At 38.5% G+C, this 141,854-nt stretch overlaps 4 protein-coding genes and 4 non-coding genes across 22 annotated transcripts; 4 read left to right on the top strand and 4 right to left on the bottom strand.

The window, feature by feature from the left end:
* Positions 1-28,410: 28,410 nt before the first annotated feature.
* TRNAD-AUC lies at positions 28,411-28,482 on the top strand. The gene has a single exon. It is a non-coding gene; the product is annotated as a tRNA-Asp (tRNA).
* Positions 28,483-62,711: 34,229 nt separating this feature from the next.
* RPS12 (ribosomal protein S12) lies at positions 62,712-65,423 on the bottom strand. The gene is made up of 6 exons (XM_032484949.1): positions 65,314-65,423; positions 65,131-65,181; positions 64,819-64,935; positions 63,773-63,875; positions 63,300-63,401; positions 62,712-62,883 (listed from the first exon to the last, which is right to left on the bottom strand). Exons 2-6 carry the CDS (start codon positions 65,142-65,144, stop codon positions 62,821-62,823), a joined length of 399 nt encoding a protein of 132 aa, XP_032340840.1. The 5' UTR covers positions 65,145-65,181; positions 65,314-65,423; the 3' UTR covers positions 62,712-62,820.
* LOC116665584 lies at positions 63,013-63,142 on the bottom strand. The gene has a single exon (XR_004322241.1). It is a non-coding gene; the product is annotated as a small nucleolar RNA SNORA33 (small nucleolar RNA).
* On the bottom strand, positions 63,482-63,558 carry LOC116665586. The gene has a single exon (XR_004322242.1). It is a non-coding gene; the product is annotated as a small nucleolar RNA SNORD100 (small nucleolar RNA).
* Positions 64,532-64,604, bottom strand: LOC116665577. The gene has a single exon (XR_004322234.1). It is a non-coding gene; the product is annotated as a small nucleolar RNA SNORD101 (small nucleolar RNA).
* A 227-nt stretch (positions 65,424-65,650) lies between the features above and the next one.
* Positions 65,651-97,264, top strand: SLC18B1 (solute carrier family 18 member B1). 10 transcript variants are annotated; one of them, XM_032484944.1, is made up of 14 exons: positions 65,651-65,835; positions 72,825-72,964; positions 80,135-80,230; positions 80,574-80,647; positions 81,392-81,539; positions 83,290-83,446; positions 87,096-87,232; positions 89,153-89,254; positions 90,532-90,623; positions 92,103-92,198; positions 93,931-94,005; positions 94,700-94,793; positions 94,890-94,942; positions 95,182-97,264. In XM_032484944.1, exons 2-14 carry the CDS (start codon positions 72,923-72,925, stop codon positions 95,246-95,248), a joined length of 1,233 nt encoding a protein of 410 aa, XP_032340835.1. In that variant the 5' UTR covers positions 65,651-65,835; positions 72,825-72,922; the 3' UTR covers positions 95,249-97,264. The 10 variants fall into 10 exon arrangements, with proteins under 10 accessions (XP_032340835.1, XP_032340837.1, XP_014417945.1 ...); XM_032484946.1 differs by having other exon boundaries at positions 65,651-65,852; XM_014562459.2 differs by lacking the exon at positions 65,651-65,835 and adding an exon at positions 70,568-71,656.
* A 2,467-nt stretch (positions 97,265-99,731) lies between these two features.
* VNN2 (vanin 2) lies at positions 99,732-115,888 on the top strand. 4 transcript variants are annotated; one of them, XM_006188451.3, is made up of 8 exons: positions 99,732-99,839; positions 105,283-105,514; positions 105,636-105,766; positions 109,313-109,505; positions 110,700-110,988; positions 112,225-112,598; positions 113,304-113,474; positions 115,253-115,888. In XM_006188451.3, exons 2-8 carry the CDS (start codon positions 105,302-105,304, stop codon positions 115,442-115,444), a joined length of 1,563 nt encoding a protein of 520 aa, XP_006188513.2. In that variant the 5' UTR covers positions 99,732-99,839; positions 105,283-105,301; the 3' UTR covers positions 115,445-115,888. The 4 variants fall into 4 exon arrangements, with proteins under 4 accessions (XP_006188513.2, XP_014417934.2, XP_014417933.2 ...); XM_014562448.2 differs by having other exon boundaries at positions 99,781-99,839; positions 105,443-105,514; XM_014562447.2 differs by lacking the exon at positions 99,732-99,839 and adding an exon at positions 104,608-104,800.
* A 10,669-nt stretch (positions 115,889-126,557) lies between these two features.
* VNN3 (vanin 3) lies at positions 126,558-137,526 on the top strand. Of its 3 annotated transcripts, XM_006188450.3 has the most exons (7): positions 126,569-126,895; positions 127,008-127,138; positions 131,513-131,705; positions 133,149-133,440; positions 134,844-135,217; positions 135,934-136,107; positions 136,839-137,526. In XM_006188450.3, the coding sequence occupies exons 1-7, from the start codon at positions 126,683-126,685 to the stop codon at positions 136,956-136,958; spliced, it is 1,497 nt and encodes a 498-aa protein (XP_006188512.2). In that variant the 5' UTR covers positions 126,569-126,682; the 3' UTR covers positions 136,959-137,526. The 3 variants fall into 3 exon arrangements, with proteins under 3 accessions (XP_032340830.1, XP_006188512.2, XP_032340831.1); XM_032484939.1 differs by lacking the exon at positions 136,839-137,526 and having other exon boundaries at positions 126,558-126,895; positions 134,844-135,200; positions 135,934-136,098; XM_032484940.1 differs by lacking the exons at positions 126,569-126,895; positions 127,008-127,138; positions 133,149-133,440 and having other exon boundaries at positions 131,572-131,705.
* The last annotated feature ends 4,328 nt before the right edge of the window (positions 137,527-141,854 follow it).

Below are 141,854 nucleotides of genomic sequence, written 5' to 3'. Positions count from 1 at the left end.
AAATCTGAGTTTTTCATTGTCTGGTACAAATCAAGGAGAACACCAACTACCTCTCATTTTACCCAACTTTCCCCAGTCACTCTCTTAGCCTTCGATCTTGTCTACAAAACATGTCCATTGTCAACTTTTCCACCCTACTTCCAAATCCCATTTCTACCAAAATCATGGGCAAAATTGGGTGGCAGTGACTACTTGGCATATCACACAATTAAAGTAGAAAAAAAGAGTGAGGGCAGCCTCTGATGGCCCAGCCAGCTGAGGACATTTCTATGACCCAGCTAGGATACTGGGAGGGCAGTTACACTCAGTGCATTGGCTATCGTTTACTTTCCTTGCTACCACATTTAACTCTCAGCCACACCAAACAATTGCAGTGATTTGTTTCACCCTTCCTTACCTCAGCCCGAGTATGGTCTATGTGAAGATTGTGCTCATTTCTACTCATTGGCTGGACCCACCATCCGGAGAGCTGCTGCTGTTTCAAGCCCCAAATATCAGTAACATTTATTCTAGTTATCCTCATAAGATGGTTCTGTGGTTTGACACCTGTCCTGAGGCTCTGTGACTGACTGTAAAGGCTGATAGGTCAGTTTTAAAACATGGCCTCAAAATTCTTGACAGTTTCCTGTTGAGAGGTGGATCTGTGTTCCTCCCTCTTGAATCTAGGTGGTGTGATTGCAAGACCCACAGCCAAAGGAAATGCTGCCCTGCCCACTTTGCACTCAGACCTTAAGAAGCTGGCAATTTCTTCTTTCTGTCTCTTGGGACTCTTGCTCCTGGAACATGCCCCTAGGAAGTCCAAGTAGCTCAGGTAGAGAGGAACCAAGGCCCACAGCTCACATCCCTGGCAGAACTCTTAACCTGACTGCCAGCACCATCTTGCCACCAAGATTCTTGCCTTGAACAAACTCTCCTGAACCTTTTCCTGGGTCTGTCTGTGAACTTCCTTATAAAATCTAGTTTTAGCAAGAACTCTGCTAAGTCAGTTTAACCAGACTCCCCTCCGCCCCTTGATCTCTAATCACCCTTATTATCTGATCAGGTTTCTCATCTGCTACCATCACCCAGATGATGTCTGATTTTCAGCAAGAGTCCTGTTAGGTTAACTTAGCCAGAATCTCCCTTACCACTGATTTTTCCTCTTAGTAAATTTCCATCCACTGGCCCCAACCCTGCTCTCTGGCTATAAGTTTCCACTTGCCTCTGCTGTGTTCAGAGTTGAGCCTAATCTTTCCCCCTCATTGTCAAGTTAACTACAGTGGTCCCTACCCTTACGGTGATGGTCCTGAATAAAGTCTGCCTTTTCCATCATTAACAAATATCACTGATTTTTTCTGTTCTTTAACACAGCCAATATGAATGTCATCTTGAATGTAAATCCTCCACACCCTCGGTACGCTTCCCCATCAGATGCTGCATGGAATAAAGATGGGCTGTCCCACTAGCCTCACCCAAATTGCAAGTTGGGGACCAAAATAAATGCTGGTTGTTATTTTACCCTAAGTTTTGGGGTGGTTTGGGACACAGCAATATGTAACTGATAAAGCAGGTAATTTGCTAATGAATGACAAGAAAGTGCTCAGTTCCAGACCAAATTTTCATGTAAGAAAACCATGATGGACTTATAAGCCATTTTGCTAAAGAAAAGGGTTTTTTTTTTAACTTTTTATTCTGGAAAAGTTTAAGTCATACAAAAATAGTGAAATGAGTCTATCCATCATGCATGCACCCAAGACCCACTCTAAATAATTATCAACTCATGGTAAATCCACCATGGATTTTAAAGCAAATCCAAGGCATCCTATCATTTCACTGTTAAATACTTTGGAGTGTGTCTCTAAAAGACCACAATTCTTTTTTAAAATGTAACATTGACATTTTCACATCTAAAAAGAAATTGACAATAAGTGACTAACATTTCCTTAATATTACTGAGTAGCCTATCACTGTTCAGATTTCCCCAACTGTCTCTAAAGGGTTTTGCTTTGTTTCAGTCTGTTAGTCAGGATTCACACAGTACATTTACTTTGATTTATTGCTTCTATCATTTAAAAAATCTATGGGCTCTCCCTCTTGTTTTAATTTTCCCTCGTATTTTATTTATTGAAGAGCCCTAGTCATTTGCCTGTCCAATTTCTCATAGTCTGGATATTGCCAGCTGTATTTCTATGGTTTGGTTTAACAAGTTCCTTTTCCTCGTGTGTTCAGGTGGTGATAACCAGAAAGTTGGTATACTCTAGGTAGATTTTAAAATTTTTTGTTTTGCTAACGATTGATGCTTGGAGGGTTTTATCAAGACTTATGTCTGGGTCATGAAAGGTCCATTATGTGTTTGTTTTACTGTGAGAGGAATGCCCAGCTCAGACTTGGTTATGGAGCCAGTTACAGCACAGCTCCAGGGGTCCTGTGACAGTAATGTAGGCTCCTCGGACACAGACCAGATCTTCTCCTGTGTAACTCTGACATCTCCTGCAACTGCCTTCCACAAAAAAAATCACACAAACTGATCCATTTTACAAACAGGAAACAAAGATGAATAATAAAGTAAAAATATCTGTCTTCAAGAAGACCCCACTCTAGTGGGCACAAAGGTACAATTTATAGCAAAATGTGGCAACTGTAATTGTAGGGATAAACAGTGTCATGGGGATACCTGCCTGGGGTTACTTCTTCTTTGATAGCAAACTAAGCTTTCTCTAAGTCGGGCAGAGGGGTGTTTAGAGTGCGGCTGAGAGAACATGGATTCTGGTAATGTTACTATCTGGTTTCAAATCCCAGCAACTCCATTTCAAATTATCAAAATTCTATCTGCCTTGGCTTCTTTATATAGGGATATATAGAAAGGGAAAATATAGGGATAATAAAATAATAACAATAAATTGTTGTAAGGATTAGCAACATTAATGCATGTGAAACACTTAAATCAATACCTAGGATACCCTAGATGTTTGCTTTTATGTAAGCTACTGTGATAGCACGTGGGTCTAATAAAATGTTTTGAGTCTCTGTTGAGATGATAGACTACTAGATTCATACCAAAGAGTCTTGCTTGTTGGGGAATGGCTTAGTCTTGGCTGCAAAAGGCATGAATCTGGTATAGATTTTTCCATACTATTACAGAATATCTAGACACAGGGCCAGCTCCATCATAGTAGAGTAAGAAGTTGTTGATTCAGAATTGTTTAAGGACTCTGCCCCCACTCCAACCAAACTATCTTCCTACTTTGGCCATCGGAATGACTTTGGACTGAGAATTTCAGGATACATAGTCTCATATGGCTGGGAAGGGATAATGCCCCTAAATCATTACCTTGACAGAGACTCATTTTTCAGATTAGTCATTTCCCATTCCTCAAGGCCTTCTTTGAGTAATCAGATGCAGAAGTCAATCTGATGTTAGGAAGAGGTCATGAATGTTCTAGGGCTTGAAATGTGCCAGCAAAACAGATTCATGTGATGTAATGAAATAAAAGGCTTTAGGCACCCAGTGAGCAGCTTGATATCAGGTATCTAAGAGAGGGGTAAACAGGTGAACTGAAGATGACCTGCACTGCAGAGTTTATGAAAGGTAAGTCTTCAGTCTTCAACTTTTGCCTTCCTTCATGCCATCCCTCTTCATTTGTGTCCCATCATGTAGTCAATGTCCTTTTGTACAGCTACTACCTTTTTCCTTAGCAAATACCCTACTTGGGAAAAGCATCTGAAAGGATCTGATGCAAACTACTTGCACTTTGGTTTTTAAGCCTTCTTTTAATTCTGGAGTGAAAAGTTTTGCTTCTCACTTAAAGAAGTTCCAAGCATTTTGGAAGGAGTTGGGCTCGTTTTTACCTGGAAGTCTTCCCCATGCCCTTGGTGGCACAGGCTGCATTACCTGGGATATTCAAACACTTAAGAAAAACCTGCAAGTCCTAATGAGATAGGACATGTTACCTGCTATTTAATCACTTAAGAAAGATCTCCAAGCTTAAAAATATGTATAACTGAATCACCATGCTGTACAATAGAAACTAACACAACATTGTAAATCAACTATAGTTCAATCAAAAAAAAAAAAAAACCAGAAAAACAGAAACAACAGCACAAACAACCTGAAGACAGGTCTGTCTGCCTTAGGAAGATATAGCCATTGGCTGTGGGCTCTCACCTGCTGTACAAAGGCTTACAGTTGGCTCTCATCTCTCTGTTGCTTTGGGTTCCTCATATGTCTAATAGCTTCACCAAGATAAATCATGTGTAAGACCATTCTGGTTTAGAGAGATCCAAAAAAAGAGAGAGAGAGAAGATTGAATCTAGTTTAGTCTAGCCCTCCTGATTGGGGGAAGTGAAAAGAAGGGAAATTAGGGATTGGGGAACTGAAAATAAGGAAGTAAACCACATTTGGACAAAAAAGTTTCCTGATCTGTTTTGTGTTTTACAACATAAAATCTACTAAAGGAAATGAAGTGCAATCAGTGTCTGCTTTGGATTTTTTAACCTGGGTTAAACATAAATTTTGGAACACAATTTTAAAATATTTTTTAAAAATGTCCATAGGCGGTCATTTCACTGGCATCTCTGAAATATGGGGAAAAATTTTCATGGCACCAATTATGCTACCTAACAATTCTTGGAATTATCTTAATAATGACTAGCCGTTCAAATGATGGTGGTTATCTCCACATAGAGCTCTTGGCTTAGTACTTCCTTGTCTTGTCTTTCAACAAGAAAATAATTTAAAAAATAACAATGTCTGTCCTTGACTGTCTATGTATTTTGTTTAAACTCTTTTTTAAAAAATTGGGTTGTTTTCTTTTTTAAAATTTTATTGAAGCATAGTCAGTTTACAATGTTGTATCAATTTCTGGTGTCCAACATAATGTTTCAGTCATATATATACATACATATATCCCTTTTCATATTCTTTTTCATTATAGTTGATTGTAATATTGTTTTTAAATTCTCCAAGGGCAGCGCATCCCTTGCTATTTTCCCTCAGGGTAGTCTGCTCCCACCACCCTGACTTTGATATGCCACTGAAGAAGGAATAATAGAGATTAATTTGAATTTTTTTCTTACAATTGCTATATATGACAATAATGATATATTTGTTTAAAACTATCAAATGTTCAATAATACTACTATTTTCTCTAAAATTTTCTTCATATTTTTGCTCAGGGACTTTAAGTTAACCTATTAGTATTAAATCAGACAGTAACAGGTCAGAATTTTGATATTTCTTAGAAACAACTGAATGTTATCCTATGACCATTAGAAAAAGTCTTAACAGCATAGGGAGTGTTAACAAATAGTAAGCACTCAATAAACATGTTTCAATAAATGAATGAAGTGTGCAAACACACTGCAGCCAACAGTGATGGAAAAAGTTGGAAAGATGGATAAAGAACCACTCATGCAGGGTCTGTAAACTCATCCAAATTCCTGTCTTTTGCTTTTCCTTTTTTCAGTGAGCACCGATGACCCTTTTCTTGGTTCTGCATCACATGCAGAAGATCAGATCAAAAATGTATTACAGGTTGAATCAGTGTGTATTGTAATTTAATTTTCAGTAACTTTTACATCACAACATATCCAGACTCAGTCATAAAATATATTTTTTCAACGTCGGAAGGCACACCATAGCCAGAAACTTTAGAGTTCAGCATCCCCAATAGCTTTATGAAAGCAGGCATTATTATCACTCACAGGTTTTACAGATAAACACTCTGAGCCTACGAGATATTATCTGGCTTAAGGTCAGTGGTTTGTAGGTGGCAGAAGTAAGCTTGAATCTCTGGTCTTCAGATTCTAGAGGAAAAAGGGAAGGTTAACATATCTACCAAAGACTAAATCTGGATAATCTTGGATTCATGAGTTCTATACTTTCAAATCAGTTTGATTATTAAAGGTGAAAAACCGAGGCGCTTGTAAAGGAAAAGGGAAAGAAAAACACTGGATAAACTCTTTCTGCTGTAAAATGAAGGATGACTATGATTTGGAAGTCAGAGTAGAGATAAGAAACAAGGCATTTCTAACTTTCAAAGAATATCGAATGTGGCGTCGACTGAGCATGTATGAAGTGATAAACGTATTTTAAATTGCCATGTGAGATGAAACATTTTTGTGGGGAACACTGAAATTAATGCTTGATCTTAATAAATCAAACTAGAGATAAGAGTTAAGAGAAATCTAGTTCAGTTTCTCTGTTCTTCCTACTCTCTCAGAGAATTGATGAAGCCACTAAAACACGTTTCTTAAGTCTAGTTTTAATTTATGACTTTCACCTTCTCAAGCAAATAGTTGTGATGTCAGATAGTTGTATACCGACATAATTTCTTAAATTGATTCTTTGTAAGAACTTTTCTTATGTCAAGTACTAGGGTTGCTAAAATCAGTACAAAGTCATTTCTTGAGATAAACTCTAATTACTCTTTCTGATAAAATAAATTATCCTTATAGAAAAAGCCCTATTCACTGAATAACTTTCTTCTGTATTAAATTTAAATTCTAACTTTTTGTTGTATGTTGTGTAATCACAAGGGAATATGTGAATTCCTGCAATTTAGGTTTCCATTATGAGTCCTTTCTCTTGTTTACCAATATAAAGTCTGTAAAACCTGACAACAGTGCCTATCTGGTATGATTGACAGAACACTTTAAGCCATTTTGATTCTTTAGATCTCACAACTTCATTTCAATTCCATCTATTATTCACTGACTTAATGATTTCCATTGCTCAGCAGAGGCTGATGCATTAACTTTTCTTTCTGGAATTTAAAATCTGGGGAGAAAGACTTCATTTAAAAAAAGCAATTCAAGAAACTTCCATGGTTAAGCCTACACGGTAAAGACAATTATATGTAGAGTTTCAGCGTAAGCTGGGGTTGTCAAGAAAATACTCTAAGGAGGAGGTGGAAATTGAAATGCATATTCAAAAGTGGGTTGATGTGGAATAATAGAGTGGTAATAACAAGACTGAGGACATTCTGGTTGAAGAGAGGCAGACAGTGTGTGAACAAAGCGAGGATGGGATACATGCATGGGAATTCTGAGAGCGGTGAGCTGATTAAAGAAGATTGATTAAGTGGGGAAGATAATATTAGATGGTAAAATGAGCCAGACTTTGGACATTTTGAATACCAGAACCAGAAGCTTGAGTCTGATACAAATGGAGTTTTTATACACACTTAAAGGAAATCTAAGCTGTAAGTAATCAATATATAAATGATTGGGAAGAGTGAGAAAAGGCTAGAGGCAGGCAAATCAGAGTAATCCAGGCATGAAGCATTCTGTGTATAGGCTGATTGTGGCTATGAGGAAAGGGAGGGAAATACGTATTAATGATACATAAAGAGATTGATGACAGAAAGGATATTAATAACAAGAGAGAGAAAATAAAGATGACTACATTTTCAAGCCTGGATAACCATGAAAATGGTGACAATACAACTGAAATAAACCCTAGTCCTAAATATTCTAAAAATATTATATATTGAGTAGATTTATTATTAAGAATTTAGTTATTAAACATGAAACTTGCCCTGGTCTGCTGAAATTAAATTTTATGGTTCCATTTTTTTTTCTTTATTAAATACTCAAATAAATACAGAAAATCTCTTTGAATTTATTATGGTCTAGCAATATAGAGAATGTTAATTAGGCATAATTATTCTTCTTTTTAAAAATTAACAGTGGCAGAATGCCATGAGTATGAAATGATTGTTATGTTTAACCAAATCAAAACTGGATGAGAGTGACCACATCAGAAAGCAGTAGATATTTACTGTGCCAGAGCTTTCAGTGAACTCACAGAATGTAACTATTTTGGGTGAAACACTGAAGTACATAGTTGATCTTATCTTTGTAACTGGCTTTACATGAAAAGTTAATTGTCAATAAGTGAACAATAATTCAAAAAATTTAATATAGAATATTATAATTTGTGGTCATTTTGGATCTACCATATTATATCTGAGTACAGTCTGAATCCATGTTTATGAAAATAAATGTTCTCATCCGGATTTTACCTTTAAAGATCAATTTTTATATATTCACTGATTTCTTATAAAATGTATTGTTAGTCTAATCTCTTGGTAATTTGTGAAGTAGCACAGTTACCCACTTCCATTTTTTGTTACTTTTTACAGATTTAATGAATTTATTTTCAAAATAATTTTATAATATAAATCATCAATGAAGATTTAGCTAATGTATAGTTTTTTTTTTTTTTTTTACCTAATTACCAATTTTTACCTAAGTCATTGTGTGGTTTTTGTTTTTTTATTACGTGCTTGGCTGTTATTGGTCCAAGAAAAATGTCCCTTGACCTCATTTTGCATATCTAAATTTGGGTTAGGAAGAGTTGTATGCAGATTTGATCTTCATCCACTTGATTTTTTTGTTAATTACTTAATGAGACCATTTTTTTTCCTGAGTCAAAATGGCAGAGGAGAACCTTAGAATGTTGAGATCAAAACTTTCTGCTTCCCATAATGAGACATCAGAGCAGGGCCAGCACCAGCGGGAAACGTGAGTTTTCTTGAACGTGTCAGATGTAACAGCCTCCTTCCACTGAACTAAAATAAGTAATTTCTCCAGCAGCAAAATTCACCTCATTTGCCTGATTTTTTTTTTTTATTCTAAGGACACTAATTGCCATGGCCAAACTGTATTTGTTTGGGGAAAAAATTATACATACATCCCAAAACACTAATGCAACTCTTTCTATATTTGTGTCTTTGTCCATAAGCTTAACTTTTCATAGTCAATGAAAAATTGAGCATTTTTCAATGTTGCTATAGTCTCCATTACTTTTTAAAATTTTTAAATCCTTTTTACTGAAGCATATCACAGTCATTTGTCTGATTTTTCATTTTCAAATATTTTCTCATTGTTTAAGAACATCCAAACTCTCTCAATCTGCCGACAATACGAGAACAGCGAGCTCTCTTACAAAACCTGCATCATGCTATAATTTCTATCAGAAACTATGTCCTAATTGTGATTGTGTTACATGTTCTCCATAAAGACATATTTCCCCCCCTTGAAAGCATGGTGATTTCTGGGACTATTTCCCACTGCTCACTGGTGAATGAGCTCTGAATTCTGTGTGACCAGAAAAAAATGCAAACATAAGTCCTTAGATTTCACCACTTAAGGCTCAACTAGGCATGGTTCATACTATAGTAAAATGCTTTGGAAATCTCTTTGCCCCTTCTGAATACCTTCTAGCAAGCACAATGCTGTCTATGACTTTCATTCCCTGAATTATTCATTTGTCACTGGAAAAACTTCTTGAATGTATTTCTTGTCTTTGAGACATAACAAGAGAATATAATGTTTCCTTAGTATGAAGAAATTGGTAGCATGATGGATGAAACTTCAGGAACATTACACTAGCTGGTTGTTTAAGCTTTAATAAAAAACACACTTGGGTCTTCCTTGCTAGATTTGAAACTTAACATGAATTGGCCTGCCAGGAAATCTAAGTACCATTTTTTGGTACACTTGGATTTGTATCTGTATCAATTGTCCAGAAAAAATTGGTATTTTCGAATTGCATACTATTGAAGAGTTTTTAAAAATATTAGAATTAAAAAAAAAAAAACTTGCTTCTGAGGCTTTAGTATAATACGTTTTCAAACCTAATCTATATTTAAGTCATTTCTCATATTTTCAGAAAAGTTGTTTATTGCATCAAAAACTGTTTTTGCATAAGCTATTTAACATTATCACAAGTACCATATTTTAATCCACTTGAAACAGCCCCTCTGTAACTCTGTTTGGAATAATTTCTTGAGCTAGTCAAAGGTCTGGACTTAAACAAAATGAAATGTACTAAATAAAAACAAGTTTAAGTTCAAATGTAAGCAACCAAAATAAAGACTTTTTTAAGAATGAAAAAAAAAAAAGGCTTTTTACTTCTATTCTCCAGGTCGAGCCTTTAGCCTGTGATGTAACTCTTGCTGTCTCAGTGACTAGACCTGTGATTTTGTCAGTAATTGTGGTATTACTAGGGGAGTCCTGAAACATCACATAAAATATGATTCTAGAAGGCAAGATGATCATTTCAGTACAAAATCAGGGATGAGAATCAAACTTGGGCATTAAAAATTCATTTTTTTTCCATTTTCATCCCAAGAGATATTTGAACAAAGATACTTCTTTGTTCAGTAAACTTACTTATATTAATTAAGCCTTATTTGAGTTTCACATGACTATTATTTTATCTAATGACATTTCATACAGAGATCACCAGCAATTTAAATCAATAAAAGATCAAACAAAATGTATTCATTTTAAATTATTTATATGGGGTTCAAAATTATTAAAGATAATTAGGTGATAATTTATTTTATCCAGATAAACATACTCCTTTCTTAAAAAATACTTTATTTTTATGTGTAAAGATAATAGATTATATTCATCTCATCAGATGACAATGAATGTATTGTTCACCAGCTAAGTCAGCTCATTTCTGAGACACTTGTGATTTCTTTCCTGACCAGCATGTCATATCAGAGAGGGATTATCATGGCAGCAATTTGTTTCAGATTTACTTGAGACCACCCTTATCTGAGGTAGAAAATGGAGCTTTTTGTTGAGAGAAAAAAAATTGTTTATTATTTTTAAACCATCTCATATTTCTATATGACACAAATAAGACCAGTGGATATGACTCTAATGAATTAGAGTGCATTTTAAAGTACTGTTCATGTACATTTGTTTTATGTCTTTTTGGTCCCAAGGAGTTTTGATTCCACTGACTTTACTGAAAAAAGACATCAAAGTTAAATTTCAAATACTCCTCCCCCAGCAAAGAGAGAAACCTGTACTGAGAACTAGGAAGAAGTGAAAAAGAAGTAGTTTGTGATTTTTCAAATTATATCCAGTAGCAGACTCGATCTGCTACTGGAACATTTTAGAAACTTCCCTCCTTTTAATTTAAATGCCATTTTATTTCCAAAAGTTTTGTACAAACTCAGTACTAAAGTGTTACCATGTAATAACGTTCTTCAGGTATATTTTTACTTTCTTTCATCTGATCAGTTATGACTCTCAAATGTTTAATCTGACACAGTCCAAGTTATTGCATAGCAACAGTTTGTTAACCAGGTAAAATGGTTCAACTTTGACTGTATCTTCCCCCATCTACAGGTCATTGTTTAAATGATTGATTGAGGTCTTCAAATTAGCCAATTCTATACTTGGTATTTATATTTAGCCCCAAAGTCAAGGGGCTGCATGAGAATTATAAGTGATGATGTTTTTAAAGAGCTTAGTGCCAGGAATGTGATAAACTCTTAATAAATGCAAACTTCTATTAATACTGTTCTTTCACGTTGGTTTCTTTCTCCACGATTCTGAATTTTCTCTAAAGTTCCTTTGACACATAGTAGGAAGGGATAACTCGTTCTGTTATTTCCAAAAAGGATGCTTGTCTTAAACAGACTTATTTTGTTTGCAAACAACAGAGACTAATTTAACTTGGTAATAAAAAATAGACAGAGAGAGAAGGGAGGGGCACGGGAAAAGAGGGAAAAGTGTATTACAAGAACGTGCAGGAGCGCTGAACTGCTTCTTATCCTAAAAAGTGAAATCTCTTCCAAGACTCATGCTGTCTTACCACATTCAGTTACTTTTCTTCCTTTCTTTAACAGCTGTTTTTTGAAGATGGCTCTGTTTCTTCGTTTCCATCCCATTCCTCGACCAACTTCAACCTATCTTCTGTCCCCACAACATTACTCAGTCTCTACTGACTTTTCAATTGCCTCTATAATCTTGGCTTTGCATTTGCCACATACAATAGAGTTTTCTTTTCTAAATCATTATCTTACTAGTTCTCTCTACTCCATATAGACACTGATGATGACGGTCTCCTTTTTTAAACCCTCCACCCCATTTATTACCCTTTTGCTGCACATTCCTGGTCCCCTTACTAATTTGATGCCTCTGCCATCTTTCCTTCCTTGGTGAGATCCCCATCCTACACCTGCCCCATCAATACTGTGTCCCCAGTATTCTATCTTTAGCCTGGTTCTCCACATGTGCGATCTCATCTTCTTATCTCTGACTGATTGCCAAATGTTATGTCACCAGTCCAGACCTTTCCGTATCTTTTCTCTTTGAAAATTTCCTCAATGTGAATCTCCAGGACCCTCAGATTCAACACATTCCAAACTACTCACCATCTTCATCAGCCAGTGTCCCCAAGGAAACTGCTGATAACATTTGAAATAGGATAATTTAAGGATAGCTGATCATAAAGATAGTGTTTACAAACATGTTGCCAAAGGGGAACCGACAAAGACAGTCCAGCAGCACAGAGCTTACCAACCTGGGCCAAAGGAAAGAGGGGAAGAAAGGTTAATAAAGTAATGAAATCTGAAAGGAAAATAATCTGTACAGTGATGAGGACATCGATATCTATTTAGGTCTACACAGGTAAGCTCTATGGGAGCAAAAGAATGGTAGAAAATAGATTTGGAGGAGCAAACAGAAGATGTCCAGCACAATACATCCCTTTTACTTCTTAGGATCCATTCTTATTCTTTGCTGGGTGAAAGGTGTAAAACACCAACACAAGGAATTCAAGAAGTCCCACCAGTTACTGTATAATTGCAAAGTGTAATCAATTTGGTCATAACTCCACGTGAATCCTAGCATGTTAGTTGTAACTGATACTCTTTGTATATGGTAATGAGTAAGGAAAGGATCAAATAATATATAGATAACAATAAATAAGGAGTGGACAGACTGTCTCACAGAATCCAGTGGCAGAAATATAGTTAAGCCTCCAGAAAGAATCAAAGTGGAGACTGGGAGGCTCTTGGGAGTCAGGGGACAGCTGTTTCCACTCTTTTCACTGTTTCTCTCAGTCCTACTTTCCTCTACTTCATTATTCTCTTTTTGTCGCAATTCTGCCCACCTGACAAAAAATGATGGCACCATCCCAGACTTAATACACCTCCTATAGATTCAAGAGACTAACCCAGATGGAGGCCTAACTCTTTTAGTCTCAATTGATATTCCCTCAAAGAGACAATAAGATAATCCCAGGAGGTCCATATATATCTACCGCTGGAGAGTTGAGCTATGTCCAGAGACACAGACCACACTACAAAATAAGACCTGCTTTGAGACCACCTCCATGAGCACATGCCAGAGAAGAGGAACTGGGAAGATAACCCAAGAATGTCTATTACAGCATTGATTCCAAACACAGAAATTATGTCTCATATATTTTTGTCTCCCTTAGCCCTGTTCAGGGTTTGTAAAAATACTCCAGAATGGTTGATTGATTTTCATTTTCATCAGCTTTCTGTTCTTAGAGGAGAAGGAAACATTTTAGACTTGAGGATTGTGACTCAATTGTTTCCCTAACATTTACGTCTCCACTTTGAGTAATTCTAGCTTTCCACCCCCGAGTTGCCTTCCTACTTGTGTTTTCCTAGTCTCTAAGAATATTTTTAAAATTTTTGGTAATGGCTTCACTTGCTTCATCAGAAAAGAACTAGGGAGTACACATGGTATTCTAGTTATGATCTCATCTCAACCGACCAATGCAAACTATAAAGGAATTGCTTTTCATTGCCTACTCAGTTCCTCACATTGTGCTCAACTTTGTGGCCATATACACTTATGAATCTCCCTGGAGAATTTTCTCCTATGCTTGAACAGACCCTAGTTTTATTTTTATGGTAGCTTATTGTCATTTCCAAGTAACTGAACAGGAATTAATTAAATAGCTTATACCCCAAGGACAAAAAGAATCACACACTGACACGTACACACACAAACACACAAACACAAATTAAGCAATCCTCAGCAATAATATTATCAGTGGTATTGTTGGTATTGTTATTCAGAGCCTCTTACGTGGGGAATGTATAAAAGCAAATTAGTGATTAGCAAATTAGATCATACTCTAATTCTGACAAACTCTTGAGAAGCAGGAATCTCAGCCTGAGAGAAAAGAGACACACATTTCCTAGAGAGACTAAAATCCTATAGCTCTGTAAAAACATCAGTGTAAACTTAAATTTTATCTTTCTGTATGTGTGTGTGTTGTGTGTAATGTCTAGGGCTTACTTCAAAATAACATGGGAGAAGGAAAGTAAACTGGGATGTAGATGGAAAAAAGACTGACCATGAGTTGATAATTATTTAATCTGGATGTTGAAGGTTTCTATACATTCTGTGATTTTGGATATATTTGGAATTAGTTCATTTTTAAGTGAAAATTAATTGATTAATTAAAATGCAATGTGATGCAATAAAGGAAACTCTAAACAGGATGTCGGGGAACCTGCCTGCACCCTAGTTCCCCTTTTACAACGTACAAACAAAATACAAGGCCAAGAGCAAGTCACTTAACTTCTCAAAGCTATTGTTGACCCACTTGCAGAGATGGGATAAAATTTATCAGACTCAGAGTAGGGAAACTAAACCAGATTTTCCATGGGGTTGTCTTGAAGCTCTCAGGGCAATTATTTGATAAATACCTCCAAATTCATCTCCAAAGTTCATCACAACCTTCGTGATTGAAATTAGATCATAGCAGCCCAAACTGAAGTTCAATAAGCCATTATCCATTGAATTTAAGTATCAGTTCAAATTTCTTAAATATCAGTTGGTAAAGCTCATACCTTAACTAAAAAATATGGTTAAATAAATAGCCAACTATTGTAATTTAATCAAAAAATTAGGTTTCCTTGATATGTGCAATTACAACCAACTTCATCTCAAAAATCCATGCTTAAATCAACAAGATCTGATGGAAAAGAAAAAAATTCAACAAAATCTGAGCTATCTTCATTCTAACCTTTGGGTAGTTTAATAATCACAATCAAATCCAAGTATAATAGAAAATACAAGAAAAATTGCAAAGTATTCTTTCCAAACGACATTTTTTCTTCTTAAAAAAAAATCTCCATTCTGTAAAATGAATATTAAAAATATTCTTTCAAATCAGACCTAAATCCACCCATAAAATGTAGTAAAGAGTTCATCCTTCAAATCTCTTAATTATGTATTTTTGCATCTGCTTGGACAGATCTATATATAGAGCATGCTTTAAGTTGTAGAATTTTCTCTTGCTTAGGACATTACACTTACAAAATAACCAGAAAAATCTGTACTTTTCCAGCCAACTAAATAATTTTTTTTAAAAGCCCATTTTAGGATTTACCCTTACTTATATACACACTCATTCAGCAAGCACACACACGTGCGAACACACACATCTTAGTTGTACTAAACTTAATGTGAAATTTTAGATTAGAGTCTCACTTATTGGCAGTTCTGGGAAAGGGTTTTAGCTTAATCCCCAGTTAATGAAACCCTTGCTAGTGAATTTCCTTTGTCAACACTGCATTTAATGTATAGTGGTTCATACCTGCTTCATCATCAAAACCTGCAAAGTGATTAGCTCCACTGGAATGCAAAAGTTGGAAGGAAGGATTTTGTAATATTTTATAAAAAGATTATGCTCAGAAGTTACATGGGCTGGCTCTATTTAAAAAACTCCTTTCCAGCTCCTGTGTTTTGCTATTAAAAAGAAGTGAATAGTTATGCTTCGAACATAACAAAGCATTTCTCAGACATCAAGCCTGACTGATCTATAGTTCCTTGAGAGAAAGCAATCAGGTAAGATACTGGCTCAGAATAATCTGGCATGGCCGCTATTCCTTCTGCTTTGTCAAGGCTGGACACACATCTGGAAATGACTTCCCCCCAGATTACCACAAATTCCTACCCAGGAGTTTTGGAGAAATGTACATATGACAATTAAACACTTAGGTTAAAGAAAGCTATCAATGATTCATACGCTATTTTTACATTAACCATTTTCAAAAAATATGGGCTTTAAGAACATTCAGTAAGTACAAAATGCACGTCACATTTTCTTTTTGGAGCTATAGGAGACACTTCCAGCTTTGGCATTGTCATTCGATGAGGTACTCCAGGTGGCTGAAGGAGAATTCCCACTAACAACGGTAACCCTCACAAGGCAGAACCAGGCTTTACAGAAATCATGAAAAGCAACAACGCTCGACTGTCAGTGTGAAAAATCTATGATGAAGCTCAAGTGTAATTTTACTGAGTAGTATAAAATGAAATGCAGCTCTTTGATCATAAAGTATAATGAAAATTCCACCCTGACCCCTTCACCTTTGGTGTTTCTTCAAGGAAATGAATCCATAATTTCTACACAGTGTCACTTTAAAACAATAAATATAGATTCTAACTCAGAATCAAGCAAGAACCTTGCCATGGAACCCAAGGTTTACGGCAAAACAGTAAAATATTATTTATATTTAAAGTCGGTCTGCTAAAGACCTCTCTTTTGTTCTCTCTTCTTTTGTTTCCATGAACGGTTCCCTTACTTAAAACTTGCAGATAGTATGTAGTTCAGCCAAGTGCTTTTCAGAAATTCTTGAGTCTTTTCAATTTGGTTGTCACCATTTTTACTGAAAGAAAAGCTGGGCAACTGAATAGTTACAACCTTAACCCAAAACATTCTATAAGCTCAGAGATATAATTACTTTGAGTGAACTTCAAAGCTCCGCTATGTACACACAAACTCTAAAGAACAGAAACAACAAAAAATCTAGATGTTGGCCTAACCCCCGGGGGAAAAGAGAAATGTTGGCCAGCTCTTCACAGGGATTGGCTTGATTCTCTTATGCAATGGTGTGTGGTTTGATAACCCTATTCTGCCCTTTTAGGATTAGGAATAAAATCAAACATTTGTTTCCATGACCTCTGGTCCTGAATTTATCAGCCTGTTACTTCAGCTTGTGAAAAGGTCATCTCTTTTATTTCCTCTAGCAATACTACTTATTAATAGAAAAATTTTTCTAGATCCTTTGTTCTACATGAAGGGATGTCACGATAAATATGACTTTTGACTTATTACATAAGACCAAGAGAAAGAAGAGGTACATGTAAATATGTTCACATACATATATTTGTAGCACCTTCTATTACAATGAGGATATTAGCTTTTAAAGAAAACCATTCATCAAAAGAGAAAGTTGTAGGAGAGGGAAAAGAGTATACACAGCCCTTTCTCCTGATGCATGTGTGTAAATAGTCTGTCATCACCTTATTCTGTCTGAAGGCAGAATGGTCTGTGACATGTCAAGAGACTTTGCCCAATGTGATTAGAATATCCTTTCCTTTCATACAGCTGTTTAAATACGGAATCAGAACTCTTTCCCCTCCTTGAATTGGGGAAGAGGGAATGTGGTTGGCATGCTCCTTTATAAGAACATTTTGAAATCTACTATAATAATGCACTGATTTAAATCTTTGCAATAGGTGCTGTAATATTAAGAGTCCCTGAAGACCCTTGAGCTTTTGTGGAAGTAAAATCTCTATAAATAGTAATGAGGTCAATTCTCGCATATTTTGAAGGGCATGAGTGAAGGTTTATAGAATGAATGGAGCAAAGGCAGCCTAGGCCTGGATATAGTGATTTTCAAGTGTTTACAGCACTTCTGCTCCAGTGACAGAGCAAGGCTAAAACTTACAGTCTCTTTAAAACATGAGACTCAAGCTCATTATTGCCATAGTGGGTATTCTCTCCATTCTTTTACTGCTCCCTGAAACCATTCCTTCAGTTTATAGGTAAGTTTGCAATACTTTAAAAAGAAAGGAAAAAAATAAAAAAATAAACCAATTAAAGCAGCAATTTGAACAGGTAGCACAAACACCCTTTGGATCCAAGTATGTTCTCATAGAAGAAAAGTAGAGAAATTAGAAATTTTAAAAAGTCATTTATTAATGGTTGGAGACCTGAAGGAATAAATGGATGGAGTCCACAAATTTTGCTCTATGATTTCAAACAACGAAAGTACAAATTCAAACATAGTAAGTTATAAGAGTCAGTACCCAAAAGACTGAAACATAAGATTTATTTGGGAAAAGCACTCCTTATAGTAAGGTTAGAGAGAAAAGTTTCCTGCAGGCTCTCCCAAGCAAGACCCTACATAATGTAATAAACAGCACTCTTAATGTTGACATGGCAACACGTTTGATAGGAGCATCTTATTAATAATCAAATGGCCTCATGCTAAAGTACAATTTCATGAAAGTGATGAGGATGGATTTGGACAGGAGAGAGAGGTGCTAATAAACATTGTGCAAAATTGTGGCCCTCTGTGGCTTAATCTTGGGACAGAATTTAGAACATTTTTGACTGGATAAACAACATACATTTCAAGCAATAGTCCATGCATATTTACCTATACTTTTGAAAGCTATTGAGTGATGTGTACATGTTGATTAAAATTCCTATCAAGTACCAAGAATTATCAAGTAAGAGAAATACATAACTTTAATAAAAGATAATTCTAGAGGATGACTAGAATCTCAATGAAAATATCAAGGCAACATTCTTTATACAATGGAGGAAGAAAGAAAAAGATCCTAACATTTATTTAAGAAACAAAACTTATGTAATAATTTTTAAAAAGCCAATGGAAAATGAGAATAATGATGATTAGACTCATATATTAAAATATATATATTAAAATCCATTACAAATATACAATCTTTAAACACATGTGGATCTGGTACAAGATCAGTGGAATACAGACATAATCTGAAACAGATTCGAATTACTATGTATACAAATTTAATAAATGCTGAACAAGGTCTTAGAAATAAGGTTTTAGAAATAAATGAGAAATTCAAGAAATACTTATAAATTTGCTGGAAGAAAATAAGCTATTTAGAAAGAAAAATAATCTGAGATATACAGCAGTCACTATAACTCAGATAAATTTCAATTGGATATAAAAATTTGCTATTGAAAAAAATTTTTGAAAACTAATAGAAAATATAGATGAAACTTGTTTAATCTCTTTTTAGGAAAAGACTTTCTTAAACAAAATTTTAAAAGTATTTAATAAACCAAAGAAACATATAATAGATGTAATGCATAAAATTTGATCGGATTTTGGATAAAAATAAAAGAATACAAAAGACATTTATTTGGGGGGAAGGAGGAATTTCAAATATAAACTGGATATTGGATATTATAGAATTGTTGTTAATTGTCTTAACTGCAATAACATTGTAGTTATATTGGAGACAATCCTTATTCTTAAGAGATACACAATGAAGAATTTAGCAGCCAAGTGTCTGAAGCTTACTTTCAAATATTTCAACAATAATAAATAAATCTCTCTCATTGTGTGTGTATACACACAGAGACATACACACACAAATATATATTCACACACATAGGTGTGTGCCATATACATGTATGTGTCAGAAAGACAAGGGGGAAACATTGACCAAATATTATCAGGTAGTGAATTTAACTGAAGAGTATACAGGGCTTATTGGATTATTCTTTCTTTTTTTTTTTGTAGGTTTGACATTTTTAAAATAAAAAGTCAGAAGGAAAAATTTCTAGATTTAATGAGCTAAAAATGTAAAGCATCTCTACGTAAAATGACATGACACTTCTAAAATATATGACAAATGGTTATACACTTAATAAAAAGAAGGTTCATAAAAGTTGTTAAGGAAAGCACTAGGACCTCAAAAGAAAAAAATGAGGAAAGGATGCAAACAGATGCTCCTCAGAAGAAGTCCAAGTGACTAATATATGAGAAAAAAATGTCAACTTCATTAGGTATTGAACAAAATAGAATACTATTTTTCCCTGTAGAAGTAGCAGAGAGTGTCTTTGTTTTCTTATTTGTTTGTTTTTAATGATTATACTTAATACTACAAGGGTGCAAGGAGAGACATCTTTTCATTGTTGATGGACTTGTAAAATGGTACAGGTATTCTGGGAAGAAATTTGGAAATGATTTCAAGAGCATGAAGAGAGTGTACAAACTTTGACCAAGTAATTATTTTTCTGGCAATTTATCTTATGTGACTAGTGAAAATTGGAACACTGTATGCTAAAAATTTGCATTTTCACATATGACAATTAGAATAAAGTGAAATAGAAAACCATCTCAATGTCCACTGTTAGGGTAAAGGTGAAGAGGACTTTTTACTGCAAGGCACATCCACTTGGAAGAACATTATGACACTATTAAATATATTTATGAAGACTTTCATGACACAGAAACATCATATAATAAAATACTAAGTGGAAAAAACAGAGTACCAAGCCATATAGACAGTGTAAAAAATTCATTAAAAATAGTGAAAAAAATAATGAAATATCCCAAAATAAGAACAATTGGTGCCTGTAGGTAGTGTGGTTATCTATGGCTTTTTTTCTATTTTTTTATACATATGCCACAAACTTTTCTCTATAGCCATATATACTGTGAGTGAGATACAAGTAAAGTTCATTTAGAAATGCTTGAAAAGACATTAATAAAGAAAAAGAAGAGCCTCTCCAGAGTACTCAGGTAACCAGAAACACACTGGAGACCATTCAATGCTAATTTGGTAATACACATATAAATATATGTGTTTACATAAAATGAAATAAAAACAACTCACTTGAGATAGATCATATACCTGAGAGACCAAGCATAACTTTTTGAAAACTTTCCAAGCAAGCTCTTTCCTTCTGTGTTTTTATAAGGATCTCAATATTTCCTGGAGTTTTTTGTTTGTTCGTTCATTCTGTTTCATTTTCTGTTTAATTTCAGATAAAAGGAGTTGAGAGTTAAGTGAGTGGGTGTCACAAAGGGGTTGGGAAGGAAGCTGTGGTGTTAAAACCTCAAATGAAGCACCCACTCTGCACATACACTTCCCCACTGTTAACTCCATACTTGTAAATAGACACTTCCTCGAGTAAATTAAACTTTTCAAATCATAGAAAATCAAGTCAGTTTTTTTAACTATAGAAATGGTTTACATCGAAAATTAATACACTGGGAAAAACATACAGATGGTCAATTTAAATTTTTCATATATTTAATGTTAATATCCAACTAAGTTTAAAGACATGAGCTGGAAAAGCCGATCATTTTGTTGGCACATTAACACTCTTTTAAAGAGTCTGCCTATATCCCTCCTCAAAGAGAATATAGCCTCAGAACCTACTGAATGGGCATCGAGAAGTGTGACCCAAACCTGGGCCATGGCCAACTGGACAGAGAGACTCAGAGCCCATGCGAGGTTTCTGAGATTCTCTTTTCTGAGAATTTGCAGTTAAAACACAGAGAGGCTGAACTGGTTTTCTGAGGGTGCTCTACCTGTCAAGTTACTAGATTGGTGGCTGAGACTACCAACTGAAGAGGTAGTGTGTTAATGAGCCAAACAGCAGAGACAATCTACAGAGAAAAAATTAAAAAATGCAATTGAAACACAGAACAGAACACAAGTGGTGCACAGAAAAAGCAGATGATGAAGGAGCTGTGGTTTCTGAGGGCTTCCTAGTTCTCTGTTCCCAAACCTCACTCATACCTAGTGACACACCTCGTCTTTGGTTTCATGAGATATGCCTGATGATGTCTTATTAAAACTGTATCTTTATTTAAACCAACTTTAAATGTTATTTTGTTGCTCGCAACCAAAGCATCTCTGGGTAAATAAGTACTTTTCCTCTCTAAATTACATTAAAAGACGGATAAGGCATGTATTTTTATCTACCTTTAGTAGATCAGGAACTGAGTCAAATACTCAACATTATATGATTACTTACTGGAGCCCTGTGACTAGAACTTAGATCTTTCAACTCCAGTTTTACTGCTGTTAACTCTTCTGTTTTCAGGTGTAAATATGGCCAATGCTGTCGTGGTAGCCATTAAACATATCAGCAGACATCTGTCTACAAGGAGTGTAACTGGATAATTGTTACATCTGAGTTCTGCTGTGGTAGCACCATGTGAGAAGACCATGGGTGATCAACTCAGTTAAGTGTCAGAACTATTAACTTGTTGTTCTACCATCAAATCTGTAGGAAAACCCAAGGAAATTTTATTTCGACATTCCTGCTAACCAAACTGTATTGCAGCTTCTATTTTAACTACAGCTATAGTTTCAATGTTGAATGGTTCTTGTCATCAAGTGAAAAGCAAATAAAAACTTTCTAATTCTAGCATTTAAAATATTGATCTGTAAATTCAATCACACATCTTCATTTTTTTCCAATAAGGAACAGTTGAAGTCAGCTAGAATCTATTTTATGCTTTTAAGTCTCTAAGTGTTTTGCATAGGTAAAATGTATAGTTAATTTCTAATAATTACTATAATAGATGGCATTTATTGAGTGCCTGCATTGTGCCATGCACTGGTCTAGGTGTTTTGCACAAGTTATTCATTCATTCAATCAACAAACATTTATTTTGTTGAATACACTGTGTGACACACACTGTTCACATGTGATACTTACCGAGAATATAACAATAAACAAAACAAAGTTCCTGCTCTCAAAGAATTTTTTAGATTTCATTTAATCACCACAATTAGCTCACTGTTGTTACCATATTTTTTAGCCCAGAGAGGTTAATCTAGCCAAGGTCACAAAACAGGTGAGGGGTAGCCTAGGCTTCTTGAAATTGCAGGCTCTTTCTATTTGACTACAGTGCCTCTCCTTAAATCATTGACTATGAAAAGTGAACCATATTTATAGCCAGGAGAACACTGTTGAGAAGCTAATAATCGCTGATAATCCACACCAGGACCTTCTCACATATATTAATTCCTTGATGCATTTAGTACAAATGTAGATTACTTCCCTTAAAGTAATGCTCCCATTGAAACCAATATTTCCTAAAATACCTAAACAACTTTGAAATTTATCATTGGATTATCACTGGATTGGAATTTAAAATACTCAATGGTCATTATGAACAGTGTTCCAGATGTTCAATATAAAGTGAATGCAAGTAATTTTATTAAACCAAATTAGACTGAATTTATTTTTATTTGATCCGTTCATTCATGTGTATACACACACACACACACACACACACACACACACATATATTCAATGCTTATTATGTGCAAGAACAAGTTCTAGGTACTGGGATACAGCAATGGAAAAAAGAATCCCTACTTTGATGGCATTCACAAAAAATATATATTTTGTCATATGGTAGCAAGCGCAGTAAAGAAAAATAAGGCATGAAAGAGGACTAGGGGTATAAATGGCTAGGATTTACAATTTTAAATAGGCAGGTCAAGGAAGGCTTCATTGAAAAATTCCTAAGGAAGCTGAGAGACATTGAGTCACACGGAGACCAAACAAAGGACACATCAAGTTCAGTATCTCTGACCAGAGGGTATCAAAGCTATCAGGCATATCAGAATCAGAGAAGTAGCAGGCACCAGATTATACAAGATCCATAGGCTATCATGAGGAGATTGGCTTTAACTCTGAGTGACATGGGAAGTCATTAGAGAATTTTGAACAAAGAAATGTCTGAACTTCTTACAAATATCCCTGGCTGTTGTATGGAGAATGGACCACAGGAAAGGACAGGGTGGAAACAGGGAGACAAATAGGGAGACTTGTAATAACCAAGGTGGGAGATGATGGTGTTTTCCATCAAGGGTAGAAGTGGTGAGATTTCTGGATGTATTTTTATTGTAGAGCCAATAGGATTTGCCAACTGATTGGATATGAGGTTTGAGAGAAAGAAAGAAGGATGACACCAAGGTTTTTAGTCCAAGAAATGAGAAAGATGGAGTTGCCATTTACTATGGGAGGAGTGTGTTTGAAAGATCAAGACTTCAGTTTGGGGAAAGTTAAATTTGGTTGGGACATGGAGGAAGCATTTCACAGGCGTGATCACGTGCATCAAATGCTACTGAAAGGCTAGATGACATAAAGACTGAGAATTGACTATTGTATTCAACAATGCAGAGGTCACTGGTGACCTTGCCAGAGCTGTTTTGGTGAAGTGAAAGGATGAGACTGAAAGGCTGATCAGCGTGGATTCAAAAGGCAGTGGGGAAAGAGGAATCGAAGGCAACAAGTCAACTCTTTTGAGAAGTTATTCTAAAAGCACAGAAAATGGGCAAAACTAAAACGAGAAAGTGGGACTGAGGAAGTTTTTCTTTATAACAGGTTAAGACTGACGAAATAATATGTCTGTGTATTGACAGTAAATGACCCATTAGAAAACAAAGATTTGATGGAGTTTGTTCTTGCAAAAGGAGAGAGCATGGGACATAGTGAAGAAGGTGGTCTTAGAAGAGTAACAACTCATCCACATCCATACAAGTGCTTCTGTGACAATCACTCAATATATTGCATGATTTTTATAATTACTCCTACACTGCTATTACTGAAATCTAAAAGTTTTTTATTTGCTAAAAAGACTGTGACTATTTCCTCACACACTACAAATTTAATTGATCAAGAATGAGTAATCTTGCTCAATTTTGCATCACTATTTTTCAAAATTTATCCAGTAATAAAAATTTTTGTGTTTACACTGTTTCCATGAAGTAGTAATGTATGCATGAATGTTAAGAGGCATGTTATGAATTAAAAAGGACAGTTTCTCCCTAGAATCTGTGTCCCCACTTCTCTGCTACATGGTACACATTCAAACTCTCTCTAGATTTTTGGGCCCCCCCTTAAAGTTTTAGAATTACTTTCAAAGGCTTTGTATATATTAATTATGTCAACACGAGTTACCTTGTTTAATATTTCACACAATATTGAAAAAAAACTTGATAATTACAAAGGTCACAGATTATTTTTGTTTTGAATTTTTTAACAAGGACCTTCCATTTATTTTGAAAACACAAGAATTCTATTTGGGGCTTTGTAAATATACATAATAATCTTAATTTTTTTTAATTAGGAAGTAAATCTTACAGCTTTAGAAAGCAAGGACTCCAGGATCATATACTGCAGCTCTCAAAGGTATATAGTTGTCAGTTAATCATTAATCTATTCACTCATACCTTATCCTCATGTATGGTTTTATGAAATTGATACTATGGTGAGATTCACCATGTTATATTTTGACAATAACACATATACATCAATTATTCTCTGTAAAAAAAGACAATGTTGCTCTAACATTTATTGAATATCTAATCTAGAGAAATAAGTATGATCATTTACTCCAACTGTATAAAGAGGTTAGATAAACTGCCCAGGTCACACTGATAGAAGTTCTGGGATTCAAATCAAGCTTATGTGATTCCAGAAGCCAGACAGAGACCATTATCCAACATTACCTGTACCATGGCACATTTACTAAATCAAGATGCAATTTTGATACACTTCCTCCTACCTAGGAAAATTTATCCACAAGAAAACTATAGTTAAAAATCTATTCCTTTCTTATAGTAAATATTACTCTATACACATGTGTGGATTACACAGAATATATTGTAGGCTGCAAAAAAAGTTAATAGATATAATATTTGTATGTTAATTGAGTCCCTGAAAGGTGGATTGGATGGTTTAATTCAATTGGGGGAAATTCTTGGTAAGAATATATTTTGAGTTTTGAAGAATTAGATGGATCCAAATTGGTAGAAGGATGAGATAAGCTAAACATGGAAGACAGGTGGACAGATGTGAATTAAAAACATGAAGTAGAGAAGAGGGGCTTCAATGTGAAGCATAGAGCAGGAGTCTTTGCTGAAAGCAATGACAGACTTGGCTGAAAGAGTATGAGCAGCATAGCCAGGTGGCCATGGAGTCACATCAAGCGCCGTCATGAGTCATGGCTACTCAAGGGACTCCTTGGTAAGATGGCTTTTGAGAATTTAATTGCCTATACATTTCCAATTAGTTTTTATTTATGTAAGGCAATTAGTCTAGAACCTTGCTATTCAAAGTGTGGTCTGAAGGAATCAGCAAATACAGAATCACTTAAAAGATTGTTGGCAAGGCAGAACCTCTGGCCACATCAACAACCCACTAAATCAGAACCTCAAGGTGATTCTTGGGAAGCACTGTGTCTGTGTCCTAATGCTGATTTCCTTATTTCCTTAGCAAGTAACTCTAGGCACATCCTTTAATTTCTAAATGTAAATTGTTTATCTCTAAAGTGGAAAGGATCCCTGCCATGCTTATTCAGGGGACTGATAAAAGGATCAAATGCAGTGAACTATGGGCAAGCACTCTGAAAGCTATAGCATACCATTAGAAGTCTCCCCTAAATTGGGCATCTATATCCAAGGAAAATCCAAGGGACCAAGCCTGGTACCTGGAATGTCTTGGCCACTCCTTTCACAGCTGCCTCCACCATCTCTGTGTACAAACAAACCCTCAGGGAAATATCTCACTTGGTAAAACTAAATGCTCAGGTTTATGGAAGTGGCATGGAGCTAAGTTATCCCAGGAGATTCATGGGGGGATGTCTGACCCAGCTGCTCTCCAATTCAAGCCAAGGAATTTGCCATCATGTCGGCGCACCTGCCACTGCCCTGTGACGTTCCTGGTCACTCCCTTTCCATCATTCCTGTCTCTCATCAGCGGAGGACTGTGGGACGACTGAGCAAACAAGCCAAGGCAGGAGCCGGGGTTTTCTGAGCGGTAGCATGTCAGATAAAATGTTGACAGGCTCTAGGTGCTCTCCAACAATGAAAGCAAAGTGTCACCTAGCAGATCTTTTGGTCCCCTGAGAACTATCACTTGGAACTTTCTAGCCCAGTAAGCCTCCTTTAATGAAAGTTTTAAAGTTATTAAAAATGAATACTTCATTGTTAAACATTGTGTTCCATAAGAACTTGTCCCTGGAGATGTTAAAGAAAAAGGGTTCTGAGCTCGGGTAAATTGGGGACGATGCAGATCACTCCACCTCCTGGAGGAGGGTCACAGAAAGAATCCTGTTTAACTTTGCCTCATCGGCATTTTCCAAACTTATTTGACTGCAGAGCACTTTCATGCAGCATTGCTTATTAACACACTACAGTTCAAACAGTAGTTCCACCAAGAATATATCTTGAAAATGACTGTCTTTTTTGATTATAATATTTAACAGTAGACCGTAGCATAGCACTACTTTTGTAGAAATTAAGTATTCTAGCCCAGAAGCTTCCTGACTACAGGAACTGTTGTTTTTACTCTCCAACACTTAGCACAGTTCAAGGCATTTAGCCAATTCTTAGTGAACATTTGTTAAATTTTTTAAAAATCAAAAGCACCCATTTTTTTGCATGAGAAAAGATATTCTCACTCTACACCAAAAGGACACAATGAGTTTTTAAATGGGCTTTATGAGATGGATATGTACATTCAAATAACTTATTCGGGCTGGGTATTTGCTACTGAAAGTAATTAAGAAAAGGCCTTCCTAAAAAGAAATTCATATGTAAGAATACTGTCAAATTAGACTTCTCCTCCATCACAGTTTCTCAGCATTTACAAAATATCATGTTTCCATATTTCTAAAAAAACAAGAAATTACATTTTTTTTTAAAGGCAGGAGCTAGTGTCATTCTCTATAAAATAGTGTGGAAAGTGACTTGTAAGCCAGTCTACGGGGTTTTGGAATCACCATTCCAAGTTTATAGTCCTTAGTTATCAGACTGCTGGTGAAGTGGAAAAACATGTTCAGGGGGCCTCGGTTGTTCTAAATCACGGCTGGTTGTTCAGCGTCACATCCCAGACCTCTACACTATGTCCTGAGAGAGGCATTTTGAGTCTGCAAAGCTACCAGAAAAAACAGGAAGGGAGGGCTGAGTGGGGAGGAGAAATGTGCGTTCTAAACTGAAAACAGAAACATGGACGCGGATGCTGACAGTTTCCTCAAGGAGAGAGCCCGAGGTAAGCATGCGTAACTTTGAAGTGACCCACAAACATCTTCCCTTAAAGAACAGTCTCCATCTCACCCAGATTGTATTTCCCATAACGGGAAATAAAAGCCCTTTGGGTTCTGCTCAAGTGAATGCTCTGCCATAGTCACAAGCGCAAGCGGCTAAATATTCCTAGCAAGCTCGTGTATTTATTGAATCTTGCTTTCAGAGATTTTTTTTTTTTTTTCAAGCCTTGGCCTTGGAAGGATGAGAGAAATAAAACCTGGAAGCAGAAGTCTGGTCGTCTTGGGCTCAGAAAAGGATTTGACATAAATTGCTCTATTAACAAAATGCCCTTTGTTACAGCCCGAAGAAAAAAAAGCATTTTCTAGAGATTGTCCCAAGGACCCTATTGGTTTCTTACTTAATCTCTGGGACCACCTGAGATGGTAACCCCTCTCCCATTTGTTTAACCTTCTATTTTATTATTTTCAAACGCTTCTTCAATGCTGCTAGTCATTGAACAATATTTTTAGTCTCAGATTTGAAATTTAGCATTTCTTTAGTATTTTTATATGTTACATCAGATTTTATATGTTACTTAGGTGAGCAATACAGACACATATTTACATAAAATCTTTCAAACAATGGTGATGAGAACTGGCTTCGGGTTTACAGATACATCTATTATCACTGTATTATTCTTTTGAGACAAATACCAAATGATGATTAAAAAAAAATTTAAAGGAGGCTCAATAAAATATATGTTAAGAACATGGCAGGGTTGGGGGAGAGGGTATAGCTCAGTGTAAGAGCACATGCTTATCGTGCATGAGGTCCTGGGTTCAATCCCCAGTATCTCCATTTAAATAAACAAACAAATAAATAAATAAATAAACCTAATTACCTCCCTAAATAAAAATTAATAAAAATTTTTTAAAAGAACACGGCAGATATTTAACCTCTTGAAACCTCAGTTTCTTCAGCAGTAAAATGAGATAATATTAGAACCTACAACCATAGAGTGTTGTAAGGATTAAAAGAGGGTATATTTAAAATGCTTAGGGCAGTCTACCCAAGCAATAGAAATAAAAGCAAGAATAAACAAATGGGACCTAATTAAACTTACAAGCTTCTGCACAGCAAAGGAAACCATAAGTAAAACAAAACGACAACCTATGGAATGGAAGAAAATTTTTGCAGATGAAATTGACAAAGGCTTGATCTCCAGAATATATAAGCAGCTCATACGACTTAATAAGAAAAAAACAAACAACCCAATCCAAAAATGGGCAAAAGACCCAAACAAGCAATTCTCCAAGGAAGAAATACAAGTGATCAATAGGCACATGAAAAAATGTTCAATATCACTAATTATCAGAGAAATGCTAATCAAAACTACAATGAGGTATCACCGCACACCAGTCAGAATGGCCATCATTTAAAAGTCCACAAATGACAAATGCTGGAGAGGCTGTGGAGGAAAGGGAACTGCTGGTGGGAATGCAGTTTGGTGCAGCCACTGTGGGAAACAGTATGGAGATTCCTCAAAAGACTAGGAATAGACTTACCATATGACCCAGGAATCCTGCTCCGGGGCATATATCCAGAAGGAACCCTACTTCAAAATGACACCTGCACCCCAATGTTCATAGCAGCACTACACAATAGCCAAGACACGGAAACAGCCTAAATGTCCATCAACAGATGACTGGATAAAGAAGATGTGGTGTATTTATACAATGGAATACTATTCAGCCATAAAAACCAACAACGTAACGCCATTTGCAGCAACACAGATGTTACTGGAGAATGTCATTCTAAGTGAAGTAAGCCAGAAAGAGAGAAAAATGTCATACGAGATCGCTTATATGTGGAATCTAAAACAAACAAACAAACAAACAAAAAACATAAAAACAAAACAGAAGCAGACTCATAGACATGGAATACAAACTTGTGGTTGCCAAGGGAGTGGGGGGTGGAAAGGGACAGACTGGGATTTCAAAATGTAGAATAGATAAACAAGATTATACTATATAGCACAGGGAAATATATACAAGATCTTATGGTAGCTCACAGCAAAAAAAAAGTGTGACAATGATATATGTATGTTCATGTATAACTGAAAAATTGTGCTCTACAGTGGAATTTGACACAACATTGTAAAATGACTATAACTCAATAAAAAAAAAGTTAAAAAAAAGATACCCCCATTTACTAAGTCTCTCTCTATGTTATCATAATTTTTTTTAAATTGGGGTATAGTTGATTTACAATATTATATAAGTTTCAGATGATTCACAATTTTTAAAGATTATAATTCATTTATAGTTATTACAAAATACTGGCTATATGCCCTGTGCTGTACAGTATATCCATGTAGCTTAATAGAATATATGCAGTGACATCATCTACAGTATTAGCAGCAAAATAAATATGAATAATCAGTGCATTAATGTAATTTGCTTTAATCTATTTATTTATGAATAAATATGACATTTAATTGGGAAGGGGGGATTTCCACCCCTTGAAACCACCTTTTAATTATTACATAATACTTTTCAATTCCTATAACAAAATATTATATATCAAGAGCATATGTATGCACATAACAGCCAGGTATGTTGGCTAATATCCTTTGGCTATTAATATTGTGTTTTGTATGTGGTCCACTTGCTTATACTTTATTCATAATTATCATCTTTAGTGTTACCCAATAACCTGTCTATTAACTTTCTGTAATTTGAAGGCAGTAAAGTGAGTGCTTAAGTGCACATCCTCGAGCAAGACTGAGTTGAATCCTAACTATGATTTTGTAGCTGTTTGACCTTGGACAAGTCACTTAATTTCTGTGTCCCAGTTTCCTCATCTGCAACATAGGGATGGTGATAATAGTACCCATTTTATAAGGTGTTTGTTAGACTAAATGAGTCATGTGTAAAGTAAAAGAGTTCTTGATGTATGACAGTCTGTACATTTTAGCTTTATAATAAATATTAGCATTGTAAAAATAAATAAATAAATAAATAAATAAAATGCTTAGCCTTATAAATGTTAGCTACTATTATTGACATTATTGTTTTATTATCATTATTATTTTAAAGTTCTTAAAATTAAAATTATTTTTAGTGAATCTCTGAAGTTTGTTATTCAGTATAAATTTACCAAAGCTAAATATGGTGAAAGAAAACAGCTCATGTCACACACAGCCTAATTCTGAGAGGCTTTAACTTCATATTTTATATTCAATGGAATTTTTTCCAAAATTTTAGAACAAAGTTCTCAAGATACATACTTGTTAAAATAGAGTATGAGAATTTACTGTGAAAGTGCCTATCAGATTCCTTACACACAATAGGCCCTTAATAATAAATGACTGTCGAATCTGAATGTTATCACTTCTTTACCAAATGACAGCATAGGATTGTAAATAAAGGGTTATAAAACGGTTGACCATCCCAGAAGTGGAAATCTTCTGGACTGCATTAACTTCTGTACTGCGATAGGAAAGTTTGTAAGCACTCCAGGTGGGCCAATTTGAAGGGCAAATTGGATGAAGTGGGCTTAAAGGTATTACTTCAGTGCAGGATGGTGCATAGAGACCTTCTTGAAATACACTGTCCCACCATCCTAATAACCTTGCATTTATCAGGCCTTGAGTTTGTGGTGTGATGTTTCTTGCCCCCATATTACACATGACTCAACTTATTTGGCTAGAGACAAAAGTAATTTCAGGTATATTTAAAGCAAATGTAACGAGAGAGACAATGTATAACAGTTGATAATTATCATGCCCAATACACTTATTAGACATCCATATATATCTCTTGAAAGTGCTAATGTTGGAATGGGCAGTAAATTTGACTAAAGGTTGAACACTGGTGTGAAAATTGAGCAGTGCTGGGTGCTACTGGAGGGCAGGGAGTTTTGAAAGACTGGAGAAGAAAGGATGGGTGGGAAACATTGACAAAAAACAATGGATTTTTCCAGAAACAAAGTAACTACAAAAATATAAAATCTAGAAAAAAGGATAGTAAATTCAGGGCAATGTCTGACTAAGGAGCCAGAGCATCAGAAAGCTTCAGGGATCTTCCTAAACAGGGGAGTTAGGCTTGTTGCCTATGTCTGTCTGAATTTGGTAAAGTCATATGGTAAAAACTATTCTAAATAAACTGGCATAATGGGTCTTGATTATAGCAAAACTCTCGATACAGTTTTTCAGGATAAATTTGTGGATGAAATCACAATCACAGACCATGTTTTATTTTTTTTCCCATGACCTATCATACTGCCTGACATATAGTAGGTACTTAATAAACTGAATGAATCAGGAATGTGACCTCGGAAATACCATATTAAATGGGTTCATAGCTTCTAGAATATACTTATTGATCAGTGCATTACTATCATCTCCATCGAACTTTCAACAGAGCAGAGACCATGAAATATTCTTTATCTTTGTATCCCAAGGCTGAGCAAAGGATGCACAATAAATATTTTCATATCAGCTGAACTTGGAAGGAGATACCCAGAGGCTCACCACAGAACTCAGATGTTCAACAGTTTTATCTGTGATGTGAATGAATACCTTAGAGGTTGAAGCAGCTCATCAAATGTGTGGATCATACAATGCTTAGATGGTTATTATAACATAAAATGCTATGAATACTTTGTTGATCAATAAAGCATCTTAAAACATATTAAATACAGCCATTAATGGGGTATAGCAGCAGCAGTATTAATTGAGTGAAGTTAGAACCATTAGAAACAACTTGGTCCAAAGGTAAATTTTGGGAAAACTGTGCTGCAGGCTCTCGAACAAGATGAGTTTATTTTTCCTGTCTGGATGCCATTTAAATAGGTGGTGAACCTTTGAAAGAGTCTAAGTAAATATGTAATGTGCTTAATTATGTCTGATTTTAAACTTCAGGAGAATTTGAAAAAAAGTTTGAAAACTTGATCTAAAAGCACATAAAGGAGACGTTTCATAACAGTTCACCAAAAATAATCTGGCAAAAATAACACTTGTTGAGTTGTCACCAAACAAAATGTGCTAAATGACCATCTAATTTAAAAAAATAGATTGTTCTCCAATGTTGCTAACATTATAGCATAAAATAGGTTTCGAACAGGCCCTTAGCTGGTAATGTACCAAATTAGAACAGAGTCCATCTGGCAATCTCTGAACCTGAAACAGGGCCACAAAAACCCAAAGACTCCATCTTACATTGGACAGCAGTTTCACTGTCTAAGCAAAAGAATCTCAGGAGACCTCTAAACCTGTAGGACGGTGGAGACCAAGGTGGGGAACTGAGTTCCTAGGTGATGTCTCAGCAGTGGGCACCTATTTTCCATCACATAAAGATCACAACAGAAAGGACAAAGGCCTCAGCTTCTACTTTTGGGGTTTTTTTTTTTTTTTTTTTTTTTTTTTTTTTGGTCTAAACGGTTTATTTCCTGCCATTTCCCACAGAATAAAAAGACCTATTCAGAGACAAATCTCTATATTAGAAATTTCTAACGTATGCAGAAATGTGCAGAGTTAGATTTCTGACTATGTAACTTTATCCTCTGTCTTCAGTAAGAAACAGAATTTTCTCCAAACTCATTTTTTTTTTTTAAACATTGTCATCTCACCATGACAGCAACTTGAAGGAATAAGAAAATTGGGGGGGAAGGAAAACTAAAACATCACTTTAAAAGACTAAGGATTGCTGTGGAGTAGTTCTGAGGAGTTTAGAAAAATAGTCCACTGACTAGCATTTTGCCAGATCATTTGCCAAAATGTTGACATGAGAGTTCCCCAAAAACTCTGTCTTAGGTTTCCAACAATTTCTCTGAGGAAATTGCTAAAAGAATAAACAATCAGTTCAATTGCATACAGTGAAGAATAAGGTCCACATCCAACGTGCATATTCTCTGTTTATAGCTGGGAAGAATTTAAATTATTTGCCTAGCATTCCATTTTTTTCTTTTTAAGTATAAACTAACTCAAAAAATTAAGTAAAAATTGATGATCTAGCAATGTTTCTCTGTCTGCCATACAGTATGGGCAATGAGTTCTAGACTCCAATTTATTGGTTTGTCAGAAAGTTTGGTTATTTTCATCAATTTAGCTTTACATTTAACATTCCTCTGCTTAATTGAAACCACGCGGACACATTTGGTTAGCATCCACATTCCTATAAAAGTAAAAAGGATACTTTGTTTCAAATTCTGCACAGTTTACCAGTAAGTTATATTTTTCTTGCAGTAACAATTAAACACACAGTTGGTACTTAATAGCAAAGCCGTCCCAATCCCTATTGTCAATGGGTACAGCTCAGCTTTAGCGAACATGCAGTCAGCCAGTAGAGGAAAAAGCATTATCCATAACTTTGTTTTAATAATTGAATAAATGATTTTCCAGGGACTAATCCCAGGGTTTTAAAACAAGACCCTTGGAAAATTATGACCATTTGAGAAGTTTATTTAACCCTCATTCTCTACTTCTTGCCCTCCTGGGATCCTGCACCAAAGTGCTGGCTGAGGGGCGAGATCTGAGGGGTAAGCTAGTAAGTGCTACACTTTGTTTCTGCCTGTTCTTCTTTCTTTTTCCATCCCATTGTGGAAAATGACTCTGGATAGGTTTATGAAGTGAGTTTAGAGAGTAACAGGTTTCTAGGATTTGTACTTTCTCTGCTTCAGCAAAGTAATTCCAAGAAGCCAAAGACACAACAGAAGGATAACACGCATAGCTAAAATACAGTATTTTGAGGCTGACTAGCTAATGAAAAAATGATGTCAATCCCTTTTCCCTGTTAGGAAATATGCAAAGGATAAGAAGGAAAAAAGAGAAGAAAGTATGATAAAGGGATGAATAAAAATGACTCCTAACTGACAATGACAAGGCTGTAGCAATTAGAATTCATGGATGGGTCCACTGTTGGAGACAGAGCTCTCATTCTTTTGGCAAATATTTACTGAGCACTTACCACACACTACTCCCCTAGATACTAACACTACACGTCACCACTTCTGTAGCCATAGAGAGATGCACATGACTTGCCTTACTACAGTTTACATTCCAGTCACCTCCACCCTCTTCCTCCTCTTCCTCCTCTTCCTCAGGTGCCCGTGTAGCCAAGCACTGAGGCCAGAGCTTGGTTACTATTCCTGTCTTGCGAGAGACTGGAGCAGGGAGGCCACACCTGATGTGAAGGAAGCCAATGAGGCCTGAATAGCTAAGTCAAGAGAGGTCCAGAGGTCAAGGAGAGAGAGAAGAGTCAGGGAGAGAGCCAAGTGCATGAGTGGGGATGGACAAGGTAACAGCTCTCACTAGAGAGCCCACTGCCTGGCCTCCTGCCTCCGACTTGGCTTGTCTCCTTCCCTTTGCACAAAACCAGAGCTCTTCCAGGTTGTAAATGCGATCCCATCACCCTTCCTTAAAATATCTGAAGTGACTTCCCATGTATTGTCCTGAAGATAGAATAAAAATCCATGACTTTCACCTTTATGAGCTGAGCCTTCCCCACTGCTTCTACTCTTGTTCTCAATGCTCCAGCCATTCTCAGCTTCTCTCCCTTAATGTCTGTGCCTTTGCCCACAATCTTCCCTTTGAGAAGAATGACATCCTACTCCATCCTAATCTCCCCACCTGTTCACTACAGGTGTTAGAATTTCAGGTCTTTGTTTAAATGTTACTTCTTCTAGACGGCCCTCCCTAGCCCTTCAAATCAGCTTCTCAGAAGGCAGAACTTCAGGGCTTGTTTAAAATGTTTCTGGGTCCACTTGATGTTGGCTGAATCAAACTCTCTGGGCTGGGGCCCAAGAAACTAAATTTTTATCAAGCATTCTGCTTATTCTAGCATTTATTAACGCTTCAGGACCAATGACTCAAACTCTGGAATGATATAAATAACAACAAACAACCCATACAGCCAATCAAAATGGACATAGTGACAAATCAGGACAAATGCCATGACCAATCAAAGTGGACTCCAGCTACGAAGGTCTCATATATATGAGTCTGTACCATCAGACTCATATACGTGGTTTGGAGAGCATATATATGCTGCCTCTATGCTATGTTGCATTGCACACCACCCTTCCGCTGGGCTGGAATATATCAGCTGATATTTACTGAGCACTTCCTTTGTGCCAGGTACTGTTCTAAATACTTTTCTTCAATCACGTCAATTAACTTTCAAGATAATCCTATGTTAGGTACTATTATTATTTTCACTTACAGATAGCAAAATTGAGACACAGAGATGTTAAGTTAGTTGGCCAAAGTCACACAGCCAGTAAGTAGCAGAGTTAGAGTTCAGATGCAGTCTGGCTCCAGAGCCTTACCCTAGACTGCACTGTCATGGTATGTCTGAGGGTTTATTTAATTGCCAGTCTGGTTATTTGACTTTCTCACTGCACTGTGACCTCCATGGGGGCAAACCTGATCTGTAATAGGCTGTCAATAAAAGTTTGGAGAATGAATGAGATCATGTTAGTTTAGTTTAGGATCAAGAAGAGAGGACTGTAGAAGGATGACCCATTGCTTAAATTATCTCCTTGGGTTTTGAGGCTTTAAAAAAAAAAAAAAAGAATTTCAAGGACAAGGAGCTTGGTTGTTTGCAGGAATTAAGGTGTGGCAACCATCTAAGACCACCAAAATCCATGCACCTAGAAAGCCCCAGCTACAGAATTAGTTTTCCTGCTCCAAGCATTTTTATCCAAAGTGATGAAAATAAAACTGACATGCATACTCTTGGCAAGTAAAACCATGTCAGAAAGATTAGAACCAAGAGAGGCGACAGGCCTCAATATTCCATGGAGTTAATTTCTTAGAAGAACCTTTCCAGAATGCCTGTTAGTGAAGCCAGTTGGAGCCCAGAGCCTTGTAATGAAACTAGCTGTGTCATGCAGATCCACCACACAAAATCAAGACTCTGAGTCGCTTTCTCCAAACATATAAATTTGGTTTCTTCTCCCAGGGTGGAGCACCATGACTGTCACTTTCCGAAACCCTGATCATTCTGAACTGTGGCCCTGTCTCGAACTTTTCATCACTGTGGCAACGCAAAGAAAGTGCTACCTCACTTCATCCTCTTACCCTCCCTAGGGCTTTGTAAGCCCCACCTGGATTTCTCCTCGGTGCCTTCCCTGACTCCAGTTTTGCTCTCCAAACCAAACTGCATTCCTGCTAAATAAATGACCTTCCTAAAACCTTTAATTCATCAAGATGCTATACTTTAAAATTCAGTCCATAAATCAATAGTTCATCATTACCCCCAGTATCAAGTTTATGCTCCTCAGACTGACTTTCAAAGCCCAAATGTAATTCGCCCGTTTTTAGCCAAAGTTTCTAGCATAACTTCTTCCCTGCCAACAGGGAACATACAAATATCCCTGGTCTTCTTTCTGAATACCCAAAGTCCAGTTGTGACACCTTCTATGCAGGTCCCTTGGTCACTCAAGTCCATGTAGTTCTTTCTTTTCTGAACTCCCGTATCATTCATCCTTTGAACTAATCTCATTTTGACCTTGATTGTAATCTGCACTGATTTGCAGCCCACAGCACTCAGTTCAGTGCTGCTTCAGGACTGCAATACTTTCTGGGTGTAATTCAAGTTGTAATGAGTCTAAAATCCTTCTCTTAGTGGCCTCTTGTTACCTTAAAAAGTATTCAGATATTTGGGGGAAATCTGATATTTCTTTAATTATTTTAATAAAAATCAGTATCTTGTCATCCATCTCAAGGAAGGAAGCCAGAAATCAGGGTACAGAAGGATAACTGATAGATTTCTGGGGCTGCAGTGAGACATGGAAGAAGTACTATCCATGGACCAGAATGAGGAGTTTTGATAATGTTCGAAGTTATTGTATGTTCTTCCAGCTGCCCAGGGAAGCCACATTCTTCCCCTATCCACCCAAACACCCCATGGTTCCCACATTGTTATCCAAGCTGCAGATCTTTGGGATTAGGTCCCATTCTCTTTTCCCCCTCAGTTTCCAAAAGAAGTACTGGAAGGATCCAGCTCTGCCTCTAGCACTGGGCACTCCTCACCTTAATCTTGGACAACTCCCATCCTAGTCCCCTGAGATTTTCCACTGTTTCCCCTGGCTGGATGGGACCTGGACCATATTATTCTGTCCTTATTTGGGCTTGGTCTCATAACTGGCCCACTCCCAGATAGGGAAACAACTAGGGAGAGGGTAGTTTGGGGACATGAAAGTTAGAAGATTCACTTTCTTAACTTCACTTTGACCTGAGAGCCCATTAGCTCCCAGCTAGCCCATTTCTGAACCTCCCTTACCCACCACCGGTGCCCACCCCAAAACCCACACCAAGCTTTGCCGTCTGTGCCACCAGGTGACGGAAAGGGGCACAGCCAATCTCAACAGAGAATTTGAATGTTAGAAATAATTAAAATTAGTATATCAAACCAGCATCAGGAAATATCAAAACTATAGAGTTTTGTTTTTAAGAATGGGTTGTGTTGCTTTCAGAATCGGGAAGAGAGAAAAAGGAGAGTTCTAAGTGAATAATTCCAATTGGATGAAAAGACTTGGAGAGACCTGTAAGAAGCACAGTGACCATCTAGAAAGATTAGCTTAAATAGCTACAAGATTTTTAGTCTGATTCCAAAAGCACACATTTCCATTATAATCGTGTTCACTATTTTTAATCAATTACTTGTTCATAGAGAGAGCAAAGATTAACTGAAATTTAGCCCATGTTTGAATTGCAATAGATTTTCTATCCCTGTTCTAAATCAAAAACTTTCACTCTGTTACCCAAAGAATCAGAGAAACTAAAACTGATAGGAGGGATAATCAACAATAATTCTAAATGATACTCAGCTCTTTGGTGATTGGCCTTTCCCATAATGTCCTCTACCATCCAGGGTTCACATCTCAAGTTTATCCCTGGGGTAGGGGTGGAGGGGCAGTAGAGATAAATTAGGAGTTTGGGATTAACAGATACATATTGCTGTATATAAAATAAACAACAAGGACCTACTGTCTAGCACAGGGAACTATATTTGATTCCTTGTAATAAGCTATAATGGAAAAGAATCTGAAAAAAAACTATATATGTATGTATATGTATAACTGAATTGCTTTGCTGTACACCTGAAACTAACACTGTAAATCAATTACACTTCAATAAAAACTAAAAACTAAAAAAAAAAAAAAAAAAAATTACCCTTGGGCTACACTTCAGTATTTGGTTATCTCTTTCCAGAAGGCAATTCTATTTCATATATACATTTAATGTAGGTGTGCATTTTAAAAAGCAGATTAGTATAATGAAAAACATATTTTACATTCAAGGAGTGCTTATGTGACTCAAGTTTCATCCAATGAGTGTTGTTGACATTGATAAACCACTCGACTTTTGTTTTTTTAAGTTTAGAAGGTCACTAGGCAAGTTCAGTGGAAATACATTCTATATGTACAGTGGGGCACATTAGAAGACTCTTATAATTTGTCAATAATTAGACTCCTCCAAAGAAATATTTTACATTTCTTAAGAATTTGACTCCCCAAAGTCTTCTGATTATATTACCCACTATAAGAACAAAATCTTGGGCAGTTTATCATTGTCAATAGGTTTTTCCCAGGAGAATAATCTTTCTGAAAAATAATATCACACATTTATGTTGGTAACTTGGTTCTATTAAGATATCAGATGAATTAGAATTTCTAATTTCTAAATTATCCATGTTAGACAGAGGTACAATTAAGAAAGATTCTGTCAATTTAAAAACTCTAGAACAAGGGAAGAGGTTGGAATAAAAGATAAAAAGTAAGATCGATTAAAATCTAAAATACACACCTAATCAATTTATAAAAAGGATACGCAGTATCTATTATTGCCATATCCAGTCAGTGTGAATACTTAAATGGCAGTTTTTCCTATTATTTCCTGTATTTTCACTTGTGTTTTTGGCCATGTCACTCTCCATAATCAGGAAGTCAGTTATAACACTTACAATGTTCACACATAATACATTTCAAAGTTTACTATCTTGAAAATATGACACCCTTTGCGGAATTTAATATAGCTTTCTTGGATTCTTGCCTTTATTGATATTTCATAAGGGTTACATCCATGAGTGAGGTCTTGGAAATCTGGTAACCAACCAATTTTTCATGACACAACATAACTCCCTTAGCAATGTGGTGCTAAAACCAGGAAAGTGAAATTTCCTCCATTGTCTTTAGCTGGAGCTATGAGTTTCCTTTTGAAGAGACCACAAAGCAGGACCCAACCAGTTTAATAATCCTGATAGAACCAGAGTGAGTGAGAGTAATGAGCACAGACAGAGAAGCTTGGGGGAAGTTAAACGGTCAGGAAGGACATCAACACGTGGAGGCAAAGAACATCAGTCACCAGCATCAATTTTATACTGGTTTATAAACCAGGATACTGGGGAGAGTGGAGGCTGAGAATAGGAGCTGGGAGGAGGGTTGTGTTTAATACTGTGTTTTTCCTTTCGGTTTTTCCTTTTAATCCTGTGGTGCTGAAAGCACGGCTTTCTCAAAGACAATCTGACCTATAGTCAACATTATAAATCACTCTCCTAACCTCATAAGCTGAGGGTCTACAATGAAGATCTGTAATCAACACTGTAACTCATTCTTCTAACCACATAAGTTAAAAAAAAAACAAAGACCCTCTAACATCCTTATGGTCAATTCTGGAAAATAACTATAAAGATAAGGTAGGGTTTTTTTTTCCCCTCAGAAAAGTTTTTATACATCAATACAGTTGAAGCTATTACTTGCTAGCCCAGAGCTCAATATCTTGAACATGAATCCCCACTGACACTTTCTGAAATCAATAAATGTAGGGCACAAAGTAATGCGAATATTGTGAAAGGCAGGGTTAACAATTGACTTACACTTCAAAATTTAAAACAATGAAAATCATGCCTTTAAAATTCCAATTAATGTAATCAGAGTTTTTCCAGGTTTCTGGAACTATTCCTGTGTGTAGCCTTCACATCAGCTTACCCACTTACAAGTAAACAGGCTGGTTTCTACATGTCACTCACACCATGAACCATGAATCTGTGGGAAAGGATGTAAAAATCTAAGATAGAGAGTAGCCCAAGGGAGGTGCCAGGAAAGTGCCAAAGAAACAGCTCTGAGTAAGAACTAAATAAGAAAACATACGGGAGAATTGTAAAACAACAGTATGGTTCTGGATTTAGGAACCTTTTAGCTTCATTATCGTCTATGTGGATCAGAACACTGCTAGATGACCTGGTCTGGGTGTTAACATCTTTAAAGGAATGATACAAAACAAGACAGTGTCTACTGGAGGCCAATTGGTTTAGAAACCATGTACTAGGAAGAAAAGTTGAAAAACTAATTTTTGTGACAACTTGGGAAAGAAAAGCTGAGGATAGACTAAGGTGGTATATGTCAAAACTAGAAAAGCAGACCAGTCTCTGTAACTTCAGAAAACACAACTGGGCAGTTTCGCCAATATCATATTTTTCTCCACATAGAACAAAAATGAAGTGGCAAAAAAGAAAGAGAGGTGACTGAGTATTCCTTCACACATCCAAGCAGAGAGCGTGTGATCATGTGCCAAGGGGGATGATGAAAAGGTTCTTAACTTTTCATCCAACACTGTGATTTTGTAGATCTCAATGCATGATCCTTTGCCAAACATAACTTTTTATTTAAAAATTTGAGAGATCAAAAAACCTGAAAATCACTTGAAAGTTTAAATCCAGCATATGATGAGATGCATATCCATCCTTTAATATTCATTAAGTTTATCCTCGGCTTATGACACATACAGTTCAGTGCACATTAAATATTGTTACAAATTACACACTTAAGATAAAGTAATAAGGAAAGGCAACAGAGTCAGACACCACTTACATTTTTAAACTGGTTGATAACAGCTTAGTAATAATACTTCCTAGCAGGTGAAGACTATATTACATGCAGTAAAAGATGAGAAAAATTTTAAATATAAACAGTGGCACAGAACTTGAAGTTGGCAAGGCTGGTGCTATCACTAACATTATATGGGAGATTTCCACCTGCCATTTCTGCGTGTTAAAAAAAAAGGCCACAGAATTCCTTAAATTGAACCACACACACAGAGGGATAACTCAGATTCCTTTTCTCTTCATACTGTCGTCTCCATGTCACTAATTAATCCACTTAGTCATCATTTATCTAAACATATTTATGCTCTCACGACAGAAGGGCATAATTTAAATCCATCTCCTTGGACTCAACATGCTTGAAAAGCATTAATGTCCTACATCAGGCCATCATTTTAATAGTATTTTCCACTGTATTCAAGGAATTACTTGGTGGGAATGGATTCGAAGTTTTGAAATTAAGTGCTTTTTTCATGATTTATTTGCAAAAGCCCCTCCATCTTGTACCTCCCTATGTTAGTGACCACTCCCAGAGCTAGATGCACATTAAGGAGGACCATAACGATCATTAATGTTTAGGATCTATGTAGCATTTCCCATTTGTTTCTATCCTCTTTCCTTGATTAATTTTTCTTCATAGCACTTAGCAACTCTTTTCATAGGTCTGCAACACTTATCCAAAAGCCTTGAGACCATTTGTGCTTCAGAATTCGGATTTTTAAAGAATTTTTAAGAAGCCTTTTGTGACAGCTCCCCACAATCAAACATTAAGATCTCTTCAATGCAGTGCATGGGAATTCAAACGGAGAGGGATAAACAAAGACTACAAATAGCTTCACTTTTCCCCAGGTCATGTTTTACTGCCAGAGAAGTTCAGGTCAGGTCAGGTTTTGCTGCCAATTGAATGAGGAAATACATTTCAATTTGAAGAGCTCTTTGAATTTCAGAATCGCAGATAAGAGATTATGGACTTGTAAATATTTATTCTTTGTCTATTTTCTGTCCAGCCTCACAACTAAGATTTAAGAGCTGTGGAGACCTCAACATTTTGTTTGTCTTTTTCATTGTGTCTCCAAAGTCCAAAATAATGAAAGACACAAAATCTCAACAAACAGTTGTTGAGGGAATGAGTTAATGAATGGATGAGTCTGGCACTAGCTCTGACTAAACAGAAGAACTTCCTAATTTATACCAGATTCTCTCTCTTAGAGACTTTAAATAATAACACACAGAGTGGGATACAGGCAGCAGACTGATGCAGAAACTGAAAAACAAGACAAAACAAAACTACTGATGGAGAGGCATTAAGCAAAAGCAATGAGGCAATAAAAGATGTAAGCAGAAGCCATGAGGCAGAAAGAGGGAAGAGCAGGTCACTCACTAGTTAGAGGTATTAGAAATAACACGCAGTGAAAGAGATGCCAGAGTCCACATGACAGACTCTAAGACTTGGTATCAGTAACACCCTACAAAACATCCATTAACCGAATCGTTATGGTTTGACTTTATTCCTTGCAACTTGAAACAACACCTTAGATAAACCACATCAAGTTTGGAGAGAGGAGGCCAAAATTTCCTTCCAAATAAAATAACTGTGTACGGCGGTAGTTCTCAGACAGTATACAGAATCACCTGGAGGGGCTGTTTAAACTCACATCACTGGACTCCAACCCCAGAGTTTTGATTTAAGAAGATCTAGGTGATGGTTGAGAATCTGCCTTCCTAGGATGAAGGTGATGCTAATGCTGCTGGTCCGGGGACCATAGTTTGAGAATCGCCGGTCCAATACATAAGCAGTTATTTATTTTACAAAACACATGTGAGTCATCATCCAAATTTCAGTGCCCTCTGCAAATTGAATTTGTCCAACTATAAAGACATCTGCAAGCTTCCCGTCCACTCTTAATATTCAATTTGATTTCTGATCCTGACATGGGAAAAATGACAGAATTTCTTTTTGCCAAGAAGTTGATTTAACCATAGAGCTAACTTTTTTTACATTAAATGAAACTCATGTTTAATATTGTCTCACAGACACCCAGACACAGGCTTGACAGAAGAGAAATTTCAGTATTTTTATTCCCTTTGGACCTACTTGTAGCAGCTACTTATTTTGGGGCAGTCAGAAATCTTTAACTTCAAAGGACACGGCATGGGCAATCTACGTCCAACCGAGTTTAAGGCACTAACAAAGTTGCTCATTTCCCTGGCAGCAAGTTTTTATGAAGTGAATACTTCACAGAATAATTTTGATTGCTCTGACCAGTGCCAAAGAGAAGCTACACAGCTTGATTTTTTTAACATTCAGATCAAAATTATCATTACAAAAAAAAAATTTCCAATGCGGCAGGTTCAAAAGTAAAGTCTCAGAAAATCTAGAATCACCAAATAAATAGGAGGACTTCTCTAGGCATAATTATACTTCAAAGAAAGTAAATGCCATTATTCACTTGCAAAGACAAGAAAATAGGTGTAAATCGCTGTATAAGTGTTCCAGAGCTCACTGGAAAAATTCTTAGAAAAATATTTCATTACCAAATGACCCCTTGGCAAAGCTATCCACCCAGCTTTCCTGCAGGAGGAAAACTGTAGTGGGGGCAGAGATAGCCTGGGGCAGTATTGTAGGTGATTGATCCATGGGTCATTAATTATTACATACAAATACGAGTGTGACAAAGCATATAAAAGGCACTCAAAGTGCACATCTGGGTCACCTGACGCTCTTCTAGAAATGAACAATGGATCCCTGAAGACTGAACTATGCATGGTACCACAGTCAGGAAAAAGAAGATGGAAAAGGAAGGATTAAAAGGTTGACAATGATTTTTTTTTTTCCCTGAAGCCAATTTATTTTTCTTTGAGCTAAAAGGGCTCTGCCTCAAGGCTGGCGTAAAGCACCCTTTCCCGGAAGCCACATTCATCACACCAAGGAAAAGCACCACAGAGGAGACAGCATGATAAATACTTAGTTTGGGAATCCCAGGATAGAGTGTCCAGAAATGAGAATAAGAATTTCTTTATCTCCTTGAAGCCTGGGCTCTTGTGCAAATCATATTCTCAGCTAAGCTGGCTTTAAAACACTATCTATTCATTGGTTTAAGACATTAGGTATATTAATTACATGATGCTTCATCATATTCTAAAGAGGTTTATAGAGTTGTCTTCTGATCTAAGACACACATGCAAGTTATTTGTTATGGTGATTGCTGGCTTTGCAGAGTCTTTGCCCTTGACCCAGTCCTATAGATCAACGTCAGGCTAAGTGAGGACTCCAGCAAGGGACAGCATGAACCCTTTCGTCAAGGTTAGGTTTTCGAAGCTAAAATCCGGTCCCAGATTCTGGGATCAGACTGACTTGGTTTTGAATTTTATCTCCAAACTTAAAGTTGTATGACCTTAAAGTGACAATCTCCAGAAGTCTTAATTCCCTCAAGTGTAAAAAGAAGCTACTTATAAATCATGCCTCAAAGGAAGTTTGCGAGTGTAATGTGACATATGAATGTAGTGTTAATGGCACATAGTAAATGTTCAATAAATATTAGTTATTGTTACTATTATTTATATTATTATCTTTTATAGTAGAGTTTCTCTTAATGACTTTCCATTAACTGATTTGCCAGACTAATGCCGTACTGTCCATTCCTTCTGTTAAGCATACAGACTGTTGCCCATGGCATCCTGCATGTCTCTACGGCAAACTACGTCTGAGAAAGTCTGTCCAACGCTTCTCTTGCCGGTTGAGTTTCATGCTGAACAAAAGCCAAATAAATTTATTCCCAAACTTGATTGTCACCGTTGTAATTGTTACTGGGATTTTGTAATTTAATAAATATCATGTAAACTTATAAAGCATAAGAGCAAAAACAAAGAGCTGTTATCTCTGTGGAAGCTAAGTTAAATGCTTTGGAAAGATAAGTAGAAAAATTTCTGCCAGATTAAGTGACAAAATTACAGAAGGTTAAGGGGGAAAAATCACAATTTAGAAAGTACTGCATGTAGACTGCCTCATAAGCCTATTTAAGATCAACCTACATTTTAAAGAAATGGAAGTAGAAATTGTTAAGAAGGCATTTTGTATGTTGCTTATGAAAGATAATGGAGAGCTCTGATTAGCAGACCAGTATGTCAAGAAAACGCTCTGGTTCTACACGAAAGGATGGATAATGAAATGTCTGTACATATTTTTTAAGTAAAAATAAAATGTTTGGTATATGAATATATCATTCCCCACAATGGTATTTTTAAAAGTAAATGACACAACACCAAGGGTGAAGCCTAATGTAAACTATGGAATTTGGGCGATGATGTGTCATTGTAGGGTCATCGCTTTTAACAAATGTACCAGGCTGGCCGGGGATGCTGATAGTTGGGGAAGCCATGCATGCATCGGGGCAGGGAGTATAGGGTAAATCTCTGTGCCTTCCTCTCGGTTTTGCTATGAACCTAAAATTGCTCTTAAAAAAAATAATTAAGTCTTAAAAAAAAAGAAAAGAAAAGTAAATGTTAGTCCCAGTTGAATCAGATAAAAGGGTTTTTATAGCATTATGCAAATACTCTTACTCATTAAGCACCTGCTTAGAGTTTTAAATTTACATAAGTTAAGGGAAGGGAGCTACTTTAGCAAGCAGGTAGGTACTTGCTTTTTGTGATTTACCCGCAATCATATTCAGTCACAGCACTTCCTGTATTATGTGAGATTCAGGACCAAAAAGTGTTGTCATGAGGTAGCAAGAGAGAGGCATTTGGAGCAGAAGCTCTCAAATATTGCTCTACTAACCGGCATCCTCAAAATTATCAGGAGAGCCTTCTAAAAGTACGGATGCCTGAGACCCACGTCCAGTGTTTAGATTTAGTAGGCCTGGGGTAGGACACAGGAAACTGTGGGTTTTTTAAAGTTTCTTAGATGCTTCTGATGGGTAACCAGGTTTGAGAAAGATTAATATTGAGCAGTACTGTCTAATTTAAATATAATTCAAGTCACATTTTCTGGTAGCTGTATTTTAAAAAGGATTTTCTAGTAGCCTTATTTACAAAAGAAAAAACAAGTTATTCATAAGACATTTTATTTAAATCAAGCTCAAAATATTACCATTGCAACATGTCATAAATATAAACAACACTAATAAGATGTTTTACATTCTTTTTATTTGCACGAAGTCTTTGAAATCCAGGGTTGTTTTACACTCTCAGCACATCTCAGTTTGGACAAGCCCCACAGCAAGTGCTCAACAGCCACAAAAGGCTCCTGGCTGCCTTACTGGGAAGAGCAGACACAGGGTGTAAAGGGGTAAATCATCTTAGTGACGTAGAGTGTCTTGGTGATGGTACTATATTTTGATGGTTCGCAACTACTAAGTGCTTGAGGAAAGAAGGTGATTAGAAAGCTCAAAAAAGAGAAAGAAACAGCATGGAAGATAAGGGATGAAAACTCACTTAACTCTTAACTGGAAGGCTTTTGTGCTTAAGTTAAGGAAGCGCACATAAATGTTCAAAGAAAAATAAAACTGAGGTCTATGTAAACAAGAAGGGGAGAAGTTGGAGAACTCAATTAGACAAGAGTAAAAACTGTCTACCACACAACTCCAGTTTTTAAGTCCCAAAACAGAATTCCTATACAGTTTACATTCACCTTTCGGAAACCTGTGAGACAGTAGCATATGGAATAAAAATACCTTTATAGAGAAAGTAAACTGCTCAGTATGAAAGCAACTTGTAGAAGCATTTCCAAATGTTTTAAGCTGTGCACACACTTTTTGCATTTATCACGCTATAATGTTAGTGAAAACACATTTTGGAGGCTGAAATAATAAGTCTGAACAAAGAGCTTAACATAGAACTGATGCACATTATCCTCTGGGAATTCAACTAATGTTATTTTTTTTAAGATTTCAACAGTAAAGTATTCTGACCAGGAATATCACAGCCCCAAACGCTGTAAATCAAACAAAACATTTGTGAAGGAAAACTCCTTAATTCCTCACCAAACACTTGTATCAATGAAAAAACAATCAGAATAGAACAAATTCAACGTCAGAGGTTAATGTAGATGTGTGAGGTATCAGATTGCAGACTTTTATTATACAGTATGTAAAAAATTCTAAAGCAGCCCAGTGTTTCCTCTCAAGCCTAAAGCTCCACCTAAATTTACATATGAATCTAACATATGAAATACATTTTTTTCATTTTCCTCTTACCTAATGACCTCAGATGGTACAAAACCACCTTTTGAAGTAACTATAGAGGCATTGATAAAATTCAGTTTTCAACTGAATTATTTAACATGCAAATTCATAAATACATAAAATGATGCTACTGATCCTCCACCCAGAGACATCTTTTACTTGTTCATCCAATAGAGGCATTGGGTTTTCACTGATCTGTCTTCTATACTTTTGCTCAGGTTATAAGCGGCCATGGAAACTCAGGATCCAAATTATAAATTAGTAGTAGCTTGACAACATGAGTATCTAATTTGTATATTTACACACGCAAGTCACAATGGCTGTATATTAATGATTAACAAATTAATAGATTTTCCTGTAACTCTTTTAGGGATAGATCCAAAAAGCACTGGAAATCACAGCAATTAATTTTTAGAAAAGCAAACAGATGCTCAATGTATGTCTTGGATGGGTTTAATAATTGACTATTAATTGACTATTTTCAACCAATAGATTTCAATCAAAACAGCAATCAGTTAAATACACAAAACACGACACTGAGAACTAGTGTTAATTTATTAATATGCTGTGGTTTGTGCTCATTTTTCAGTAGATTTGTATTTATTCATTCAACTACTGCTTGCATTTTCAATAGGCAAAGCCCTTTGTTAGGTGTTAAGCTAAGGTATTAATTAGACACAATTTGTTCTTTATGTTCAGTCTATGAGCACTGTGCATACTCACAAATACAACTCCAAGACCAAAGCACACACTTTTGAAAAACTATGCCTGTTGATACCCTGAGTGCCCAGCCCTCTGCTGTCCCCACTACAGGTGAGTATGAGATTTTCTCCTGAAAGTCCTCTCTACCATTGTTGAATTGATGTATAAATTGCTTCCAAAGTTCTGCAGCATCCCAGGTTTATTTTCTTTCCTTCTGTTTATTTTAGGTTCCTCTGACCATGTAAGTGCCTCTCATTTATCCTCCACAGATGGCTTCTCCTTTAGAGCTATTTTGACACAGTTGAACTGGTGGTGGTCTGCACGTTAATCCTATTTTACAAATCAATATCATGCAAGAATCACAGGACATACCAAATAAATGTAACAATGAAGGAGATATTAAGGCTGCAGGGTGTAGATGCCAAGGAAATAAAAGGGAGTTATAATCATCACCTTTTCATGACCATTTGACTGGCTGGAGCTTAGCACTGAGGAAACAGCAACATCGGTCTGTTAACTTCTCCAAAATGTATCTTAATTCATTTTCCTACCTTTGTGATGGTGCATGGACTGGGATGATTTGACATTAGGCTGCTTTATACTCTATCTGAAGGTGGCAAGAGATGACCATAAGTTGACTGTATCTTGAAGGTAAAAACAACAGGACATGCTGACAGAATTGAATGTGGAATATACAGGAAAGAGAAGAGGCAAGGTTAACTCCCAGGTTCTTAGCTTGAGCAATTAAGAAGATAAAGTTGTGACTTCCTGCAATGGGGAGGAATCAGGAATGGAGTAATTTTTTTTGAGGAAATATCAGAATTCTGGTTAGAGACGCCCATTGGACATCCAAGTAGAGATGTCAAGTGAGCAGTTGGGTATATGCATTTGGAGTTCAAGGGACAGGTTTATGACAGGGATATACATTTGAAAGCCCTCCATACCTATATGGGTGAGACCACCAAGAGAATGAATGTGGATAAAGAAGAGATCCCGGGAATGAAACCTGAGTTCTCCAATATCAGGTCAGAGATAGGATGAAGACTTGGTCATGTAGACCAAGAAGGAAGAGCCAACGAAATAGCAAAAAACAGAAGACAAGAAAGTACTTCAGAGAGGAGGGAGTGACCAACTGTCAAATGCTGCTGACAAGTCAAGAAAGTTAAAGACTGAAAATTGACCATTAAGTTTAACAATCTGTAATTCACCAGTGTCCTTAACAAGAGAATTTTCAGAGGAATTTTGAGTAAATATCTGATTGGAGTGGTTTCAAGATGAACTGGAAGCAGAACTGAAGACAGGGAGTACAGACAACTCCTGTGGGGAGTTCTGCTGTAAATGGTAAATGAGAAATGAGGACAGTTTCTAAAGGGGATGTGGGATCACATGCTTTGACTATTAACTCTGTCACTCTTCTCTCACCTCAAATCTTCATCACTTCCTCCCTTTACACTGATTCCGACTGGTTACCTTGCTTTCTCATTTCAATGAGAGAAAATAGAAACCATCAGAAAGAAACACCAAGTTGCCCTTACGATTTCTAATCTTCTACCTACATCCTTATATATTCAACATGAGACCAGTTGGCTTGGTTTGTTTGCTTTTCTGCAATGGTGTTTAGCTATGTGGGTGCAGGAATGCACAAGGAGAAGCACTGTACTAACCAGGGTTGGGGTTTTGCTAGATGAGGATGATGGAGGATGCTCCAGAAAAGGACAAAATAATTATAAACTTAAAACCGATACATTCCATTCTTTTTGACTCCTGAAAGTTTAAGAAATTCCCTACTGTCAAAGCCAGGGCCTTGCCAGTCTAATGGGATGATGCAGTCTTGGCAGAGATGCCAAGATGGTGGCAGCTCACTTTAGCTTTAAAGTTCAGAGATTTCTTAAAACATGTGGCTTCCCTTACCTACTCCTTCTACATCTTGCCTCAACACTTACCCAAACGTACTCTTTTCAGTTCCTGTCACTCCTTGGAGTAATGTTATCTACTCAACAGATAAAGTAGCTTTCTATTTTATTTAACTCTTATCTAGATTAGCCTAAATTATAATAGAAGGCTGTTTGTTCAATCTGTACCATACGCAATCCCTGTCATATACTCAGTTGTCATCTTTCCAGAGTGAACAGCCTCCATCCTAGGCCAGTCATATTTGGCAGCGCTTGTACTCCTGATACACCAAATACGGCCACAGTTCATATTCACATTCTCATTTTTTAAGCACCTTTTGAACAAAACATCACATTAGGCATTGGGGAAAGCATATAAGAAGAGCAGTTCCTACCTTCAAGAAACTCTTACTCAAGTATGCAATCTTACAAGCTAATGTGGGCAGTGCAAATGGGCAACCAGAAGAGGCAAGAAAGGGCAAGGAAAGAAGAATGATTATCTGAACTGATCGCTCAGAGACCCAAATTGTAATTGAAAGAAAGCACAAAGGGTCCAAAATCAAAGAGCTTTCAAGGCAGAAGACCTAGATTTTCAAAATACTTAAGCTCACTTTGTTTCTAGGATAACAACAAAATTCTATAGAAATAAAAGTAATACATTGTGTTAAGCATCCAGTATGTTAAGTAAATAAAAGTAATACATTGTGTTAAGCATCCAGTATGTTAAGTACTGTGCAAAAATGGAGGTCATGTTTGGGAAATGTTGTTCTTAAATTAACATGCATGATATCTGTGGAGGCACAAAGCCACAGTGGAGAGCTGAAGCCAAGAACAGGAGTCTGAACAGACATAAACTCCCACTGGGCAGAACAGTTTTCTGTAGTCTTTCTAAATAATCTTTAGACCAGCTTCTATGAATCCCTTAGGACTGGGACCCTAATAAAGTCCATGGCCTATGAAAGCTATTTATAAAACTTTTCTGAGAAGGTTACACAAATATATTGTCTCAAGCACTGTGTAACGAAAAGTTAAAACCTATTCCTTAGGGGATATCTGAATTTTTAACAGATCTTAAAGCTATCTTTATGTAGGCTAGGGATTTGCAAGGAAAAAGTAGTCTGATTATACTTTTTATATGTATTTAAGTATGCTGTGATAATTCCGTATCACCATCATAACTACTATCATTGATGCTCTGGACACTGGGCTAAGCACTTCACACATCTCAGTTAATCTTCACAAAAACCAAAAAAAGTATAAGACAGTATTAGTACTCCTATTTTAGAGAAAAAGAGTTAGTGTTTAAATAAGCTAAATGACTTCTCTAGGGTCTCACAATCCCTAACCAGCAAAGCCAGGATTCACATCCAAGCCCCTCTGACTATAAAACCAATGCGGGCTGAACCATCACCATAATATATATGGTATATGTACACACAATTGCATTCCCCTTTCTGAATTACCACTTTTCAAATGGATTGGTATGGATACCATACCAACCTGTACTAACCAATTCTGTCTAGTGGCTGGCCCTACAAACACACTAAAAATCTGTCAAATTCCATTTGAAAGTCCTCAGTATGTCAAAAGGGAAGAAAATTAGTACCAGTGTCTTTGTTCACAATTATTTAATGACGAGGCCCAGGCTACTGATAAAGGTAAAATGCATTTTAAGATCAGATATTCCCTCCCTACTATTTATGGAGCCCAGGATAAACCTCTGACTGCATTATGATTAAATGTCTATGGTTTTCATTTATTCAAGCTCACACTCAAGTCATTATTTCTAATATAGTAACCCTGCCAAGTGGTAGACTAAATTTCATGCTCACCTTTGGGTCTCTGGTGAACCCATAAATGCTATATTTATGTATTTGTTAACCCAGGCTTTTAATGGAAAAAAGAGTTAGCATATTAATAAAATGTTCTGTTTAGTACACACAAGTCAAATTTATGCCATTATGGAAGGGTTGCTTTCTCAAAACAGGAAAGAAGAAAAAGCAAGCATTGCCCAAGGCAGATTACATGCAGGTATGAGGAAATTAAAGCTCAAAGGTTAACAAAAATGAGCAACAGAAATCCATATTTTCAAGGTAAGGTTTTGGGAAGTATCTCCTAAACAAGACTTCTAAGAATACAGAATTTTTAAATGAAAGTGGAGGCTGGATGCAACTCATCAATTTAAAGTAATCCTCTGAATCTTTTCTTTCTTAACTAGGGTAAAGACCTAACATAGGTAGCAAGAAAACTTTTTTATTTAGGCCTTCATTTACTCCTCTTTTTTTTATTAAAGCCAATACATGTTGCTTCTCCAGGTAGCTCATTAAATTTCCTGAAGGAAGCTAAGAAAGAATAATACAAGTTCTTTACACACATAGCATATGTACATTTATTTACAGATTAGATGGATAGATAGACAGACAGATAGATAGGGATAGATAGATAGATACGTAGAGATATAACGTATTTCAGCAAAATGCATCCAGGTTGCGTATTACAGATTTCTACTTCCCTGGAAGCTGCCTCCTCAAGGAAAGTTACCAAATTGCATGCTAAATATAAACTGAGGTTTTAAGACCTTGATTTACCAAGTCTGTGGATTTACTGACTTAATCTTCTCTCTCCTGCACTGACATTGCAACAAAACAGGCAGTAGTAGTTCAGGTGCATACATGTATTTTTATTGACCTGAAATCTGAGTTCTTTATTCATTATTCTTAATATCAGCTTAGGAATTTGAGAAGAAATAAGGAAGATGAGTGTCCAGTGTATTTAGATTACTATTCCATAAAAAATAGAGATTAGAAATCCCACGGCTGTAGAGCCAAGTTCTTTGTCAGGCATGTACAGCTCTCTAAATCCCATAAAAATCTCAACATCTGACCCATTTCGTTTTTACAAGGGAAGGGGCTATTACTCTGGAAAATGTGCGTAAAATTCTGCAGCATTCAGAGGCATTAAACAGTTTTATTTCACATTTGTTTCCTGTGTATCCTGCTTGCTAGACACATTGTAGCACCTGCTGCTGTAACTCTGCTCTTCCCCAGCTCCCAACCTTTTCTCCTCAGAAGGGGTTCATTTGCACTTCTTTTCCAGCAGCTGAAGTCATGCTGCCACCTCCTGTTCACTGCACAGAATGTAACCAAATGACCCTCAAAGGGGAATCAAAGAAGCGGAATTGGATAAAAACATGAGCCAGAGACTGTTGGCACTTTTATAAAATGTTTTAAGCCAGTAGTTTAAAACCAATTTTATTCAATATGGCAATGCCATAATAATTTTAAATTCAATGTTTTAGAGTGAAGCTATTTTAGAGAAGTTTTTAAATTGGTAGGTAGTTCTGATTTTTCTGAGTATTGTTTTCGTATTACCTAAATTTTAATGATCTGTTTTGTACAATGGAAACATAAATAAAACATTTTAAAAGACTAAAAATAGCAATCATATACTGCATTTTAATTTTATCTAAAGTATCTCAGGAAATTGTTCTCCAATGAATCCAAATTTTGAAACATTCACAGGGAAGTAAGTGGAAGACAAAAGCTAACAACAGAAATTAGTTTTACTTTGAAATTTTACTGAAGCACAGATATAAGAAAATAAAGTAACTTCAAAATTTCTTTTCATTTCTAAATTTCAGAATCTGAAAATCATACCCACCAGAGTTCTATATCTCAAAAAGTTTTCCCTTTGCTCTTTTTAATCCTATAAATCAATTTTTTGTTATTACACTGGTGTGTTAATGCAATTTTCCGCCCAGATTTTTAAGGATAGGAACTGCATTTGAGTCTAGGCTGAGAAACCACGTCTTATGCTCATTCATCTTAAAGAGATCCTTAAGAAGCAGTTTCTTCTCTGCAAACATTAGCAATATTCTGCCCACAGTGTCTCAGAAGAATGGGTACCTAATCCAGATTATTTTTAAAAAATCCAATTCCCCTTCCAACCAACTACAGCCAGCCTCTTTAAAGGCATTTACAACTGCTTCTGAAAATTAAGACTAATTTATTCACTTTATTTAATGGCAAGGCAAAGAGCTAGCTGCAATTTTTTGTAAAATATATCCTCATTATTCACTTTGAGACAGGTTATCTTCAAATCACTCCTTCTGGACAAATGACTCCCCTTGTCTTCCCTTCTCTTTACAGGCATGTCCTTGGATTAGGCAGTTCTCCTGTGTACTTGGGGACCCAACAAGCTTTCTGTTGTAGAGCCTTAGTTCTGGATACCTCACCTTTCTGCATCACTGCTGGTGGCCTGGATTAAATGGAACAAGTGCAGATCAGGAAAACACTACACAAACTCGAAGTGCACAGCACTGCAAATGGTGGCCTGTGGGAGATGAAGCTTGTCCATTTTGGCTTTGTATAAACATTCTTCCACCTCTATACATGCCTCCTGCAGAAGCCAATGAATTGTCCCTGACAGCTTATTTCTCAGGCACTTCAGTGTTTCTGGACTCAAAGCGTGTCTGCTGTCCTCACCCCTGATATTCTTCGCCAATACACCCACCTCAACTTACAAAGTGTATTCCTTCCACAAATATTAAATACAGAATATTTTGCTTCTCAACAAAATGACAAATCCTATAATCGGTTTACCCATGAGTCCAAAGGCTTCTTGGAGCATATCCTGGGATTGGGGGGCTCTGTCTTTCAGCTGGAAAATGAGGGAATCAAATAAGATTATTTTTCAGGTCCTTCCATCTGAAAAATTCAGATTCTAACTGTAAGTAGAGTCTGCAAAGGGAGACTCCTGTCATATCAGGCCTAAACTCCCAGCCCAGTTCAACCCAGGTAAGAGACAGCATCTTCTCCAGAAGGACAGGAAGAAAGCAGCAAGGCCACTTTGGTCAGCCCACATAGTTACTTCTAGAAAATAACACAACCGGTAATGATAAAAGAGGCAAGGTAGTTACCGACTCCAGAAAATAATTTACCACAATTGCCACTGATGATGACTTCAGGTGACAGTACTAAAGAGTATCACTTGTGTCACTATGTAGAAAACTGTAATAGTTCAACTTCCTAAACTGTGTATCATTTAGCAATAAGCTACCTTTGAGAGGTAATCGTGATAAGTATCACAGAAATACAATTTTTTTTACAGTAAATGATGAGTCTTAAATAAAACCCAGTATTGCATAAGAACCCACCCCTTCCTGGTAAACCCTCCTCAAAGGACTAAAGTCAAACACGAAGCAGTTTGGGAACTGCCTAGGATAGCAGAATGTTAATATAAAAGAAAAGTGTCTATTGTTCCTTTGCACAATTAACTCTCATGATCAAAGTGAAAGCTAAAATCAAGCAATCAGAATTATAGAGTTAAAGGAACAGTTTACATGTTCTTCCACTCAACTCGACACAGGAGTTTTGTTTTGATACATGTTGTTTCTGTGTTGGGAAGATTCTATGTTGGTTGTTTATTTTCCAGTTTAGATAGGCCAATATAAATGTTACTAAATGTATTTTTCCCTCAAACATAAGTTTGCATCTCTTATCCAAACTGGTTGTTAATTTCCAAATTTGAATGCCTTACTAGATAGGTAAAGTTAAACTGTATGGGAAGGATAAAATATTTTATTTCGCTGCTTTGAGAAAAAATCTCAATACACAAGCACAAGCCTGGGGACTGGCAATGACTGTGAGCACTTTCTCTTGAGTAAAAGACCATTTCAGTTGAGACTGACCAGGCAAAACAACTACTGGGGTTCTACCCGATGCAATGAAAGTAGGACTGGTCAACTAATACTCAACTCACTTATACTTGTTTTCAACTGATGAACTGTAATACTTAAGTGAATGCTGACCTTCCAAAATCAAAGGTGCTGATTTTTTTTTAACTGAAGAAAATGTGTGGAGTAAATAAATCAATCCTTTGTACTAGTTTACAATAACTTAAATATCATTTCTCGCCCTCCCCTCTTCCTCCTTCATCTCCTCCCCTGCTCCCCTCACGTCTTTCTCTTCTTCTCTCCCCAATCCTTCAGAAATACTGCTTGCTTTTAAAACATACTTTAATTTGCCATAAATAGGCTGCCCTCTTACTTGTAAATGGTCATGAAGCTGGAGGGTCCTGGGACTCATTGGACAGGCAGGTTTCTGCTTCATTAAAGGAACTGTTGCTGCCTGCTGTTCTACTGCTGACAGTAGAAATGCACTCAGCGCTTTTATCGAAACAGTTTCTTTGAAGACCACCTCATTTCTTAGCTGCTTTAACTACCACCCAAAAGGAAAGTTTCCAACTGTGACCGATTGTTAGCTAGACCTCCTTCTGCCCTGTGACCTATTCCCCAGGACTCCAGATGGCAGCAGCGCAACCAGGAATGCTCTGAATGAGCCTCACTCCACTGGACAACACTCGGCACCAGTAAGGGTTATAAGGAGCCTAATTTTTATGCTTTGATCACAGGGATTTAAAAATCTAAAAAACTACATTGTTCCTTCCACACAGGGCTCTGAACTTTGCTTTTTCACATTTACATCATTCACATTATCATTTTCATGTTTACTTGAGTAAAATTTCTACACTCTTTACATGACAGAAATTTGGAGCTGAATAACTTTATTTCACAAAGCAGCTTGTGCGTAGGGGTAGAGGTTTTATTTCTTTTTAAAAATTATACATGTGCGCCCTCCTGAAATAATGGCATAACTACATCACTTTATTATCCACGTATGGGTAAGCACCACCTCCCAACAAGACACAACACACACCCCTTTAGCAAAACATCTGCTGACCCCTGGAACTCACTAAATGTAGCCGAACATCAAATCTAAAAAGACAGGGTTTTTAATTTGCAGCATTTTGTATGTTAATATTTTATTTTCCCTTTACGGATCTCATATTTAGTTTTTTATGTGCATTTTGCTCCTTTTAACCCGGTGGCAGCACTGGGAAATATCACAGGCCTGTTACCCAGTATTTCTCTAACAAGCCAATCAGGTACAAACAGGATTTTTACATCTGTTTGTAAATTTTAGTTGGGGGCAGTTGAGTTGAAAGAAGGAAAAATAAAAAGACAAATACCACATTTGTGTAAGATTTAATTCACATCATTCATACAATACTGTGCTGTTGGCATGTGTCTCAATAAATAATCTTCAAAAAAGAAATTACCAGTGTAAAAATAGTTCCCCTGAATTCACATGCTTTTTACTGTTCCCAGATCTCATAATGGCTTTTAAAATTATTTTTTCAGACTCTTAGAGCTATGTGCCCCATATTGTGACAGGATATGTTTCTCTGCCCTGCTCCCAAGAGTGGAGCTGGAGGGAAGGGAAGTGGAGACAGCTTGGCACTATTCTTGTCTACAAGAGGCCCAGCTTGAGAGATTCACTTTTATTGCCAGAAAAAAAGGAACATGAGAAATTAAAGTGTCAAAGAGGCCGGGGAGTTTAAGCCTGAGAAGAAAACCCCCAAATGAGCTAACAAACAGGCAGCTCAAATCTATTCATCCAACAGAAAACACGTGAGTGCCGACCACACCAAGCACTATTCTAGGCCCCGGAGATACAGTGCAGGACAGAACAAAGTCAGTGTCTCCAGAGAGCAGCACTGTTTTAAATCTCCAAAGCATGGCTGTTGCCTTGGTACTCAACAAATTATGCCCATTTTCCAGAATGGGCCCACTCTGAAACTTTTTGGCCTTTAGGTAGCTCCAGACAAATTCTCAATACAGTAGAAGGGAAAGGGCCTAAAAAAAAAACATACAATCCACTATCAGAGCTAAACCTTTTCCCTAGGAGTATGTTGCAGAGTTTCAATTTCTTAGTTGCATATAAAATAATTATAGTCATCTCTACGGACAAACTCCCAAAGCACATGGTGAAATGACCTCACCAGCTAGGGGGTGTAGATTCTGCATTATCCAGGCAAAAAGTAAATGCAACCAGAAGTAGTAAACTGAAGCCCAACAATCTTCAAGGAATTGGAGAAGAAACTTTTCCCAAGGGGAGCCTGCCATAGTCAGCGCTAATCTTGGCTTATTTTCCACTGATGGGTCCCTCTGACACTAGCTTCTTACTGCCCTCTGCTGGCTACGTCTGTATTCACTCTTTTTAAGCTATCCTGTTTTATTCCAAGTGCTATTTTACTAGGCAAGGAGAGAAATTTACTTACGCACAAAACAAAAATTTTTAGACTTTATATTGTTACTTAAAATCAACCCCAAGGATGTCCTGTACCATTATTTCATTTCTTTACTACAGAAGCAATACATTACTGAAAAAAGAAAAACAAGTAAGCAAAAGGAAAACCAGAATACTCACCTTCCTGGAAACCACCATTAAAACCTTGATTTATGTCCTTCCAACTTCTCTTCTCTGCAGGCATGCACCCTTATATTCATTTCATTTTTGTTTTACAAAATGTGGTCTTAGGGTACATATTTTGAATATTGCTTTAAAAATATACTAACAAATATTTTCCATGCTGTCCACTTTTATGGCACCATAAGATCCCATTATGCAGGGTATCACATTTTAATCATTCCCCTCCTTCAACCAACTAAAGTCTAGCTCTGTGGTAAATATACTTACAGCTATAACCATTCTTCCATTTGCAACTGGCCAATAAATGAGTTCTTTTAACGGACGTTTTTCTGAATTGCTTTAAGACTTTTCTCCCCCATTTTATCATCAGAAATGCAAGGTTAACAGAACCTCCCGGGGTTGGCACACAGGGTCCCACCAGGGTCCCCCCACTTCCATGTTTCACAATTCAGATTATCTCATAAAGAGAAAACTTGAGTTTCACCTTCTTCCTATAAAGAGCACTTCTGTCTCTCCTCTGGTTCATTCCTTTCCCAAAGCCAACTTGCTACTGAAATCAAATTAGGAATGTGAAGATGGTCAGTGAATATGAAACAAAACAACCCAAGACACTTTTAAGAGACGTTCATACAAACTAGGAGAGAACTTAGAAAATTGCCTCTTTAGGTCTCAAGAAGCCTTAGGGGTCACCCATCACCCTCATTTCTAAGCTCTTCCAAGCAAAAGCCAGATTGTGACGCAACTTTCATCAGCATACTGGGGACTCTGCTCTGTAGGATTTAGATAAAAAGCTGGCTGAAGCATTTCACTTGTGATAGAGCAGTTTTAAATAATTTATGCTTATGCTATTTGAAGGGCAAGCCACGTTTGAAAGTCTTTAACTTTGCCCGAGGAGCACAGGTACCACCAGTCCTTCTGAACACTAATGTGTTAATATTTACGTTGCCCAAGTCCTAATATCTGATCACCCTCTAAGATCAATCATCAGTTTTGACCACAACCACCCTTCTGCCCCCTGGCCCCCAGCAATCAATCAGATGTCACCGAACAGGATCTCTGTGAGGCTGGGAAAGCCTGGTGGCCTCTCCTGGGCATCTCTATAGCCCAACAACAATGCCTCCATTTTCTTGCCAGAAATTACTGCTACTAAAACAGCTGCCTTGGATTGGCTTTCTGAGGAGCTCAGCTGGGAAGGCAATGCCCCATCCTCAGCCTGGAGAGGTGAAGGCTGTGATCTCACTTCTCCTCCTTCCTCCTCTGTGGGTAGAGTGCAGGAAGAGGCACTCAAAGCTTGCTTGTGCTCAGCATATTAAGCCCAACTCTGTATACTCATCTAAAAAGAAAATTCCGGCTCCATTTAAAGCTTGAATTTTTTTAGATACCTATAGAGTTGGGCTTAAAGAATATTCTAAGCACAAGCAAGCTCTGAATACCTTCAGTCAGACTAACAGATGTTCCCACATTTGTCCAGGGCTTGTAACACCTCTGCCCATATAATGGTTTCATTGCCTCAATAATCCAGTTAGAAATGTTTAGGCTGGGCAGAAAAACTTTCTGAACTATTAACTTCTGATACCCGCTTCCACTAATTCCTTCTCTTTGCCCTTCCTCTCCAAAGCCAGACCTTTCTTACTTCATTGCCTCTGGTTAAGGTTCTATCAGCAGAACAAATACCACCCTCTGCCGGCTTGCCCCCTTGACTAGAAAAAGCAGGTTAGATAAAATGGTCAATTCCTAGTTTTTAATTGATACCAACTTACCACAGCCTTTTTACAATTTTTCTATGGATTCACTTTTTTAAACTGGCTTACAAAAAATACATGTAATAAAAAATTTAATAAAATCAGGTCCAGGCAAAAAATTTGAAAGTTAAGAACAGAAATAAAATGGATTTGGCTAGGTTTTCTTGCAGCAAAGTTTACAAGGATGCACAAGTCTTGTTGCCCATGTGAGCATAACAGTATCAAATGCTTGGCTTAGGTATGTTCTAGGTACATGAAGGATTGACTATCTTCCTCAGTAAAAATGAAGATGCCCGCTTCTGCCCTGGCACTTTAGCATGGATGGGCTCCCTCAAACTATATAGGCAAGTCATAACTGTAAGGCTAAACTTACATTTCTCTGATCTGGGTTTTGATGATTGCCAGATAGAGAAAAGGCACTTCAGGTAGCAGCAGAACCACCTAACGTTGTGGAGGAAAGCTCACCAACACTTCACTTGCAACTGAACAGCATGGATGAAAAACTTAAATGGGCAGTGGACTCACTGCAGGAAGTCAGTTTGGGAGGCCAGTGCAACCTGGAGTCTATGGGCTGCAAAACAAGGTAAAAAACAAGGTAGGAGCACAAGATGCCAGAAGGCTCTGGCTAGGGAAATTGGTAATAAGTAACACAAAGACATAAGTAAATACTTGGTGCAGAGCCTGGTACACACTAACTGCTCAACAGCCCTTCCCTTTCCTCTCACCAAAAACATGACTTTAAGGGGAAAGTAATAAAATTGCCACATCAGAGAGGTTGTTTTTCATGGGGTGCTGTGTAGCACACATCATGGTCTACAGCTGATCAAAGACAAAGGACAAAAAGGACTGAAGTAGAAGAATGTTCCAGGCAGGCCTCAAGATTAATACATAGGACTACAGCCTGAACTCTGGAACTGTTACAATGGAAAGGGTGGGAAGAGGGAGAAATGGCCTGAGGAAGTGTGTTGCAAGTCACAAGTATAGATCAGATATACCTTTTCTAAAAGTTAAGCAAGAGGTCAAAAGGAGTAGAGCCACTGTTTGACCACAAAGAAGTCCTGGTATTAACATTCCAGGACAGAAGCCAGAAAAACATTAACAAAAAGTGTTAAGGATGGAGACGGTTGAGTAGTATGATTTCATCAATGAACAGTTGCATACTTACTGTTAAGATAGGGTCAAAGGTAGAAAATTCTTGTATTTTGTAGCTCAGGTGATAGCAAATAAGGAAATGTCAAAAACCAATGCTAGTCAAATTCCATGTCAGAATATTTAGGTTACAGAATAGCTTCACAAAATTTTCCCAACACTCATCTCAAAAAGGGACCAGTGAGTTAATATATGGAAATGCATATATTTTGCTGTAATCAAACTGCCATTTTCCCTAGCCTCAATTATGTAATTTCCCATAAACATAAAAACTTCAGGTAATTTAAAATATATATGTGTTTTTCCTACTGCATTAACAGTTCAAGCAGCACCAAATACAGAATGACTCAAAATTTTTAATGCTGATACTGGGAAACTAGAATTGAAATCATTTTCTTTATAAAAGCCAAATAGCTTAGGTTGACATTTAATGGCAACAGGTTACCCCTAGATGGACTTGTTTTGTAAAGCTAGCTCTAGAGTTTACATGAGGCATTCACTCCAGTGTGTAATACACCACGCTGACAATCAATCCTTAGTGACATTAAGATGTCAGACATCTTGGAGGACTTAAACTTGCAAATTCCCAAGATGCATACACTCCATACAAATATTTAAAACCAGACCTGGCTCAAGTTCAAGCTTCACGTGTGCCCTGAAGCTACATAAAGACTGGAAAACTAGGAGAAATTAAAAGGACTCCGGTTAGCAATTTACCAGATTCCAAGTTAAAGACTTCCATTAGTACTAGCAGGCTCAGCACTTCATACTCATACCAACAAACCCAACTTGATTCAAGCTTGAAATAAATGGGTCATTATTACTCTCCTCCCTGCTAAGATTCTCATGGACTCGAGCACACTAGTCTTGGAAGCATATCTTGCTTCTGTGTCTAACATTTAGGTAAATGAAGACACCATGACCTTTCCTAATGGGCATGTGCATAAGCACTCCCAACATCATGTACCTACCTTCTTGAGTCCCATAGCCTAAATCTAATCTGCCCATGTTTGTCTTAGATTGACTGCTGTGGGAACAGAGTTCTAAATTACTGACACCCACTTGACTAGCCTCAACTCATTTCTCCAGTTTCTAGGTTGACCCAGCCATACTGATGAACGTCCTCACCCAAGAAAGAACCCCTGGCTGTTGCTAGCATATTACTGTTAAGCCTACGTTTGCTTAGGCTGTCCTAACTGCCAACACTCAAGTAACTGGTTGGGATAACAGGCTGTCATTCAGAAACCAGGAGACAAATAGCATACGTCCATGATTTTTTATCTTTTGTCCTTCGTTAACAGGGACCTTATGTTACTGCCCTCCCCCCAAAGAACAGAAATGAGAAACAAGAGCCCAGTTTTTTTATTTGATCATTTCTTGCATTTGAAGTATTCCTCGATGACATCCTTGGCCTGAGACTCTTTGCCATAGTCCTAAAAAAAATCATATGCGATTTTACTAATTTAGAAACTCCACTAAATTGTTAGCTCTAGTTAGAGTGAAGCTTAAAAAAAAAAAAACCTAGCACATGTCTCATGAAAATGCTTCTCATCATCAAAATATCTTGTAGCCATTTTCAGGGACCTTAATGACCTCAATGTCTTTAAGGCTCGTAACATGGCTTTCCTATTGCCAGCATTTTCTAAATTTCTGCAGAAACACATTCAGGTAAGCAGATTCTTTGGCTGGCTTAATTACGGCTTATTTCCCTTTTCTAGAAAACTTTCTAGATCTGTTGAGAATCACACGTTTTGCTTTTAAGGTGTTCCTGACTTATGTTACTACCTAAACGCATTACGGAGTTAAGCATGGTCATCCAGCACAGCCTTCACCCCAAATACTGACTTACCTTAACAACCACACAGCTGCAACCAACCACTTTACGGGGTTTTCCCTCTCTGTCAATTTTACAGAGACCTACCCATTCCCCTAGCTTCTTGTTGTCATCAACCTATCGGAAGGAATAAAAAAAAAACACATCACCACACTAATAGGCAGTTGTGCTACTGACAATACATTAAATGAAAGGCAGCTGTAATCAGATAGGGTGACATGGCAGTTTCCTCACAGCAGTTCAGTAGAGGGAGCCAGTTGTCATCATGTACAGCACCAAGCCCACCTATCAGCACTCTACCTAAGTTTTGTTCTATAAAGAAAATGTTCAATAAAATGCTGCTTTAGCTTTAGCATGGCCCATAATGCCAAGTCTGTGGTATTTTTCACACCCACAGAAAGCTGGACACACGACCCTAACTGGCCCAACTGTCATTAAGCTAAGATATCGAAACAGTTCGGGTAAACCAAATTAGATGGATTACTTACCTTGATCAGGTTGATTTGGTGCTCAGCACAAAGAGCTTCCACCAACTTGACATACATAGGCTCATCACAGTTGGATGCAAGCACACAAAGATGGGCTTGGCGCCTGAAATGCAAATCAAACAAGAGAAGCTGAAATTCAGGTTTAAATCCACCACTCCGCACTTTGTAAGTCATCTCTACACTGGCCAAAACGCAAGCAGCACACCCATTTTCAGTCTGTTGCAGATGCCACAGGCTGTGTATTTAATTCACTTATCGAAACTCCTGAAAATACCAAGTTTATACGTAGGACCTAGTTCATCAATTCGTTCCCCATTACCGGCTCAGACATTTACTACCATGCAGTATTTTCAAGGTACAAATAGTCCAAGAAATTCGTGCCAGGTACCTTCAAACAAGGAGTGCTGTTTCCACTGGATCAAACTGGCCAGTCCACGCCAAAGGGAATTGAACTGACTTAAATTCACCTGGCTCAGTAACCCTTAAAGGGCACTTAAATTCAGCTCAAATAATTCACAGCAGTTGCTCTGCCTATGTAACTAGCCCAAAAACCAAACCGAATAAATTCCCAACTATCCTACTTTCACATTCATCTTCACAGCTACTGTAAATACACGAGGTTCACGTAAAAGCCCAAATGCTCCTGCAATAAACAGTACCTTGAAATCTCATCAACATAGAAACTCAAAATTAGAAAATGTTAAATGAAGGTTCCTATCTGTTCTCTGGATAACATGAAATCAGCCCCACAACCTACAGGTTTGTCAGACTGTTAGCTTTCACTCATAAAAGGAGTGAAGGGGTATCCGACAATTTAAGTCATCATTCAAACACTGTAGTTTTACTTTTAAGTACTCATCCCCATTCCAAACACACACTTAGAGTGGTCCACTAGAGATCTTAGTTGATACCTTTTCCTAGGTTTCCTGTAGAACGGATGTCATTCAGAACTTTTGTGCTAACATCATGAACTTCACGCTTTCTTCCCTTGGCTGCAGTTTTGTTCCGGTTCCAACACCCCACAGTATTGAGACTGATACACGTACTTGTCTAAGGCTTTGGCAGCTTCGCGAATTCCACGTGCTAGGCCATCATGGATGAGGGCGGTCTTCAGCACCTCTTGTAGAGCAGTATTGACGTCCATTACACCTCCAGCAGCAATGCTAAAACGTAAGAAAATATTAAAACAATCATTACGCTACCTGCATGCCATCTAGAACCTCAGACTCGGCAGCCAACGGCGAGGTAGGTCAAACGCCGCTTTGAGCGCCACGAGTGACCCAGAGCCCGCGCTGCCGACTCGCGGCCCACACGCGGCCCAGACCCGGCCCGCATCACGACCCCGGCCCTGGGCTCACCCTTCCTCGGCCATGGCGGTGGGTTACGGGTGGAGCCGAATCTTGAATGCACTACAATGCAAAAAAAAACCAAAGACACTGGTTAACCAAACGACTCAGTTTAGGCCCAGATACTCAAAAATAGTCCTATAGCCAAAAAACGCCGAGCCACGTTCTGAAACCACCTCCCTTCCCTTAGCTCACCCCGAGCCTCCGCCTCCGCGCGACTCGGCGGCGGCAGGGAAAGAGGACCAGCACGCTTGCAAGACGGTATTTAAGGGTGTCCCAGGACCCCCCCTAGGCGCATGTGCATTCCCTTCCACGAAAGAGCTGGCTCTGGTAGTGCCGGGCTTCGAGAATTTCTGTTTCCGGATTGAGGCGGTTCTAAGGTAGGGGTCCTACTGTTCTTCTGACGCTGCTCGGCCGGTCATTGGCTCTGCGAAACAGGCACTAACGCGGGCAGCCTCCTAAAGCCGTTCCCTGCCTGGGGCGTGGCCTGCTGAGGCCCAGAGAGCTCGTTCTACGGAGCGCGAGAAGAGCCAAACGCTCCTATCTCCATAGTCTCTTCAGGCCTCCGGCCCCTGGCTGGGTAGAAACGGCTTTTAACTCTTAGCATGCACACCGTAATTGTAGCTTCCTGTCGACCCCACTGATTGGGCTTCCTGAGCGGCGTACTCTCTCCCTTGGCTTCTAACTCGCTCTGAGTGTCCGTGAATGTGTTACTCTGTGAGTGATCCTCGTAGGTGTGTATGTATGTCTTTCCATGAAACGAAAGCCAACACGTTTGCGCTAATTCTCAGCACTTCGCAAATTCCACTTTCCCGGCGAGTTTGTTAAGTGGAACGCCCGCCAGGTGGCTGGCTACGGTTTCCTAGTGTAGTTGTTCTAAATGGAGGGGTTTTTTTTCGGTTTAAACACTAAGTTGTTCCCTGAATTCGTACTCCCGCCTAAATGGAGATTCAACAGGTGGACAGAGGGATAGGGTCTAGGAAAATGTAGGCTTTGAAAAATCCGGCCTCAATTTCGCCGTCCAGAACTAGCAGAGTTAGGAGTGGAACCTGACTGTCAGTTTTAACTCTGACTTTGCCGGGAAGCAACATTTTGAGTTTTACGTTGATTGGCCTTTCCCCACCCGCATTTCCAACTCACATACATGAAATACAGCCGAATGTAATCAGTACAGTCCTTTTTCTCAGCTTTAACTTCTTCTCTTGACAAGTCACCAAGCCAGTTAGCAATTATTAAGCGTTTGATAGGTGCCAGCACTACGTATAGAGTGAACAGCGAAGAGCAAAACAGGTACTGTTAGATTCTTTGACTGCTGTGAAGAAAACTAAAGTGAGTGGCAAGAGTGTGAGGTAGAGTTAACCAGAAGAGTGATAAACCGTAATTTTAATAGATTGATATTGTTCATTTTTAGCTTTCAAGTTTTCATTTTAAAAATGATGAACCTGCTTCCTTCCATCCATACCTCATCCTAAAAAGTTGTTCACTTTACTTGTTCATTTAACTACTGAGCTTTTGCTTTAAAAAAAAAAAAAGCTGCCGAGTTTTATAAACATGAGAATGTTTATTCCTGCTGATTTCATGTTTGTGATGTGGGATTAAGCTTTGAGCCAAAGATGAGACAACCTAAAGGCCACAGTGGATGTACTAAGTGGGGTTAATGTGGAAAGGTAAGAGAAGGACTTAGGGCTCGAGTCAACATTTGAAACTGGCTCAAAAAAAAAAATAATAATAAAAATAAAAAATTATTTTAAGTGAAGAAAAGAATAAGGACAGAGCCATGGATGCTTCTTTGTCTTTGTTGAAAGTTACCTTAACACATTTGTATTTTTGAAACATGAGTGTTTCAGCAAATTTTCATCTAAAGTTAATAAAAGTTAATATGCTAAACATATTAGTAGATTTCTAACCACACGCCTCACCCCCCTCCAAATCTTACGGAGGAGGCACAAAATTTGGTAAAGATTTGGGAAATATAAATGAGAAAATAATCATTGCCAAACAACGTATTTATACAGGAGAATAATGATTAAGCACCTTTTAGCATATGCTATTTTTCCAGTGTAGTACCATCCAACACTGACTTGGCTTTTGTCTTTTTAGGAGCTCATAATTTATTCTGTAGCCCCGAGTATCATAGGCCTTAATATTTCACCTTAATGAATGCCTATCAGTTTCAAACTTCCCTTCTTAGAATTGGAGCTACTTTTTTTTGTTTTGTTTTGTTTTTTAGCATGGCCTAATGTAAATTTCAAACATGAAAAGTAATTCAGTGAATAGTTTGGTGATGTCACTGGTGAAGACAGTTTCATGTAGCTTTAAAAAGAATTATTTTCATTTTTCTTTAATTATATAATTGCAAAAAATTTAAACACAGAGTTAGTGAAAGCTTTTGTGATCCCATCCTCTGTGGATAACCACTACTAAGAGATTTTATTATGACAATTTTCAAACACATGGCAAAGCTGAAAGAATTAAGATTCAGTACATGACTCTATATCCTCCACCAAGATTCTACCATTAACAACTTACTAGACTTGGCTTATCATACTTCCATCTATCCATCCCTCTATCCCTCCAGTCATAAATCCACCTCATTATTGTTATTGTTTTAAATTTTTTATTGATTTATAATCATTTTACAATATTGTGTCAAATTCCAGGGTAGAGCACAATTTTTCAGTCATATATGAACATATATATATATTCATTGTCACATTTTTTTCTCTCTGAGCTTATTTTTTGTTTTTTGTAGTTTTTGTGGGTTTTGTTTGTTTGTTTTTGATGTTCTACTTATATGACCAGTTCTAATCCCGGGGATGAAGTTAAAGGGCACACTGGTGATTTAAGGATTCTGTAATATAGATTCTCCTAGTTCATCTCCTCTCAACTTTAGATATTGACAAAAGTGGAAGACAAATTAAATAGAGCTTAAAGGCTAGGGTCACTCTTATACCTGCAGATTATGATACTTACATAATGTGCATCTGAAATACAGAGGAAAAATAAATAAATTCTGAAGTTTGTTTTAGAAACAATAATGAAAATAATTGGTATTCTTGTTGAGCACTTCAAGTGTTATCATATATTTTCTCCCTTGATCCTCATTGAGACTCGATATGGTATTGGTGGTATTAGCCCCCTTTCACAGGGAAGGAAACCCAGGCTTAGAGAGTTGCCCAAGATCACATAGCTATTAAATGTGGAAGCTGATATTTGAGCCCAGCTGACTTAAAAGCTCAAGCTTCTAACACTTCAGCCATTTGGATGATTGCCCAAATGTGGGAAGGAAATCACAGAATTCAGAGATAACTTTACATCTCACATTTGGCAATAATATGACTGGCTCTCCCTTACTGTGCTAAAAAGTTGCATAAATGGAGAAAGGGAATATTGCAGTGTTATGCCGAAAAAGGGCAGTAGAAATGTAGGTTTCTGAATCATCTAAGTATAGATGTTATATTCGTTTGCTGGGGTTGCCATAACAATTACCATAAACTGGTGGCTTGAAAGAGAAAGAAAAAAAACATATGATATCACCTATATGTGGAATCTAAAAAAAAAAATGACACAAATGAACTTATTTACAAAACAGAAAGAGACTCACAGACATAGAAAAACAAACATGGTTACTGGTGGGGAAGGGGGGTTGGAAGGGATAAATTAGAAGTTTGAGATTTGCAGATGCTAACTGTATATAAAATAGATAAACAAGTTTCTACTGTATACCACAGGGAACTTTATTCAATATCTTGTAGTAACCTATAATGAAAAAGAATATGAAAACGAATATATGTATGTATACGTATGACTGAAACATTATGCTGTACACCAGAATTGACACAACATTGTAAACTATACTCCAATTAAAAAACAGACTGGTGGCTTAAACAACAAAGTTATTGTCTCAGAGTTCTGAGGGCAAGAAGTTTGAAATCAGGGTGTCTGCAGGGTTGGTTAGTTCTAGGCTGTGAGCGGGAATCTGCTCCATACCTTTCTCTTAGCTTCTGAAGTTTGCCAGCAATGTTGGTATGCTTTGGCATTCCTTGGCTTGTGACAACATAACTCCAGTCTTCATCTGATGTTCTCTGTGCATATCTGTCCCTGCGTCCAAATTTTTTCCTTTTTATAAGGATACCAGTTATAGTGGAGTAGGGACTCACCCCACTCCAGTATAACCCCGTCTTAATTAATTACATCTAGAACAACTATTTCCAGATAAGGTCTTGATATTTGGTGCTGGGGCTAGGACTTAAACATATGTATTTTTAGGGAACACAATTCAACCTATGACAGATATCAAAGAAGAAGGGGATGTAGAACAGATTAAATGCTAGAAAAGATCTTTGAGTTGAACTGCAGAAAGCTTCCCTGAAATACCAGAGCTGGGAACAGAAGTTAAACTAGTTCATACGCTCGAAAGATTTTATATCTTGGGGTGGTGGGGCCCAGCTGAACTGAGTTCAAATTCCAGCTCACTCTGTGGCCTTTGGCAAATGACTTCTTTTTCTTTATCAGTAAAATGGTGATATCATGTGACTTCAGCCACTTGGCACTGATGCCAGCTTCCCTTCTCTATCTCCAGGTTGTAGATGAGCTCTTTATTTGTAAATGACAGCTGTTGCTTTTTTGTATTAGGACAAGTAAGCATGTGCATTATAGAAAATTTGGATAATATTATATCAATTGTTGTTCTTTGCATGCAACAGAATAACCTTTGGCCAACATTTTTAAAAAAGTGAATATACTGGAAAGCTACTGATTGGCTCAGAGAATAAAAGGGTTTGTTGAGCCATCAGGTTCAGGGAATGGTAGAAACAGGATGGTTCCAGGGATCTTAGTTACAGGAACTTTTACAAAGTCTCTTAAGTCAGTGCTTCTCAAACTATCTGCCTAGCTGTCTGACTAAATGAAGATTTTTTTTCCCGCCCAATCCATCACAGATGATTAGTTTAATAACATACAACAAATATGAATTAACAGTGGTTCTGCAAGACTAACCCTCTTGCAGATAATCAATATAAGTCTAAAATTTTTAGAAACTACCTGAAGGCACTGGCTGAATCCCCACATTTATGGCTTTTAGCATGAGGGAATCCCATCAGTGCCGCATGGGGCAACTAATAGTCAGAGGTCCTCAGCTTTACTGCCTTGAAAGCCAGAGGAAAGAGTTTAGAGCAATCACGGCTGCCGAAAATGGCAGAGGGACAGACCAATATTCTGTGTATAGATGCTGCTAAACCTCTGACTGGCCCCTGAACTACATGTGCATGGGGCAGACTCCAAGCAACATAGTTAAGGCTAAACAAAATACACAGAGAATTCAGCTGCCTCTCATCCCTAAGAAACAAAGTTTGAATCAAGGCAGGTTAACCGCTGAAGTTAAAAAAGAAAAAAAAAAACAATATTCTTTAAAACAATACAGGAGAATCCCGAGTCTCTGCAGTGTATCATCCATGATGTCCTTGATATGATCCAGAACCATCACGTATGCTAAGAAGACAGGAAAACATGATTCACACTAAAAAGAAAAGGCAATGTATGGAAACTGGCCCCAAGATGATTCAAAATGTCAAGAATTTTAAAGCAGCTACTAAAAATGTGCTCAAAAATGTTTAAAAAATTCTCATAATGAATGAACAAATAGAGACAACAAAAACTATGAAAGAGGATCAAGTAGAAATTTGAGAACTGAGATAAAATATGAGAAATAAGTTCACTGGAAGGGCTAGCAGCAGATTGGAGAAGACGAAAGACTGAGTAAACTTGAAGTGTGATCAATCTGAAATTTTCTAATTTGAAGAAAAGAGAGAAGAAAGCAATTGAAAAAAATAGAGCTGCAATGATCTGTGGGACAAAATCAAAAGGTTTAACATGTATGTAATTGAATACATAATGCTAACATATATGCAATTCCAGTGCCATAAGGAGTCAAGAGAATGAGACAAAAATATTTGAAGAAAAAAATGTCCAAAAGCATCCAAAGTTTGGTCCAGTTAATTCATTTCTATGTTACCCACTGTGAAGAATAACTCACTCTTAAAAAAGGGTCAGTATGAACCTAATTTTCTAATTTACATTTGTATTTTTACTTTAGGTATTCCCTAAATTTTCTATGTCTACATAAGCTTCCTTTCTCACTTTTAGTATTCCTAAATTTTGCTCATTTTAAGGTAAAGGGTTCAACTATATGAAATATAGACTCTTTGTTGTTGTTGTTGTTCTCCTACAGAAAAAAAGGACAGCATATCCTAAGTGGTAGACATTAACAGTCCGCATTAAAAAAAAAAAAAAAAAAGCCTTGCTCCGCCCCCGCCCCCCAGAGCTCCTCGGTGTCCTCCAGGCTGCGTGGAACTCGGGGCGGCGCTACCCGCACGGAATCGAGGATGCCAGGGCCGGGCTGAGCAGTCGCTGCCCGCTTTTCAGCTGGTTCGAATTCGAGTCCAGGGACGCAGGCTTGGACCCGGGAACCGGGGCGCCGGAGTCCTCATACCGCTCATGGAGGCGTCGGGAGACCCCGAAGGTCCGCTCCCCCCAGGAGGTGACAGAAGAGCAGCTCGGCTGGACCCGCCTTGGTGGCTTGTGTCCTGTCTCTTTAAAAGCGACTGAAGTAGCGGTAGCTTGATTTGTTTCCGAGAGAGGTTCGAAAAGACGGGGACCTGGCCTGGGGCTCGGGTCAGCGTGCCTTTTCTCTCTGCAAGGGGGTTAAAATTTGAGCATTGGGGTGGCGTGCGGTTTCTAACAGTTTCTCTCGGTAGCTCTGCTTTTAATTACTGTGTTTAAGAATGCATTCAAATCAGTATGCCATTAGACACATGAAAATCCACTGTTGTCCCCCGCCTTTAACTTTCTCTCAGCTGCCTTCCTCATCCTCTACCAAGATTTTTACAATGATTCTTGAGACTTCCTCATGCTGCACAAATTTTTGTTTTTCTAGACAGCAATGGCAACTTCCCGAAAAAATAGAGCAATTCAGATATATATTTCTTACTTAAATTTCTTTTTTCTTAAAACCATTCAACTTAAAAGTAGCAATTAGATTCACTGGCTGTTTGAAACTGAGTAATTGACTTGGTGTCTTTAAATTAAATGGTGGGAATAAGTATTAAAATAATTGATGCAAAAGACCAGTAATGAGTGTAAACAAGTACTGATTTATGGGTTTATGGGGCTTGTTTTCCCAGGAGCTACCATTGTAAGTACTATTTCTCCAGTTGAAGGATTTGGCTTGTTTTCTTTTACTTACACTTCACTTGACTTTGATAGTATCCTGGAATGATTAATAAACAGCTAACATGATGTGCTTCAAACACCGAGTTCACATAGCATGTGAAGCTAGTAACTTGAGAAGGTCTGTTACACTTCAGAGAACAGTACCCTATGGAGTTCATCCTGTGGCCTCATCCTTCTCAAAGGAATCCATTAAAGGTGAAAGAAACAGGCCTTATGGTGAAGGCAAACCGCACGGTTTGATGAATTGTGCACTGAAATTCTAATAGGGAATAGTTTGTAAATGAAAGTGATGTATTTTGAAAATTGTAGTGATATACAAAGATTGCATTACATTTGATCAAATGTGCTATATTCAAAATAGCCATTAGCTCAGCAAATGTTATCTTCAGAGTGCGTCGTGCACAGAAATGACATTTCTGTTCTTCGATCAGTAACCCCAATTACATATTTGTAATTGTAGTGTGTTTGCCTTCAAGGTGATGGCCCTCCAGGAAGTGTAAGGGAGACCCCCAGGCGACTTTCAAGAGAACAGATTTTTGTACTGATTTCAGCAGCTTCCATTAACTTCAGTTCCATGATGTGCTATTCTATCCTTGGACCCTTTTTCCCCACGGAGGTAAGACATTTTCATATCCTTATGAACTACTAATGTTTTAAAAAAGCCTTTGAAATATTTCATTTGATAGTATGGAATATTTAAAAATCTGCATGTAGTAAAGATGATGTTTAGAACTTCAGCCAACAAAAGACTTCTTAGAGAATATATGAAAAAGAATTCAGTCCAAAAAACCCCCATCATCTTGGAAGGTAATTCATCTAAATACTAAATAAAGTTACTTTGCTTACCAAGTACTTTGATTCATCTTTATTTGGTTTCTGCAACTAAAAAAAAAAAAAAAGGAAGTGTATTGAATAACTGAGATTTTGATGTTATTGCAAAACAAAACCTCATAAGACAGTAACTCTGTTTCCTGGAGTTTGGGTTTATTAATATTTTAGAATTAGGAAGACATGGTCCATTCTCTTTTTCTGACTTGAATTTTGTATGGAACCCTACTATCAATGTTTGTGCCGAGGAAGAATTATGAGTGATATTATTAGGTCCTTCTAATCATAGCCTTTTATGTGACGTTAGGGTCTACAGATAATGGTACAGACTTGGAGGAATAACACCTAGAGAAGCCCCCTGAAATCTGGAGGTCGATGGGGTATAGTATGGAAGGAATGGGACTGGGTTGGCTGAGTGGAGATAATGTGCCCGTGTGTTTTACTTCATGCTCTTTGCCAAAGCCTCAGCTCGTGATGCGCTGGCCCTTCCCAGTCATCTAACTGCTTTGGCCACATGTGGTCCGTCTTTCTGTGTGCTACAAAAAAGGATAAGCATGACTTGTCTTTGCTAGAGGAACAGTACAGCTCTGAACCCATAAGTGCTTTTTAGTTTCCAGTGTGCTTTCCCACACGTTTAATCCCATTTGGTCTCTGCAGCAACTCCATCAGATAGGCAGAATAGTGAGAACCTGATCGTGTTGCAAATGAAGGAACAGACTCAGAAGTTCAGTGACTGGCCCAGTCCAGTTTTGTTTACTGAATGGGAGGAGGAGGTTGAAAGACTTCCCACCCTGGAGTGTGCTGGGCCATTTGGATGTGTTAGGGCTGGAAGGAAAATCAGCAAAATGTCCCTCTCTCATCTGTCCTTTGGCAATGAAAAAATATGAAAAAAAAGAGTTGCAGAGTATTTGGGCCTCCTTGAAGAAGAGGTTGTCCTAAATGCTAGGAAGCTCTAGAAAAGAGAAAGTTTAATTTTGCCATGCATGGGTGGGATGGTGCGTGTGGGAGGGAAGGGTGGTACTGGAAGGGACTTGGCAGGATAACCTTAAGGTGAGTTTTGAGAAATGATAGTTTCCATGTTGAACAAGAGAGCCAAACCTGTTCTAGGTGAGATAGTCATGAGATTAGCAAAGTAAATAGCATGTTCTTAGGGGACTGCAGACAATGGTGTGGCTTGGGCCTCAGATGGAGTGAGGTCTCATAGAGTCAGAGGATCTGAGGAGGCAGGTTGGAGCCTGATTGCCAGGGTCCTTCCACTCATGACAAAGACAGAGTTAGTGAGAAGTCATCAGAGGTGTTTGAGCAAGACAGAGTTGACTGAGCAGATACGGGTTTTGGAAAAATATAGTGATGGGTGGAGCCAGTGGAATTCAGATGGAGTAAGTTAGGGCATTTCCCTGCTCAGCTGTAACTTAAGGAGGGCAACTAGTGTTAGTTTCTTCTTCGTGCAATACAAGTAAAGGAAAGCCGGGCTGTGGGTGTGTACCTTTTTTTTTTTTTCCCTTTGATTTAGTTTTTTGCTTAGAAGAGGCAAGGGAGAGAGTTTTCTAACTTTAAAAGTTGTAGATATGAAGAGTGGACTTTTTTTTTTCCTTCATTTCTTATTAAAGCTTTAGGTTGACAAATGCCCTGGCAGAACTTACCCCTCTGCCTGCGTATCCCGTTATCCTTCCTATTAGCTGGTGGTCACCAGGCCAAGGGAAAACAAAACCCTTTTTCTTAATTTCTGGTGCAGGATTCCTGTTTCTACTCATCCTTTTTTCTGGCTCCTTCCTCCTTTGGCAGAGACTAATAAGTGAACTAGAAATTGCTTTCGGTAGCTGTTCTTGCTTTCCTAAGGCAAAGCGGGATCCACATGCCAAGAGTGGTGTTCAGTTCTTGCTGTGGTCTGTGGTTCTAGGACATCCTCAGTCACCATCCTGCTTCTGCAGAGAATGTGGGATCCTATGCAAGATGGAAGCTGTTACAGCTGCTGTGACCATGACACAAGTAACTTTTGCAAGTCTGTGTCCTCTGTAAGACTTCTGTAAGATGGGGCCAGCTAAAAATACATCCCTTATTTAATTGTTGTTAGGAACCATATAAAACAGCATGGCTCGTAGTGAGGGTCTGGTAAATGTTAGTTGCTCAAACTATTATGTATTTTCTGCAAGACTTAGGAAGTGAATGCTTCCCAGAGCTATGAAGCAAAGAACATGGATAAGGTGACTTGACCAATGAATGTTCTTTCTACATCTTAACTGACACCCTTGATAACACCTTCTCTTTGAGGTGCATGCTTTACTTTGCTAGGGCTGCAGTAACAAAGCACCACAAACTAGATGGCTTAAATGACAGAAATTTATTATCCCACAGCTCTGGAGGCAACAAGTCCAAAATCAAAGTGGTGCTGGCAGGGCTGGCTCCTCCTGAGGGGTGCGAGGGGGAGAGTTACCCCAGGCCTCTCTCTTTGGCTTGGAGGTAGCTGACTTCTCCCTTTCTCTTCACATCATCTTCCCTCTATGTGTCTCTTTGTAGAAATTTCCCCTTTTTACAAAGATACAAGTAATATTGGATTAGACTCCACCCCTCATGACCTCATTTCAACTGATTTCACGTGCAAAGACTGTGTCTCCAAATCAGATCACATTCTGAGGGGCTGGGAGGGAGGACATCAAAATAAGAAGTTTGAGGGGCACAATTAAGCCCCTAATGCTACCTGACCCTTGTGCAGACGAAGTGTGGACTCCACGTTCCCATCTACCTACTGCATAACCTCTTGCGAGGATGCCTTTAAAAGTATCTCTCATAGTGAGATTTCTCTTTTCTCCACACTGTTATCTCAGGTGACTATCGGTAATGGGAGGAGAAGAACTAAGTCTGAGCTTCATAAAATTATAGGCTTAAATCCTGGCCAAGCAGTTTTTGTAATGCTGTAGGTTCAACTTCTTCACTCTCTCCTACCACCTAGCATTTAGAGACCACATTTCCGGGTTGGGGTTGCTTCCTAGAATGAGGGCTCCCTTCCTTCCTATGGTTTAGCTATAAACAGTAGAGGTCACCCATCTTGTTTCCTGTGGTATGATGCTTTGAGACATGTAGGGTTTATTCAGAGACATAAGGACACAAGAAGAACATTTTTTAAAAAAGACAAAGATTGAATGATGATCATAACGTCGTATGGGAAGCGATGAAGTAAATTTTCATTGTAAAAGTGTAGTTAGGGAGAAGACGTAAAGAAATACAAGTTTGCTGTTGTAGAGAATGAATTTTAAAGGGTGTAGGAGTGTGTGTGTGCATTTCTATATTCAGAGTAAAGTCATTTGTGGAAGAGCTGAAGCTCTGGTGAAAGGATGAATCTTCTGACCATAATATTCACTGCTGTCTCTTAGGGACCACACCTGACACAGAAGATGTTCAATAAATGACCATAAATGACCACTGACTGCCTGATAGGATGGAGAACTGTGTGTTTTAGGCTTAGTACTCCACGACATGCCAAGTCGCCCATCTTGAAATTAAGCTCACATTTTAATTCCTTAAATGATTATAGCTAGAATCTGATGGAAGGATCTACCATAGTTCCAAGGTTTAACATTTTTTAAAGCCTTCTGTTCAGTTGTACATCGCAACTAATAGTAGCATTTGAAGTTCGGAAGAAGTAGATTTAGAATAAGTGCTGTATTAGGAGCTCCTGATAGGATGGGCTAGAAATCTTAGTAGGGATCTTTGATGCGTGATAAACTACTCCAGATGTTTCAGGAGCATGTAGACTGTGGGGGGGATGGGGGAGCTACTTTCATCTGTGTTGCTGATGTCAGGAAAGAAAACTCTTTTCTCGAGCCTGTCAGGTGGCTGATACTGGTATCAGAAACAGAGAACCAGACTTGGGATGACTCATGTTTCAACTTAAGGAACTTCCTGTTCTTGAGTTTTTTGCGCAGCAAAGTGGTTTTGTTGTTGTTGTTGTTTTTAGTGACATTCAATCCTGTACCAAAATGTAATACGGAGTAGGAAAACCTTCCTCTTGTGTTTCTCCTTTACACTCACACTACTGCCACACTCACAATACTTCAGACACCAGATGTGTGGGTTTTTTTTCCCTACACCAAGCTATTCTCTGTGACATCAGCTGGGTGTCCCACCATTCAGTTCTGACACTAACCTGAATTAGCACAGACACCATAGGTTAAAAGCTCAGTCCCATGAGACCGCCCCCCGCCCCCCACCTTCATATGCCTGTCACAAGTGTTAGGTCTCCAGGTTACCCATAGCATCCATCCAACTTGGCTACAAATCAGAGGTCCTCCTTACCTTTGATTCAGTTATTTGCTAGAGTGACTTACAGAACTCAGGGATACACTTGCTTAAGGCTTACACTTTATTATAAAAGGATGTGATGAAGTATATGGATGAACATGCAGATGGAAGAGATACACAGGGCAAGGTATATGCAAGGTGCCATGGAACTTCCATATCCCGAGTGTACCATGCTTCCAGCATCTCCATGTGCTCACAAGTCTGAACGCTCCCAAACCCCACACCTTAAGGATTTTTATGGAAGCTTCATCACATAGGCATGACCAATCATTAACTCAATTTTCAGCCCCTCTCTGGAGAATGGGGTGTGGGACTGATTGTTCCAAGCTTCTGATCATGGCTTGGTCTTTCTGGTGACCAGCCCCCATCCAGGAGTGCACCCAGAGTCGCCTCATTAGAGCTCCTATCACCCAGGAGATGCCAAGGGGTTGAGGAGCCCAGTATCAGGAGCCAGGGTCAAAGACCAAATATTAGAACAACATTGCTGCTAGAGCTCTTATCACTTAGGAGATTGTAAGGATTTAAGGAGCTTTGTGCCAAGAACTGAGGGCAGAAACCTATATATATATTTTCTGTTATCTCACAGATACCAAAAAGCAAGTATGTCAAGACTTTTCAACTGTTTGCTTAGTTCCACTGGTGAAGCAGAGCCCAAATTTTCTCAATCAAGGTTTTTTGTTTTGTTTATACTCTAATTCTGTTTTTTTGCCAGCTAAAGCTAACAATTCTTTTCTTTTTCATAGGGGACTTTAGGAATAATTCATATACAAATAACTGCACATATTTAATATATCCATCTTGTGAGTTTGGACATATGCACTCACCTGTGATGTCATCACTGCAGTCAAAATCCTAAACACATCCATCAAAAAATTCCCATGTGTTCTTTTCTGGGTTCCTTTCCTTTCCTTTTCTTTTACTCTCCTCTCCTCTACTCTCCTCTCCCCTCCCCTCTCCTCTCCTCTCTTCTTTTCCTTTCTCTCTTTCTCTCCCTTTCTGTCTTTCTGTCTTTCTTTCTTACTTTCCCTTCTTCCTTCCCCTTCTTCCTTCCTTCCTTCCTTCCTTTTTGTGGTGAGAACATAACATGAGCTCATCTTGTATAACAGAAATTTTATACCCAAAAAGCAGTAATTCTCCACTTCCCCCTTCCCAAAGCTCCTGAGAAGCACCATCCTAGTCTCTGCTTCTGTGAGTGCGACTATTGTAGATAATTCATATAAGAATCTGCAGTGTCTGTTCTTCTACAACTGGCTTACTTCACTTAGTGTAATTTCCTCAGGGTTCATCCATGTCATTGCAAATGCCAGGATTTTCTTTTTTTAAGGTTGAATAATATTTCATTATATCTACATATAGGTATATAGATATATATATATGGCACATTGTCTTTACCCATTCATCTGTTGATGGACATTTGGTTTCCTTCTGTTTCATCTTGGTTATTGAGAATAATGCTGCAGTGAACAGGGGGTGCACATATCTCTGAGACCCTACTTCCAATTCTTTTTGATATATACTCAGAAGATTGTCTGGGAGTTATGTTTTTGATGTTTGGGGGACCCTCCATACTGTTCTCCATAGTGGCTGCAATTTACATCCTCACCAACAGTGTATAAAGGTTCCAATTTCTCCACATCCTCAACACTTGTTATTGTTTGTTTTTTTCAATAATTGCCATCCTAACCATTATAGGATAATTAAAAGATAATGAAATGATATCTCATGGTGATTTGGATGTACATTTCCCTGATGATTAGTGATCTTGAGGAGCTTTTCATATACTTGGTGGCCATTTTTCATGTCGTCTTTAAAGAAATGTCTATTCAAGTCCTTTGCCCATTTTTTAAGTCAGGGTCTTTGTGGGGTTTTTTGGACTATTCAGTTGTAGGAAATTCTTATATATTTTGGATATAGAGATGGTTTACAAACATTTTCTCCCATTCTGTAGGTAGCATTTTCACTCTGTTGATTGTTTCCTTTGCTGTGAAGATGTTTAATGTGGTGTGGTTCCATATGTCTAATTTGTTTTGTTGCCTAGGTTTTTGGTGTCAAATCCAAGAAATCATTGCCAAGATCAATGTCAAGAAGTCCCCCACCCCCATCTTCTCTTCAAGGAGTTTAACAGTTTCAGATCTTATGTTTAAGTCTAATTTGTTTTGAGTTCATTTTGTGAGTGGTGTAGGATAGGGGTCCAGTTTCATTCTTTTCCAGTTTTCCTAACACTGTTTCTTGAAGAGTGTCTCTTCCCCATTGTGTGTCCTGAGCACCCTTGTGGAAGATCAATTGACCATAAATGTGTGGGTTTATTTCTGGGTTCTCTATTCTGTTCTATTGGTCTTTATGTCTGTCTGTATGCCAGAACCATACTGTTTTGGTTATTGTATCTTTGTAATTTATTTTTGAAATCAAGAAGTGTGATGCCTCGTTTTGTTCTTCTTTCGCTAGATCGTAAAGCTAACAATTTGTTACAGGCTTGATGAGTGAATTACTTTCATGTTAGAGACTAGCTTTTACTAGCTCCCTTTCTTTCCTCACCCTGCTTACTTTAAAATAATAATCTTTGAAATTGCTACACAAAGTTTACAAGAAGATGATGCTCTGATCCAATAGCTCCATTTTTTTTTTTTAAATATTGGTTTCCTTTTCTGTTACTTTCAAGGCTGAAAAGAAAGGAGTCAGCAACACAGTTATTGGTATGATCTTTGGATGTTATGCTTTGTTTGACTTGCTGGCATCTTTGGTGTTTGGAAAATATGTAAGTATTAACGTTCATATTCACATTTTAATTTTTAAAAATTATGCGATGTGTTATTCTAATTTACTGGTCTATAATTTCCACTGATGCAGAAATAACCACCATTATGTTTTATGAATTGTGCTTCTTTTGACAGTTCCATTCTTAGGGTTGATTGATATTTAACTTCTTCCATGTTTGTAAGCAATGTGTGCTGTTATTCCACTAGAGAAGTATTGTAATGTTTTATTAACTGTACATTTCTTCCCCAAATCTTCTGTTTCCTGATATAGTGGATTTGTTTATGTCAGTCTTAACTTGTAGCAGTCATCAATTTACCACTTTTCTTTGATATTTGTTATAGCTTGTACATATTGGAGCAAAATTTATGTTTGTAGCAGGAATATTTGTCTCAGGAGGAGTTACAATTCTCTTTGGGTAAGTCATGCTCTGATACGTTTGGGAGCTTGAACAGATTTCATAGTTTATCTTCAGTTTAAAATGTTATGGTTTCTTTAAATCAGTCAGTACCATTATCGTTTAGTGCTTGGCATGTGACTAATGGTGAAGGGAATTGGATTATGTGGAGAATGGATTGAACGACATTGATCTTAAGAAAAGAATCCTCTAAGGGAATCACCGTTAAGCTGGCTACTCAATCTGTTCTTTAGGACTGCTGTGATTGTGAGTGACAGAAACTTAACTCACTTTTCTGAGTAACAAAACTTTTCTGGCTTAAGCAAAAGGTGAATTTCTTACCTAGAGAAGCAGCTGAAGAACATCGGGATACAACTGTTAAAATAATGTCATCAGAAATCTTTCTCAGATTCCTGGTTTTGCTTTCCTCTTCATGTACTTTTCTTTGGGGAAAGAGCTAAAACTAAGAAGTCTTTCTTCTACATACGTTCTTGTCAGAGTGACTCCACATTTTTCAGAAGGCCTCTTTAGTATTATTATTTAGTGCATCAGCTGTGTCAGTAGAAAAGGGCAGTGAGGCTGTCATTATGACTCAAATTCTCTTACTAAAAGTATAACAAAGACACTCTTCAAAAATTCATTTTCTAAAGAGATTTGTCTTAGTAACTATGGCTGCAGTACTACTGTTTTCAGGGAGTACAGTTCAAAAGAAAAAAATAAATCAAAACCAGTTTGGCATTTGAGGATTGTCTTGCTCTTTTTTAGTGTATTGGACCAAGTTCCAGAAGGACCGGTGTTTATTGCTATGTGTTTTCTAGTGAGAATAACAGATGCAGTAAGCTTCTCTGCAGCGATAACTGCGTCTTCTTCAATCCTTGCAAAAGCTTTTCCAAATAATGTGGCTACAGTGTTGGTAGGTATTTTATGCATTTTTCCTGTTTTCCTTTTTAGTGTGGGCTAAAATACTTGCTTGACTTTACAAGTCAAAGCTGGGGTCCGTTCTTCTAACTTGCTTTTTTTCTACTCTCTGTGTTTTTGTTACCTTTTATGCCAATTTCTGCTTGGCTGTCAATATATGTACCATTAGTCCTACTTAGGTGCTCTTCCTGGGCTTAGAAGCTCCCGAGAGAGCAAACGCAAATGTTCTTTTCATCCTTTTTTTTTCCTTAAACCTCTCTGGTGGTATTTTGCTGTCTCTCCATAGCCTAGATTGTGGCTGAGTTGCCCGAAGCAGATTTGTACTAGAGTCCTTCCTCCACTTTTCCCGGATTCATGGAAAGGATCTTAGAGATCTCCTTGAAGTCTCTAAGTGCTTCTATGCCGTTGGTCTGAGGAGTGCCATCTAATTTTACCATAAAAATCCAGAGCCTTTAGCATCGTATTGACATAATTCTCACATATTGCTTTAGATGCCTAGACCCCGGATATTAGTGACATACCAGGTTCCTGTCCCAGCTCCAAGCTGCTGCCTCCCTGACCCCAACTAGCTTTCCCATAGCTCTCGCCTCTGGATCCATGCATCCCTGAAGGACTCCTGGTTTGAATATCAGAACAGATACCACCCTCAGAGCTGTAATTGTCCTCTAGACCTCAGGGTCTAATCAGCTCAGTGGTAAAGATTCCTTTGTTTACCCATATTAATAGTTTAAAAGGTTTTTTTTTTTTTGTATATATGTATTTTTATTGAAGTATAGTCAGTTTATAATGTTTTGTCAATTTCTGGTGTACAGGACAGTGCTTCAGTCATACATGAACATACATATATTCATTTTCATATTCTTTTTCATCATAAGTTACTACAAGATATTGAATATAGTTCCCTGTGCTATACAGTATGAACTTGTTTATCTATTTTATAGTAATTTAAAAGTTTTGACCATCAGATAACCTATTTGCTGTATAAATATAAATCCTCACACTTTTCGTTAAATATATACACTTATGTAAGTATATCTTTGTATATATATCAGGGTAGATTCATTTTAGGTTCTGCACCCATTTGGCATGCAGTGGTGGCTGCTGTGACGGGTGTACTGTTTACATTTCCAAGAAATACATTTCTCAGAAAGCATTCAGAACAATACTGGTCCATTGACATGCTCTGTAAAACAAGATTTTGTGACTAAACATGTTTGGAGTGTGGATTTGCTGTCCTGCAACTTAGAGATGACCAGTTCACATTAGAGCTATTTGTGTTTCATTTTATGTGTCAACAGTCTATTTAATCACTTGCCCCTTTTCTCATTGGATTGTTCTTTTTTTCCCCTCATTGACTAGCAGTCACTCTCTTGGTGTGTTTGGGAAATTAGTCCTTTGTCAGTATTTTTTTTCTCCTATTCATCTGTCTTTTGATTTTTTTTTTGCCTTTCATAGTTCTTATATTTTCATGTAATCAGATTTGTCAATCTTTTCTTTTGTGTCATCTGTTTTTATGTCATAATTAGAAAATCTTCCCCATCATAGGGATTAGAAAACAAAAAACCTCATATTTTTCTATTTTTTATGATTTCAATATGTATGCTTAAATTTTGGGTCCACCTTGGGTGTATGTATGTAAATTGTGAGGCGGAGAGAATTATTTTTCAGATCCAGCCCATTACATCTTTGTTAATTTTTCAAAGAAACTATATTAACTCAATTCTCTTTTGTTTCCTCATTTTTAGGGAAGTCTTGAGATTTTTTCTGGACTGGGACTAGTGCTAGGGCCTCCTTTGGGTGGCTTCTTGTATCAGTCCTTTGGCTACGAGGTGCCTTTCATTTTTCTGGGATGCGTAGTTCTGCTGATGGTTCCCCTCAACATGTGCATTTTACCTAATTATGGTAAGACCCTCATTTATTACTCATTTTAAGAATCTTAAATTTAAGTATATTTATGCCCTTGTAGGAGACCAATTCAACATATATACACATTTATTTTATATAATCAGTAATAGATTTTTAGAGCATGATGAAAGAATTGATTCTCTTTTCAGAAATGTTGCTGTAGGCAATCAGTGTATATGAATTTCTGTATGTCATAAATTCTTTCTGACCTTTAGAACTAGCAAATACTTAATTTCTGATTATAAAACATATGTGGGGGAGTGCGTATAGGTCAGTGGTACATGGGCTTAGCATGCCCAAGGTCCTGGGTTCAATCCCCAGTACCTCCATAAAAAAAGAAAGAAAAAAAAATGCAGTGCCCACCAATGTCTTCTTGGTTTTAATTAAAGATTCACCATCTTTTTACAAGTCTCAGTGAGAAGAGGGCAGGGGTCAGACCTTCCTTCCCCATGGTCCTTGAAGCTGTGTGTGCAGCAGAGCTCAAGTGCCAGGACACAGGACCACATCAGGCAGTGATGGGGAGTCATCTTGGCTTCAAAGCTTCTGCCCCATAGGAGTCAACCAATCCTGTAATGACACCATGGGCACAACTGCCAGGGTCTCCATGAGGCACGTGCTGGGTACAGGAGTCAGCACACTCAGGGAGGCACAAAGCATCACATATTTGTGATTTGTTTCTAGTTCCTTCTGTACAAGAGAAATTTACCAGCCAGGAGTTATTTTCATCGTAAGCAAGATTGCCTAGTAACGTGGTTGGCATTTTACCCTTATCAGATTGTGAGTGGAACAGAGCTAGAGAGTTAACTAGAGAGTGGGAGGAGAGCCTGTCCTCTTTCTGCGTGTGGTGATGCTTGTTTCTGTAGTAGGGCATCCTGACCTGTGCTCGGACTTGGCTCACAGAGGAAAACGAGGCTATTAACTAAGGAACTGAGACACCGGATCAGATTTTCATGCAGCAGGAGAAAGAATTGGGTTAACTCTTTATCAACAAGTATAGGGGGGAATAAAGTTTTGTTTACTAATTAATCATGGACATGATATTTAGAACCACCATTAGGTGTTTAGGTCTGTGGTTAGGTGCTGACTGGCCCCAACATCAGTTGTTCTTTGGGTCCTGGCTTTCCTCATCTCTACCCCTCACCCCTACAACTTGGGATCTTTTGCAGCCCCTCTGATCACTGCCAGCCTACTTACTTGGTACTTATTTCTTTTCATTTCTGTTATTCCTCAATCAAAATTTCCCTGCATCTTCAATGAACTTGACAAAGTCCCAATTAGCTATGTTTTTATGAACAGAATGGTTTGACAAACTTACTGTTTATTCACAGAAGGATCTTATATTTAGTTTTCCAAAAACTAGTATTTTTTTATTTAAAAAACTCAAAAATTGATAATGTTAGGGTTATAAATATAGATTTAGGTGTTCCCATTCAGGAGTACCTTTAAAAATTTTTGTTTTAGGAGAGCTTATAGATAGAAACTAGAAAATTACATTTTCTTTTATTTTGGTGACATTGGCAAAATTTTGTGTTCTATAAGTTCTGCCCCACTCATGTACCTCCTTCCAGACCCATGAACAATGTGGCCTTAGGTTTGGGTGGCTAAGAGTCAACTTTAGTCCCCGACTTCCCACCATTCCCCCAACAGCAATGCAACTTCTTCACCATCCTGAGCACCAGGCATGATTGTTTCCAAGTCTCCAATCATAGCCTATAAATTCCCCTCATCCTTTTTATCTTCTCACCAAGTCCCCTCTTATGTATATACTGAAGAAATATTTCTAAAACACAGTCACGTACATGACAATTCTCTTAAGAAAAATCCCTAAATCCATGAAGTGTGAGCTTTAGTTTGAAAGCCACTAGGAGCTGTTGTTAGATTTCAGCAGGTGAGTCACATGAACCAGAAAATCTCCCCTTCTATTCTAACTCCTAAGCATCCTTCAAAACTTAATTTGTATGACCTCTTCTGGGAAGTTTTTCTGAACCTTCTCAATCATTAATCTAAATGCTGAATAAGGAGTACTGCAGTGCTCAGCGTTTTTCTTGCCCCTTCACACCTGAGGGGTGCTCCCCTTCCCTGACTTTAACAGCCTCTGTGTGGCAGGCGTTGTCAGCCTCGAAGTCATGTCCCTCCAAGGAGAATGTACCAGAATTAGGGGTAGCAGAGAGAGTGCCTGAGTAGCTTGGAAAGGCTCCCTAGGTGATTTGCCATGTGTCTCTTGAAGCAGATACCACTCTTAAGTTTTCATTATTTCAACAGTTTATCTCATTATGTGTTCATTTTATATATGTTCTTATTGTGGTAATTCCCTTTCCCACTTCAGATTTAAAATAATTAGTTATTTCTCGGGCTTCTTAGTATATTTTATGAAGTCCTGCATAATCTCATCACTACATTCTTCTGGAGTGTCTTCTCTCTTCACTACACCGGTGTCTTCTACTCCACTCTCCATCCTCCACCTTTGCTTTCCTCCAGTTCTTTCATTTCCTCAAACAGAACAGTTTCTCTTCACTTCTGAGTCTTGAATGAGCCATTCCTGGATAATGTGCCTGGATTATTCTTTCCTCCTTCTTTGCTTGCTCATCTCAAGCTCACCCTTTGGACACCAAGTTAGATATGACTACCTTTGGAAATCCTTTCCTATCCAGCTTTCCCTGTGTTTTAAGGCACCGCTCTTATATGCTCTGACAGGTGCCCTCCCAGCTCCGTCCTGGCTCTCTCCACGCCTGAATGTCACCTCTCTGTGAAGACAGGGTCTGGGTTTATCTTCTTTGCTTTTTGTCTGCCCAGCATTTTGCATGCTACCTGACTCAGCATAGGTTCATAAATTAATTGGAAGATAGAAAAGTCATCAAACAATAGTAAACAATGCAAAATGGAATATAGTTTAGGTGCTAAATTACATGGCATAGATTAGAAGTGCAGTTGGAAATAGAGGTAACCTTTGTGGAATAATTAAGGTAAGAACCAGACTTTACAGAGTGAATAGAACTTGAAAAATTAGCAGAGGAAAAAGAAAGGAGTTATAGGATATGACTGGAGGCTTGGAAACAGCCATGCCTGGTGCTTGGGACAGTGAAGAAGTTGTGTTGCTGTTGGGGGAATGGTGGGAAGTCAGGTTGGCACTCAGCTGACCTTGAACACCAGATGAAGTTTACACGTGATTCACTAGCCTCCCTTTCAATCCAGTGTTTTCTTTGCCAGCAGAAAAAAAAAATTGTCCTGTGTTCTTTGCTTAACTCAGATTCCTCAGCACACACGCATTGTTCTCTGATAAAGCTTCTGGCTTTTCTCATGCACCAGATCGAACTTTACATGTTTTTTGCCCCATTCGGGGAAGGCCTCACTGACTTCTAGGGTACGACCTATACCCTCAGCCCCCTTTTTCTCCTCACACTCTGATTCTAGTTGATTCTTTCTGAGTTTGAGAAATTATTTTTTAAAAAAACTGAACGTGGCGTGTGAGTTTGAATAACTTCTTTGCAAATATAGATAATATGCAATTTAGGCAAACTCAGAGATGCAGTTATTTGGATTACCAGATAAAGATGACCTTACCAATTTTGCTTTTCAAAATAGGTGAAAAAGTGAAGTTAAGCAATTTATGTCACTCTTAATTTCCTTTTTAATTTTTTCCCCAAAGAGTCTGATCCAGGAAAACACTCATTCTGGAAACTCATCACTTTACCCAAGGTTGCCCTAATATCCTTCGTCATCACCTCACTCAGCTCCTGTTTTGGCTTCCTTGATCCGACGCTGTCTCTCTTTGTTTTGGAGAAGGTGAGTAGCCTGGTGATGGAGACCTCTGCATTGTAGCAGGTGCACGTAATTGCTTCTCTCGGGCCCTGCTTAGTGGGAGGTGAGTGGCTGCAGGAAGGAGGCAGAATGAGAACTACAAACCAAGGCAGCCTGTACCTTCCCTGTGCGCCATCTCTGTAACTAGAGGTCTGATTTAGTGTAAATGAAAGAAGCCTTTCATCTGGTCTCCTTTTTTCCCAGAAGACCTCACTCGAGTCAGGAAAGACACTTCCTCTGTTTCGAATCCAGTGAGGCATTCGGGGTTCTTTGTGGCTCATTTAATGAGAGGTGTCCTTCTCTAACATCTCCTCTGGGTCCACTTACCTTTTAGGCTGCTGCCTATATTCTAAAGACTGTGGGCTATGTTACTCTGAGATGGAAGTAAGGAACCGAGAGTCTCTCCTGGTTTTTAGGGCTGAAAAATAAATACTGAATTCTAAAAGTTTGATGTCACAGAAATTTGTTCTCAGATAGTTTTGAAAAAAGATGATTAATAATGCAATAAATTATATTACCAATTCTGGTAGTTAATTACACTGGAGAATTAATCCGTGTCTGTAAAGACTGAAACCTGCTCGCTGCAGCCCGTACTGACTTTAGTTGAGGCACTAGAATGAAAAAAGCACAGAAACACGACCCCTTCAAGTCACTAAAGACAGTTTTCGGTATTTCACAGATAAATTTGGGGACTGTAATTTTAGTGTCTGGCCCAAGGTTTGGAGGATAATATAATATCACACTGAGGCAGTGAGCAAATATGAGGTAATGCATAAGAAAAATATTTTGGGTTTACGGTGATACATTCCATTCACATTATCAGCAATGTCTCTTTAAGAGTCATTTTTCTGTCTTTTTAAGAAGTTGTGTTCTGACACTGCAAAAAACTCATAATCAATTTCTCATAAACCCAAGTTGTTCATGTCTGCCTTATAAAAAATCTCAAGATTTTTCATGTTTTTTCTATTGCATTTTTTTCCTGTTGCCTTTCTGCTTTCTTACCAGTTGTTTGAATTGGCTATTTGCTGTCCAGTCATTGGTCACCCAGCCTTTTACTGTAGGAAGAGGTCCACCGTCTCCCCGGAATTGTAAAATCAGAAAAGGACATTTCTGACTTTCGTATCTTGCTACTATTGTTAAAGGGCTAATTTTTAGCTTGAGTTATGTCATAAAAATTATTAAAACATATACTGAAAAAAATATATGTACTGACTCATAAATAGATCTCATGAGTTTAATTAAGGATTAGTTAAAGAAATTAAGGAAAATGGAAGCAACTCAGATAATCCAAGAAAGGCGTTTATATCATGTTGGTAACGGTAACAGTAGCAGAATTGTGTGGTAGCTTACTGTTTTAAAAGCCTTTAAAAATATGCCTTATCATCTAACTCTTTAATTCGATATTAATATCCCTTAGAGATGGAAGGAAGAGATATTATTGTCAGTGTTTTTTACACCAGTGCACTTCAGTCTGTGGACTGTCAGCATCACCTGGGGGGGCTTCTCAGAAATGCAGATTCTCAGGCCCCACTCCAGACTTTTTGAATCAGAAATTTTAGGGCTAAGGTCTAAGACCCTCTTTTAACATGTTCTCCAGGTAATTTTTGTGCATCCTAATGTTTTACTTGTGAAAATGCTATGATTCATAGAAGGATAATAACACTGTGTTTAATGTCAAACACTACAAAGCAAAAAATCTAGGACTTCTGACCTCTGGTTAGATTTTTTTTCCCTCATAGGGAAAAAGTAATACATTTACAAGAGTAAGACAAATTTAGGAAGGATGCTGGATGTTAGTGGTAGACTCGTGGTAGATATTAAAAGCTGAAGAAATGGTAGACAAGATAGATGTTTATCTTTAAAATGACTTAGCCATGTAACTTTAATACAGGATTTCTTTTGCAGTTTAATCTACCAGCTGGATATGTGGGACTGGTATTCCTGGGTTTGGCACTGTCCTATGCCATCTCTTCACCACTGGTGGGCCTACTCAGTGATAAAGTGCCGGTAGGTACACTTCATTGATATTTAAGGATTACTTTTGTATGTTTAGACTGGTGGTTTTCCAAATGTACTTCTGGAAATCTAGAGGTCCACTGATTAGAATTAACATACTCAATCGAAAAATTTTTATCTTTATTGAGGTCTAACTGACAAATAGAATTATGAGATAGTTAAAGTACAACATGGTAACTTGGTGTTGTATACACTGTGGAAGGATTCCCTCCATCTAGTTAGCACATCCGTCACCACAGTTATCTTTTTTTTTGCGGTGGGGGAGTGGGGGTAGGTAAGAACATTTCAATTCTAATATATTCAATTTTTTGAGCTGATGGAGAGGGACCAGCATGAAGTGTCAGTATCTTCCCACCTGCCATCACCCTGAGCAGATTCACTTTTTAGTTGCTTCATCTGGGAAAAGGGGTCTTGTGCTAAAACTGTTGAAAAACGCTTGGATTAGACTTTCTAAAGGAAAAGTCTCCCTTGATGCAAAAAAAGTGGATTGACCTTAATAATTAGGGCAGAACTCAAAGGTAGTTAGGACTTGACCAGGTTGAGAGGATATAATTCAGTGTTTCTGTGGGAAGGACAGGATTGGCCATGTACATTGTACATCCCACGGCCTTCCTGATGGAAAATGCCTCTATTCTCCTTTAACTCGGGCTAAACCTGTTCGGTACAGAACTAGTCCTGTCAGCGAAGTCTCAGGCTTCTCTGGCTTTAGTGCTTATTTTTGTATTTCCCCTCTTCATTAGATTCGTGCGTACATTTAGGAAGGCCTGTTATGTGGAGATTACCTAGTCATCCAGGTGACAAAAAGCAAGTGTCTTAAACAGTGTTTGGAGCTTAGTTTTAAGACATAGTGTTATATACCTGAACACATACTGTACCCCTGTAATTTTAGCCTGCATCTGAGTAGTTTATAAGGAACATTTTATTTGGTATTTGTTAATAATGTGAATTTTCTAGTTATTGCATCTACTTGATTGTTTCTTGCAGTGACTGCTTTTTAAGTGTGTTATATTTGAAATAGTTCATCCTGTGCAAAATCTATGCTACACTCCCTTTCCAAGGAAAACTTGTCCTTGCCTCACTCCCTGCCTTGGGGTACATTGTCCTTGCTTTTGTGTTTACCATCTACCTGTTGTACATGTAAAGTTTTGTTTTCTTCACTGTATTTGGATTTTTGAATATCATGACTTGTGTTCTTCAATGATTTCTCTGTGTACCTGGATTATGGAAGATCTTTACCTCTGAGAGTTTCTTTGGACTTTCTTTACCAGAGTCTAAGGAAGTGGCTTCTGGTTTTTGGAAGCTTAATCACAGCAGGATGCTACATGCTCTTAGGACCTGCCCCAGTCTTGCACATTAAGAGGTAACTTTTTTCTTCTTTTGTATTTGTGGCCAAATAGCATTAAGAATTATTTCCAAAAATTTTTGGTGTAACACTGGAATACTTAGGATTTTTGTATCTTATTATTTAAATAACTACCACAGTTAGGACTATACTGAATTGTTTGTCAGACAGTATTACTAGATACTTTCAGTGGTATAAGCAAACAGGGATTCCTAAAATCTGTTTCAGATGAGAAAAATGCTTATTCTCCCTTTGTGTTTCAATTGCACATTTGTACTTTATTTTAAAAATAGCATTTGTTGTTACCTAGCTTTAGCTAATAGTTCTTAGAATATACTTTTGCTTTTTCTACTTCTTCTTGCTCCTTGAGGTGAAGACCAGACCTTTTTTGTTTCTGCATCTTCCTGAGCATATCATAGCTGCTAACTAAAGCTTGTTTGTTACGATTATATTTGCTAAAATAAAGTGAGCTACTTAAGAGATTTTTAGGTACCTCTGGGACAAAGCATGATATGGAAAAAGCAAGGATTTCAAGGTCCTTCAGCTTTGGGTTTGCATTCTGGCCTTACCACTTACTTGGTATGTGGACTTGGGCAAATCACTTAAATCCCAAGAGCCTCAGTTTCCTTATCCACATAAAAGAGCCACCAATGGGACTGTTGAAATAATCCCTCTTTCTAGGCTCAAGATGGAGCCACTCTTTACCAGGCGAGGACCATGTCAGCAAATCAAAACTTAGAAAACCTTCACGTCCCTGTCAGTGCTCCTCTTGACCAGAAAAGCAGTCTATCCAGCCAGCCAGTAGTCCCCAGACGCCAAGCCAACTCTGGGCCTTCTCACCCCAAACAAGGTGGACTGTGTGGTCCCAGCCAATCAGATATTTTCTATTTTTCTCTTCCTTGTTCTATATTCTTTATCCTATAAAAGCTTCCTGGTTTCCATCCTATTTTACAGTTCTCCAAAAGGAGACCATCCACTTCCTAAAGTGTTTGTATCACCTAAATTGTCTTCTTTAATCATTTTTAATGGACTTATGTGGCAAGGTTGCTGCAAAGAGTAAACAGGGTAATGGATAGTAAGTAACTGACATGGAACAAATCGTAATTTCCTGACACTTTCTTTACCACTTTCCTTCGGTGCCATTTTTCAGTCAATGGACTTTCAAAGCCAAGTAATTGAAGGAGCAATGTTAATATTAACATTTTAACCAATTCAGAAAGGATTTTATATGATGATAAGGCAGGTTGACTCTAGGCAAGTGACATGTGTGACCAAAGACATTGGGATAGCCGGATGAATTGATGTTTCACCTCCTCAAAATGTAAGGAGCTCAGAGGTGCTGTCACTGAATGAAATGGGATCAGATGGGAACAAGTACCAGACTTAGTCATGGAATCTGTGAAACTAACATCTGTGGGATCCTGCCTGCCCTCCTTGGCATGAAGCTTTGTTGCCTTCTTTACATGTTAATCTTTTTTTCTTCCAAAACTCTTGCAGTCAGCTCTGGCTGCTCGTGCTGATATTAGTCATAAATGGCATCTCTGTTGGAATGAGTTCAATCCCAACTTTCCTGGAGGTTCTCAGTTGCGCATAGTAAGTAACTTCCGTTGCTTGAAGAGCTGTATTGTGAGTAGCAGTAAACATCACAAGCTTTCTTGAATCTCTCAATTTTGTAGGATATTGGATATTTTTTACACTAATAAGTCTTCATGATTTCATGTCACACAATATTGTGATATAAATAGGATAAGCAAAAATATATTATGAACTGAAAATATATCGTAATCTTAATACAGTGATAGGTTAAAAAGGGTTGTGGATAGAGGCTTGGCTTGGTTTAGACCTTGGTACAAATATACTTTTAAAAAGCCAGATCACAGTGGAAAGGCCTCAGCATTGTTTCCCTCTCATGGAGGAGGTCCATACAGGGGCACAGAGTGACCAGGTAGGATGATTCCAGCACCAGTTCCAATGTGTGGGGTTTCCCCCAAAACCCCACACTCCCAAGCAATTCTCTGAAACCAGCTGGGTGTCCTCCAACTCAACTAATTCTGACACTGTTTACCCCAAGATAGCATCAGATCCCACAGGTTAAGGGCTCAATCCTACAAGATTGCCCTCCACTTCAGATGCTAGTTCAAGTGTGGGTTGTAGCCTGTGCTTCTGACCAACTGGCTGTAAATCTGAGGTTCCCACAACCGTCTCCTTGGGTTCCATTCATTTGCTAGAGTGGCTTACAGAGCTCAGGAAACCAGTTTACTCACTAGATTACTCATTTATTGTGAAGGATATTAAAGGATATGAGTCAACAGCCAGATGACAAAGGTCCATAGGGCAGTGAGTCCCAAACAAAGGAGCTTCTGTCCTTGTGGAGTTCGGGGCCCAGAACTTGTTTTTTTTTTGTTTGTTTTTATGGAGGCTTCATTACATAGGCATGATTGATGAAATCATTGGCCATTGGCAAGTGATTCCATGTCTGCCCCTCTGCCCTCCCCAGAAGTGGGGGGTAAGGGGTGCCCGGTACTGAAAGTTCCAACCCTCTAATCACATGTTGGTTCTGGCAACCAGCCCCATCCTTAGGTCCAAAAGTCACCTCATAACATAAAAAAAGAAACTTTTTATCACTTTCATCACTTAGGAAATTCCATGAGTTTTAGGACCTCTGTGTCAGAAATGGATCAAAGACTAAATATATATTTTTTATTATAAATCAGAGTGTCACACCAGATGTTTGTCACTTGGCCATCAGTTGTTAGCTTAGTAGGCATGGTGATGAAGAACACAAAATGAATTTGAGCAAGGAGAGTGTGGATGGCTCTCCTGTTGTCAATTCAACAGTTTCTCATAGCAGTAAGGAGCTGCCACTATATTTTCTAAAACTTGCCCATTGTTCTCTTTACACGTTCATCTCATCTTAAGAAATCCTCAGTTAATTATATACTTTTATAAACATTTAATGTAAGCAAGTCATGATTCTTAATATCATATTCTATATATGTAATAAAGTATTTTTAGAAAACTGTGGAGTAGGGCAGGTGGGGGTGTAGTTAGTTCAGTGGTAGAGCACATGCTTAGCATGCACAAGGTACTGGGTTCAGTCCCTAGTACCTCCATTAAAAAAGAAAACAAAACAAAATCATGGAGTAAACATAACTGTGAGAATGTCTTCAAATTAGAATAGCTTCTTATTTTAGAAATGGAGTGTTCTTGCTGTTGGGTTTGTCCAGATTATCCCTGTTTTTTTAGTTTATCTATCATATACTACTCTTTTGTTCCATGCAGGTTTCCCTTTTAACCACAGATAGACTCTTGTCTCTCTTTGCAGTGAAAATGGGTTTGAAGAAGGATTAAGTACCATGGGACTTGTGTCAGGTCTCTTTGGCGCAGTGTGGTCTGTTGGGTGAGTAGCTATTCTATTTCATTCACAGCTGCAAGCTGGAAAATAGTACCCCCTTTTTACAGATGGAGAAATTCACGCATTGAGGAGTCAGATGACTTGCTGAAAGGCACATAGTTCCTTTAGGGCAGATCTGTATTTCTAACCCACACCTCTGACTTCAAGATCAGTGGTTATACCAGAAGTTTTAATGCCTAATCAAAGTGATCTCATATACTTTGTCTTATTTAAGTGATATTTTAAAGTTCCTTTAACAGGAGCATGTCTCAGTTTTGAAAATATATTCATTTATTTATGTATTTGTGTATTTATTTTTACTATGTACTAAGCCAGAGGGATAACCGTATGCTGGCCATGTAGGTATCATCGATAAATATGTACTGAGTTATTTTAAAGACAAATACAGAGAAGGGTGGAGAGAATAATATAAAGATTCTTTTGAATACATGTCATCTTTTTTTATTTTCATGTAAGGCACCAACTTTTCAAAAGCAGTTATAATTTTAGAATTGCTTAAAAATTTTAATCATCATTATCAGGTAAAATATTTTCTTATACCTAATGCTCTTTCCAGGAATGAGCTTTTTTCTTTAGTATTTATGGTTTCAATATAATGAATTGGAGGGGTCCTGCCGCCGGTAAGAAGTAAGTCTTCTTTTTTGCACTATTTAATCATCTTTCTTCTTTTCATTGTTAGTGATTTTATAGGACCAACGCTGGGGGGGTTTCTGTATGAGAAAATAGGCTTTGAATGGGCAGCCACTCTACAAGGTCTCTGGGCTCTAACAAGTGTGAGTAATGAGTCTTTTACTTTTATTTTCCTTATGTTTATGGAGAAACATGACTTGGATAACTGACATTAACCAGTGCCTTTAATTGTGTTAAAGGGACTAGTGATGGGCTTGTTTTACCTGTTGGAGCACTCAAGGAGAAGAAGGAGGTGAGGTCAATTCTTAAGCTTTTTTTTTTTTTCTCCCTTTAAAAGTTGGCTTGTAGAAGTGGGAAAGAAACGTGATTTTATATCTATTTTCCAGTCAGGAGATTTCTGGGTACCCTGAACCTCATCATTTGGTAGACACATTTACAGAATTAGTTGGGTAGAGATGTAGGTATTGAGTTTTTTTGTTTTTTTTTTAAGGTGATAAATATTGAGGTTATCTTCTTCTTCTTTCAATGTAGATCTAAACTTCAAAATATCCTCGGCATAGAGGAGGAACGGACCGCTCTCTTACCTGGGGAAATGTGACCTTAGGAGTCCTGACTGTTACAGGGCTGGGAGATGGATGCTGTTGGCCTTGGACCTCAGAGTTGGAAAGGTTTTCTTACTTTGACACACACAACTCCATGGACCACACACCAGCATCCTGGAAGTGTTAACATAGTTTTGGATGATCCTGTGTTGGGCTGCACTTACTATTGTCCTGAAAAACTGGCCTGCTGAACCAGCCACATTTGAAACCTTCAGTATGAGAAGAGTTACTGGAAATCAGTGAAAGTTTGTAGGTTTCAGTGACCAGACTTGGCCTTGAAGATTTTACTGACTCTAGGTCTCCTGTTTTCTGTGTTTACTTTTTGTTCTAAGTGCACTGATTCTGTGAATGTACCTTTTTTATTAACAGGGAAAGAAATGAATTGATTTGATATGCTTAACAATAATATAAAGATAACTCAAAATATACAGAAAAATGACTATGAAATCAGTTTTACAAAATTTGCCTTCTCTGTGTCCTGAGATTTTTGTTTTTTGTTCAAAAGGCAAAATTCCAGCCTACTATATAAAACTCTATAGCATACCCTGGCCCTCAGCTCTTCTAAAACTTTTGTTTGTGTGAAAGATACAAGAATAGTATTACTTAACACTTTCAGTTTTATAACATACTTTGAATTATGATCGGGTTTAGAAATAATGCTTGGTATAGTGTTATTCATTTCCCTTAATGTCTTTGTTTTAGTTCTACTATATATATATAGTGTATGTGTGTGTATATATATATATATATATGTATATATATGTGTGTGTATGTGTGTGTGTGTGTGTGTGTATATATATATATATATATATATATATTTTTTTTTTTTTAATACTCCTAGTTGATGTATCTCATTCCCAGAGCAAGTGAGCCCACAGAAATGCTTGTTCTATGTTAGGGAAGAGAGCCCTCTGACTTCATGTAAAATCCATGTTGTTGTTTGGTGAGTGAATCTCTGCTGTACAACTCTCATAGCTCCCAATCCACCTTCATGGTGTAGTAGCTACTTATATCCACTTTTTTTTTTTAGTAGAAGAAATGGTTTACTTACTTATTTATGAAAATATTTGTTGAATGCCTTCTCTGAACTGACACTGCTTGGTTTAGGGATTTAGCTGTGATCATCATAGACACAGTCTCTCCCTTATGGAGATAATAGTCCAGAGGAAGGGACACAGTAAATAAATACCAGAATCTCTAATTATCATACAGAGATGCTATGGAGGGAAGAAAAAAAAAAAAAAACCTGGTGATGTGAAAGAGTAATTGGCTGGAGGTGACTAGGTGTGGGGATCCTTATTTAGATAAGGCGTATCCATGGAGGTGGGTTTTGAACTGAGATCTGAAGGAGGAGATTGCGGCAGCCATTCTGAGGAGAGAGCCGTCCCCAGCATGTGCGGAAGGTCAAGGAGGAGACCGTGGCCCACAGGGCTGGAGTCCAGTAAACCGAGGAGTTTGGGGAGGTGGGGAGGAACTAGCTTTTGATTGGAGGATGACAGAACTTGATTCCTGTCTCAGGAAGGTCACTGTGTTTGCATGTCAAAGGTGTGTAAGGCATGAGGGTTAGCAGGGTTGGAGGGAGGTCTTTGGAAGCTAGGCCTGGATCACGGCGGTTAAATCGCCCTGGCGCCTCTCCAGTGCTTTTCTTCCCCGGGCTCAGGCTGCAGGCTCCTGCGGGGCCACTACTCTTATGCCCGCTGGCCGAGGAGCCCACTTCTGCAGTTCCCACGTCTGCCACGTGGGGCCGCTAGGAAACCACCACAGGGATCGGCCGACGGCTCACAGCCCGGCTGCTGCGCCCGGGCTCGCACCGTCCCCGCTCAGGATTGAGCATCACTCAGGATTGTCAGCCCATTACCGTTACCAGCGCCGCTGACTGTTGAAAATAGTTCAAGGTCGACGCAGATTCCAGGCTTTCTGGCGAGAGAACCTTTTAGTCCCGCTCCCAACACGCCGCTGTCAACACGTGCTGTGCATACCAGTGTATATAAAGACGCTTTGTACAAAACCAACTTTGTCCCTTCGTCATTTTATAATTTTGAAGTATTAAATGACAAAAAAAAGTTAAAACTGTGAGAAAGGATAGAGGAACTTTGAACAATGAAACCAAAAGGCAGGTCAAAACTGTTCAAAGGAAATCTCTATTTATGTTTATATTTTTATATATTTATATTCTTCTAAATGTAACAAAGATGCCCCGCTTAAAAGAACTTTTTAAAAAATGAGACTGACTGTAGAATATAATAAATAAAAAGGTATCTTTTATGTTAAATAAAACATGGCAACCTATACACATGTTATACAGATTAATCCAAAGGACAAATTAAAAGGACAAATAAAAAATCATAAATCTTTTTTCAATTAAAACTTAAACAATTTTTGATACTTTTTAAAAAATTTAATTTTTTAACTTTTTATTTTAGTTTGGAGGAGGAGCAATTAGGTTTATTTATTTATTTAAATGAAGGTGCTGGTGATTGAACCCAGGACCTTGTGCATTTTAAGTGCACACTCTACCGCTAAGCTATACCCTTCCCTCCATGAGATAATTGTTGAGTCACACACAGTTGTAAAAATAATACACATAGATCATCTGTACTTTTCACCTAGGTTCCCCCAGTGGTAACATCTTGCAACACTTAGGGTACAGTATCATAATATACCCTTACTAATATAGTTGGCAAAAGAAGTGGGTAACAAATACTGACTTAGCCAACTAATTTTCATTAAATACAACTAATTAATGAGAAGTAAAGAAACAGCTTTCTTTTATTTATATACAGTCATATCAGAACAGAACAATCCAAAGATTTGTTAAGATAGTTATCTTTCCTTTGATATCACTGTCATATGCCCTCAATTTATGAAATAAGCTCACAGAAAGTAACATTCAGAAACAACATATTTAGACAGAACAACTAAAATGATATCTAAAGTATTAACATATGAAACTAAAGCCTACTTATTCAATGTTCCCTTAGTAATAACTTGCAACTCTTGAAATATTTGCACTAGTTTGTTTCAGAAAATCCACAGTCCCACTTCCAATCCTGCTTCATTTATAGGTGACAGTCTAGAAAACATGATGTTCAGTAATAAATTCTGATTTATAGTTTATTGCAATTGCATTATCAGTACTAAAATAACTCAAAGTGCACTTCTTGTTGACAAATGGTCAATAATAGCATGATAAATACAGAAAGTAGTACATTATTATCATTTTGAAGTTTTTGTCATCCAAGATAAATTTGAATGCCAAATCAGTGAAGTCACATTATCATATATTTCAAAAATGACAGCCATGAAATCAGTTGCTGGATGAATTTGAATAGGGTTTTTTTCTTTTAAAGGAATTAAAACCAGTGTAGGTAAATATTTCATTTAAACATGTTAACCTGAAACAAATAGACCACCAGATATTCAGCAAAGATTCAGAATCAACAGAGATAGCAATTCAGGGTTTGGAGCCATGGCGAGCCATGTGCACAGCAAGGGAAGGAGCGCTTTTTTGATGGGAGAAGGAAGTTGGGAGGGACCTGGTAAACAAAGAGCCTAGGGCTTTCCCTTAGCTGAGTCCTTACCAGGAAAGAAGGTGGATCTTTCTTTTTCCTGTTGGGCTCTGCTGCCGGTGTAGGACCTGAGAGCTTCCCCTTCTGGTTCCCCAATTCGGTTTAATTGAGGTTTCTGTTTACCAATATTTTACAAGCATAATACTAGTACTTTTACTTCTTACACTCTCAGAACTTAAGTGAAATGAATGGTTATATTCAATTCCTCTGTTGTTTTCTGTTCTACTCTCACTGTTCCTGGTTTGCTTTTGCCTCTTACATTTACTTATCCAGAAACAATCAGAGATACCTGGTTGTTGATGTGTTCATTTCTCAGGGCTGCATTCAGCCTCTAGATCTGAAACACAAAGAGTATGAGGACAGGGATGTGCGTGAAGAAGTGGTACTGTCATCAGATACTAAGGGAGCTGCCGGATTTAATTCTATGCGTGCCACTGCAAACGCTCTGGAAGAAATATTCTCGAGGCAAAATAGCATTATTAATTGGAAACATCGGCACAGGAAAGGAGGCTCTGCCCACACTTCTTCATTCCTGTAGCTGGTGAATTTGTCTTAATGCAGCTCTCAGGACTTTGGTCAGCTGAATCAGAAGAGCAAGAAGTCCCAAGCAGATACTGCGTCGTATGTGTTAATCTTCCCTATAAGTGAATTCTGCTTAGTAAATCCCAAGATTCAGATTCTGGGTGGTCAAAGCAGACACACACAGACTTCAGCTTTTCTTCTCTGTCTTTGCATATAGTCACTTTGGTTAATGGCTCAGCCTGTGAGAAACTGAAGCAGCAGCTCATAAAGAAATTCTTCTCACACTGGGGCCTCTAAATTCTTCACGAACATTAAGTGTCCTCTTCCGGAACAGGAAACGAGAGGATGTAGAAGGTAATGTGACCCTGCCCTCCCACTCAGGAGAGGCAGGGCTGTGATTAGTTTTTAAGGAAACTCCCAAGCTCTTTTCCAGAGTGGCTGGCTGTACCATTTCACAACTTTCCCAGCAGCAACGTATCAGTAATCCAGTTTCTCGGTAAGTTTTTCGTGTGTGTATGTGTGAGGCTGAGAAAATAGAATGATGTCTGAAACAGGGAGAGCTATTGATCAGAGGCTGAATCTGGGGTACTACTGGAGGAAGAACCATCAAGGTTAGCTGGTAGAAAGGGACCTGAAGTTAGTAATTCCAGGAGAAGCCATTCAGGCCAGATTGACATAGAAGAGAGGAAACATGAAAGACTTTGTGGAAAGCGCCAGAACAATAAGAAAACAGAGCATGTAGGCTAATGGACATTCTTTTAAAAGTTGGTGGCCAAGAACAGGTGAGGATCTGACCAGAGAGATTTAAAGACCTGGGTCACAGCTGCACTGGGCATCACCCTCACAATATGGCTTCCATCTTGTGGGCATGAGATAGTAATAGTCACAGCAAAGACTGTTCAGCATATATAATCACCGTTTTGCAGGTGAGGGAAACTGTGGCCCGGAGAGGACGTACAACTTGCTCTCACACCAGGGAGTGGTTCACAGCCGGGGATTCTTCTGGCCCCAGGGGCCATATCCTTAACCATTAACGGTACCATCGTGACTCTTATTACAGTGGGAAAAAAATTATGCCATATAAGCAAACAATAATTAAATGCATGCTGATACAGAGTTTAGGTGTCTTTACCTGGAGGAAAGTTCTAGAGTGAATATGTATTACAGTGGAATCCTGTGCTAAAAAGAAAGAATATGACATAAACATGAGTCACCTTAGGCCTCAAGGGCTAGAAAATGTCCAGCTGCTATTGCTCTGTTACATCTCCTAGCCATTTGGTCCTTGTTCAGTAGAAACTGTGTGATTGCATCTGGTCTGGGTGACCTGGCCTCCATGAATGCCCAGAAATCAGAATTCCCAGGCTTGGATAAAATACTCCCTTTCCTGATGCTTAAGGGGTCAGAAGCCTCTGGCCAGCTAATGCCCACCCAGAAAGGAAACCAAAACAAAGTAAGGGGTGCGAGGAAAGGGTATAGCTCAGTGGTAGAGCACGTGCTTAGCAGGCACAAGGTCCTAGGTTCAATCCGCAGTACCTCCATCAAAATAAATAAATAAACCTAATTACCTCCCCTGCTCCAAACAAAAAGCAAAAGCAAATAAAAACAAAAATATATGCATGGGGAAAAAAACCTTAAAATTTTTAAAAAGAAAAGAAAAAGGAAGTCCAGGGTGACTGAAGGAGCCACAGGCCATGGAGAGAAGGAAGCAGGCAGGCTCCAGGCAAGTGGAGGGCTTCCCTCAGAGTGAATCCGCAAGCAGTCATCTCAGCTCTCAGACATGCTTTCCCACATCCCCACTCACGGTGAACAAGGAGTATTATTATTGTGATGCCCTCATATTGCTCGACAAAAACAATAAACGGACCACAGCTTGATGATATTCTACTTTTAATCTTTCTTTTCATTTTTTTTTCCCAGTAAGTACCTGAGATTTCAGCTTTAGTTTTGTATCGTACCCTTTCAAGTACAGGTTTCTACAGCTTCCGACATAAATCAACAGATGACTTTGACCCAGCTCCTGTGGGTTTCGGTCAGTTGTGACAGTCGTCCTGAACTTACCAAAAGCTTGGAATCCACCTGTCTTAGTCAGTTCAAGCTGCTACAACAGAATACTACAAACCAGGTGGCTTAAAAACAACAGAAATGTCTTTCTCATGGTTCTGAAGGCTGGGAAGTCCAAGATCAAGGGGCTGGCAGATTCTGATTGGGTAGGACCCACTTCGTGGTTCCCTCACTGTGTCCTCACATGGGGGAAGGCGTGGTGGCTCTCTGGCGTCTCCTTTATAAGGGCAGGAATCAAACTGATGAGAGATTGGCCCTCATGATCTAATCCCTTCTCAAAGGCTCCACCTCCCAATACCATCACGTTGGGGATTTGGCAGGGGGACCCAAACATCCAGTCACCAAGAGACGTTTCTATAAGTTTCTGTTGGCGAAGTCAAAGAACCTTTGGCAGAGTTAGATCAGAGCTAAAGTTAAAGATTTGCAAGTGAAATCCAGAAGACAGCTTGTTATTGTTTCTCCTTTGAGGAAGTGGGGCCAGCAGACAGTAGGGGAGCCTGCTGCCGGTTCAAAGGAGCTCCTGCAGCTCAGCACACCACAGTCCTCAACTTCCGAAAGGAGAAAGCAGAAGCGTAGTTGAACTACGTGAAACTGCTTTTGCTAGGTGTCTGAAACAGGTGGCTATTGGCAACTTCCTATGGCACAACCCTTCCGTCCATTCCCAGAGCACCAGGATGTGATCAATCATTATTCTCTCTTTTGAGCTTCATGAACTGTTTGAAGAGGTGAATACTCACTCAAGTCCATTGCTAGAGGAGCGCCTCACCTGGCAGGGACATGGCACTAAATGATGCTTAAAGTTCAGCTGGTTCTGCTCAAGCAGCCATTTCCTTTCTCAAAGGCTGATTCAAACAGTCTTTTTTTTTTTTTTTTTTTTTTGGTGCGGAGGGAGTAACTAGGCTTATTTGTTTGTTTGTTTGTTTGATGGAGGTACTAGGGATTAAAACCAGCTAAGCATGTGCTCTGCCACTTGAGCTATACCCTCCCTCCCCGCCAAACAGTCTGGTTGAAGACAAATTCGAGACTCCAAGCAGGGCAGGGACAGAAATATTGTTCTTTACCACTAAGTACTTTTGCTTACTTATTTTGATGCGTCATCTTTGTTACCACGAGGAAATGCTGTCAATAACCAAACATGTTATTTCCAACTCTTTGTTCTCGAATCACTTGTCATTTTGTACCTGGGAGGAGGACCAGACCAGGAAGCGCGGCAGCCTGGATCAGAGCCCTGAGCTGTTTCTTGCCTTTCTGGGGTCTCGGTGCTCTTGCAGTGCCCCCGTCACCCCACAGATGTGTGTCTGCCGTGCTCAGCTGGGCGTGGTCCAGGAGCTGGTGCCCAGGTGCTGTGCTCCCCATCCCACCCCCAGCACAGTACCCCAAACTAGACTAGATTTGTTTAACTGAATAACAGTAGTGATGTGGGTTTAACAATGAAGTGATATTAAGCAGTCAGGACGATTACATTATTAAATTGTCTCCCCTTTCTGTTAAGTATTGTCGTCCCATCATAATCTTGCGAAGGACTTTCATGTGTCTTTGACTCTCAGAATAACTCTGCAAAGGTGACAGAGCAGGTATGATTGCCTGAACTTTTAGAAACAGAGGGTCACAGACACATGCAAAGCACGAAACTACATTTCTCTCTTCTTACTTATTACAGCTGCAAAAACCAAGCCCGGCTGAATACTACTTTGAGAGATGAGCAGATTCACAATTAGAAACAAATATTTGAGCTATGTCTGTTTTTTTTTTTAAATAGTGGCTCTTTGACCAAATAATTTTGAGTTGATTGTAGCTTTTCACCCCTGTAATGAAGTCCATTAATCATCAATCGGTAAATTAGGAAGTAGGTCCTATTAGCAGTAAATTACAGTTAATCAGTGTTCCCTGTGGCCATTATTTTATAACTGGGTTAAACTAAAGAAGTTAATTAAGGCTTACTTAATCAGTCACCTTTATGAGCATGAAAATGTGAACACTTGAAGTTCCATGTCCTGAATTTTGGTCTTTTACTGCTGAAGATTTAAAACAATATTAGCTGCCTCTATGGCAAATATTTATAAAGATCATTTACTTTTCCTTTATATCTCACACATCTTTCCATATTGAAATTGCCATTTCATTTACTAGCATCCGAGTCTTCCATGCAATTATCTTTGTTCCTCACATTCTGTTTTTTGGTGAGACAATTTTTTTTTTTTTTTTGGTGAGACAATTTTTAAATGCTGCAGAGAAAAAAAAGGGAACTTGATGACTTTGACTTCACAACAGAAGCCATTTCCCCTTGTGCCCTCCAGTTGAAAAACTCTAATAAACAAAATATTGTTTCTCTTGTTTATAATCAGAGAGAGAGAAAAACATCCAGGAAACATGGATCTTAGTTGTCCGATCATTTTTGTTCCTACCCTCCAGACGTCCAGACTGTTAGTTCATTGTCGCCAGCTACCTAACTACCAAGCAAAAGAGATAATGAAATATTACTAATTGGTGAGATTAAAACACAAGAAAGTAGATCACAATCTGAGTTATACTTGTGGAGATGAAAGAACTTAAGGGTCTTCCCTGGGCATCAGTTGAATCAAATATTTATGGAGTATTTAGAGTCTCCTGTGATCTTAAGGTGATCACTTTGCACTGGGTTCCTTAAAAGATGCAAGTGAGTGTTGACAGTTAGGTGCAGACATTGAACCAGAGCTCAGAAATGTGCGTGATGTCTTGGTATCAGGGGAAGATTCTAGAATCAGGAGTGAGGAAGTATGAGTAGACCTTGTTTATAGCCCTTAGACCTCGTCCATGTCAAGAATTTTATCTCAGTATGAGGGAAAACATTGAAGAATGTTATTTATTTGTTTCTACTCTTCTACTCTGTCTAAAAGTATTCAAACGAACTTTACCAAGAGACCCAGATTAAAAACAAAAAACAAAAACAAAAAACTAAACCCACGTGTGCTAAGATCAGGACAGGGGAAGGGAGAATACGGATGTCTGAAGAGGTTATCAGAGGTCACATAATGTATGTGTTTTAAAAAGAAACAACTCATTTATGTGGTTATTTTCCTCCAACAAAAATGAAAATTATACCTTAACTGGGTTATAACAGAGATGGGCTTTATGATCACTATCCTGAGATATTTCTTCCTCTTCCTTTGCATCTATTTCCAAAGAAAGGAAGGAAAGTAGGAAGGGAGGGAGGGAAGGGGAGGGAGTGAGGGAGGAAGAAAGCTTAGTTCCCTAAGGGCTGTGGCCCCCTAAGTAGAAGTTCGTGATTCCTCCTCTGGCCAAACACTAGGGAACAGTATCTGAAATACGGGTACTTTGGGCACTGAGGATGCAGCAACGTGCCAACCAGACACAAAGTCTTGTGTTTATGGAGTGTATGTTCATAGGCTTTAACAGGTAAGTCAAAGGGTTGATCTGGGTGAATTTTTTTCATAGTATTGTCTTAGTGCATTCTCCTAGCAGTAAATATTTTTGAAATTTTCTCCTCTTCTAAAAATAAACATGATGTAGATCATTCAACAGAACAGAAAAAAAAATTACCTACTTTTTGTAATTTAATAAATCAAATTTGTTGCATTCTGATTTTTCACATGAGAGTTAATTTAGTTGCTACTTTCTGTCTACTAAGAAAAGGGTACAATTGTACTATATTTCAGTTGTGTGTTTTTTTGAAATTTGATGTTGAATCTTATCAATAGTACATGCTGTACAATCCTTGTAGTACTATTTGACTGCATTCATGGAACTGAAATTTTTTTTTCCCTCCAAAGTGGTCAGGCATAATATTTATAAGATTACAAAATAAGAGCTGGCAGTCATATATTACATAAATGTTCCTCTCTCTAGAAATACTACATGAATGTTACTTTCACTTTCAGAAGTCACTTGACCTTGGCCATGATCCCTTCCTCTTTTCAAGCCTCCGTGGCAGTTTTTGCCCAAATTATCCTGCATGTCAGTGCTCTGGATACTTTTAGAGCTGCAGTGTATGAACATGCTGTCATTTTGCCAAATAACACAGAAACACCTGTTTCTCAGGATGATGCCTTGCTCCTCATGAACAAGAATATGGATATTCTGGAGAAAGCAATTAAGCAGGCAGCTGAGCAGGTATGCTTTTATTTCTGCTCATCATCATTTATGAGAGGGGCATGAAAGCTGGTGGAAGACTGGGGTGGTGAATTGTCAATATACACAGTGAAATAATTTTGTTTTAACTTGTTTTGAACAGGGTGCTCAAATTATTGTGACTCCTGAAGATGCCATTTATGGCTGGAAATTTACCCGGGAAACCATTTTCCCTTATCTTGAGTATATCCCAGACCCTCAGGTGAACTGGATTCCATGTCAACAACCCCACAGGTATCTTAGGATCCTAATTGTTTGTGTGAAGGTGCTGTGATTCTCTAAAATGTGCATGTTCACCACAGCAAAATGATAAATCCTGAATGATCATGCATGTGGTGCTTGGTATTGCTATATATCCCTTGGCACCCATTAGATTAAAAAATTACACTTAGATACCATTTAACAATTATTTATAATTGAATATAAAATTTAGACAAAATGTATAAGTAAGACATTTGTTACTAGGATTAGAAACTAAGGGGAAGAGGATCTGATGGAAATAAGTAGTAAATTAATTTCTGAAGTGAACAGTACATTGTAATTGAAAGATATTCCAAGGTCTCTATTGAAGGCACCATATTTTGATTTCATGGAGTCTCTCTGCTCCAGAATCTGTGTCCCAGGCAGAAAGACCTCACAACGTACCTTCTGGTGGATCATGAGACTTTATGCTTTGAAACTGTACATTTTCTTAGGCTCATGAAACTAATTTTCCTGGGAAAAAATAATCTAGAAACTTTCTAATATAAAATATTTAAATATATGTGTGTATATATGTGTGTGTGTAAATATATAAATCCTACCATCTGCTAAGATGAAGTATTGAGGTACAGATTGCACACTTGTATACTTGCAGTAAAAAGTCTCTCACTCACACTCATTCTGTGTCTTGAAGTTGATATAAGGGTTCTCAGAAAATGGCTTTTCTTAGCTCCAGAGAGACTAACTACACAAGGAGGAGAGTATCGGGTTACACGACAGACAACAGTTTCATCTTCTGATCCTTCCTGTTCTGAGCTTAATGCTTTCAGTCGTGTTTGTAAGAACCTTTTTTTGTGTGTGCAGAAGAGAGGCAATAGCTGGACATTTGCTCTACCTAGAGGTTTTGAGAATTGGGACAACCCATTTGTTTGTCATCTTACAGTAAGATTAAGTTCTGGATTTCCTGTTAAAAACAACAAAGGTTGCAAATTTATGGGTTAGTTAAATGTCATAGTAGCTGTGGAAACTAGCAATGGGTGGGGGAGAGGTTTATCCTATATGGTTAGTAAATACCTCTCTCATGACTCTAAGCTAGAAGGAACACATCTGGACAGAAAATGGGCTTGCATTGTCACCCAATAGAGTCACATTTAATTCATTTAATGATTCTTTTCTGAGCATCGACTGTGTGCCAGATACTAAGAATATATGGGATATAGCACCTAATAAAACAAAGTTTTTGCCCTCCCCATGGCTTATGAATATTCTAGTGGGAGAAGATAGATGTAAACAAACTCACTCATTATATAGAATGTCCTTTGGGGATAAGAGTTGGGGGAAGGGATGCTTGGGTGAGATGATGTGTTTGATCTATTGTTTTATTCTTTTATTTAGGTTGATTATGGAGCTTTGAGTGAGTATGGCTTTGTGTGTTGGCCAGGGAGGGAAACTGAAAGATAAGGTCAGAAGGTGCCACGTTGTGGGGTGGTATAGATCACGTAGGGTCTTGAAGGCAAGGCAGGGAGACCATTAGGAAGCTATTGTAATCATCCTGGTTAGAGCTGGTGAGGACTAGAACCAGGATGAAAGAGATGGAGGTGGTAAGAAGTGGCCAGATTATAGATCTGTTCAGATGTCAAGGTGACAGGATTTGTTGCCAGATTATGTTTGGGGTTATGAGAGAAAGACAAGCATCAAGAGTGACTCCCAAGTTATAAGCTTGAGCAATTGGAGGCATGGAATTGCCATTTACAGACATAAGGGAGTGTTACCGAACTAAACTTGGGTCTGCTCACCCACATGCAGCGAAGCCAATCTACTGACACTGGGTTGTGGTGAAGAAAAATGTAGCATTTATTATAAGGCTCAGCAAGGAGAATGGGTGGCTAATGCTCAAAAGACTTGAATTCCCTGATGGATTTCAGGGAAGGGTTTTTAAGGCAAGGTGAGGGAGAGTGTCACAGGGTACATGTCCAGCTCTTGCACAATTCTCTGGTTGACAGTGAGGTTGCATGGTGATGTCACAGGGGTTAAATCATCAATCTTCAGGCTCCACCTGATCTGGGAGCTTGTACTCATGGTCATCATGCAGTTGACTTCTTCCATCTGGGGTCAGTGGGTCAGTATCTGCAAAACAACTCAGGAGTGCGTCAGACATTATTATCTATGTAGTTCAGGGAGGAACAACAGATTCTGTGATTCTGCTACATGACTGATCTATTGTTTAAATTATTACAAGTTCTCCTGATCCAACTGTTATTTTTTGTTGCTATGTGTTTACATTCTTATAATCATTAACTCTTGAGCCAGCCTTTTGCGACTCAGGGAGTGCCTAAGAGACTAAAGCTTTTCTACAAACAAGAGGCAGGCAGAAGATGTGGGGTGGTCTGTCTTGGGAAGCCCACATAGGGTACTGCTTTGATTCAGGAGTGCAGAAGGACTAGCAAGTCTGGGATGGAACTCAGGGGATCAATTTTGTGCATCTGAAGTTTGAGTTGCCCTTTAGATATCCAAGTGGATATATCACCTTTGCAGTTGCGTATACAAATCTGGCATGAAAGGCGAGGTCAGAGCTGGAGATAGAAAGTCAGGAGTCTGCATATAGATGGTTTTTTTTAACACCATGATGAGTTTACCTATGAAGTGAGTTAGAGAAGAGGAAAGCTTTAAGGCTTGAGCTGTAGGAAATTCCAATGTTTACAATCAGAGGAGATGAGGAGGAACCTGAAAAGGCGGTGAAGGAAAGCACCCAGTGAGGAGGAGAATGAGAGGGTGGGGTCCAATGAGCAAGGTGAAGTGTTTCTGGGAGGAGGATGTAATTAACTGTGTGGATGCCGCAGGTAAGTAGGATGAGACCAGGCAAGATGCGGATGTCATCATCGGCATTGGTAAGAGTTGTCGGGTGGGATGGTAAGAAATGAAACCTGATCCTAGTGCTTCAAAAGAGAAAGGGAGAGGATGGGCTGAGGGTAGCAAGATGGCCAGCTCTTTCAGGAAGTTTTGCTTTACTTTAAAAGGGACCTGAGGTATGGAGCATAAATTAGAGGGGCATGTGGAGTCAAGAGAGGTTTTTATTTTTTATTTTTTTAAAGATGAGAAGTACTAGAGCATACTTGCACGTTGATGGAATGATCCGGTAGAGAGGTGACCACCGTTAATGCAGGAGAGTGAATAACGAATTGCTGCAGCAGTAGAAAAGATGTGGAAAAAACTTCAAGTTTAAGTATAATTTGTGACTTCTAAATAGCATCTCTATCATGTCACATAATTGCCATTCCTTTATTGTGTGAGAACAATTAAGATCTCATTTTATATGTGCTTTGAAGTTTAGGATACAGTATTGTTGACTATAATCACTGCTATACATTCAATCTCTGGGACTCATTTATCTCTTAGTTGCAAGTTTGTACCCTTGAACAAACCCTCCCCAGCCCCCAAACTCCAGGCCTTGGTAACCGCCATTCTAGTTTGTGTTTCTGCAAGTTTGACTTTTTTAGATTCCATATATAAGTGAGATCATATAGTGTTTGTCTTCCTCTGTCTGACTTACTGACATGTCTTCATTAAAATTTGATTTAGATTTGGTCACACACCAGTACAAGTAAGACTCAGCTGCCTGGCCAAGAACAACTCTATCTATGTCTTGGCGAATATTGGGGACAAAAAGCCATGTAATTCCAGGGGCTCCACGTGCCCTCCTAGTGGCTATTACCAATACAACACCAACGTAGTGTATGATACACAGGGAAAGCTGGTGGCACGTTACCATAAGGTAAGAGGGGCTGTGTGTGTGAAGTAGAGCCTGCTGCGAGGGGGGTGAATGCTGTGTTTAATGTCAGGGCTTCCATTTTCTTGTTTTCGAAGTGGTATCATTTTTTAAGGCACTCTCTTTGCAAGAATCATTTCAAGCTACTCTTCCATTCTGTAAATATTGATCTAGTTAACCTGGTAGCATAGTTGGTCAATCCACTTAACCAGGCCCGATAAAGTGCAGGGTGGCACAGGTCACAGATGTGGGTGAGCTAGTGACGACCTAGGTCATCTTAAATTGAGATGCTCTCACTGTTCCTTCAGGGTACCTTGGAACAGTTTGTGACCCATGTGGATCTGATAAGAGTGTTTTTGTTTATCAGTTCTTAAAATGCCAGTAGATTTCAAATTCTTTTGAAATGTTTAAGTAGAAAATAAACTGAGAGAGAAATTTTAGTTGGTTTTGTCTTTTTGGGGGTGGTGAGGGAAGGTAATTAGGATTGATTGATTGATTGATTGATTGATTGATTGATGGAAGTACTAGGGATTGAACCCAGGACCTCTTGCATGCTAAGCACACACTCTATAGTGAACCATATCCTCCCCCCTCACTAGCTGAGAGAAATGTTTTAATAGTATTGCTCCCAACCCTTTGCCTTTCCTACTTTGCAAATCATTTCATTAAGCTGTTGACCCTGATTATTATATTAGACTAGGTTAGTTTCTCAAGTTTACCTCCAAGGAATCAGAGAGAATTAAATAAAACATTTATTTTCAACAACAATTTTGAAAGCTAGGTAAGAGTCCCTGAGATTACTTTGGATGGATCACTGCAGGGAGGGAGATGGCATCTCTCATCAGATTAACTGGTATTTATTGAGCATCTATTATGTTTCTATGTATCAGGGACTCGAAGAAGAATGATGTATGTCTTCATATTTCAAGAAGCACGTAGTATTTGGGATTTATGAGGTGGTAATTGGCTCCTAATTGAGAGAGGGAGGGTGGGATGGAGAGAGACAGACAGACAGACAGACACTATTTTTCTCTGTTTTCCTTGGAAATTAACTTCCAACCACCAGATGCATCCACCATCTATAGAATCCCTGCTGTTGAGCATAGCCAAATCTCAAAATTACTAACCTCGGAGGGTTTTCATGAGTCATCTCTTCAATAAACAAGCCTTTCCTGGTTTTATCCTGTGCATTTGTTACAGTACCACCTCTACTCTGAGCCTCAGTTTGATGTCCCTGAAAAGCCAGAGGTGGTGACTTTCAACACCACCTTCGGAAGGTTTGGCATTTTCACGTGCTTCGATATACTCTTCCATGATCCTGCTGTGACCCTGGTGAAAGATTTCCAGGTGGACACCGTATTGTTTCCCACAGCGTGGATGAATGTTTTGCCCCTTTTGACAGCTATTGAATTCCATTCAGCCTGGGCTATGGGCATGGGAGTTAATCTTTTGGTGGCCAACACACATCACGTCAGCCTAAGAATGACAGGTAATTCATGACCAGATGAGGTATGCCAATCATGTTTCTAAATGCAGAGAAACTAATGTTTCAGATATGACTTGAAATTTTTTGTTCTTTGTTGGGAATTCTCACTATGTTTGTATCCTTTCTCACACACACACACACACACACACACATACAATAGCTAGTGCTAGATTATAACAGCTATGGCTGTGTTTAGACTTTTGTGTGTATTATTTCATTTATCCTCACAACTCTATGTATGGGCTGAGTATTTTCATTCCAATTTGCAGAAAACTGAGACACAAAAAGCACAAGTAACTTGCCAAAGGCCGCCAGCTAGTAGGTGGCTAAGCAGGAAACTGAACGAGATGTGCTCTACAATGGGTGAAGGCAGAGGAGTGCATTATTGACACGTCACTGTCTAACAAATTACTCTAAAATGTGAAAGTGGCTTAAAACAGCAAACATTTATTATCTCACAGCTGGTGTTGGTCAGGAATGAGGGAGTGCCTTAGCTGCGTAGTTCTGGCTCAGGCCATCTCTTTCGGGTACATCAAGTTTTTGGCTGAGCTAACAGTCATGTGAAGGCTTGACTGGGGCTGGCAGGTCTGCTTCCACTTCCAGGATGGCTCACTCATGTGGTTATTCCCTCTGTTAGCAAGAGACCCTCATTTCTTGCCACACGGATCTCTCCACAGGGTTGTGTGATGTTTCTTCACTGCATGGCAGCTGGCCTCCCCCAGAGCAAGTGATGAGAGAGAAAGAGAGAGGAAATATGCATTGCCCTTTATGACTAGTCACAAACTATCACTTCTACCATATTCTATTTGTGCCGTATGTCACTAAGTCAAGCCCACACTCAGGGAGAAAGGAATTAGATCTACCCATTGGAGAGAGGAGTGTTGAAGAATTTTTGGATCTATTTGAAAACCACCACAGTGAAGGATAGGGGAAAAATTTGCATTACCTTCCCTACATTTCAGGACCTCCTGAATTCAAAGATTTTAATATTTGGCTTAACTTTCCATAATGCTAACATATTGTATTGTATTTTATTCAAAGCTTATTTGAAATGAGACCACTGATCATATATTTGAATCTCCTCCAGTAGAGGACAGGGAAGTACTCAGGTGTTCAGTGCCTTTGTGCTGTCTTATCATGACTAACCTTGTGACATGACCACATGCCCAATTCTGATGCGGAAATTGGCAGTGTTGGGTTGGTTTGTTTGTTTTCTAAATTCTTGTCTTTTGTTCTCAGGCAGCGGTATCTATGCACCACACTCTCCCAAGGTCTATTATTATGATAAGGAAACAGAGTTGGGAAAGCTTCTCCTTGCAGAGGTGGACTCGCATCCCCGAATCTCTCCGACCTACCCAACAGCCGTGAATTGGAGCGCCTATGCCACAACCATCAAACCATTCCCAGTACAGAAGCACACTTTTGGGGGATTTATTTCCCGGGATGAGTTCAACTTCACAGAGCTCTTTGAAAATGCAGGAAACCTGACAGTCTGTCAAAAAGAGCTCTGCTGTCATTTAAGCTACAGAATGCTGGGAAAAGAGGAGAATGAAGTGTATGTGCTAGGAGCTTTTACAGGACTTCATGGCCGAAGGAGAAGTGAATATTGGCAGGTAATCTCAGCTCAAGTGAAGGGGAATATTTAGGTGCCAGTAAATTCCAGGGTTAACTTTTCATATTTGTCCCCCGGAACTAAGTGCTTTTTCTTGGCAGGACTCCATGCATTGTTCCCAAAAAACCACCTTCCTTGAGGGAAAATTCAGGCTTTTTTTTTAATACTAAAAGGGGAGGGGGTAAAGTCCTGGTTTCAATCAGACTCTGGAGGGGATGCATTCATTTCTTCTTTCCTGCAGCCATTCACAGGTGGGCCTGGTCAGGATGTTTCCTGTGAGCTAAACAAAGGTATTTTAGCTTAATGTTTAGTTCCTATGGGGCAGGGTTCCCAGAGATGGGCCATTATGTGTAAATTAAGCTTATAGGCAACATCCCTTTAGTGATTAACGTGTAGCAAAAGCAATAGAATTCAAAGGATAAAGTAAAAGAAACAATTAATATGGAGTCAGATTTTTTTCTTTCTTATTACAAACCTAGTTTTAACCTGGCTTCTTTCAATCCATTAGTTATCCAGGAAATGAGGGTTGGTTCTTAATCATTTGCCGTTTCCAACAAAGCAGGTAATTAAAAGAAACATGATCCAAATCCCTTTATCAAATGGAGAAAAATATTTACTTTGCTATGGTTATAAACTGAGTCAACTGTTCTAGTACAAGTTACTTAGATTCCAGGCATTGCATTTTATCTGCACCTGTTCCACACAGGTATGCACCCTGGTGAAATGCAAATCTACTAACTTGACGACTTGTGGACAGCCAGTAGAAACTGCTCTGACAAGATTTGAAATGTTCTCCCTAAGTGGCACATTTGGAACAGAGTATGTTTTTCCTGAAGTGCTACTTACTAATATCCATCTGGCACCTGGAAAATTTGAGGTAGGAGAATTTTAAGAGTGTTTTCATTTTATCTGGTCTGAAGTTACGTAAAACAGGCTATGACAGCTGTATCTGTTAACTTTTGCTGTGTAGCAAACTTCCGTAAAACTTCACGGCTTTACACAATAACCATTTCTTTAGCCCTGATTTTGTGGTTGGCAATGTGAACTGAGTGTAGCTAGGTTGTTCTTCTAGACTAGAAGGGGCTTGGTTGATCTTGGCTGGATTCATACATGCATCTGCTGCTAGCAGGTGGGTGAGTTGGGGCTGGTTGGTTTGTGATGAGCTGGGAGATTGGGGCCATTCTCTGTCTGTGGTCCCTCACCTTCCAGCAAGCAGGGCTTGTACACATGTTAGATAAGGGAGTCCAAGAGCACAAATAGGGAAAGACACAATAAACAAGTTCATTTCAAGTCTCTGCTTGCACCATGTTTGCAAATGTCTCAACCACGAAAGCCAGTCGCATGACTAATGTAGATTTAAAGGGTGGAGTAATAAATGATGCGGAACTCTCAATGGGAAGAACTGTGAAATCATACTGCTGTGGGTTTGGATAAAAAAGGGAGAAATTTTTTGGCCACTTTTGTAATTTATAGCAACTAATTCTAAAGTGATGACACTTTGTTGGAATAACACAGTAAGATACCTAGAACCTCGGTGCCTGAGGCACCATTCGTTGAAGAATATTTACTCACAGATTTTTAATTTCTTTTTGTCACGTGTGGAGACAAACAGAAAATCCGATATTTATTTCACAAATCACAGTGGCCATAATCAATTAATCCACAAATTAAACTGATCTCAAATTAAAATTAAGCTTCTGCGGGTTCATATCCTAGTTAGTACATGGCACAGAAACACACACACACACACACACACACATTCTCCACAAATTTGGACGTTCATGTCTTCACTGAACTGTGGCAAACAGTGGTGGAGTTTCAGTAACTAAAGTGAAATCACTGCATTTTTTTAATAAAAGAAAAATAAGATCTAGGCTAATTAATCCAAGGCATCAAGCAAGGAAATCTTTAAAATTGTAGATTGCCATGGTCCTACGTCTGTGTCTGCCTGTAGTGTTACATTGAAATATGTCATCCTTATGGAAGTATTTGATTCTGGGACAACAGTTTAACATCTGCTGTATCCTTAAGGCTGGGAAACTCAGAGAATGGGAATCCTTGGCTGCCATAGAACCCAGTTAGGCAGAATCTCATGAGCAAATTGAGGCTGGAATAAAAGCTTAAATGCCAACTAGAGAAAATCATGATCAGATCTGAAGTAAGGGGTCTGGAACTGAAATCCAGCAGTTAAAAGTTGGCTACACTGGCAAAAATAAGTCTAGGTGAGTTGAAAGTGTCTGGGGCTAATTCAAGGAAGTGAGAGAAGGGAGTGCAGGAAGGTCTGCTCAGTTTCACCATTAACCTTTAAGCTTCGTGAGGAAAGGGTGTTATTTGTACTCCTCGGGCTCCTGGTTATCTTGCACATAATTGGACTTCAGAAATCTTTGCTACTGATGATTTCTGACTTTTCATTAAGGTTACATTTCATTGTTGAAATTCAATTATTGCACCTTCTGGAATGATTCCAGTCTTCATTACATATAAAACAGCTGTCCCTTACCTTTCCTACCTATTCTCCAGATTCCCAACCCTCAACCCCCTTACCTAGCAACCTACTTGATCAACCATATTATCTAGGGCGGTTTCAAAATCATGAGTCTACTTGTAATGTATATTTCAATCAAGTTGACTATACTTTTCCCACATTTTCTTTAGGTTCTAAATGATGGGCGTTTGGTAAACAAGAATGGATTATCTGAGCCTATCCTAACAGTGTCACTGTTTGGGAGGTGGTACACTAAAGACGCACTCTCCATCTCAGGTGGGACCAGCAACGCAGCAACAACTTACCTGTTAATATTCACATCATTAATGATCATAGCTTTACAAAATACTGTGATGGTATAAGACATTGCTTTACCACATTCACCGCTGCATTGTACCAATATATGATTGTGAAATGTGTTCAACAGGTTCCCAAGTTTACCAAGAAACTTTGAATGGCCAGCTCAATAGTATAGACCAATGATTTCCAAATATGTGTATTTTTTCTAATCAAGGATTATTTTTAAGTGTTATGGTAATTTTGCCTCTTTTGTGGCAACGCTGAAATAATGCAGTATGGTATAATGGTGTAATTGATGATGATTGGGTCAGGTAGATGAGGATTAAATCCTAGCTCCAACCTTATTTGCTGTGTAACTTTGTGTGTACCTGTGTGTGTGAGTGAGAGCAGAGGGAAGAGCTTCACAGACGTTGTAAATATAGCAGTGGCCTTTGAAGAGAGCAGTAATAACGGGAACTGAGAGTGAATTGTGAATTCCATTTGACATTAAAGATGATTTGAACTCACCTAGTTTTCTGTGCTAATAAGCAGGGGGTGTGGAGGTGGGAGGCGGTGGACTTTACTTTCTAATCAGATGGAAACATAAACTCAACGGAGTTTCACTGGAAACATAAACCCCAAGGTTGAACTTTATATTAATGATGAAAGTTGTTTTGAGACATCCTAGAAGAAATGACGGCTAGTCCAGGTACCTGGCCCAGGGACTCCATAGCCCCAAACAGTCCTACCTGAAGGCTGTGGTGAAGCTTAACAGACACAAACCCCACAACACAAAGACCATGACTGTTCATGGTAACACTATTTTCAACATTGAATAGTCTGTTTTTCAGTGGTGATGAATGTACATGTATGTAAATAGTCCAAATCACATAATCATCAAAATTGTGTGTTCTTTTATCTCTTCATAAAATATGAAACACTTCAGATTTGCCAGGTTTCTCTTGAAGAAGTGAGACATTATGCAATGGTTTTGCAATATATACCATGACTCTTGGGCAATGACAGTTCACTTCCAGAAGTTTCAGTGTTGACTGACAATCAACTCCTGACTCTAAACCACTGGTGTGAGGGAGATACAAGCAAGGATCTCCTCATAGATTCTAAGGGACAGTTCTTTTTTTTTTCACTCTTTCAAACTAATAACTGGTTTTAAAATGATTTTCTGCAAACCTTTTTGGGCCTGGGGAAGATATTGTGAGTATTATTAACACAATGTAGATTAATTTTAGAAAAAGTGTGACTTTAGGTCAAACACATATTTACACAAAAGCAACTGCTCATTCAGGAGCTGAAAGGCAGGCTCTCTTGCTGAGCTCACCTCTGCTGGCTTCTTTTGTATTCGCTTGAAGAAGATGGATTAAATCTCCAGATACAAAATTTGACACCAACTATAAACATATTTGCAACTACAGGCACTGGGGAACTTGATACCTCCCTGGGTGTGATCGTCTACGCAGCTGAGGTGCCGGCAGGGGGGTCCTAGTGGGATCACCAATGTTTATCACTAACATGCTTGGGGGCTGGGGTGGGAAGACGGCAGGAAGCTGGATGGAGACACCAGGACAAACAGGAAAAATGAGGTTCTAGGAAACGGACACTGGCCAGGACAGGGACGGCCCGATTCACCTTGTTTTGCCTGTAGCTCCCGTTCCCAGACGTCCAATATCCGGCTGAAGTATACAGTTCATTTGACTCCGCCAATCACATCCAGACCCCTAGGTGAGGGCCCCGAGCCTGCCAGCAGCAGGGGAGCTGCCCCGAGGCCCCAAGTCCCGTCTGCCCGGCTCCCCAGGACGGGCCCGAGCAGGGCACCTAGAAGCCAACCTTGCCACGGGCCATGGAGCAGCCCAGCTTGGCCTCGTTGTTGACAAAGGACATCAGCCCCGCATAGGTCTCGATAAGCAGGGGGCGTTCCAGGACCAGCACACCGCCTGCCTGCTAAAGGACAGTTCTTCCCCTGACTCACACTCAGACCTGTCAGCTGTGCTTCAGTTCATTAAAAACAAAAAACAAAACTAAAAACCAAAAAGCAGCAAGTCCTAAGGAAAATAAAGAATATTTAACTCAGTGGTAAAAAATTGTTCACATCACAACGTTTTAACTCATCTCTTGTCCAGTGATTTTCACACACACGTTTTATTTTGCTGAACAACTCAAGCGTAGTTTGACTTGGCCTTGATTCAGGGAAATGCACCTGAGGGAGTAGCTCTTGTTTGTAAAGAATCTTGGGTCAGAACCCAGTTTCTTTGATAAACATCTTCCTGTCTCACCTTGAAATTTCATGTGAGTTTTTGAGTCTCCTGTAGGTCTGGAGGGAGTAAACAAGGCCCTGGTTTCCACCTACCCTGGCTTTTGCCAGGTTTTTTTCTGAAATGCACTATTACAATTTTCCAGTCACAGGCTTCTGTGTTACAAAACTGTTCCTTTAGCTTCAGCTTTCCCTTGGCGCACCTCTCGGTCCTTGGTTCTTTAACTCATACCATGTTCCAGGCACTAGGTCCTGGGACACTGTCTGCGCATTCTCTTGGCTCTCGGTGACATCGCCCCTGTGATATGATCTAGTCTAGTAATTCTGTGATATATCCGCCTACTCTGCCGTGATCACTGCCTCTACTTTCTACTTTTTTATTCTTTCTTTGCATTCTGACCCACCCTCATGTTGTCAACTCAAACATATACATAAGTGATTTCCAGTGACATTTTTTCTGTTTTGACCTCTTTCGTAAATTCCATTTACCTTCTCTAACTCCATTCTGACCATCTCTCCTAGATATTTCATAGATGATGGCATCTTAGGCCTGATGCCTGCTGAAGTAAATATGCTTAGAACACAGGTACACACACTCACACATGCAGCCACACACAGATACTCTAACAAAGGCATTCTTTTTTTTTTTTTTCCCAGTGAAGGTACTTGGGATTGAACCCAGGACCTTGTGCATGCTAAGCAGGAGCTCCACCACTGAGCTATACCCCCATCCCCCAAAAGCATTCTTGAAAAGACATTTAGATGTAGAAACAGTAGTAACTGTGAAGAGGACTTCTTGACTTACCAGATCTGAAGACATGAAGTAGTACTTAGAGTAGGAAAGAAGATATTTCAATAATTCTGATACAGAATTTCCACCCCACTTGAGAATAAGTCAAGGGAGAAAAATAATAGGAATGAACTGAGTGACATCAACGTACCTGTCTTCTAGAATCTTGTGGGAGTGAGTAGAGCTCAGTGGCAGAGTGTGTGCTTAGCATGCACGAGGCCCTGGGTTCAATTCCCAGTGCCTCTGTTAAAATAAATAAATTTAAAAAAATCTAATTATCTACCCCCCCCTAAAAAAGAATCTTGTGACATCTTCTGTAAATACAAATCGAACAGTCTTGGTGATACCTTTGATCAGTTATGAGTTGGAAGCCTTTGCTCCCCTGTTCCTCTTATGTACTTTTTATTTTTTATCTCAGATGTTAATTTAAAAAAAAATTAGACCCTTCATTTATTCTTGTTGAACTCTTGAGGTTCAATCCATGAGCTGGAGACTAGGAATTCTTATGCTAAGCTCATTTTACATTATAATTTTAATCTTTTAAATAAATGCATAATAAATAATAAGAACATTTTATGAGATTGCTGATTTTCAGGATCTCACAAATACTGTTTGAAGATGAGGTTTCTAACAGTCACCGATTTTTTTTTTAACCCTTTATAAACAAAGAGAAACGAGGCAAAAGAAGGAGGCTGATACTCTTTTTTATGATAAGGAAAAATGGTAGTTTACATATCCTCCAGAATTAGAAGCGCAAATTTGAATACAGTTACCCATGATGACCAGTGAGCCAAAAAAGCTTTAGAACTCAGGAGCAGAAATAACAAACATAAAATATTTGAATTCCAGAAGGCTGAAATTAGGGTTTTTATAGACAACTTTATAAGGACACGCACGTACAATTATACGACAGGAATTTAGTATTTTTGGCATCAGACTTTACATAAAATACATATCAAGTGTTTTTTTGGTTTGACTTGCATCACCCACCCACCTGCATTTAGCCTGCCCTTCTGTTAAGTAATAATTAAGAAGTCTACTGTAGCAACTTCAGAATTATAAGTAAGGTTCCATTTGCTAGAACTGAAAAGCCAGAGCTACAGAAATTTAAGATTTAATTAAAAATACAGGAAATGGTAGATGTTAAAGCAAAGAATATGAAGCCTAAAATGAGTTATTTCTGCAAGACACCCATTATAAATTCTTATAACCTTCATAGCATTGATGAGTTCTAGTAAATTCACTTTACAGATGAGGACACTGAAGTTCAGGGCAAGGTAACTTCCCAAAGGTTGATACAATTCATAAGTAGAGAACTATTTATTAACTAATTATTTGCCTAAGTCCCACTCACTCAATAACCTGGCACTTATCCAACACCCATTACTATACACAGACAAATGGAAAATAACTACCTTTGTGCTCCTGTGGAACACTGTACACCACGATAGAAACATCATCCCATTTGATGTATTTACCACTGCAACGAGCTTCTCAAGGACAGAAATCATGCTTATTTCCCTTGATGTGTTTCTAATGTGTATCCCAGTGCCTGAAACAAAGGTGCAGAATGAACCAAAAAAAATTTCTAAAAAAAGGGAGAATGAGTTCCCAGAATGAGTGTCTGTTTGTATTTGGGTCATGATAGTTCTACAGATCCTACTGAATGAGATGAAAATCTTTCATTGACCAGATCATGCCTCCTATATGGCCATGTATGAATTCAAATTTAAGTATCTTAGTGATGTCTAGAGCATATCAGTGAATTAGTGAGAGCACTGTCATTTGGACATAACATAAAAGCAATTGCTTATAATTTACTCCTGCTGGGAGATATCCAGTATATATATGCTCTTGACTATATGAAAATAGAAGTAGCAAGTGTGTAGTTGAAGGGCAGGTGTGTGCCTTACTAGTAACTCCTAAATCATGCATCGTGGCCAGGAACCAATTCATTGACTAAACATCTCACTGATTTGAAAGGAATCCAAATATATTAGAAAAGATGAGAAAGTGGAATGAAAGCATATATACCCATTGCCCAGTTTAGGCATGAGTTGTCACGAATAGACTGGACACCTTCTGTATTTCCTTCCAATTGCATTCTTCTCCTTACCCTGTTTGCTTTTATTAGAGGAAATCTTTATCCTAAGATTTTTCTAGATCATTCTCATGACTCTTTGGTAGTTTATTACATATGTACATAAATATCTTAGTATTATTTTGCATCTCTTAAAACTTTGTATATATGGCATCAAATTAAACATACCATTCTCTGCATGTTTCTTATTTTTTAATATGAGAAATTGTGAGCTTAATCCAGGCAAATAAGCATCGCTCTATTTTATGCACTTTCTCTGGTGTACAGTGTACAGTTATATGAATGTGCCAGTTATTCAGCTGTTATCTCTAAGCTCCAAACCCACCTTTCTGTATTCATTGTGATGATGAGGCTGGAACTAGACATAGCTCTCCTTTGCCACTTGGCTCTTTATTAGGTTGTGTGAATAAAGGGCGCTAGAGGGATACGCTCCTCTTCCCATTGTTCGCAAGTACTAGGAGTGGTAGCAGCTTTCTGCAGCTGTACGTCTGTGTTACTCCAGTGTTCCATTTTTGTCCCTTCATTCATCAAATACCTGTTTAACCAAATCCCTATGTTAAATTCTCTTAAAATAACTGATATGGATTTCTGTTTTCCTGGTTGCTTCTTGCCTGAGACAATGGATAAAACAACTTTCATTTGTCCTCTCCCCTACTGAGGGATATAGTGAGCATGAACCGAAACTGCTAGGATGAAATCTTAGGTAAGCCTGATGATGTAGTAACGAGCAAAATGCGGAAGCGTTCAAAGGTGGTGCAGTGGTGGTCCCAGGCATGTTGTCGTGGCCTCTTATCCCACCATCAGTGAAAAAAAGAAGCAGGCCTGTTGTCTGACTTCCCCTGACCTGCCATGTTCTTCACTACAAGAGGGCTGCTAAAACCATAAACTTTAGGTGCACCTGGGTGAGAACACAGGCTTTGTGGCCACTTTTATCTTTGATCTTGAACACTTACCTTGTGGGACTTATGCGGTTCCTCAGTAACAAGCTAAACCAAAAGGTAATAGTAGATGACTTTGAGTCATCATTTTCAGCAGTCTTTGTCCCTGGATTTGTTTTTGTGGTTTAGTCCAGCTCAATGGAAACTTAGGCTTTTTTTTTTTTCACTTTTGGATTATTTACTTTTTTTTTAAATGGAGGTACTGGTGATTGAACTAGGACCTTGTGCCTGCTAAGCACGCTCTCTACGACTGAGCTATTACCCTCCTTCCCTTGGGCTGTTTATTTATTATACTTAACATTAATATTATTTCATGTTATAAATAAAGCTTCTCCAAGAATTCTTGTAGAATTCCTAAGAAGTCCAACAACTTTTTATATTCCTACCACTGGTCGGGAAGGTCTTATGCTGGATGGTGATAATGAATAAAACAAAACTTGTTTTCTAAGAATCTCAGTCTATAAGCGGAGACAAAGCATCAGCATCATCATTATCACTTGTTACCACAGTAATCAAATGCTGAGCAAGTAGAATGTGCCTCCCACTGTGCTGTGAATTTCCAAGCATCTCATCTAACACTTGGAATAAATGTCACAGAGTGTGATAATGCCATGATCAATATAAAGACCAGAATGAGTCAGTTTCATCTTGCAAAACAAGAGAGTTTTCAAAGACCAGTTGGGTAAGTCAAGCAGAGCATTCTAGGTAGAGTTAGTCATGCGTGCAAAGACATGAAAGAATAGTATTCTGCAAGCGGAGCCCAATCTATTGAGGCAGGCTGAGGGTAAAGGAGGAAATGTTAGGAGAGACGATGAAAAATATGAGGCCAGAAAGATAGGCAAGGGCCAGGTTGTTGAAGCACAAATGAAGTCTGGATTTTATCCTGAAGCTAAAAGACACATTAAGGATTTTAGAGTCAAGTATCATAATGAACTAAATAGTTTTAAAAAATTACTTTGATAGTGGTTTGGAAGATGGAGAAGAAGGGAAAATTCTAAATGCTGGGTAGTCACATAGGAGACAATTTTAATAATCTCCCCTGGGTAGTGGTGGCAGAATAGCACCTGGACAAAAGCTTGAGAAACAACAAGAAGGAGGCCAATATAACTGGAGCCAAGTGAGCAAGGGGGAAATTACTAGGAGTTGATGTTAGAAGTAACAGAAGGCTGGATCACTGAAGGTCTTGCAGGCGTTGCAAGAACTTGGCTCTTTACTCTGAATGAAGTCGGATGCCATTGAAAGTTTTTGAGCAGATTGACACAACTAGTTTTACATTTTAATAGGATCACTGTGACTGTGACTACTGTGGTGCAAAAGTAGAAGTCGTGGTACCAGAACCAGGTAATAGACTATTGGAATAATCCAGGCCAGAGGCTTAGACCACAGCTGCAGTAGTGAGAGACCTGATTAAACATGTGTAGAGTGAGAGACAAAGACAGAAGTTGGGATAACTCCAAGGGCTTTGGCCTGAACAGCTGGAAGTTTAAAGAGGCCATTAGCTGAGATCTGAAGGACTGACGGCAGGAACTTTGGGAGGGAAGGGTCAAAATCTCAGTTCTGTTCATGTTGACTTGATAGGACTTTATATATCCAACTGGAGATTTTGAGCAGACAAAATCTTTGGGACGCAGGAGCCTGAAGTTCAGAGGAGAGGTCTGAGCTAGCGATGTAAATCTCTGAGTCATTAGCATGTAAATGGTGTTTAAAGGCATGAAATAGATGAAACCACCTAGGGGGTGAGCACACATAGGACAGAAGATTTCTGAGTTGGGCTCCAAGGAAAACGATGTTAAGAGGTCAGGGGTGATAAGAAGGAACTAGAAAAAAATGTGAAGCTCACACACACACACACACACAAAACAAAATACAACAAATCTCCAGAAGTAAATACATATAAAAACCAAGAAAGAAGAAGGAGGAAAACCAGGAGATTGTGGGGGAAGAAAGCACATCGAGAATGAGGTAGTGGCAGCTGTGTTGAATGCTGCCAACATGTCAACTAAGTTGGGCTTGAGAACTGACCAACTGATTTAGTAATATGGAGATCAGTGGTGACCTTGGCAAGGAAGTGATGTCATGGGGGCAAAATCCCGATGGGAGGAAAAGAATTAAGACAGAGAGAATACACAACAATGTAAAAGAATTTTGTTGTAAAATGGAGCAGAGAAATGAGGCAGGAACAGCAAGGGATGTCAGATTGAGGGTGTTTTGTTTTGTTTTGTTTTTAAGATAGGAGATAAAGCAGGGTGTTTGTATACTGATGGAATTAACCCAACAGACAAAGAAAAATTGATGATAAGGAATGGGAGAGAAGAATTTTTACAGCAATGTCTTTGGGATCTGGCGGACAAAGACAGGGGACAGACTTAGAGAGAGGCATGAACAGTCATTCACAGTGGGAGGAGAGGAGGTGGTGTCGATAGGTACGGAAAATGGCAAATGGACTGATACTTTGTAGGAGCTTGTACAAGTCCACTTAGTTGGATAAACACCTCTGCAATTCAGGAGAGAATTTTGAGCTAAAGGTAGAGACACAATAGTTATCAGTTCATAGAAGGTAGTTAAAGGTATGAAGTAGAAAAGGATCTGCTATGGGGGCAAGACAGTAGGAGAAGGAATCAAAACTGATTGACGGTGTGGCTACTGACCATAAGTGCATTCAGGGTTCAGAGAAGTGAACAGCAACAAGGACTGGAGAGGTGAGAAAGTTGAGCTGGAGGGGCAGGATTTAGTGAGGAATCAATCCAGGATCAGAGCAGTAGTGAGTGTATTAAAATACAATAAATAGTGTGGTCTTAGCTAAACAGGAAAGATAAGATGAGACCAAGTGGGAGAGGGCTCTGATTGTCTGCCTTGATTTGATATACACAGGAGAAGCATTTTAGTTAATGAGAGCCAGGGTTAAGGGAACTTAATGGTTTGCAATATTGCCTGAAGGTTAGGTTGGGGGGTATAAGATCAGAAAGGCTGATAGAGAGCCTGTAAGAGTAATTCTTGGCTGCAGAGTCAGGACTCTGACAATGGAAATGGAGAGCAGATTTTATAATGGATATTGGAACTAAAGACCTGGGAAGGGCTGACGAACTCTTAGAGAATTTATTCTAGTAGCCCTGCTTTCCTTTAAAATTTGTGCCTTACGTATTTAAAAGCAGAATTACATTTGTTTTAATATAACACTTCAGACTCTAAACTTTCTAATCCCACAATAATTTCAAATTGTCATTCAAGTTATCTACTTGAATGTTTAAATTAAAAGCTAGTTTGAATAATTTGCATCCACAACCCCTATTCCTTACATGCATATGAGGCAAAGGCTTTACTAACCACATTTGGTTATGAAGTATTCAGTGCATGTTTCCATCGATTTCAACATAATAAGAACTTGGTACACTTCCTGGAACTACAGAGAGAGAAGGGAAATTCCCTTGTTTCTTTTTGATTCTATTCAGAGTCAGGTCAACCAAAATGACAGGTAGAATTTCAACTTGACATATGGAAGTAAGTTCCTTTTCATTACAAAGCAATTCATCTCTTACACAGGTCTCATCTTGTCCTCATATATTTTTTTTTGAAATGAATTTATGTCTGCTGAATATCATTTCAGGGCATAAGGACACATGGAGTCTCACCAGGGGGCCTGGGAGAAGGAAGGCATATTCAGATAATGGAAAAAGGTTACTAGGATTAAGTGTTTTTTAAATTATAGACCCAAACCTACTAACCAAAAAAAAAAAAAAAAAAAAAGACACAAATATTCCAAAATCTACCAGTTTCCTTATATCAGACAAGGCACAAGGAAACAATCTTCTGAAAATTAGATTTTGGGTGATGTACTAGTATAAATATTTATGGAAGAGGGCGTCACTTGAAAAATGAGCAGATTTTATTATGATGAAGAATCTGTACTGTATGGCCCTGAAGCCTAGCTTCTTGGTTTTCTGCACATAAACTCCTTAGCATCAGCTGGATTTCAGAGAGGCCCAGGAACTCGACCTGGTGGACACTCACCATCATCATCCATGTTAGCATCTATGTTTTACACACTGTTCAGGTAAAGTTCCAGTATTTCAGACTATAGGCAGTCTTTCCAAGAAAAACTGGCAACTGTGGTTTCTGCTGATAGCATCTTAAGATGCAGACACTGGGGGCCACTGGTCATGAACAGTGAGCCCAGTCATTACCATGTATATAAATGTTCTCTCTTTCCATTTTGTGAGCCTTATTAAAACCAGGACTTGCTTAGACCCTGTTTTATCTGTCACAGCCAAATATGTAAGTTTTCACAAACTGTTGTTATGATAGCTTTGTTAGGCATTTGGATAAGTGGGGGCACTGGACAGATAAGGTGGAGGAGAGGGAGGATGGTCCAGAAGATGGTGATATGCCTGCTTTCGGCATAAGAGGCTTTATCTTCTCTAAATGAGTGCCAGCAAGAAACCGATTAGAACCTGACCTCTGGGACTGCTAGGTATCCACACGGACCTAACTGGACATGACCCAGTGCTCATCGTAATGTAATTAGCATTGTGGTTTTGCCCCCCACCCCCACCTCCATGGGTTTTTTCTGTGGGCATCATGGGTAAGGACATGAGCAAAAGGGGATGGACGTGACTAAGCACTCCAGGGGCAAGAGCCGTCAACCAAGAGAGACACCTCTAAGCAAGGGTATAAGAGAAGGGACAAACAGAAACCACTACTATGCTCCCTTGGGTCAGCCTGCCTTCTGCTCTTGGAAGTGTACTTTTGCTTTGCTAATAAAATCTTTAAAATCTTTTGCTATACAATGCTTTTGTCTCCCATCTGAATTCTTCTCTTTCCTAGGCTTTTTGCCTCCCCTTTTGGGGTAACAGCTCCTACTACAATGATCCCACATTGGCCCTATTAGTGGAACTACTGAACTACCAGGAAAATACATTTTATTAAAAGAAGAAGTTCAACAGCCAGTGTGTTTAGGAATGAGGTGGATTTAACCGGTTGGCTCATTAATTTTAGAGTTGGGTGGACCTCTGAACAATGCCAACAACAGCACAGCATACTTGAGTCAACCTGATTAGGTACGGCTTACACAACATCCTTTCTCAACCCTGTGTTGTGTAATAGATTCATGAGAAAGTATAAATAACTGGTAGCAGACAGACAGATTTTTTAACATAAAAGTTTTTCCAGTGATACAAAATATAAAAAATCTGAGTTTGTTTTCTCAAAGTACACTCAACTTTAGCTATGATTATATCATATTTCCCAAAATATGTGGCAGTTTTGGTCCTCTTGGTCCTGAGTGTCAGTGCGCTGGACACTTTCATTGCAGCAGTATATGAACATGCTGTTATTTTACCAAACAGAACAGAAACACCTGTGTCAAAAGAAGAAACTTTGCTCCTGATGAACAAGAACATTGATGTTTTAGAGAAAGCAATTAAATTGGCAGCCAGGAAGGTATTGCCTTTTGACCTTGACTGGGATATTGGAAAGAAAATTTGAAACGTGCTAAGAATGTGAATGTTTGGAATTTAGGAGAAATTTTTTTGCTCCTACTTGTTTTGAGCAGGGCGCACATATCATCGTGACCCCAGAAGATGGAATTTATGGCTGGGTCTTCACAAGAGAGACCATTTATCCCTATCTGGAGGATATCCCAGACCCTGAAGTGAACTGGATTCCATGTAGAGACCCCCAGAGGTAATGTCATGACCTTTTGATTTTTTTTTATTTGACGTAGAGTTGATTTACAATGTTGTGTAAGTTTCTGGTGTACAGCATAGTAATTCAGTTGAACATACATATGTTCTTTTTCATTAAAGTTTATTACAAGATATTGAATATAGTTCCCTGTGCTATACAGTAGGACCTTGTTTATCTATTTTATATATAGTAGTTTGTATCTGCTAATCCCAAACTTCTAATTTATCCCTCCCCTGTTTCCCCTTTGGTAACTATAAGTTTATTTTCTATGTCTGTGAGTCTATTTCTGTTTTGTAAATAGATTCATTTATGTCATTTTTTAGATTCCACATATAAGTGATATCACATGGTATTTCTCTTTCTCTGTCTGATTTACTTCACTTAGTATGATAATCTCTAAGTCCATCCAGGTTGCTGCATATGGCATTATTTTCATTCTTTTTTATGGCTGAGTAGTATTCCACTCTATATGTATACCACATCTTCTTTATTCAATCATCTGTTGATGGACATTTAGGTTGCTTCCCTGTCTCAGCTTTGTAAGTAGTGCTGTTATGAACATTGGGGTGCATGCATCTTTTTGAAGTAGGGTTTCCTCCAGATAAATGCCCAAGAGTGGGATTGCTGGATCATATGGTAAGTCTATTTTAGTTTTTTAGCTCCACAGTAGCTACACAAAACTACATTCCCATTAACAGTGTAGGAATGTTCCCTTTTCTCCACAACCTCTCTGGCATTTATCTTTTGTGGACTTTTAAATGGTGGCTATTCTGACTGGTGTGAGGTGATACCTCATTGCAGTTTTCATCTGCATTTACCTGATAATTAGTGATGTTGAGCATCCTTTCATGTGCCTATTGGCTATCTGTATGTCTTCTTTGGAGAAATGTCTATTTAGGTCTTTGTGACCCTTTGACCTTTAAACAAAATTTGTGATATTGTAAAATGGCAAATTCAGTAAGCTTGACTAGTATTCTTCCTGACAAATAATCAGTCCATGCCATTGGACATAGACCCCTTTAATTCTTCAAATGCGTACCATCTGGCATGCCTCCTGTTTGGTAAATGACTTGAGATGATGATGTTTGGTTGGTTATTTATTGTAGTTTTCTTTAATTAATAGTATGTATACACACAGTTTTTATAATAGATGTGCATAATTGAGTTTCAACAAAGTGAGAAAGTTGTGATATCTAGGACTTATATTCCCAAATATAAGTAAGTTGGTTCACCCATGAACATCTGCCTCCCTTGTAGGGATGGTAAAAAGATGAATGGGTTTATGTTTCCAGAGGACTTTCATACTGGCATGTGCTGTACTCAGTGTGGTGAATGGAAATTGCATAGAACTTGAAAAAGGAGGCACTTTTCTGAGACCACATTCTACCACTTCCTGGCTGAGTGATGTGGGGCAGACAACCTAAACACTTGACATCTCTGTTTCTCTATGTGTAAAGCAGGCATAGTAAAATTTCCTCTCCTGCTTCCCTTTACAGAGTGGACATGAATGTCAAGTGAAGTAGTACACATAGAATCTGTACACTATTTGTCCTCTCCAATTTAGCTATTATTATTATTATTTTTTTTTTTACAGAAGGAGCTAGACCTGAACTCTTGTTTTCTTGTCCTTCAAGAAATTTTAGTAATTGATTATAGCTGTGATTTAGGCATAGCTTTCTTTAAAAATTTTTATAAACATAAGAAAGCTTTATGAAAATAAATTATTTTAGGTGTATTTACCTTTTAAAATAGTTCATTTATTATTCCTTTAAGTGACAAAAATCAAGTTATTTAATTTGCTACTTTGAAATTAGCATACATCTGTTCAGAACTGTCATCTAGGGCACGACAGGAGGAACTTCTTTAATGACACTGACCATTTGAAATTGACTGGAGTATTGCAGCATAGGAGCTCTACTATGTGAGTCAAGTCTCCCTTGGGATTTTCCCCTGCGGAAGAATATTCTCTGAATGTTGCATAATCTGTGTTTACAGTAACCACGCTGATTCAAGGTCTATTTGATTATGGAGCTTTTCCCAGAGCAGGAAGCGCTCATTATTTGCAGTAATTCAGGAAGCTTATACTAAAATACACTCTATTTTCCTACGCTGATAAAACTGAGTTTCCTAGGGGAAAGATGTCCTGAAGCCTGATAATTGGTCTCCAACGAATCGTGTTAAGTAGGGAAGGTAGGTGACTGATGAAACTTTAACAATACTGAGTCTTGCAGACACTTACTCGAATGGCAAGCTTTCAGCTCTGTGTTGTAGAAAGGAGAAATCCAGTGTTTAATACAATGGCAATATTGGTAAATAAAGCCTCCACTTCTTCCCTAGCAACATTTATCCCTAAAATGGTAATAAAAGATCACATGGTCATCCCTCTGTGTTTAAATGCTATCATTCAGTGTACTGATGCATCTCGTGCTTTTCTGGGCTTTCCCCATGAAGAACTAACAGGGAACATTGAAGTGTCCCAATTAATTAGCCAAAAAGGAAAAACAAAATAAAATATAAGATAGTTTTATTAAAGGTCTTAATGAATAGGAATGCTGACAATATGACTGTTTTTCCTGAAGGTAAAATAAAAGAAGGGGTCTGAAGCAATCATCACAAATGTGTCTTTCTATTAAAAGATTAACTCAACATCGATTGCAGAGGGCTGAGAGACCAATGTAGATCCTGAAGGCTCTCTAAGAGCAATCAAGTCATCAGTGTCCTGGGCTGCTATAGTTACAAAATTCATAATGGCCATTATTTACTGAGCATCTACTTGGTTCCAGAATCTGTATATGGTGCACTATGCACATTATCTCATTCAATTTATGGAGCAGGTATAACAATTCCCATTTTAAATATGAGGAAGAAAAGGGGGCTTAAGGTCTCACAGTTGGTAATTAGCATGGCTGGAATTCAAACACGGCCATTTCCATCGAGCCGTGCTAATGGAACAGACTCGCAGTGCCTGGAAACACCATATTATACCTGAAATTTCCAGTAACTAGTGAATCCACTTCTTAGCATATTCTGATTTTTAGAAATACTAATCTTATTTTCCACCAAAACCTCTCGATAACTTGCTTTGCTGTTTATACTGCCTCTGTTGTATATTCATAAACACGACTCATCTTCAAATTAGTCTTTCAAATATTTAAAGCCAGCTATCGTCCCACCTTGTTCCCTACCTCAATCTCTTTTTATTTCTAGGATAAATATCTCCAATTTGGATGGTTTGGGCATGACTAAAAAGCAACTTCCTAGTCTGTATTTTTCTCCGGGTTTCTCACATGGGTCTTCTACGGTAGAAGGGAAGCCATTGTGTTGCATTGACAGACAAGGGCTCTGAGGCAGCATAGTGAAATGATATTTTTCTTTAATTTTAAAAAACATTTCCAGTACCCAAGGCGGCATTTGTTCTCTGTAGATGATCTGTATGGGACCAACTATTTACTGACTCCTGGGAGGACTGTGGCTTGGATTATGGAAAAGGTCCTCCCAACTGGAAGAGTCTGTTGAATGTCAAGCCCTTCATTTGCCTTCCTGGGAGCATCTCATAAGAGAAAGTGTTGCTTCTCTTCTTTCTCCTCTTCCTCCTCCATCATTTCTGTGCTTCAGTATTGCACCACAATCTGGAGTCTAGAACATAAAAATAACCAGCTTTTATAAAGATGAAGATTGTATTGCATGTGAGTTTTGAAATCTTTTCTGTTGATTCTTTTTTTTAAAACAACTTTATTGTGGTATAATTTCTGTACAGTAAACCACACGTATTTCAGATGTACAATTTGATGAATTTTGATAGGTGTATACACCTGTTAAACCACCACCACAATCAAGATATCTAACATTTCCATCACTCCCCAATTTTGAACTCCCAAATCATCCCCAAGAAACCCAATCAAGAAAATGGGCAAAAGACCTAAATAAACATCTCTCCAAAGAAGACATCCAGATGGCCAACAAGCACATGAAAAGATAGTCAACATCGTTAATTGTTAGAGACATGCAAATCAAAACTACAGTGAGGTATCACCTCACACTGGTCAGAATGGCCATCATTAAAAAGTCCACAAATGATAAATGCTAGAGAGGGTGTGGAGAAAAGGGAACCCTCCTACACTGTTGGTGGGAATGCAAATTGTTGTAGCCACGATGAAGGACAGTATGGAGGTTCCTTAAAAAACTAAGAATAGAGTTATGATATGATCCAGCAACTCCACTTCTGGGCATATATCTGGAGAAAAATATAATTTTCTGTTGATTCTTAACCAACGATGGTCGTGTCATAGGTAATGGGCAAACAAAGTATCACTTTGGAAGTTCAAAAATCACTAATGCATGTTAAGTTCAAGGCAATGTCTACTGAATTAGGTTTGGCCACACCCCAGTACAAGAAAGACTCAGCTGCCTGGCTAAGAACAACACCATCTACGTCGTGGCAAATATTGGGGACAAGAAGCCATGCAATGCCAGTGACCCTCAGTGTCCCCCTGACGGTCATTACCAATACAACACTGATGTGGTGTTCGATTCTGAGGGAAGGCTGGTGGCGCGCTACCATAAGGTGAGAATTACATGTGCCTTAGCTGAGCTTGACTTAATTCTTTTGTTTGTGATAAATACGTACACTTGTCTGTTGAATGTTGGTGAGAGAACTGTTCTGAAAGCATTTCTTAATTACTACATTTAGTTGAAAAGGGGATTTAATTTACTTTGGTTGCATATAAGGGTTTTGAATTTGAGTGAGTCATAAAATGGCAGAACATTAAATATGGCAGAATATTAAAACAGATGTGCTAATCACCCTAGTAACCCCATAAGGATTTTAATATTCCTTGAGAAAGAAGGGGGAAATGCTCTGTTTCATCACATGATTTAACAAGAGTTAGTTTTTTGGGCCTAACTTGTTAACGTTTGGTACCAAGCTTTGGTCACTCATTCCATTAGGATGTTTGTGATGACAATGATAGAAAACCCCCAACTGGAACTGGCTTGAAAAAAAACCCCCACAGAATTTCTATGCTTAGATACCTGAGAAAATATAAATCATAGAAAGGGCAGCTCTGATTTCTGATGCAGTCTGTCCCTCTGAGGCCCCAAAGATGTCATCACCCCTCTAGGTCTTAGCTCTTTGTTACAGGTTTTTCTTAGGCTGACTGTCCTTTTAGAAGCCACACAGCTGCTGGTCACAGAGCACCCATCCTTACAGCAACAAAATCCGGAAGAAGACTGAATTTCTCTTCCCTAGAAACTGTGCAAAGGCCTTTTCATTCCTTGACTCCCAGGAACGGAGGCCACATGCTCTCTTTGAGTCTGTCACCTGGGGATGAGGAATGGGCTGCCACCTAAGTGGAGGGCGGAGGAGCTTGGGATCCTCACTGGGGAGGGGTGAGGAAGGAATGTTGTCTGAACACTTAGGCACACATCAGGGCAAATAAAAACCTGAGCAAAGCATAACACTGTACTCCTGAGCCCAGGGTAAGTGGAGTTTAGGAGTAATAATCAGGCTGAAAAAAATTGTTAATGGCTTCCTAATTAACAAAGTTTAGCTATTGCATTGTTTAAATTGATTTTAAATGTACTTCACTTATATAAACCTAGCAATACCAGGGGGAGATATGACCAAGTTTATTTGATTAATGTGTTAGACCTTCACAGGGGCAGTGCTGCTGACATTTAAAGAATACAGTAGAAAAGCATCTGAGACTTGTGAGGTTCAAAATTTCAACCTGTGACTTTAAGACAGAAATAGTCCCCTTTTAAATATAATTTCTATATATGATCTCATCGGTTGATTCATTGGTTGTGGGAAAATGAAGTGTTTGATTAATATCACAGTAAAGAAACTTACAGACTGAAGTATATTGGGTATGATTTACACAAGTTTATGTGTAACAATTTTAAATACGCACATCAACATACATGGGAAAAAAGATTTTACGGGTATTGATCACTTCTATTTGTCAGTTTTCTTACTCATTTTCCTATTCTTTGCTTTTGTTAACAGTACAATCTTTTTGCACCTGAAATTCAATTTGATTTCCCCAAAGATCCAGAATTTGTGACTTTCAACACTCCTTTTGGGAAGTTTGGCATTTTCACTTGCTTTGACATTTTTTCCCATGAGCCGGCTGTGGTGGTGGTGGAGGAGTTTCAAGTTGACAGCATTGTCTACCCCACGGCCTGGTACAATACGCTGCCCCTCCTCTCGGCTGTCCCCTTCCACTCAGCGTGGGCTCGAGCCATGGGAGTCAACCTGCTCGCTGCAAACACCCACAACACCAGCATGCACATGACAGGTACCTCCCACCAGGCTGCCCCAAGTGGCAGCCACACTCTTGGGACAGCTTCAATCATTAAGTGTGCTTTACTTTCTTTCTTCTTCTTTTTTTTTTTAAATTGAAATATAGTCAGTTTACAAAGTTGTGTTAATTTCTGGTGTATAGCATAGTGATTCAGTTATACATGTATATATATTCCTTTTCATACTCTTTTTCATTATAGGCTATTACAAGCTATTGAATATAGTTCCCTGTGGTATACAGTAGGAACTTGTTTATCTATTTTATATATAATAGCCAGTTTCTGAAAATCCCCAAATCCCAATTTATCCTTCCACACTCTCCTTCCCCCGGTAATAATAAGTTTGTTTTCTACGTCTGTGGGTCTGTTTGTTTTGTAAAGTTTGTTTTGTAAGTTCATTTGTGTCATTGTTTTAGATTCCACATATAAGTGATATCATATAGTATTTTTTTCTCTTTCTGCCTTACTTTACTTAGTATGACAATCTCCAGGTCCATCCATGTTGCTACAAATTGCATTACTCAATTCTTTTTTATGGCTGAGTAGTATTCCATTGTGTATATATACCACAACTTCTTTATCCAATCATCTGTTGACAGACATTTAGGTTGCTTCCATGTCTTGGCTATTGTATATAATGCCACTGTGAACATTGTGGTGTAGGTATCTTTTCAAGCCATGCTTTTCTTTAATGATTCTTTTATTAACTCTAATGCCACAAAATGAATAGTAACGTGGATTTCTATATGAATTTCTATTTAAGGAACATTATTCCTGTGGATAAAGAAGGAGGCAAACATTATATTCTCAATTTCACATGAGGGAAAATTGGAATTAGAGAGAAGCCAAGTGACATTAATAAAAAACAAAGCCAGATCTAAGGAACGTTGTAGCCAACATCCATTAGTAATATTGAAATAAATATTGCTGTTGAGATGATAAAATCACTTTAGACTTAATCAGGTTTTTAGAGTTTATCTTTTATGTGTAAAGGATATGTTCAATGTAAAGCAGGCTCCCCTCCTGACTGCTTTCTTGTTCTTTGATACAGATGAAGAATCTCAAACATAAATAATTTAGAGAGGTCCATGGGGAGCTAAAATTATTCTTCCTATTTGGGAAATTTTCTAGTTTGTTGTTAAGTTGGCTAAAGAAAAGGGAGCTTAAGTAAATGAAATAAGCCATCCAAGTCAAATAATGGTTTCAGTGCCAGCAGTCCCCTTTGGGGAAGCAGAGTCAAATTGGGATTTAGGCCAAGGTGAGAGCTACCTCCTTACTTATCTTGAAAAGGCTTATGTTGTCATCATTTTATATTTCATTTGTTACAGGAAAGATTCTATTAATTTGTCACCATGCAAACTTTGGAAGTAATCTTTGTGTTTCTTTATGTCACCCTTAGGGAGCGGAAACTACGCACCAGACGCCGTCAAGGTGTATCACTATGACATGGAAACAGAGAGTGGCCAGCTGATGCTCTCAGAACTGAAGTCCTGGCCTCGAAGAGAAACCATCTCCCCTGCAGCTGTTGACTGGAGTGCATATGCCAGAGCTGTCAAGCCATTCTCATCTGAGCAGTTGAATTTTCCAGGGATGATTTATTTTGATGAGTTCACCTTCACCGAGCTGAAGAGAAATGCAGGAAATTATACAGTTTGTCAGAAAGACCTGTGCTGTCACTTAACTTACAGAATGTCTGAGAAGCGAACAGATGAGGTGTATGCACTTGGTGCTTTTGACGGACTGCACACAGTAGAAGGCCAGTATTACTTACAGGTAGAAACACTCAAATTGGTTAGAGTTTAGTTTTTTTTTTTTTTTTAACTAGTTTTTTTCCCCCCTCTAGGTCATCATTGCATTTCTTTAAGAATTGTGCTGGATTCAGTTATTTGGAATAGTATTACATTTTTCACTGAACTGTTCCCCCCAGAACACTTTATTATTTGTTCAGTCTTAGCGAGGACAAAATTAGTGCCCTTGGCTGCAAAGTGAAAACATGAAGCAGATTGATTAGTTCTTAGTAGACTGAGTTCAAGTTTAAAAAGCTGAAACTCCCATGTATTCTCTTTTTCTGTCAGGTTACTTTAGAGCTGTGGTTTTCAAACTGTCTTCAACTAGAGTCCAGAGCAAGAAGTTCATTTCCCATCATAACTCACTGTATCTAAGATGTATGACTGAGTTAAAAGAAATACCTAACTGAAACATTTTATAAAATAATTCAAATCAGAATTAGAAATAGTTCTAATTATGTCCAAGGCACTCTGATTTTGAAAATTCTTGTCTATTGCATTTTGCTTCGTTAAAAAAAAAAAGAGTTAATCTTGACACACTAAATTAATTTTAGGATTCACTAATAGGTGATGATCTGAAATTAAAGAAAAATCTGCTTAAGAGGCAACCTAGCAAATATTCCTCTATTCCTTGAAATTGTGTATTTTAGCCAAGAAAATATTTCCAAGATTTCTGACCACTTCTCTTCTTTTCCTACATAGATATGCACGTTACTGAAGTGTCAAACCACTGAACTGAGAACTTGTGGGGAGCCTGTGGGGTCAGTTTTTACCAAGTTTGAGGAATTCTCCCTCAGTGGCACATTTGGAACAAGTTATGTTTTCCCACAGATCCTTCTTAGTGGGAGTCAGCTTGCCTCTGAAACACATTATAAGGTAGGAGGTTTTCAGGAGGATAAATTCCTTTGACCAGATTGCATAGACTGGCATAATGAAAATCTTTGAGATAATGAGACCGTATTGCAGTATTGTGGTTCACATCATACAAAAACACTTTATTTGTTTGTTTGTTTGTTTGTTTTTCCTGGGGGGGAAGGTAACATATAAGAACACTTTAAAGAAACTATGATATGGAAGAAAAGTTGTGATTCTAGATTGTCTTCAGTCTGTGATGAGGATTTGGGGTTTATTTTTCTACCTAAATATGAGTTTGAGATCCAAGGCAACAAGCAGGTTATGGAGGAATTAAAATAAAAACACTGATTGCCGATGATGGCCAATAACCAATGTTCCCTTTATTTGCATGGTGGAGCAGGTCCAAGTTCAATACATTAAATAATGCATCTTCAACTTATTTCATGGATGTATTATTCTGAGAAGTTATAATTATGATAGTAATAATTGATACTTTGCATAGTGTTTCTTGAGTTAAAAGAACTCTTTTTCATACATTATCTTAACCTCCAGTGCAACAGATTTATTTGCTGCATGTTCATTCAAAGTCCTTCTGATATTAGACCTTTAGATCTGAAACAGAGGTCTTTTGACACCACGTTTTATGTGCTTTTGACTATTTCATGCTATTTTTAGACTGATATTGTCAGAGAAGTCCTCTGGGCTGGACATCAACTCTGCATTGGAATTCATCCTTTGCTTTCTTTGATCAGGTTTCAAGAGATGGACGTCTGCAGAGCCGAGGACGAACCCCTTTGCCTGTCTTGGTTCTGGCCCTGTATGGAAGAGTGTTTGAGAGGGACCCTCCGCACTTAGGGCAGGGACCCGGGTGATGACAATGATCCTTTTCACCGCCACACTTGCCTGATTAGCCTGGCAACAAGAGGGAAGAAAAAGAGAGAGCCCTTAGTGTCTATGTAGAAGTGATGGTATGAATTTGCTGAAGCAACAAACTTAAGAAGATTTAAAAAGCAATGGATGGGTGTCCACATTTGACATTTTACGAATTCCCTATAGAGCACAAGCTTATGCCTGGATGCTGCATTCATCTTCCATGTAGGTGCACTAAGTATGTGTCAGTATATCTGCGTAAAGTGCAATGTGTATTTAAGTGGAAGAATCCTGCTCTAATATGCAAATATTGAAACTCTCATTTGTGTATGCATAGGGTAAGCGTTGAAAATGCAGACAGTACTTGATCCTAGTCAATTAAGATATAGGAAGTTAAAAAACAAGGGTATTTTTGAAAGGAATTATGTATAGCTTTTTAACTAATTAAAATTGTTCTGTTATCTTTTCTACTCTTATAGTCTATTTGTATGGAAATTAGGTACTTAGAATGGAAATTTAAAAAGAGAGAAGAATAAATGGTCTCCTTCAGATCACATGTTTTTTCCTTCTGAAATTATTCTATCCTAAAATCTACCCAGTCTTGGTTAAGCCTCCTCATCCTCAGGGATTTGTTGTAACCTGTGCCAGACTAGAAATTTCCTTAGAGAAGGCCACCCTGTCACATTCCTCCCAATTACCTTTGGTCACTTGACCTGGCGCCCTGAGTCCTTTTCCTGGTTGGTCACTTATTAACTCTGGGAAGAGACACACCTAAGAGTGAGTGGGTTTCTCTAGAATGTGAGGGAGAGGTTGAGGATCATTTTGAGTTTGGGGACACATTTCTCCCCACAAAAGATATGGCCATTGCCTTCCTAGACTTTTCCCAGGGGTTTCTTTCCACTCAGTTTAATTTAATCCAGTTCCAGGAAGCAGGAGACCCTCTGAGCAGCAGAATATACCCTTGGTCTCTCTGCTTCCATCGTTCTTGGAATTTTCCCCAGGGACTATGACACTTAAATTCTAGGATTGTACCTGTGCCCCTGACTCCTCTGTTTGTGCAGGATGTGGGTTTCTTCCTCCCTGATGGCCTAGGTTGGTTCTTTCTAGGCTTCTGTCTTCTCTCTCTTAGACAGTTGTCTGGAGGTTGCATGAATGCCTGGTGGCCCCAGCATCCTCACCACCCCTTACCTTGTGCATCTTACATAAGCCGACCTCTGCCCCTTCTCTAGTACTGTTACGGAAATGACAGGCCAGCCAAGAAACAAGCACCACTCGGAGGGTTGGAGTACTCAGATTTATTACGCCGGCGGGCTCAGAGGGGCTTCTGCTCCGAAGCTCTGAGCACCTCCAAGACGTGTGCATGAGGTTTTATAGGGTTAATTACAAGCTTGGGGTATTTGGCCAATAGGCATGGAACAGCTTTAGCAGCATCATTATTACAAAAGTAGAGGCAGGGAGGCAGCAAACCAACATTTCAAGGCCAGATATGTCTCTTTGAAAATCCAGCTGGCTAGCAAAAAAACCCAAAAAAAACAAAACAAAAAAAAAAAACAAAAAAAACGATCAGGGAATCAGCAAACTGACACTTATTAACTTAGATTTACGAGTTAGCCCAGCAGAACTCAGATCAGTAATCTGGCACTTGTTACACTTAGATTTGTTAGTTATCTTGTTAGCCCAGCCCGGCTTTTCCTTCTCACTTGTAATGTAAACAACTTTATCAATCAGATCAACGTCAGTAAGGAAATTGACACAGTGTTCCAGCCATTAAGTATTAATAGCCAGGTGTACATACTTGGTAGCAATACTGAGACAGATTTCTAATCTTTCATCACATACACTACAATTCTGACTCTGATCCCACTTCTTAAAGAAGCATAAAGCAAACTAACAAACTGACTTCCCTGATGCAAAACTGTTTGCTGATTCATTCTTTACCGAGAATAACTTTAACCCAGAGGCTATGCTCCGGGAAGAAGATAATAGGCTGATAATCTCAGAAGAATGGACAGACCCTCTGGAGTTCCTCCTGAAGATTCATTGAGTTTAAGAGGAAGGTAGCACCCTGTAAAATGCCCTGATTGTTATCACCTTTTCTGTTCCATCTAGTTTTTCTGTAAAACCTCAAGACCCCAACCCTAAGATGGGCTCACAGTCTTTAAGTCATTACCCTGCTGTGACTCCCTTTGCTGGGCAAAGCTGCTCTTTTCTTTGCTCCTAAAACTCTGCCTCCAAGTATGAATTAGCTTTCCATGGTGCAGAAGCTGATTTTTCAGCAACATTCTGATTACCAACTATAATTCTGACATCTGATTTTGATGTTGGTTTTTTTTCCCCACACCACCAAGCAATTCTCTGACACCAGTCCTACAATTCAAATCGGTTCTGGCATTATCTACCTGAAGATAGTGTCAGATCCCATAAGACTGCCCTCTCTCCACATCAGACTCTGGTAGCAAGCCCAGGTGGTCACCTTGTTGCCAAAAGATTGGCTCCCTTCCCTGACAAGCCAAATTGAAACTCAGAGACAGGGACTTGGAGCTTAGAAGAAAAGAGACAGCTTTACTATTTAGCCAGGCAAAGGGGACTCACAGCAGGCTAGTGCCTTCAAAACTGTGACCCCACCTTGGGGATGGGGTGGGGTGATTAAATTCTACATAGCTTAAACAATAAAGCATCGGTAACAATCAACAGAATCATTTTCTTGTCATAAGATTTAAGAGTGGCGTCATGATGTCTCCAGGCAACCAATTCTATAGAAGCCAGCGGTTGTCACTTTTTCCAGCTCTTTATCTCATAAGTGCCCAAGGAGTGGTCTTCTTGGTATTTAGCCTATTTTGTAAGGTTAAAGTTTGGTGACCTCCTCCCTGGAGAACAACTCAGAAACAAGTATGATTATTAATTTCGATTACTGGAATAAAGCAGAAACAGTAAAGTTAATAGCTTTATTTTAACAATAGGCCTGGAGCTGTGAGTAGCAAATGGTCACTTAGGTCAGTTGACTGTTTTAAGGGTAAGCATAAGAATAAGCAATCTGTTAGCCTAAATGTGGTCATTTAATTCTCCTTCAACCTGTGCTTCTGACCAACTGGCTATAGACTAGAGGTTTCAAGGACCTTCTCCTTGGGTTCCATGAATTTCCTAGAGCTGCTCACAGAACTCAGAGAAACATTTTACTTACTTGATTACCAGTTTGTGACACAAAGATATAACTCAGGAACAGCTAGATGGAAGAGCTACATAGGGTGAGGTAGGGGAAGAGGCTCTGAGCTTCAAATGTCTTCCTGAAGCATCCCCTCCGCACCATGTCCATGTGCTCGCAAACCTGAAAGCTCTCTGAACCCATCATTACGTAGACATGATGGATTAAATCATTGACCATTTGTGATTGAACTCAATCTTTAGTTCCTCTCCCCTCTCTGGAGGTGAGGGGTGGGGAGACTGAAAATTCCATGCTTCTAATCACGTGCGTGGTCCTCCTGGCAACCAGCTGCCATCTTTAGGTGCTTTCCAAAAGTCACCTCAATAACAAAACAAAGGAGATCTTTATTGCTCTTATCACAGAAAATGACAAGGATTTTAAAAGCTCTATAGGGGACAAAGGCCAAATATATATTTCTTATTATAAATCACAATATTGTACAAACACATGTGTGTGTGCATACAGATATACACACGTATTCAAATGGTTCTTCAGAGTTCACCAGATGACCTCAGATGCTCATCTTATCTCATCCTCAAAACCACTCTGTGAGATTAATATTTTGTTGAGCTCCCTTAAATCTGCCAGATCAGTTGGGTCAACTGAGGAGATGACTGATAAGAGAAATAAACTAACTAATGTACGGCAGCAAGCTAGTGGCAGTGCTGAGGCAGGAATTAGTCTAATTCCTTAAGTGCTATATTTATTGTTTCTTTTGTGTACCTGTAGGCAGGTAGGATGGGGATCCCCAGAGGAAAAGAACCAGACGTAACTTTCTTAACATAAGATAAGCCATTTCAGTCCTAAGCCATTTTGTGATCTAAGCCCAGCCATAACACTTGTCCTTGCAGAACAACAGATCTCAGTAGTTAATGGTTTTAAGGGAACAAAAGAACGTAAGTACAAATAGCTATTACCAGGCCAGGAAGATAACCACATCGGAGACAATATTTCAGTAGTAAAGACTCCAAGTTTTGTTTCAAAGGTAAAAATCTGCTGGAAGTGCATTCTTGAGCTGTTTTGTGGGATCCAAATCTCTTTGAGCACTTAACCACCAGAGCAACTGGAACCTGAGACAGGATGACACTGAGTTTTGCTGACCCTCATGACTTCAATCAGCTAGAGCCTGGACTCTGTCAATCTTTGCCCCAGTGCTATACTGAATTCTCCTTTGCTTTAGCCCCTTCATAAATATGATTGCACCCTTAGCTTAAAACTTCCCCAGTTTTGCTGTTGAGGAGACATTGCTTTGGGAAATATCCCCTACTTTCTTCTTACCTGTTGCAAGTAAAAGAATCCTTCCTTCTCCTGCTCTTTGGCTTTATTGTGTCTTTTGGCAAACCCAGGTTTCGGGTAACATTAGGGATTAGGGGAGTCAGCTCAGGCATTATAAGAGAGGCTGTCGGTGTCCCACCAGCTCCAGTTTAAGCTGATGGATGGCATTCTGCTGCATGAACTGCAACTGTCCACCTGAAGACCTTCTTCCCTGCTGGTATGTGCTCAGTAGACCAGAAATGCCAGGTTGATGTGGTAGTAAGTGCGGGGGGAGGGAAGTCTTACATAGCCCAATGATTAAATCTCTGTCTTGTAGTGGGCTTCGGTCCCTGGGCTGTGCCCTTCACAAGTGTTTCTCAGCCTTTTTCTCTCTCCCTTAGTTGGGACAGGCAGGCTAAGCGGGCTAGAGACAGGCTTTTCC

This window comes from Camelus ferus, chromosome 8 (genome assembly GCF_009834535.1).
Source record: "Camelus ferus isolate YT-003-E chromosome 8, BCGSAC_Cfer_1.0, whole genome shotgun sequence".
NCBI lineage: Eukaryota > Metazoa > Chordata > Mammalia > Artiodactyla > Camelidae > Camelus > Camelus ferus.
The sequence above is the reverse complement of the archived record's forward strand: the minus strand, read 5'-3'. Positions and strand labels throughout refer to the sequence as shown.

Bases quoted from the DNA above. Each gene is read 5' to 3' on its own strand.
- RPS12 (XM_032484949.1), bottom strand. The intron at 63,876-64,818 runs GTACGTGTATCA...TTTGCATTTCAG, and splicing joins GCTGCCAAAGCCTTAGACAA to GCGCCAAGCCCATCTTTGTG. The intron at 63,402-63,772 runs GTAAGTAATCCA...TCCTTCCGATAG, and splicing joins ACCAAATCAACCTGATCAAG to GTTGATGACAACAAGAAGCT.
- SLC18B1 (XM_032484941.1), top strand. From the start codon at position 72,411: ATGATGTGCTTCAAACACCGAGTTCACATAGCATGTGAAGCTAGTAAC. The intron at 81,540-83,289 runs GTAGGTATTTTA...CCTCATTTTTAG, and splicing joins ATAATGTGGCTACAGTGTTG to GGAAGTCTTGAGATTTTTTC. The intron at 94,943-95,181 runs GTGAGGTCAATT...CTTTCAATGTAG, and splicing joins CACTCAAGGAGAAGAAGGAG to ATCTAAACTTCAAAATATCC.
- VNN2 (XM_014562447.2), top strand. From the start codon at position 104,733: ATGCAGCAACGTGCCAACCAGACACAAAGTCTTGTGTTTATGGAGTGT. The intron at 110,989-112,224 runs GTAATTCATGAC...TTTTGTTCTCAG, and splicing joins CGTCAGCCTAAGAATGACAG to GCAGCGGTATCTATGCACCA. The intron at 113,475-115,252 runs GTAGGAGAATTT...CATTTTCTTTAG, and splicing joins TGGCACCTGGAAAATTTGAG to GTTCTAAATGATGGGCGTTT.
- VNN3 (XM_006188450.3), top strand. From the start codon at position 126,683: ATGATTATATCATATTTCCCAAAATATGTGGCAGTTTTGGTCCTCTTG. The intron at 126,896-127,007 runs GTATTGCCTTTT...TGTTTTGAGCAG, and splicing joins TTAAATTGGCAGCCAGGAAG to GGCGCACATATCATCGTGAC. The intron at 133,441-134,843 runs GTACCTCCCACC...TGTCACCCTTAG, and splicing joins CACCAGCATGCACATGACAG to GGAGCGGAAACTACGCACCA.